The sequence below is a fragment of the Mercenaria mercenaria genome, chromosome 7 (assembly GCF_021730395.1).
Source record: "Mercenaria mercenaria strain notata chromosome 7, MADL_Memer_1, whole genome shotgun sequence".
In the NCBI taxonomy this organism is placed as follows: Eukaryota; Metazoa; Mollusca; class Bivalvia; order Venerida; family Veneridae; genus Mercenaria; species Mercenaria mercenaria.
This window is the reverse complement of record NC_069367.1, coordinates 22,234,048-22,378,226: the sequence shown is the minus strand read 5'-3', so window position 1 is coordinate 22,378,226 and position 144,179 is coordinate 22,234,048. Positions and strand designations below refer to the sequence as shown.

Genomic DNA, 144,179 nt, shown 5'->3' with positions numbered 1-144,179 from the left:
TCGTCTTAATCAAAGAATTATTTTCCCTTGGGAGCAAAACAAATACTTTATTCTAAAACTAAATATACCGACGGGATAATTTTATTGATGCTCATTTGCTATCTATCACTGGTGTAAGAACAACTGATTCTCAAGGCGACTGATATTTCCTTTATAATTGTTTATTGAAATATAATGTCCCAGGTACAATCAAGGGAAAGGTGTGTTTTCTTTTATTCAAAATAGTCATTTGAAATGAGTTTTAACTAGAATGAAAATGTTTCTCAAGAATGACAGCCGTCTTTTGGAAGTAAGTCTGTAAGACGTAAACGAGATTAATTGTAAAAAACAACTCCCGGATATGAAAATATTGAGACAAACACATCATAAGATCCATAGAACTATTTATATTAAAATCCGAAATTGTCACACAAAGTTCTCCTGAAATGCATTTATATGTTTATTTCTTCAGATTCGTTCCCAGATAGACATTGGCGACGAACAAAGACCATATTGATTACGTTCAATGTAACGTGTTATTTTGCACCACATTTATGTCGAAAGCCAGGCACATATTTCAAAGTATAAACTTTCGCAATCCAAACAGTTCGGTCAAAGTTCACACATTTTCAAGTAAGATATATTATAATGTATTTTTTTCTTCGCGTCATTCTCAAATAGGTATTGGCGACGCAATAATTTGTTTGTTTGTTTTGGGTTTAACACCGTTTTTCAACAGTATTTCAGTTATGTAACGGCGGGCAGTTAACCTAACCAGTGTTCCTACCAGTACAAACCTGTTCTCCGCAAGTAACTGCCAACTTCCCCACATGAATCAGAGGTGGAGGACTAATGATTTCAGACACAATGTCGTTTATCAAATAGTCACGGAGAACACGCCCCGCTCGAGGATCGAACTCGCGACCCCGCGATCCGTAGACCGACGCTCTACCTACTGAGATAAGCGGGCGGGGGACGCAATAAGGTTCATGTTGATATAATCAATGTAACTGGCTATTTTACACCACATTACGCTGACAGCCAGATACATATTTCATAATTAAAACTTTTGCGATGCCAAACAGTATGGCAGGTTATATCTAAGATATTTACGAGAAAAACGAAAGAAATTTCTACGTTAAAGTAGGTAATTATGTGTCTAAAATGTGGTGTGGGATGAATTTTGATTTAGTACTATCCGTCTGTGTATCAGTCTGTCAGTCCGTCTGTATGTCACAAAGTTTGTCCCACATTTTCTTTTATTATTGTCAATGAGAGGATTTCTATTAAGTATTACAGGAGGGATAAATGCAAATTAAGTCTGTAAGAAAATACATTGTTTGCAACCAAACAAATTAATAGCAGACTCGATTTGAAGGAGTCTGATCATGAGAGATAATATTAAGTGCACGTACCCCTTACGCCTCCTTGCATCTGCTTAAACGGAATTCTATTACATAGATACTGAATGGACAACATAATCCCAAAGGACCAGAAAATATACCAACACTGAATCGAAGTACGGGTAAACTTTTTACGATCGCCACAGGGCACTTATAAATTGCTGATGCGATCAAAAATCTGTAAGAAATCCCTATTGGATTTTTTTCGGCATGTTCCGGTTCAGTGATTTTCATCGGAGTTGTTGTCCTTGATTTGTAGTAGTTTACCGTGTCCGTACAGCAGCTCCACTACGACTAGAAGGAATTACATCAAATTTTATAAAAGTGATTATTGTCAGGCTAGGTGATCATAGCATGGGACAATTCAAGTTCAGTGATTTTCAGGAGTGTTCTTCCCCTTTATATGTAAGATTTTATTTAGTTTTGACTACTTCTCTTACTCCATCGGGCAGTTTTCACATCTTACAGAAGTTAACAGTGCCAAGCCTAGTTATGCATATCATCGGCATATTCCGGTTCAGTGATTTTCAGCGGAGGAATACCCATCAATTTGTCATTATTTTACAGTGTTTTTACTATTTGCGTTATATCTGTAGGCTGAATTTTCCAAACCCAACGAGTGTAGCTGTGCATATCGACGTTCCGGTTAATTGATTTTCAGCGGGGTAATGACCCTTGATTTATCAAATTCTATGATGTCTTTGCAACTTTGCCCATACCACCAGTTGGAATTCCACAACACACTGAAGAGATCAGTGCCAATATCTTGGGACTGTTATGGTTCAGTGATTTTCACTCGAGTTATAAATTTTGTCATTTTACAATGTAGTGACAGAAATATGTTTTTCTTGAAAAACAGTGTCTAATTATATATCGTGTATATAAAAAGTTCGAGCAACCCAGAGTCTCACAAACCCGGTAAAGTCTTGGTAAACTAGTTAATTCGTCATGTCATTGACATGATTTTAACACTTCCCCTCATTGGAACATATATGATTTTCTATTTTCTGTCATAAAAGTTACGTTCTTTCTTAGATGTACGCTTTGTTCGAAATCACATTTACCTAAATTTTCTTGGCTGTAATCGATTTTAAGTTATTCATCACAAACGAATATGTACATGTTTGTTTATATATATACACATTTTGGTTTGCTTTCGCACTGCTTATTGAAAGCAGTTATACTTGTGATACTTACCATAACGTCGCTACACATTGTATCGGTTTCCAAAGACTTTCGTTGATAACAAACATATGAAAGTCTCATACAGAAAAGTATGTGTTATCAATTCATCAGTTATCGAACTGAACAATTTTGAGGGATCAAACTGGCAGATAGCCTTTTAAGACAATGCGAAAAACATGTTTCAGACACGAAGAATACTGTTTCCTAATTTGAAGGTTGTGTATTTTTACAGAAATGTCAAGTGCCATTCCACAAAACTTGCATAAATGAGCCTCAACATATGAAAATAGGGAAGACTGGTTTCAGCTAAATGGATTAAACTTTTCTGATATTAAACACTGTACGGAAAAATTGAATGTGAAGAGATGAAGAGCTCGCAACTTGATATTAGTTATCTCTCGTTCGTATTAAAGATTGCCAAACTGTTGATAAAAATGTGAGAACCTTGCGTGATGAAACAATTCTATCTTCTTCACAAAAGGAAATAATTTATATCGATGTTTTTTTATTGAGGTATGTGTGATACTTAACTTAATGAGGTATGTGTGATACTTAATGTGTGATACATAACCAGTATCCATGGCACATTTACCAGAGTCAGGTCAGATGGAATGTAAACAAAATAATTCTCATTTTCAAACTCAAAATAAAAGAATGGTTCTAGCTTAAAGCTCTGGATGTATAGCAGTGGGCCAATTTATGAAATCTTCATTTACACAGTCTAAAATTTTATCTTTCAAAGGAAATTTTAAAAAGACATTAAAACAAAATTATAGCCATACTCATATGGAATTGTGTTATAGATATAACAAATAAAAGCTATGCAACAATTGCTTTATTTTAATCGTTTACTTGAATTGTAATAATGTTCCCACTAATACTTACAGGCATGCAATTTAAGTAAGTAAACGCCGAAATAACTTACTACAGTTAACATTAAGATGACCATAGGCCAACTGCACTCTGTATGTGTATGAACATATCCATTAATTTTATTATAAGTTTATCAAACAAAGACGGTGCTACTAAACACATTGACTAACTTAATCAATGTTCTAATCAAGTAATTTAAAGTTTAAATCCTAGCTTTTATAAAAGGCAATTCATATCGATAATCAAAGAATGAATATAAAACAGTGCTTCATTTATACCATCCTAGCTAGAAGAATATGTGTGTATATGTCTGTGCATATATATTACAGATACTTCTCGGTTGCAGAAAAAGTTGCTAAACACTCAAATAGTTAGCAAAAAAATCCCAAGTAGCGGGAAAAACTGAATAATTTGATTAAAATGATCAACGGTGTAATGATGTATTCTTCTGTATATGTGCATGTGTTTGTTTGTTATTTCCTTACGTTTATTCATTCATGTTTCTGTATTTATAACTATGAAAACGATTTATTCAACGTTCTTACTAATAAGATGAAAGTGTTCTTTTTTCTAAATGAATATAATAAGTTTAACTTGGATTCAGTGTTGTTATATTTTCTGGTCCTTTGGTGTCATGGCGTCCATTCAAGATATGTGTAATAGAGTTCCACTTATGCCGGTGCTAGGTTGCACATTTCATTACCTCTGATGAACAGACTCAGTCAAACAGAGTCTGCAATAATTATTCTTCTTGGTTGCATTCTTTGCTTCCAAAGGATCGTTATACAGATTTTATTAACTATCACAACAGCAATTTTTGCCGTGTGGCGGGTGTAAAATGTCTCCCCGTACTTGGATTCAGTGTTGTTATATTTTCTAGTCCTTTGGACTCATGGAGTCCATTCAATATATGTGTAATAGAGTTCAGCTTAACCCGGTGCTAGGGGGCGTGAGAGGTGTTGCACATTTCATTACATCTCATAACAGACTCAATCAAACCGAGTCTGCTATTCTTCTTCTTGGTTGCATTATTTGCTGCCACAGGATCTTTTACAGATTTTATTAAGTTTTTTGCAATATAAAACCCCGTTAAAATACTAATTTATATAAATTATAGAACGAGCTCTGTACGGTCGTATTACTAGTACATATTGTATGTTACATTAACAGGTGTGTTTTTCAGGTACAATCGATTTAAGTCTACAAGGTAGAAAAGGGCTTCTGGTGACAATCTTGTCTCTTAAGTGTTACGAATTACAACCGTTTATGTGCTAGATTATTTCTAAACCACTTCAGATGATTTTAATCCCCAACAACAGAATTTTTGCTGTAGATCTAAAAGGTATGGCCGAAACGACAGCAGGTACCCCGTTGTTCGGGAAGAATGGTTCTGTTTACATCAGCTGTTTCAGTCACGTGACTATGGCTTTCTTGTATTACGAAAAACATGCTATTTTCGTCATGTTTTCATTGTGAACAGTAAAATTTTCAAAGCAAAGGGTAGTCTCGCCAGACGTGAAAAACTTTGAAGTATACACATTTCACCTTGACCTTCAAACACTTACCATATTTTCCGAGTTTCGACATACCTTTTTCATTTCTTTATGAACCCTTTCATTATAACAGGTTCCAAATCAAGTTTTTTAAGCGCAGATGGTTCCTAAATTAATACATAACATATTTTCCAATTACACTGCGCCGACCATCTTTTCTAAAGATATTTCTTGTTTCTTGTAAGACTCATGTCCTTGTTTTTTTTTTTGTAAATAATGCTAAAGTGATATTGCTAAATCTAATTATAATTGGTATTTCATTTAAATGTATAGAATCACAGACAGGTGTGACCAATTAAAACAAGAATAAATATCCAACAGGGAAAGCAACTTTCCAAAACCACAGCCTCCCAAAATGTCAACCTAGCCCGCGGATGCGAACACGACAAACACACACACTCGCACAAAGCAAACACACTAAGACGAAACGAACAAATAAAGGGACACAGTGGGGCGTCGCCTTGGAAACCGGTTTTAGTGCACCTACCTCACTGTTACTCCAACTATGTTCCAAAGTCACAGGACAGTGTAGGGTAAATAAAAGTTATCCCCGCCAGGTGAATTCCTAACATACGCAATGGCAACAGAAGGAATGTTATATAAAACACAAAAATACTCTTATATATTTATATAAAAAGCAATCCTCAGGAACCTATTACGCATGTACCCAGTACATTTGCAGCAAACAGAGCAACAAGAGAAACACCCTTATAGGCCCAATGAAACAGGCCAGAAGACAGAAATCAAAATAGCTCAGTCCAGGTTGGATTTAAGAACTACTTATCATAGAGTCCTCCACCTGTTCCGTCAGACAAAATCAAAGAGGAAAGCGTAGCGTCCAAATGTTAAAGGGCTGAACACCAAACATGCGGTCATAACCTTTTTTAATAAACGTTTAATAACTTTACTAAATACACTAAAGCTATTTCTAGAACACTCTAAGTTTCGGAAAAATAAATAACTACCGTCTATATTATCCAATTACTTAATACGATAGCATACGTGTCTATACTATGCATTATTATTATTGAAGTGCTTAATAAAATATTCCATACTCATGACCATGATATTTTATATATATGGATTGTTAGGAAGTACACCACTACTAATAAATGCAGAGAACATTTTTTCATAATTGCATACAATATATTCTTTCTTAAATACAATGTAGAGACTTGCCCTTAGCCCTCTTTACAAATGGAAAACTAAGCTTTCTATTTTAAATGCTCTGCATAATAACACAGTCATGCATCTAACAGTCTTGAAATTGAATTCTTTGATTTTCTCATATTTCTAGATATGTTTTCCATACTTTGACGAATATATATAGGTAGCAGAGATTGTTCTCAAAAAATTCGTCTGTTTGTTGACAATGACAAATTTCACCACAAAAAAAAATGTCACACTTTCCCCAGGGCTTTAACTGATTTGATCTTTACATAGTTTTCTTTTCAGACCGCCGACCGTTGTAGTTATTATGCATGCTTCTTTCGTGCCTATGGGTACAAATGCGTGTTTTGCATGAGGAACTTGGTCAATAGTCATCTAAGCCTACAATAAAGTGTTAGCGGAGTTATCTCCAATATTTTCCAAATATTTTACACGGGATCATTTTTTTTCAGTTCAAATAACTCTTTTTCAGAAAATATATTTTTCAGACTGTGTACTTTAATGCTGTTAACTACAAATGTATCTAAAATAGGTAGTACCTACATTAAGTTTGTATCTTTAGTTCCACTGCATATACAATGTACGATTACATTCGCTTTTAATAATAATCACACAAACACGCATAAATAGTAAAAATGTAAAATATCAAATTTAACTCAGTAAGTGTTATTTACCGGGTACATATAAATTTCATGATTTAAACTTCAGTGGTATAATATTTTCTGGTCCTTTGGTATCATGGAGTTCATTAATTTCATTTGTATACTATATAGAATTCCGCTTGTGCCGGTGCATTGGCCGTGAGGGACGTTATATATGTACATTTCATTACTTCCATGAACAAGCACAAATCAAACCGAGTCTGCCATTATTTTTTGATTGTTTGTGTTCTATGCATTCATAGAATATTCTTGTCGATTTTAAGATTTCATTTATTATAACAACAGTCTTTAAATTCCAAATAAAAAAGATCCAAGTACTTTGACCTGGCATTGTCATATATTTTTATCCTTTGGGATCATGAAATTCATTTAACAAAGTTTTAAAACAGAATTCTAGTAAGTGCTATGGCACGTGAGGGGTGTGATCTTTCACATTTCCTTGCCTCTACCGTGCCAAAAAAGTGCACTAGCTTTATATAAAAAATACATAAAGAAGATTTTCTGAACAACGAGCAAAATCGGATGTATTGATGAATAAAATCTGCCTATCTGTAAATGAAAAAGCAACACCTCTCACTCCAGTAAATACCAGCTTTAATTTTAGCATAAAGGATCTTGAAATGACCTTTTTACTCTCACTGTAAATATTTCAAGAACGCTTAAATATTCCTGCAACGACTTGGAGTAAAAGATATATGAGAATTTTTTGTAACGTCTGCAGGTACTAGATAGAATCCTTAGAAAAACAGCATATACAACTCTTAGTCCACCATTAATTGCCAGACCATTTTCAGTACTGGATTTATGCAGAATATCAGCCTATATGCTATAAAAAGACGACAATAACCTTTTCAATATGTTACTTGAGAATGCAATAAAGATAAGAAAAGGAGAAAATAGACTAGACAATAGGTATATTAGTAGTATTTAATGATTGTGGGGGTATTATTTAATCTAATTCTTTTCTAAACAAAGACCGAAAAAGATTAGACTGTCGCGATTTTTTTTAATGTAAGGTCACTGTCCACATTGTTTACGTCAGAATCTATGACTATCACGATGTACTAACCAAGGGGATAACCTTCTAAATAGCCAAATAAATAGGGGACCCCACCTTTTGGCGCCAATTTTGCTGAATGATCTTGTGGCTGTTTTTAGTTTAGTTTTCGTTTTTTTTGTGGAATCATTTCAAATTCTAGCCATAGCTTTATGAGATGGAAATTGTAGTTTTCCATTATAATTTTGTTTCACTGCAAATATCCGTAACCAAAGAATCAGTTATATTTTGACGTTTTTCTTGTTTGGGACATTTGCCAATTTTTAATTCAGGAAGAGAAATATTACAACCATTTAGTTACATAAAGAAAGATTTATTAGGATGACGCCATTTGTACACAAAATTATTAACAAAAACAAGATTTAAAACAAATATGTAAAAGTACTATATATAACTTTTTTCAAAATATTTTTGTAACCTAATGGCTATGTGTTTGTATATAGGTACATAATTTCAGTTGTTTGGTAATTACGTTACATTCAGCTCGCTATGTGATTAACTGTACCAGCATTAGAGATATGCTCTCTAATCAATGTCGCTTCCATTTTATAAGACCTGAAGATATAGAGGATATTTGTTCGTTTCAATGTAATGTCGAAAAATGTTTAACTGAGTGAACACCATATGCAATATATGCTTTTGGTCACTCTGTAAGATATGGTATATTTGATCTTTTGTAGACAAACTTACATCACCGCATGCAATATTTTTACGAGTGGCGTAGCCTCGAGTAAAAATGTATAGTATGGTGTCCACGACTGAAATATATTTCGATCTTGCATGTAAAACAAACAAATTTTCGTTATGTCTTATGATTTCCAATAGTTTTAACCTAATTATACCCATTGTACAAGCGAAACGTCACGTGCATTGCGACATGACGTGAGTATCGTGACGTCGCGATATCTAAAAATGGTCAAACAGTCTATGAAATTTTCAGATTTCTTTCACATTTTAATACCTCGGAACGTATATCTTCATGTTCGCATAGGTATTTTTAAAAAGAAGTTTCTACTATGTATAATTCATATTCTTTCGCATTCAACTGTAGTTCCGTACCAGTGAAAAATAAAAGTAATATATAGATAACTATATCAGGAAGAGTAAGGAAGTTTTTAACCGTTTGCAGTATCATTTAATATTGGCTGAACGAAAACACCTATAATCTGATTGGCTTGTACAAAAAGATAAGGTCATATACTTCTTTTTTTTTTTGTTAAACCCTTTATCTTCTCCAGGTAATTTTCAAAATGGGCTGCTATGCCATTGGGTAAATCGCACTTTTAATAACTAGAGACGACTGTTATTATTTTAATTGATGCGTAGGTTTGATGAAAACATAGCAATCTTTTGTCATTCAGATGTAGTTTTAAAATTAAAAAACAAGTACAACTTGTATTAGAATAAGAGAAGGGAATACCACGGTCTCTACTAGGCTATTATTACAACATTATTTGCTCTTTTACAACACAAGAAGGTGCTGAAAAGGTGGTCGTCTCTAGAGCATGTCTGGCTGTAGTATTTTAAAGACACTTCTGCGACAAGATATCAAAACCTTTTATGGATATTTGATTTAAGGATTTCTAAGGCTCCTGGTAATGGCCGTGTGATAAAATTATTAATGTTCTATTAAAAGAGCGTAAAAATCCGACAATTTCTAGAACTCTATAACCGCTTAGTTTTCTTCTTTTTACGATATTAATGATTATATAACATGCTTTGTTATCATCCCTAATGGAAATGATGTTCACTATCTTTTACTTTGAATATTTTAAGATAACAAGGGTCGTCCAATGTAACACATATTAAAATCCTCATTTTCAGCATGACTATCCGACTTGGGTTACTTTGTCTATTCCTTGTATGACATTGACATATGAAACGCCAACATATGCTTGAATACTTTTTACTACAAAAAGATCACCTTTAATGTTCAACACATATACAATCGATGCTCAAACCCATTGTGTTCAAATTAATACAACAGGCCGCTAAAGTTAACAGTGTGATTTACGTAATAGATGTGTATGTGTTTAACTTTCAAGTGATGCTTTTGTAGACAAAGAAATCGGCATATTTTTGCGTTTTCATATCTCGTCAGTGTATTGAATGGTAACCTCCAACTTACACTCTATAAATATTACAAACGTTCATTTGTACATGGCATTTCGTCTTGTACCATTTATCCTGTGCAAACGGTCAAGACTGTTCACAGTTTACTTACAATACCAGGAAACTTACACGATTAATTCATAGTCGTATAAATCGACTTTCGAGCATGTCATTGTCTTAGATTCAGTGAAAATATGTTTTTCAGGTGATCCTTTCCAACAATCAAATAGTGTCAAACCACAACAATAACGTACATGAGTTAAGTAGGGGATGTTAAACTTCCTATTGTGATTATTGAACGTTCTAAAATCTTTTATCAAAGACGACCGGTATTGATATTTCAAATTTCTCCTTCATAAACAAATTATCATACCAGTGTTCTGTGTCGATTACGGATTCTATGAAAACTATATGTACTGCTTAGAGTTAGTGACCTAAATTCGACGTCTGTAGACGCATTATTACCTAATGAACTACATATGCATGACTACTAGTATTCGTGTCATCTTATTTTCAAGGACGAACTGGCAATATAGATCTGTGCGCACGGCTTCCAATAATTGAAACTTTCTAACATGTAAAAGGGACTGTCTGTCACAAATAACCTAAACATCAGGTACCACCGGTCAGCTGTCTGCAGTACAATATTTTTATTAACTAGCTAAAAGCGTTAAGGATTGTCATAACTTACTAATGCAATCTATGTTTCAGTCATTCTGTGAGATATGAAATATTTGCCCTTTTGTAGACAAACATACCTGACCTATATTCTACAGCAAGGACCTTTGGAAATTTGACACCGAAGACAATAACTATTGTCTGTAGAATTTCCATTAGCGTTAAATGACCTTAAGACCACAGACACATTTCATTTGTTTTGGTACATTTCATGAAAAATTGGATATATGTCGTCAAAAGACTATTGTTCTTTGTTTTCAGACAATTTGACAGCGAAAAGTACAACTAAATTTCGCTATATGTCTAGATTTATAGGATTTCGTTAAGCTTCCAAGAGGCAGCCGCTCATCTGAAATTTATCTACCATATCCATGTGAATGCTGATAATGGCTGCGCTATCCTGTGCTTTGTCCAAGTCTCCAACTTACCTCTGTACAAACTTTCTTAAATTTAGAAAACATAATTGTTCACTTCGTTATCATACATGCAATACTATAATAATTTTGATATCCTTGTGGTCTCTTCATAGTTGTCAAATATTCCCTTGGAGCGTCAGGGAAAAATAATTTTTTTTAAACGATATCTCCTCCTAAACGCTGTTCCGATTTTGAAATAATTTTCATACAAATGACCTTTTGTAACTCTCACAAGATTTTCAAATTATTACTTTCTCAAAACATGCCGCTGGAAGTGGTCTTGTTTCTATATGTATATATTGGGAAAATTTAAAAATCTTCTGAACGTATGAAACAGCTTGTTCGGTTTGAATATTTCATCAATGTGCCATGTATACTTTTACAAGATTGTTCATTTTTTGATTCGTTAGACGCCGTAGGCTGTCACTTTTCCTAATGTATAATATGGAAATTTAAAAATCTCTGTATAAACTGCTGACCCAATTTTGAAATTATTTCAAACAAATGGTCCTTGTGTGACCCTGTACCAAGATTGTTCAATTATTTTTACGATTAAAACATGGCCGCAACGGTCAGTCCACTTTTACTTAATATAGTTTAATGTATGTATTGAAACTTTTAAAATCTTTTGCATATGAACTGCGGCCAATTTTAAAATCATTCAACAATGGTCCATGTGTGACTTAAAACAATTATTCAAAATTGATTCGTTTGCAGGCATGGTCACTGTTCCCTAAATGTATATAATAGATTAAATCTCCGTACAACGTTTATCCGATTTAATAATTCACACAATGGTCTTGTTGATCTTTTATCAATACTGTTCAAATATCCGATTCGTCAAAAAACATGGTTGCCAGTGGGTGTGGTGTTTGTTTTCTCTTAACTGATTTTAAAAAAGTATATATTCTTACATTTTTACTATAAGATTCTAAAAGTGAACATACACCGTGTTTGATATAGTGATCTCTAAGTCCACAAAGATAAATTTTTATTGTGGAATATTGTATATGTAAGCGGTTAAACAAATACGCAATGAATTTGATAATAATACAAAAATGTATCCTCTGAAATGGGTGGTACTTCCGTATTTGCGGCACAGTAACAATCTTTACACATAAATGTTCTATATTGCCTAACGCCAGATTCGTACGCTTTCGCTGTGTTCGGGCTTAAAACGTGTTCCCACATGTCACTGACTATTTTTTGTAGTCCCGCAATATTTCCCTCTCTGTCGGACATCGCTCCGGTGCTGCTTTGCAGAAGCGACTTATCTGAAAATAAGAAAGAGCGTCTGCAATAATGTTACATTTGCTAGGGATATATTTGGCTCTAAATGTGAAGTTATGTTTAGCTGCTAGCCATGTCATGTTTCGCATTAGTTGCATAATATAAAGGCATTTAGAACGACCTTTATTTAAAATACTAACAGTAGCTTCATTGTCACAATAGAAGACTAGCTGCTTGCATTTCCATTTTCTACCCCACACAATTGTGGCGGCTACTATCGGGTACAGCTCTCTGAATGCCATAGATAAATTTTCTTCTACTGTGCTAGGCCATTTCTCACAGAACCACTCATTTTGAAAAAAAATGCAGAAAACCCTAACACTGAACTAGCGTCTGTAGATAATTGCATATCTTCAGAGGAAGAGAACTTATTTTCATAAAACACTGATACGCCATTCCATTTTTTTAAGAATATTAACCACATTGTGAGGTCTTCCTTGCAATCTTTGCTTAAATGAACATAATGATGTAACTCCTTCACTGTTGTAGAAATATTGATTAAATAAGACACACAGCTTCATCCCGGTACTATAACTTTAGAAGCAAAATTGAAATGACCTAGCAATTGCAACACTTCGCGTTTAGTACATGATTTCTTCTTGAGCAAACTCTGAATAAACTCCATGATTCTCTCGACTTTGTCGCGTGGTAGCCGAGCCTCTAATCTGTCTGACTCTAAAACGACCCCGAGGTATTCTAACACTGTTGTGGGCCCATTGATTCCGATAACGGAATCTTTAATTTGTTAAATATCAAAGTTAATAACGCCATCGTCCGATATCCGTTTGATTTGGGACTTTGAACAGTGAGGAAATTGTCCAAAAGGTGAAAGATAATGGAAATTCCATAATTATTTTGTGCAATCCAACACATTGCTTTAGAAAGATTGTCGAATATTTTTGGTGATGATCTAAATCCGAAAACCAGACGAGTGTACACGTAATATTTTTCTTTCCATTTAATCATGAAATATGGCATCTGACTTGAACAAACTGGTATTAATTTAAAAGCGTTGGCTATGTCAGTTTTACACATTAAAGCTCCTCGGCCTAGTTCTTTGATAGAATTGATAGCATCGTCAACCTTCACATAACTTAAGCTACACATTCCTTTGTCAATACAACTGTTAATACTGTGGTGAGTGGCGTTGTCGTGTGGGGCCGATAGATCCACAATAAGTCTCCTTTTTCCAGAATATTTCCCTTCCTCAACGCCTATTGGTGAAACACGAAATTTATCAAACGGTGGTTCGTCAAAAGGTCCTTCTAAAAAAATTGTTTTGTAGTTCCGATTCGATTAATTTATCTACCACTTCCGGTTGTTTTAATGCAGACTGTAAGTTTTTACAAATTTTATTTTCTTGAGGAAAGGTGTCAATTAATGTATTAAATCCGAATGTCAATCCGTTACAAAGATGATTAGTGAATTCTTTATCAGGGTAATGTTCAAGTTCTTTCCATAATACATTAATGTCAATTGGAGTAGATGGTTGAAATAGTCACTGCTTTTTGTTTGGAATGCGATCTGTTTTCTTCGCTCTATGACAAGTAGCTTTACCGTGAGAATTGCCGAAACATTCCGAACATATATGCGTTCGGTTACACATACGCCTAGAGCATCCTTTTGCGTTGAAATTATTACATACTTCTGCACCTTGGTGGTATATTAACTTCCGGCCATATTTGTCTGCTTCCTTCGACTGGTATGGTTTGTTATGGCTGAAGACTGTCTTGTACTTGTGCATCTCCGACGTTAAGGTATTGAGGCAGAAGTCTGTTTCATGCAACGTAGAGGTACACACAGAACACTGACGTGCCTTTACTCCTCCAAGGACAGTTGAAACAAGTCGTTGTCTCTTCTTGACCAATCTACCGCAATTCCCAACTTAACAGCTTCTGCTGCCTTACTTGAATAGGCAAGGTGGTAGTCGTAAAAACGCTCACCGTAGTATGAGTTTATTTTGCTTATATCGGTCTCATAAGCCTCAAGTTCTTCCCGTCGATGTGGCAATATTTGAACCATGACTATTGACTAGCGTTTCCTTAGGCGACTATCTGCTTTCTTAGACTGACTGTTAGGTTCGAATTCAGGATGAAGTAGAACTGCCAGATTCACACCCCTACCGTCAATAATTTGCTTCTTTAAAGTATCACTCACGACGTCAATGTTTGTGAGCATACTTGCTGGAATGCCGTTTTTATTTTTTGCGGATTGATGTCTTACAGAATCTAATTCAGACATATACATACCTTTGTCTGTCTGCTCTGTGTGCTTGTAAACTTCACTTAATGTTGGAACCTCTGAGTCTCTCTTTTCAGGCTGTTGTTCCTGCCTTTCGTCACTATCCTTGTTTTTATTCATTAATTTTATTGTTTCATTGAATGCTGACATAATTGCATTCAATGTTTGAAAACATTGCGCCATTTGTGCACTGCTATTGGCATCGTTCAACTCCACGTTTCTGACCGGCGATCTACTTCTTTGTCTGTCGGAGCGAGTGGAACTTTCGCCGACGTTTTCTTTTTAAACAGTGATTTTAACAGTGATTTGGTCATGCTCACTGGAACTTTAATCGCTTGTTTTTCAAGTGCAACCCTAAGTTCCGATATGGTCCAATTATCCACATTGTCTTTGTCGTATGTTCGTTTTTCTTGGCGGGATTTTCTCGAAGACGCCATTTTTAATTGTTAATCAATAACTTTTCGATCGGGTTTAATATTGATCCAGGATCTTCGCTAATTGTTCTTATTTCCAGTTAGGCTCTTTTACGTATTAAATGTAATCCAATGTAACCAAATGTAACGTATTTAAATATCCCGAATTATTCCATATATAGGTAAGATATTAAATATAAATTTGTAACTTTTTTGTAAAATAAATCGTGTCTTACATCGATCTTTACGCGGAACTGAATCTGCATAAATTATCGCCGTGCCGCTTCCGATAAAAACGTCCCGTTTAGTCACATTACCTTGCTGCTGCGGCTGTTCTTTGTCTACCGCGTAATTACATGCATTTTCATAAGGCCGGGTGCAGAAATCGATGACGTATTACGCACATGTTTACCATTCAATACACATTTATCATCAAAACGAATCACGTGATAAGAATTAACTTTGTCGGCCAATCGATTATTCGATGTGATGACATATAGTGCAAACTACCGATGATGCGATACGCTACTTTCAATACACAAAGTTTGAATCCCGAACACACGCTGATTACTCGTAGCTGACGTAATGCGATAACACCGATGATCTGCTGATCAAGAATACACAATATTCTGTGTATTAGATGTGAAATACGTGCCAATTGTTTAGAGACGTTCTATATTTTTTATAAACCGCGTTTATAACTATAAACTTTAATCATTTACCCAAAGTGCAAAGAATTGAATATATTTCCTGTGAGACATTTAAGGATAACTTGTATGTTAAGATACTATATTTCTACGACTTCTGTTATTCTAAATCCAGACATCTGTCATGTCACTCCAGCAGCATACGGTTTTCATTTTATCATTATCAGGAAAACATGAAATCATATAAGTGATGTATTCATTTCCACAGTACAAAGGAAGTCATAGATTGAATACCTGTCAAATATTCAGAGTGGAATTAAACATATACAGTTCAGTTATCACGTAGCATTTTTCGTATGTCAAGCTGAGGATAAGGGCAAGAAACATCTATAGTTATGATATAGAGCACTAAACATCAAATGATTAAGCTAATCTGTACCAATATTAAATTGTGTTTATAGTAATGATGTCAAATAAGCCTAGTGCTTTTGTCAGAGATTTTTTGTCGATGCTGAACAGGCAACGCAGAAAAATGTAACTAAAAAGATAAGAGTCGTCATGAGAAGCGTAATTTCGATCACAACATGTTTTTACATTTCAATAACGGCAGTCATTTTATTCTTAAAGTACGACTTCAGATACCTGAGAGATTGGGTATGTCAATACAACTTTGCAGACTAATGTGTTTTCTTACAAAATGAATATCATTTTGATATAATATCAAATCTGAATGTTTTAAAAATTGCAAGAGCATACTGCCAGTGCAATTTAGAAAAGGATAAATGTTATCAAAACAACTCGTGGGGAAAAATAGGACTACCTCACTAAGGATTTCTTTTTTTGTATCTGCCTGTGGTATTAATTTAATTGCAGCTGTCTTTGTGTATAGCAAAATAGTTGTTATATAAACTCAAGTTTGTGGACAAAATTGCCATTGCAGTATAGCAGTATATAAGCTATTTCATCGAAGGTAACGTTTTGTTATTCTGTGAAATTGTCTAAGGACGTCTGGAGATTATAAGAATAAGAACAAAGTAATTTTATTGACCACTTGCTTATATAATCATATCCTTCTATATTTACATTACGTTTTGAGATATGTGAACATACAAAGTGTTACTATTTATTATGGCAAAGTTACATTTGCGTTTTATATTGTGGCATTGTTACACTTGCCTAGCAATTAGTACGGTACTGTAGGTTTACATTTGTCTGAAATCGTAGCTTCACTTACATCATATATCGCTGGGCATATATCTGTAATATCAGCACATTCATATAGAATAACTTTTGTCCTGTTAACTTTTGTACCAACATAGGTATTATGGTTGAAAATAAAATATGACAAATGTGAACATTATTAAAGCCTTTAGCAAAGATATATGTTGGTAATTAAAGTTATTATCATGTCAAACTGTCGTGCAAGTTACCAAACATTTGCTGAAGATTCATCCACCTTGAGAACACACGTCTCAAATTTTAGGTGGAAACTCGAACGTTTCTAATATGAGCAGTAATCTTACATATACTAGTACCCTGCAAAACATTAGTATTTGATCTACGTTGTTAAAAATATACCCGTTAATTAAGTTGGGAAAACGCTTTGACAGAAGGACTTATCACTTGATAATTTCATTCAGATTCAGTTATCACAACAGCATATGATTTGGCACTAACTGTCAGATATTGTTAACTTATTTAAACAACTTTTGTGTTAGTCATGTTGTGAAAATTTGAGTATAAACTCTAATCGAAATGTTTAGTATATCTCCATTTATTTCTTTAGCATCATCTTATTGATTATTGGTATCATGATACAAACACAGCATCCACCAAGAGAGGTCACGGTTGTAAGTGGCTAGTAAGACATTCTGATAATTTCTCTAGAGATACCTGTTAACCATTCGCTTCTGTAGTAGATAGAATTATTATGTAAAACTACTTGTCTTCAATACATTACAACTGGTTTGTCTTGATATAACCAAATGCTAATTGCTTTAATTTTTTTTTTTCAATCTTATTCATAGTGATGTAGAAGTAATAATTTTTATTCATATTTTTATAATTATTTTGCTAAGTAATATTTACGTGTCGTGTGGATTCAGTATTGTTAAAGTTTATGGTTCATGATCATGGAGGTTATTCAATATATATCTAACAGAATTTCGCTTAAGCTAGTGCTACCGGGCGTGAGAGGTGTTGCACTTTACATTACCTCTTGTGTACAGACTCAGTCAAACCTAGTCTGTTATTAGTTTGCTTGGTTGAATTCCGGAGGATTTTCATTTAGATTTTTTTTGTCTGACTGAAATGTATTCAATACAAAATAATGTAAGGAAGCAGTGCTGAAAATATTATATTGCAAATGGTTTTGACACTCTATTTCAATAAAGGAATACAACTCTTCGATCAATAAAACTACGTTTTCATCGTTAAAAAGGTCTAGATATATGTCGACTTTATGACTTATTTCAAATGACAAATTGTGTCAAATCAGGATAATGACTTCAAACTTGGCATATAGGTGCGATGTTATGGGACAATGTGAGCAATGTAATAACTCATATTACTCCTCCACACACATTTCCGCAACCCCCTTAAAACATCCGACTCCCCACCGACATACACACCGAAAAGCAAGTTTATATAATTTTACTTCCTCCTCCTCTGATCTTGACTTTCGGGCGTATATTGGCCCACTTTGAGGAGTCCTTCTTTACGAAAACAATTGCTTCGGTTAGGGGATTGCCATGTCAAATATGACTCTTTTAATAGGTAAGTTTAAAATCTATACAGTTTCCTCAATATTTCATATCTCAGTTGCATTGGAGTTTGCAATAATCTCTAGGGTTTACTGGTGTCATGAGGATACTCGTTAAACTTTATAGTACGCCCAGAAACATTTAGAAGTTTTATCAAATCAGATTTGTTCAGCATATTATACAAACTTAGTACATCAATTGATTACAACGATAAATTGTCCATTATTTTCACTTTTTACTGACACAACACATCCTGCACTCGCTTAAAGAAAAAGAACGGTATATTGTATTAAAACAGTTAATCTAAAAATCCGTAAAAAACGTGAACATTAATATTTCTGTAGAGGCCACTGTGACCTTTGCCTAACAACTCATACAACAAGGTTCATGTGCTCACAACAGGCATTCGGAATTTACTTAAATTGTTGGAGTGCACTTACGGAATCTTCTGTTAAGGCAGTGCAGTCATCTTCTCGTATATACAACATGTTAGTATTATTTAAAAAGAAAACAATATTGCTATTCTTTAGTTTTGCTCTTGATTTGTTGTTAATCTGCTAATATGACCATCTCTGTTTCTTGATATTAATAAGTTTTAAAACATGCTCCCCTGACAGCTAACGAATTCAATCCAGATAACTGGTTCATAGGCATATTCAGTGACTGCAAACATTGAAAGAAGCACTTCTACGAAGCAAAGAGCATTTAAATATGTTTATGTTGTTTCAATAATAACAGTAGCACTTGTTTGGCAGTGTTATAAACAATACTGGGTATGAGAAAGGGCCATAATGGATGTTCGGAAGTAATTATCTATGCTCATGGATGTCAGACAAATACACGTACATCATTTCGGAACACTTTTAATATTTAACAGAATCTGAGAATGCCTTCTATTTATTCTGCAATATCATATATCATATATTGTAATACCCATTAATCATTTTGTCTGATTTGTTGGTTCAAAACATATGTACTAGATTACAACGTAGGAAAAAATATGTGTAATGAGAAAAAATGAATTTCTTTATCTTTCCTCTTTGATGCAATATGTGCTTGAGTTACAAAATCTCATTTAATTGTACATGAGTGTTGAAGCTTCATCATGCGTTATATGTATCAAAGAGACCCCGAAACACAGTATAAACTAGACCGACCTCTCAGTAACCCAATAAATAAATAAAATGTTACATGCAACTTGAGTAAAAGCAAATTCATTATTAATTCTACACATATGTCAGACACAGCAGATTTAAAATTCAGTTTAATAAAACCCCATCTTAGGATAATTCAGTAGCCCGCCATTGTAACCATGAAAAAGAATTTGTCTAATAAATTACATATTGATCGATGAAATAAGAAATCGCTGTAATTCATGCCAGTTGAATATATCTGTGCTTCCTCTTCAAAAGTGTAAGAAATAATTCATTTTTTGACACTTTAAACATTTTAAACATCCAGAGGCAGCTCAATGTCTATCTAGCATTTTGTACAAAGCCATTCTTGAGAAATGAGCAATGTATCAATGTCTGGTGGTGCGTTAGATTTAGAAAGACCCTTATCGTATTAAGCAAAATGTAATCATTTTATACAATAAATAATGTCCAGCTTAGTTCAATGACAAAAATCATACGTAGCGACCTAGTTGAAGGGAACATAAAATCTGTATATTAACCTACGTACATTTTATTAACAAATGGCCTGGCCTACTTATAAAAATTACGTAACTTATTTTCCAAGAAAATGTTCTCACATAATCCGTCACTTTGTTCTTCTCTTATTTTTTTTTCCTTTAACACATATACATATGTACATATAGGTACAAAGTACGACTATACATATTTAAGTAAATGCCTTTCTCAAGATGCTGTAGTCAATAATGGGATCTTTCTGTTTCTGTTAATTAACTGAGACAAGCTCGTTTATACTGTATAATAGAATATGCTCGAATAACGTAGAATCACCGCACCGAAAATAGTTTCTACATGTAAGTACTCTAGGACTGGAACTAACATATGTTACAGTAAGATACCTGTGATTAGAAACCACTAAGCCACGTTTGTGACAGCTTCAAGTGTTACGAAGAAAACGTTATCATACGACACACAATTATGTTTTGAATTACAACACAAAAAGTGTTACTCATAAAAGTATATATTCAAGATTTATTAAAGACACAGACATTTATAATATTTAATTTATTAAACTATACATTTTATTTGCAGTAAGATAGATTAATTTGCCTTTGCAAATATCTATTAGAGATCCATTTATAGGTTACATCCCTATTCTAAATTACAATAGAACAGAAACAAAATGAAACAGCTTTATTTTTATTAAGAAGATGACAAAAATTCAATCAGAATAGATTTTGTGAAATTGGGATCAATCTAGAAATGAGACAAGAGGTTACATCAGATATATTTAAAATTACTTAGAAATTGAAAGGGCACAAGAATATGGACACCTTTCAGTAAAAGAGTTAAACAAACTCTCGGTATATAGATTTATTATGTCGTTATTAAACTTTGAAATTCGATCTTCTTGGCGATACTTATTTCAAATTTCCGTTTTTATTTTCCCCGATTTAAGGACTAACATGCATCTCGTTTTACCACAGCTAAAGGCAAGATGTTTTAGTCAGATAAAAACATTAAAAGTCTGTTCCAAGACATATAGTTTATTTAAAGGCGAAACATGACAGCTCTAATAATTTATCTATTCTTTTGAAGTAAATTTAAAGCGTTTGATGCCCAAAATGACCTGTTCTTTGTTTATTATTTTGGTTTTCATAAATAAGACCAGACTTCCCTCAATAACATATAGAGAATAATAGGTTAGTGCCGTAGATGAGAAAGTTTATCTGGCGAGGTGGAGGAGGTTATCGGGTGAGCCGAAGGCGAACCTGATAACGTCCAGAGCCGAGCCAGATAAACTTTCTCCATCTTAGGCACTAACCTATTATTCTATTTATCTTGTCATTACTTCATTTTCCGATATTTGGCAATTTATTTTACAAAAATAAGTGTGCGACAGCCGCTTTAATGACGTCATATTCGTAATGACGTCACTTATATAATGACGTGATTACCGGCAAAATCGCAATAACTTCTTCGTTTTTGAATAAAAACTCATTTTTTGACCACTCATTTTCTTAGTTCGGACATTTCCAACACAATGATGATGGTTTCGTTGCAAAATTTCTTATGACAACAATATCGATCATAAGGTCACATGATCAACTGACCGTATATCACTGGTCACATGATCAACTGACGGTATATCAAGAAAGATATACGGCACCCTGATATCGGGTCGAAAATACTGCAAGTGACAGGATAAATAATTGTCTCATGTTCATAATCAAAGACGTAGAATGAGAAAACCGAAATTAGATTATATTTCCTTAACGCTCGAACCCACATTGGTGAGGGGCAAATGATTTTGAATTCTTTGACCTTAACCATTCGGTCACGGATATAAGGCGCTCGGGATATAACAGACCGTTAGGAAATGTTTGTACTTTTTGAAAGGTTAGTTTGAGTTTTCAAACTGATATGTGTATGTTAAGACGAATACAATTCCAGTCATTTTCTTTTCTACATATCTGACGAAAGTTTGTTTTTAGTGCTTGGGATGCGCGTGCGTACAACGACCATCTAACGGAGAAGACTTTTGTAGTAAATGCATCAAATGCGTTTTCTTTCGTCATAAGTAATTGCTAAGTTTCTGTCTGTGAACTTTCATATGTTCATATGATGTTTTCCTCGCAGGAACTTTTTTTCTATAACAAATCAGCAGTTGCGATTATTCGATCAAAAACAGACGGAACTCAGACAGATTTCTACATTCAATATAATAAATTTATCTCAACGATTTATGCGAAAATAATATGTCTGTGCCACCAATAAATCATAAACCAAAACCTCCCGAGGAAAGCAATACAACAATGGAGAGATTTTATTCTTCATATCATACAGGCTAACGGGATAATATTTCAATAAATTCTTATTTGACACTTTGCCACGGAGACAAAAAAGAAAATAAATTTTTATCAGTAGAGTAGCAAACATGATTTATAGCGTTGTAGTGTATGATTCTGAAAATTAAATTATTAAAACTGTTAAAGTGTGTTCTCCTTAAGTGTGTTACTACTTTAAAGCGACTAAAATCTTAAATCAAGAATAAGATAAAATGCACGTATAGATTATTTTTGCTTATACCCGTTGCGGAATATATTCCCTACAGACTGCCTGAATATTTCGTTTTAACAATAAAAAAGTCATCCGACTTAAACACTTTGTTCTAAACTGAAGTTGTATGTCTGTGTCTGTGTGTTATATTGCACCTAAAAAGACACAAAAAATGCAATGCATCATTTTCCTGACAGAAACACAGAAAATACCTTTACTTATTAATTCAAACTATATGACAAAAGTTTTGTGTATTGTATCTATAACTTTCTAGCAATATGCAAACAAAACCTGATTTGTGTTATCTTTTTAAGGCGAAATTGCAGGAGTGTGGTGTTGCGCAATGCGCATTTCGTTGCGCCCGTCAGATCATTAAAATCATAAGGTATATATAACATTTAATCTTTTAAATGACTGAAGTATCGACATGACTTTCAATTCAAATCACTAGATTTACATTTTGACTCTTAACTTAGCTACTAGTAGCGGTATTGACTCTGGTGTTCACTTGGTGGCAGATAGTTCGATCTTGCACTGAAACAAACATATACCCGTACAGATACAAAGAAGACTTCTCACACAACTCCTGTAAAAAAAGTGCTAGAAAGAGAAAATATAATACCATGCCAATTAACAAATTGTTGATAATTTCAAGAAGACTCCTTTGTGCTTTACTAGTACTAATGAGCACGGACATACAACTTACAGCAAATTGAACTGTTTACTGCGCCGTAAATAATGGCAAGTTTGAAAATCTACATGACTGTTGGGACTGAACATCTTTTAAACACCTTTTTCATGAATGCTACGTAAACTGCGAACATTAGAAAAAGTGGAATAATTTCTATTGCCGGTGTAATGAAGTATTTCGACCCCCATAGAATAATGACCCCCCGGTCATTATTCTATAGAAAAAGTGACCCCTCGGTCATAGTATTATGACCTCCAGATCATAGTACTATGACTCCCCCACGTGAAGTAAACTGAACCTCACAAAGAATATTGACTCCCATAAAAAAACGACCCCCGGTCATTTGGTCAAATTTAGTGATAACTCATGTATCTAAGGCCTAATTGCTGCATTTTATGCCCCCCACTCGGGGGAGGGGGGCATATAGATTTGCCCTTGTGCGTCCGTCCGTCCGTCCTTCCGTTTGACCATTAGCCCCAGATACCATCACTTGACACATAAATCAGAGCATTCCGCAACGGGAAAAGGGATTCTATTTCTAGACGCTTTATCTTGGTGTATACATTTTTTTTCAGGAAAATAACAATTCACAATACGTTCACAAAACACACCAGTGTCAATAATCCCTGCTAACTTCGGTATGAAGTAATTCTACAGAAGAAAACTGCACAAGAAACTGCTAGCATAGAACTGAGTATTAATAGAAGTTGCAATACTTAGCAGTGGCAGTAAAGTACGGTAGCGGCAACAATAGAAAGTAGTAGTAGTAGTAGTAGTAGTAGTAGTAGTAGTGGCAGTGGTAGTGGCAGTTGCAGTAACAGCAGCAGCAGCAGCAGAGGAATAAGTGACAGCAACAACAGCAGCAGGAGAAGAAGAGGTAGATGTACAAGACGTTTTAGTGGAAGCAGGTATAGTAGTATCAGTAGTAGCAGTTGTAGTAGTAGTAGTAGAAGTTGTAGTAGTAGTAGTAGAAGAAGAAGAAGAAGAAGTACATGTAGTAATAGCAATAGACGTAGCGGCACCAGTAGTAGTAGTACAATCAAAATGTTAACTATTGGCAATGGAGGGTATTAGAGTTGTAGATCTAGTAAAATTGTCCGTTAGGTTTGGTGGGGATCACTTTTTAATAGACATTATCGCCGAAAGTCTTTTTAGGAGCCGGTGTTTTACACGGAAAGAGTAACTTTTTTAAATAGAATAATGTCCGGGAATCGATATTGTATGTGAGTTCGAATGTAGTAATTTCGGCAGTGAGTATTTTACTTGGAAGGAGTCACTTTTTCTATAGAATACTACGTAATAACCGGGGTCGTTATTCTATGAGATTCGAAGCGAGCCATCTTTAGGAAGTCAGTATTTTACTTGGAGGGGTCAGTTTTTCTATAGAGTTTTCAAAGGGAGTCAATGTTTTACAGGAAAGGAGTCACATTTTCTATAGAATAATGACCGGGGGATCGTTATTCAATGGGGGTCGAAATACTTCATTACACCGGCAGTATATCCGCAAAGGCAGTTACATACAGGAATGAGTTTATATTTGACTTAACGTTTATTTTAAATGCGTGTTTTCGTAGTACAGTAAATCCGTAATAATCAATTTCATTTCTACACCTGAAACGTAATAAAACATATTAGCGTCTGATGGCCCTTTCACGCGTCCGTAGAATCAAGATTTATTACAAGAAATTCATTTTGAAATTATTTCTGAAATGTCTAGGTCTGTAGTTCTCAAATACGGAAATATCTTACATCCGCGGCATATACTGACGCTTTCGGACAACATCAAAATGGACCTTTTGAACGATTTTACGAAGTTCCAAAAATCTCCAAATACCCTTGTTCGTTACGGACCCCTGTGGGATTTGTGTTTATTCCGATGTCAAATATTTTTTTCGTAGATGAAAAGCTGACATGTCGTGCTAAAGCCAACTTGAAGGAATTTTCAAATCGTTAGAAAGTGCTGAAAATTAACTCCCCATTAGCATAAAAAAGAAGAAGTCAAGACGCGGTGAACCCTGCGCGTGTCCCCTGACTATCGACCAATGCAAATGCGACTTTCGTTTTCAAATTTAGCCTGCCTACTTTCATTTTCTTTACGTCCGGAAATAGCTGACAGTCGAGTGACGTCATTTTCTGTGTTGTCTAAAACATACCAGTCCTATGTACTGGCGAGATTGCCCGGTGTCCTAAAAATATATTAAAATATTTGACCCACCATATTGTTTTCTGTCTATTAAATAATTACGTGAACAATCCTTGCTATTTGACTATTAAAGTTTTTATAATACCCAAATGAATTTTTGACAGCAGCATACGCAATATATGAGAAACTATAACATGAAATTGGTCTGTAAGACCTTTTTTAGGGGGACTGTTCTCATATAAATAAGTATTTATAGAATGAAGGCCATATCCTTAACTGTTACAGACATTTATATATTTTCAGTCTACAAAGAATATGTTCCATTTTAACTTTATTCATAGCTCTAGAACAATGTGAGTTCACATGGATACAGTTTGTTGTTATTGTTGACCGAAAAATACATTAGAAACAAAACAGTCATATTTTTACTCATAGTGAACTGCTATTACTGAAAATCTGTAATAGTTGTCATGATCCCTCTTTTCTGTTTTATAATGAAATTGACTTTATTACAGGCTGGACTCTGGGTACTGGATGCAAACGCTTTACTGTTAGATGTACTCGTTGAGGGAGTTTTTTTCTGCAGGTTTGTGTAATTTAGTAGATTTCTTTTGCGATTGTTACTTTAGTTACATATTGTATTTCTACATTTCCAATTCATCAGACTCTTCGTTATTTAAGATACAGTGAAATCATTAATATTCGTAGGGACTAATTTTCGTGGATTTCGTGGTTGAATCCACGAAATTTAATCCTAACGAACAAGTAAAATTCCCATTCATTTTATGATCAAAAGTTGAAATCCACGAATTCATATCGCGAAATTGCCGTTTTGACCAAAACCACGTAATTTCATGCCCACGAAATTAAATGATTAAATGACAGAGTATGTAATGGCCCAGCTGTCAATTCTTTCAGAAAATAAATATATGTCATTTTAATTCATTATACCTGAGTATATCCATTAGTTAAATCTATATCACTACAACAAAATCATTTAATTAGTTTTAACATAGCACATTCTTCAAACCATCCTACGTATGGCATAATTGCGGAGTGTCGGTATTTCTAATATCATTTCAAACTATAAACAAAAAAAAACTTACGTAATGTTTTGTAAACTTTAGCGTTTTTACTGCTAAAATACAATTATAAAATGAAATAAAGTTCATGTTAATATAGTTTTGTAAAGAAGATGAAACAAGAAGATGTTATCCTCAGCTGGTAAGCATTTAATTTATGAATAAAAATTGCCTAGATGTGAAACCTGGTCTAAATCATACAGAAAATAAAGAAAATATAATTAAGTAGTATATGCAACTTCTCGTAGGTACACTTTTAAAGATATGTACTTCTATACCCCTATACCCCCTGATAATATAAAAGTGGCAAAAACTTTACCCTCATAAAATCCGTCGATATGTTTGAACAGTAAAAAGCAGGTATTTTCAATTCAGCAGTGAGTTTCCGAACTCCGTACATTTAATTTCGCTTTTTTGCCATGGTAATGTACTTTCTGTGTTCAACATTGATGCTCTGTACCCCTTAGCTACTTGCATTAGTTCGAATGATAACATCGTTTACGAAGTTACATAAATTATGGATATAAAATTTTCTTTCACAACCTTTCTGTACATTTTGACTCATTAGACAACCTACAAAATGTATATTAACTGTACAATGTGTCCTCGAGATATTGTAATGCTATTATATTGAGGACAAGAGGATTTACGTGTAAACACTAAACCATTCAACACTTTTATCAATACTTCAGTTGGTAAAATTCTTGAAAGCTGATCGCCATGTTATCATCAGTAAGAATTTATCTTCATTTCGCAGGTGCTAATTATGCTGGAAGCTGATAAATCTTAATATTGTGACTTTTAATCCGGCCGCAGGCCGGTATTGATTTCATCTTTACTTCCTGTTTATATCTAGGGTGTAAGGTCATTTAACAGCTGATTGAAATTGTACATTTTGATTGGTGGATGAAAACTTCCACAGGTTTCTAAATGGAATAGATAATATTTTCTTAAGGGGTGTGCAGGTGCTCTGAGCTGTGTTGTTAGACAGAATAATCCGTTGCAAATTTCCTGTGGAAAAAGCTTGTAAAACGTCAAAAACCTGAATTCCCTGACTCTGCCACTCACTCTGCCACCCTGATACGTTGATCTCCCGTAAATGATTTCCAGTCACTCGTCCCCTAGTCACCTTTTAGTCTTATTTTTATTAAGATGGAAAATATGTGTTCTGTAAAATATGTTCAACATAAAAACATGAAAATTTTACTTTAGAAACTACATTTTTTGTTGCTTTATAAACACCCGATCGTATGTAAAAGTGTAGAGTGCATGCACGTTTCGTAGCTTTAAGTGTGCATTGACTAGTGCGGCCGTGTATTTTTTTTAAAGATACTTCTTGTATTAAACAATTTCTAACTATAAGAGCAATGCCAATATACTTTCTAATATAGTATCTCAAAAAAAATACAAAAAAGTAATAAACATAAGAAAGCAAACTTATTTTCTATATACAAGATAAATTGTAGGAAAGAGTAGACTAATAAAAACCTCATATCCTTCAAGGAAACTAATATCACAGAGAATCTTTATTGATTAAGAAAGAAATGCTTCTTATCATAGAGAATGTTACGCAAATCAGAGTTTCCCTTTTGGATTGCTTTAAGGCTAGTACAATTCTTAAAGCATAAAAGCTAATGTAGAATAACAAAAGATAACAAATGATTTTATACTTAGCTTGTGTCCGCTGATATTTTTATTTTGAAAAAGGAATACAAGGAAAATAAAGTCCTCCATAAATATTGTTGTTATGTTTAAAACGCACGTTATCAATTAGTTGTCAATAGTTCAATTATTTCCAAAACAGTTTTACATGGGAATAGTGACAGGTCCATTCAAAAGAAGTGGACCTCGGCCGGCCAACATTAAATAATACAGAATGAAATTCAAAAGAAAGCAGACCTCCAAATCCCTTAACGTTCATGAAATAACTAATGTAACTTTATAAAGCCAATAAAGATCTAAGTGTGAGAAAATTATGTTAAGTAATTTCCGTAGTTTTTCCACCACATTTTCCGTAGTTTTTCCACCACATTTTCCGTGAGATAAGCAGCGCATAAAAACAGAAATCCCACTGTAATGAATTAAACCTGTCTTATATTTGTACAATCCTTGAAACAAATTTTGGATCGTTGCCAAATCTTGTTCACATTAAGTCTGACATTTTTCAAGGTAATCATTGAATTTTTGAATTTATATTTTGCCTTCATTTAGTGTAATCCATTTCGGCCTCAAACAATTTCACTTCGACTAATCTGTCCCTGGTTTACGGACGAACTTCTTGAAGACCAAACATAAAACACAAGCATGAGAGCAGGTGGTGTAAACCTCAACTCATTTAATCATCAAACGTACGAATATCAATATGCAAGGTAAAAGGCTTCTAAAGCCTCTGTTTATGTTAGTAAAAAGAAGACATGGTGACAAAAAAAGCTTGTCACAGGTCATCAAATTTATTTTATGCGAGACAATTCTATATCCCTTCTCCCTTCGATTAATCTTCTACACACAAGTGCAGCGACTTTTCCAAGCACTAGAGTTTATATTAACGCAGATGGAAAGAAAACTTCATATAGCAAATTTGAGACTTTATATTATTTTCGATAACTGCAGTATACTACTTTTAAACGCGTTGTGTAAAATGAAATAATAATAATGATGATGAGGAGGAGGATAGTTATAACTATCATTGCTATTATTATTTCGAAAATGAATTAATTATTAATAATAATAATGATGATGATTACATGTATCTTAGTTTTGCATTGTTTAAACAAGACTGATAATCACTTATTCATGGAGTCCAATAGTGTCGGCCCATGTCAAAAATTTGAAATTTAGACAATTTAAAACAACAAGTATAAGTAATTTCATCTATAATATTTGAATTGCATTATTAAAAGAATTAGCCTCATATTGTTGATATGGTGACCAGCGGAGGTTGCTGCCATTAAATGTAATTGATTGGAGAAAATAAGATTCATACTAGCCAGAATGTTAAATTTCCGAAAGGTTTATTTCTGCAGGCATTACAGTCAATGTGTTGCATGGTAGTGTAAGGATGTGATCATTGCCTGTCATGAACAGATTTAACCAAACTAAATCTGTTTCTAGTTGGTTTCTTGATACAGATCATTGCTTCTTCAGATATGATCAAAGGTCTTTAAAACGCGCAGATGTAAAAATATGCATTACAATTAAACCACTTAAACAATATTTAGAAAATTTAATTCAACTTCCATTCACAATTAAAACATTTTCAACATAAGGGAATATTGGAAGATGTGATTTTACAAAGAGACACGCCGAAGAATTTAATATGGAAATACTGCGAAACACTGGTTCATGTCATGAAAATCTGTTTGTCATTTAAATCAATATTTAGCTGCATTTTCTGTGCTTTTAAGACAATCCTAATTTAGCAAAACTCGGAAAGAAGAATTTTAGTCAATCAAGAGATGTTTGAATTTTCGGAACGGAAAAGAGTATTTAAGTTTAAAATGTTTGTATAAGATTTTTTCTGTTTCTTTCAGCACAGATATGTCTCTTCCTTTGAAATAAACTTTTCGAAACCTGACCCTAAATGTCTAATTTGACTTGTTTTATAAAACTATTTAAGATTTGTGTTAACCTTGCTAAGTGCCAATTCGTTTTACTCAATCCTGGATATACTCGTACATACCGTTTACGTTAGCGGAAGGAAACCCTTTGGTATACGCCGGCCACCGGAGCTGAAAAAATATTTCTAATTTGTTATAATTCTATATTGTGGCCTGTTTCAAGTAATTTATCAAAATATTTCTTATGGTATGTTTCTATCTTATCTGGTATAAACCCCACATTTTCAAATGATTATCTGTATTCATATCGTGAAAATATATGATCTGAAACTTAGCCTATCTCGTAAGACCGTCGCATATCGGCGTAAGCCAGACAGACCCGGACAGTGCCGCGTAGCCAAACGAACGCCCAGCCGGTTCCCAGCGGCGAAACGTCGTATGCCGCAAAAGTGAAACGATTTGGCCCCAAAATACCTTAAAGTAGACACCAATCTTTGCTTCGAGGAATCGTGGCTAATTTGAAATTAAATATCATGATCTCTTTCGTACGGATTAACGGGTATAACCCTCTGTCACGGCACATATATGGGCATATGTAATTTGAAGACAAACATTACCGGTGTTTAAATTGTTAACGGTCAGTAAAACTGAGAACTTCCTTTCATTCATCAAGTAATTTAATTCGAATTGATCTGCGGAAACCTTGGAATGGGATGCAATAGGATTGAGTTTGTGATTGGCGTCCAAATAATGTAAATGTTAATGTTTTATTTCAGTGATGGTTGTAATTTTATGCTTAAATTACTTTTTTTATTTGAGATCTCATTTCTCACAAGGTCATACACAGTATAATGCAAGGGTACCAATTTTGAAGATTACTGCATAAATCAAACCGAAACATTATTTTCTTATTTTCACCTCTCATAGACACATTAGAAATACATTATCATTCTTCTTTTTAAGTTTGAAAACAGTATACGCCAAGCTTTTTAATTAACGTTAATGAAGCCTTTATGAACTTTATACTTGTGAAAAACACTGTGTTCACCTTTCATAAACACAGGTAAAAATATTAACATTTTTCATATTGAAAACAATAAAAACCAAACTGTTTATTTAACACATCTCTTTACTTGTGACAAACAGATATTACAGGTAATTAGCTCCAGCTTGAATAATCAGAAGTGACTCCACATCGGCGCCGCCATACTTGTATAACTAATTCTTCACCTCCGGAAAAGCAGTAGTCTGTACTGTAGTAGCAACAAAGTACATTCGACTACGCAACTATTCAGAAATACTTACCTGACTATAATACATAATAGAATTTCATACTAGACCATTATGTGTATTTCTGTGTCATGTGCATGATAAATGCGCTTATCTATTATATGTTTCAATCTTTTTGAGTTTTTATATGGACAAAAAGTGTATTGTATACTTCCAGTTTGCCTTAAACGCTCGTTACCTGATATATAGTGAAAAGGGCACTTCAAGTGAGACCGAAATTTAAAAAAGAAATAACCGAACCACTTTCGGATTAAAATGACTAGATACTTGAATGCAAATTATAAACTTTTAATTGTCTGTTTAAGTTTATCTCTCATCAACAGGTTTACTCAAAACGAGTCTGCGTTTATTTTGCTTGGTTGCACTCGTTTATTTACTCTTTAAATACTCTGAAGCGGCCGAAAAATAATCCAGCCATACTTGGATTCAATGTTGTTACATTTTCTAGTCCTTTGAGATAATGGAGTCGATTCTATTGTTGTTTAATAAAATTCTGCTTACGACGGTGTAATGGCAATGTGAGCTATATAATAAATAACAAGAGCTGTCGGAGGACAGCAACGCTCGACTATTCAACAGCCTTGTCGATTGAATGAATACGAAAGTCGAAAAAGGGGCATAATTTAGTAAAAAAGCAAAATAGGGTTATGGAACCTGCATAGTTCTTATCAGTTCATGACAGTGGACAAGTGTGTGAAGTTTCAATCCATTCCCATTAGTGGGTACTGAGATACCAGCTTACATATAAGAATTTAACCCAAAACTCCTAAGTTGAAAAAGGGGCATAATTTTGTAAAATGCGAAGTTGAGTTATTGACCCTTTGCACTGCATGTCATATCATGACAGTGAACAAGTGTGTGAAGTTTCAATCCTTTCCCATTAGTGGATACTGAGATACCAGCTTACATATTAACATATTACTTAATTTCTATGTTGAGAAAGGGGCATAATTTTGTAAAAATGCAAAATAAAGTTATGGGACCTGCTTTGTGCATGTCGGATCATGACAGTGAACAAGTGTGTGAAGTTTCAATCCATTCCAATCAGTGAGTACTGCGATACCAGCTTACAAACAAAACGTTAACCAAAACATTCTAAGTCGAGAAAGGGGCATAATTTTGTAAAAAGCAAAATAGAGTTATGGAACCTGTGCAACACAATAAGTGTTAATAAGTGTGTGAAGTTTCAATCCATTCCCACAATCGGTTACTGAGATACCAGCTTACATACAAAACCTTAACCAAAAATTTCTAAGTCAAAAAGGGGCATAATTTTGTAAACAAAGCAAAACAGAGTTATGGAACCTGTGCAATGTAAGTCAGTTTATCACAGTGAATAAGTGTGTGAAGTTTCAATCCATTCTCACAAGTGGTTGCTGAGATACAAGCTTACATACAAAAACTTAACCAAATCGGGACGCGGACGCCGGCGCCGACGCATGGGCGAGTCCAATAGCTCTACTATTCTATGAATAGGCGAGCTAAAATTGCAAATTTCAGTTTGTACAGATTCTTTTTTTTTCTTTTTCGTACCATTTTATACCATTTCATAGCCGTAATACAATGCATGCATGTATAGAATGACTATCGCAATACAATGGATTGAAGCAACCAACTTGAAGATGTATTTTTGTCTCAAGTAATTTGGTACTATATGTGTTATTTTCTGAACTTTGTGCGGACCCTTGTTTCTTTTGATATATTTCTGAACTTTTTGATCAAAAATATTTCTACACAATTTGAGTTGATAAAACTCAGATACTCCAAAACTTGTTGATATGCTAAAAAATGTCATACATGTATATCAGGAAGTGTGCTTAATGCGTTTAGTGACTTTAACTGTAGAATTTTATCATATGAAAAACCAATTTTGCAATTTTAGTAACAATTTTGAATAAACAAACTTTTATATAAAGTCGATTTTAATAAATCTTGTAACACCTTTGAATTCATCTTTTCGCTCATATGATAAAATGCTAAAGTCAATGTACACTTTTTGAGATATATTGTCCATGATTTAAAGAAAGAAAAATGATGACATTTTAAGAATACTTTTACGTGCCAACTGCCTCAATATCAGTTTTGATCTAGAAGATATCAAAATTGCAAGTATTATCAATTAAAATGTGGATTGCATGGTTCACATTTCCGTATACTGGATCCAGTATGTTTCCAGTGTCATTTGCACTTCAAAACTCAAGACTACATTTCATTAACACAGCCCGCAGAACTATTGACTATGAAATAACGTCGCAGTCTTGACTAGAACCAAATCTGTACGTTGTAACATCATCTTTAGTTCAGTTTTGTTAGTATTATTTTATTACCACTATTTTCAAGGCATCCTAATCCGAATTGCAAGAGTTTGCAAGCCTGTGCAAGCCTGTAACAATGGTGCACGTCGTTATGATATCATATTTTGTTATATTTTGAATAAGTTTTATTGTATTACCAAATGACTTCTATCTGAAAAGAAGACATTCAAATGGATAACTTATTTTCTCAAATAACTCAAACAGCGAACAGCATATAGATACAGTATGCAACCAGAAGGTTTTAAACAGCAAGGGATTAGACCGGAAGAAAACTTTATATAGTTCCTCTCCCTAAATTTAGTGTTGAACTATAAACATGTGAAAAGTACAATCTTTATATCAGGAGTCATACAAATAATATATAAGCTACTTACGGACGAAATCTCCAAGTTATTACGAATAAATTATGACTGTAGAATGAACTCATTAAATGTATATAGGGTATTATTTAAATAATAGCCGACCTCAATTTTCACATTCACCAAGACACGTAAAGATAAACAAATTGGTCTTTGTCAATTCAAGTTTCGGCGATACGCGATCTTTCCATTCACGAGATTTTTGACCGCAAGAATATCTACTTATGCAGAGTTATACTTACAAGAATAACGAGTGACAGGATAATCACATTTTATCCTGAGTTAACGCTTGCTAATGTTGGCATTAGTTCTGACCCAATAGGATTATAAAGTTCATTCATTGTTCTGTCATACTCGTTTATCCACTGAGTAATGTTTCAATCCACAGTCTGAAAGGACAGGTTATTTATTTCATTTTTAGACTTCAAACAAATAAGAGATGAAAGAACCAGACCAAATTAATCATATAATTAAATAAAAACGTTTGGCCTACGGATATGTCTATATATTACAAATTGTTTTTACCAATTTTTTGTTAGAAGTTCGACCTACATTTTGGTTAGACATGTTATGTTCTGGTAGATCTGTTCTAGTTCTCAGACAATATTGACTTGCACTGAAGCAACAAGTTTGGAGTAGTGTAGGAATTTTCTAGGTTAACAGTGCTATCAGGCGGCAAAGCCGCTGACGTGGTGAAACCATACATATCTCTTTCTTAATTTAGAAAGCTATTTTACACAAAGTATTGGTTTGTTGACCCTTACCAATTCATGTTCTCTATTTCAAAGTTAGTGTGACCTTAAGGGAAAATAATATCTATATGATATATTAATCGTTATTATTGAAATGCATTACGCATTTCAGATTTTTTTTCTCAGTGCAACAGTTTAACACTATTGAATGCAAAGACTATATTCAATAACTTCGACTGTAGATATTTTATGGGAAAAGATGAAAACAGTTATTGAGTACATACATAATGGTCTTTAGGCACACATTTCCACTTTAATTATTACTTAAACGGGAAAACAAAGCAAGTTATGTTATCAACTATTTTATGAAGTCGCTGAAGGGGCGGGGGTCAAGACAGCTGAAAACCGTAAAAATAAGGACATTTCTTCGACTGCGGGTGTAGTTGACAAAATCAAATCTGTTTTTCTAGTTCGTTTTCCGTTTTAATACACATGATTAAAGACAACAAAATATGTTTTACATCTTACCCTAACCCTGACTGAGAACACAGCACATATGTTATATACCAAAGTGTCTTTATATATGTATCTTATCCTTACTGTAGGTGCATCGTGCGTATTTAAAAAAATTATTTCCCGATGCGGTCGTCATTTTCTTTGTGTTCCTGTTTAAAACCTGTTGCGACAAGACTTATATAGGATCAATAGGGACATACATGGCCGAGTAGTTAAGGTCGCTGACTTTGAATCACTTGTCCCTAAGTGAAGTTACTAAATGCAAGTAAGTCATCAAGATATCAAGTGGAACGTCGGCGGTTCTACCCCAGTGCCTGCATTTGTGCCTGATATATTTCAAAGAAGGTCAAATTGTGTCCTCCTCCTCTAGCTGGAAAATTGCCAGACGATCAAATATTGTATCGGCGCGACTTAAACCAAATAACAACAGAAACTATTTATACATATTATGTCAATGTGGTAAATAAAGTTTTGCTTACGGGAAACTGACACATGCTAACTGCTAATCACTTGCAGAGCCAAACAAAAACATAAAAGGTAAGACATTAATTTTATAATTTTGAAGTCGTCTAAAATGCTCAACTGGTGCCATGCTGCCGATCCACATATTGTGTTTTTATTACATTTTTAGAGATAATAAAATACATTCCAATACACTTAAATCAGAACATGCCAACTCTTGTAAATAAATACAAGCCTTACATCAATATGTCATTGTAACATTATTTGACGTCAGATCGTTTACATTGAATGAATTTATGCGCGATATGAACAGATTGATTTCATATACGCTTGTGCTATACTAAGAACTCTTTAAGTATACTATTTCTTATTGGTGCTTCATTAAAAATGTTGATATTTCTACGCACTGAACGCTGTCTCTTTTATTTGACATTTAAACTTAAAAAATAATGATAATGTTTATTAAATGATTGTCCATGTTATAAGCATTTGTAAACAAACGATGCAGACAGTTTTCACCTCTTGGCTTAAAACAAATTATCTACTGAGGACACTTTCAAGTCTAGAATTCAATGCACAAATTGATAATTAGTGTTTGATTTTCAAAGGGTACCATAAGTTTATTGATAAGGTAACAATAACTTACAAATTATATCACATTTTATTCTGAAAAACGTTTTGTAAATATCAAGTTTCAATAAGTTAAAATAACGTCACATCAAAATCAAAAACAAAAAAGAAAATTCTCATGAAACGAACATTATTCACAAAGAACTGAACACATATATCTATAATTCAGAGGTACAAATAAAAATAACTCCCTTAAAGGGTAACAGTAAAAATATTCTAGTTAGTTACCGTATTCATGACAAATTTAGGAACTTGCAACAAATCACTGGAATATCACAATATTATGATGTTAACATGAAAATCAATATCACTCAACTCAACTATAGTATGTGAAAACAGTCTAAACCAGGGTTTATTACAACATGTTGGTTACAACTTGGCTAAAGCTAAATTGATGTTGCCTCGTTATGTATTTGTATAATTAATAAAGTACAAACCTCGTATGTATTAATTTACTTTTGGAAGTTCGTAGATTTTTTACCGAAATTCAAGATTTCCATTTCGGTTACAAAGTTCATCTCAGAAACATTCATAATTTCTTTAAAGTAATTTTTCAGATGTAACAGTGGATATTCACTGACGTTTAATTATTACAAGAAATTGTATTTTGTAGATGCAATGATTTAAAAAGTGTAACAAAGTTTGAAGAAAAAAAAAAACACAAGGTAATCAACATTTTTTTTCGTATTCCGTCCATAACTGAAAACCTCCTGGAATACTCAAAAATTTTCTAAATCTCCGATCAATATCATATAAGGACAACTTGAAGCTCTTTGTGACATAATCTCTGAACTACTGATTTTAGCTATTTTCAATGTTAGACTCTGAACTATTGATTTTAGTTATTTTCAATGTGTTGGTTTAAGAACCGTTTACTTTTATATGTTTTATACGCCTTTTATACGACGTGTTATGTGATTGCACAGGTCCTCTTGTACGTCTGCCTGTCCGTTACCAATTTCGTTTACTCTCAATTTAAGAAATGTTTTGAACTATGATGCTCTAACTTGATAACTTGATTTGAACACTGCTCATGGGTAGTGAATGGCTCTATTAATTCTGTGGTTAGTGGGTCAAAGGTCAAGGGCAAAGTGACTGTTAGTACAAAAAACCGACTCCGCTCAATATCTTTAGAACCCCTTGACCTGTAAGTCTCGAGCTTAGCATATGTATGTCTCTAAACATATGATTTTTATACATATATAGCATTTTAGTTATTGCCAATTATGGATGGTATACCTTGAATGTAAACATTTTCATCATACAAAATCAAGCATTATAGTTATTATATTTCGTCTGACCTGTGGCTGTGAATATGTTACCAAGCATCTGCAAAACAATGTTGGCAAAATCTATATACTCAATTAGAACCTGGTCAAGTATATTGTTTACATTGTACGTCAAATACAACCGAATTTCCCTTTTAGTCCGTCTTTTTTGAACAACTGTCATATGACATTAGTATTTCGCCAAAGGACAAGTTTAAGTAAGCATTGCCAAAATGTAATGCTCGTTCCCCATACCAGGTCTATGCTAGAGCCTACTAACCCTGATCATTTTCGAACACAACAAAACAAGAACAGGGACTGGATATTCACTATTTGACTGAATTTTTATACGAGGCTTTCTTGAAAACTTGAACGTCTTCGTTTAGATCCATTGTTCGTTTCATTTGGTTTTCTGGATTTATTCTGGTACACACCCGAGGACGATTTTATCCGTGGTGATGTAGAACTAGACTTCCTAGTCCTTGTTTCAATTGTCTTCCGCTTTGGTGAATTCAGGTTTATATCGTGTATATCAAACGAACCATTTTTATTTTTTACATTTGTAATAACATATTCACTGTCCTCATTCAGTGTATTTTTGACAATGTCTTTGGTGCGCAGTTTTCTAAATGTCACATGCCTGTCATCTGTATTGCAAGGTTTAACGCTTATCTTTGACTCACGGACATGATCGTCTATGTCATTTTCATTTAGTGAATCTAAATCAGATTTTAACTGTCGTGTTGTTTCTTTACTGTTACACAAATCTTTATTATTGTCGATTGCACTGTTTTGTATATGATCTGTGCATACATATTGATCCTGAATACATTCCGTTTGTGTGTTCACCACTTCTAAATCTGCCTTAGTCATTCCTTGCTGATGCTTATCAATTGGTGAATATTCTCGTGTGTCAATATCTTCACTAGTAAATTCACTCTGACATTTTACATCAGTCACATTTAAATTATCATTAAGGTTACTTCTGCTATCTTGAGACTCTTGTTTTGGAGACACATGGATTATTGAGTTTCTTACCCGTTGCTCTGACAGTTTAGAATTGCTAACACTGTCTTCAAGAACATGGGTTTTAGATCGGAAAAACGGTGAGGCTGTTGATGAAATACGCTTCGATGGTAATTTGCTCACATCAGCTTTTCCTTTCTTAGCACCGCCAATAAATTTCTCAAGTGACAGCCTAGAAACAAATACAAATATTTGATCATCACAATGTTATGATTTCATTCGGTAAATCGAAGATTATGGCCTTAAAGCAAAAATGAAATAACGGACAAAATATCTGTGTTTATGAGACTCGTATTTAATTGTTGCCAGCCTAATAACCTTGAGAATGCATGTCTTCAAATAAGGCAATCGCACTTTTGGAACCCGTGCAAAGCAAAAAACCTCTGTCCGTGAGTATAACATTTTTCCGTTCTTTTCAAGAACAGACCCATTTGTACCAAATCTGCAATTATTTTGCTTTGTTGCGTTCTATTCTTCCAGAGTATATTAACTGGAAACATGTGGATAAATTGTCAGTTATGTGCAGAAAGCAGGATTGTCTGTACGAACATAGCTTCGGAATAATAACCACCGCATTTAGCTGTAACACTGTTTCATATGACATGAACTCAAAATAAAACAATATCACAGACACATATGTGAGTTATAATACACTTATATTCTGATGATATATTCAACTTAAATCTTAATGATTATATAAGATCCTGCCACATGAACATTCTAATTGTTACCTACCCATGATTGTCTCCACTTGAAAGAAGCAGAAAAAATAAATAAAACAACTATGAAAGTCTGCCTACATAAATAAGTGAATATGTGGTTTGCAGAAATATACCAGTATAATAATTACCTTTTAAGTTATTTGTTCCATGCTTTTTATGCGATTATGCCAAACATTGCATCATAATGCAAAGTTAATAAGTTACATGTACATGAAAACATTAACTTGTTCTATAGATTTAACTTATAGACAGAGGAACAAAATATCTGTAATTGAAGACAGCTGTGAATTTAGAAAATATGCCTGACGTCAATATATACATGCAGGAAGAAAGAGATTCTAGAAAGAACAAAATGAACGATATATATATAACAGCTGCAAATAACGTTCTTAATATTATGGCTGCAATATATACATGTATTATTGTAAACTCTTTTATAAGTTGCAAATGTATTTGATCGTGACATTTTTGAAGAAATGAAAAAAGGTGAAATCCTCTATTTTCAACAACTATGTGAATGATTACTTCTATTTATTGAGTTAATATTTAAACGCTTTAATTCAAATATACTATATACAGTGTATGTAACATTATGTTGTGTTACACCGTCCTTTATATGACTGATAAACTAATAAAAAGTCGAACACACACCCTTAACCGTATATGTACATATTACTATATAGAGGATATTACATGAGTGCCTCTTCATATTGAATTTATTAAACGAGTTGAATAAAATAATAAAATGCGAGGCTCTGCCGAGCATTTTATCAATTTTATTCAACGAGTTTAATATATTCAATCTGGAAAGTCACAAATGTAATATTCTTTTTATCACATGTTATCCTTTCCTGTCGAAACAACAACAAATCTACTTTCTTTTACTATATAAACAAGCCAATTTGACCAACGTCTCCTATACTGTAAATGACGTCGACGTCAAAGCTTTATTACACTAGTGTATTATCATTTTTATTTAATGGCTTTATTACACTCCCGCGACGTCAAACATGTGATAAAATACATTCTTTCTATATAAAAATTCCAATGCAAAACCTTACTACATGTAAAACCTAACATTATCTTCATTGATTTGGAGTTCATTCATTTGATAACCCTTTTCATATTTAATTAACCAACACTGCACTGCCGACCTCCTGCCAGACACTACACTGCCGACCTCCTGCCAGATATACACACACTAGGCAATGATAAAGTATAAACAGACAAATCGACTGTTTGGGAAAATGTACAGGGACTGCAATACGATGTTCATACATACGTCGTTAATGGTGGCGGATCCGGTAGTTCTTTCGTGAACCCATCTTTCCCTGTCAGCCAGTAGGTTTTAGCCATACCCTTTCCCTACAAACAGTTGTAAAGAAACAATTTCATTTCTGACCTTTCAGTCATGTTCCATGTCCTTATGCTACAGATTCTGTACACAATTATTATTCTGATAAGTACCGGTTTTAACATTTGGACTATTCCATATTACCTGTCTGTACAAACACAATCTGACTTTTTAAAAACATTGTATATTTGATTTTATTTACACATCATTACTGCGGCTGCGAAAGAAGTTTTGATTTAGTTATTATCTAAATTTTATAAAAAAATACCGTTGTGAAAATACATGTCTGGTAAAACATTTGGACGAATGGCGAAGTAATTATCCCTGTGCAACTTTACTCATTTGAAACACACAAAGACTGCGTGATTGAAATAAAAATCCTGGAATCATATCAGTTAACAAAGGCATCTAATTATCCCGGATTTGATAAATTAGTTCCAACTTTGCCCTAAGCTTATTGTTGAAGAATATTCATCAGTACTAAATCACATTATCAGATTTGCCATGTTGATTTGTGTTTTTATCAGATTTGCAGTAAATTAGCTGGGGTAACAAGTGTGACCTAACATTGAGAACTTATTTTATCTTTTTTATCTTTGGCAAAAAGAAATTAGGTTTGTTAATTTGCACTAGAACAATATCAGAGTTGTCGATATTACACCTCTTGTAAGCTTTCACCTACCACATTAAAACGTGGAAACGAGTATATCACTTAATGATGTAACCTAAACAAGACTGTCATTTCCAATAGGCAGCGACACACTCCGTAAATTATAGTTCGGTTTATATCGGAACTCAAATAGTTGACAAATTTAGTAGCCTATACGTCTTTTGAGGCAATTCTATCAATAAATATCTCTTTAAATGGAAGAAACTTCTTAATCGGAACGCGCACTGTTTCTGCAGTTAAATATCTTATTCTGAATTGTCCGTGTAATAATTAATAAAAAAAAAACCTTAACAGGTCACTTATTGTTGCAACAACAAGTCTACAATTAGAGCTTTGTTCGTACAGCTGGTTGTATATCGTAAGGACACCATATAGCCGCAGTCGCATACAAGTGGTTTAATTACAAATTCAGTACCGCACAGGTTGATCATCGTGTCATATCATATTGATGATGGACGTATGGCAAAAGTAATGGTAACACAAGTACATAACAATATCTTGTCAATCATGTGTTCATGGTATCGAAGGAATCATTTGCGACCGTTTAGTAGCGACATTTAATTTTCCTTCAAACTAATAAGTGGTAAATAACCTTTACTAACCCTTTTTATTTCTATCATAAGTATGTTGATGTAAATAATTGTGCAATTGCATATATTATCCAGAATATGATTTAATGCAATAAATATAGCACACAATAACACTCGATATGCTATTTAAGTCGACTCAGGAAAAGGAAAAAATAGAAAAATGAAGGAAATATTTTGGGGTCCACTGTTTGTGGGTTTATCTGCATGCCTTAAAGTAGGTAAATATGAAATATATGCTATATTTGTTGTTTATACTTACCTTGAGTTCAACCTCGCCCCTGTATTCTGTTTGATAGCCACCAAGAGAGTCAAGGATAATTTTCACAGTGTCACTGATATGTATTCGATACGCTTAAAAGTAAAGATAAGCAAGATCCACTAAAACATGCAAGTAAACGTGACATCTTCAGTAGTGTAGGCATGCGACACGCCTCAACAAAATTACAAACATAAAAACAAATATACATCAAGTCATCTAGTGTCAGGACTTTGACAATGCATTTAGGAAAAACAAGACTATAGATTTAACCTCATTAATTATGTAAGTCATTGTCCACATATGGAGAGTGTCTTGTATTGTTTCTATGAGATGATATAGTGGTTGTATATTACTTAGAATCAGTGTAATTTAGTTAATTAAGTTAAACCTTCAAAAGTAAACAGTGGTAGTGTGAAAAGAATGTAATTTACCAAATTAAATACAAATACTCCATTTTCGATTATTTTCAATCAGAAGGAAAATTGAAATACCAATGTTACTAGATTGTATAAAACTTTATCGTATAGTGTACATTTAGAAATTAGAAGGCAGGCTGTAATAGCTTAATTTGTATTTATTTATAGGTAAACAGGTTCTGTTTCCGCTTCAAATAACAAACTATACTATATTTTCTATTTACCTGCACCAGTTGATTCCATTCTAGATGCAGTATTAACGGTATCCCCGAATAAACAGTACCTCGGCATTGTTAACCCAACAACGCCTGCAACCGCTGGACCTGCAATTTGTCGGAGATTTGATATATGTCTGTATTTTCCCGATACCCTGGTATTTATCTGTCATTTAATCTTGCATGAAAGTAGCGGGTTATTTAGTATAAAGGCAAGGGGTTTCGTAACGATATTTTATGCAGCTCAAGAGCTTGACCTCATTATTGTTTAAATTGTCACCCATAATATGGGACTCTGAAGGATTCATTAAAATCAAGTCATTACATTCTATCGAATTTGATTCAAGTTATATCTGAATATGAGGTAAACAATCAAATTAAAGTTATTTCAGCAGAATACGAAAAACCAGAGGAAGTGTCTTGAAAATGAGTTTTATACCTGAATGAAGTCCAATTCTGACCCTGAGTGGCACTTCATGCATATGTTTGATGGTAAAATTGCCGCACTGAGAGAGCAGATCTAAAGCCATCGTGGAGATTTCTCCCGCATGGCGATTGCCGTTTCTGATCGGCAATCCGCTACATACCATGTAAGCGTCTCCTATTGTCTCAACCTACAATAGAAAAAGAAGTCTAGCATCTCTTCGAGTTACTTATGCGACTTACACATTTTGCTTTCACTAAAAACGTGTCAGCTTGTATAAGAAATTGCTCTAATTGCTTTCTTGCCGGGTACAATTGAAACGTGGCGGATTTATATGTACTTTGTAAGTTACTGCCAAATGTGTAAAGTTAATTTGGAATGGATATATAAATCCGCAACTGTATATTGCAAGTCATGAGCAAAAATTTAAAACACTGACTATGAAACCGTGAATAATCGCATGTCGTATCGGCTACTCCACAAGAGTATTTGTTCCCAAAAGGTATATAGAGAGACATCTTACGTTGAGGCTCCTTTTGCCATTTGATAGAACAGGAATCATTCGGAGACGTGTTAAGTTCATAACCATTTTTGCAATTCAGCTGAATCAAGCATTAAAATCTCGACCATATCGACATTATTGATAAATCCCGTTTTCCGGTATTTCCGTACATAGGGTCAGGGGGGTCGGCGAGATTAACCGATATAAAGACCGTGTACAATATGAATGATTATTTTTGCCAGAAGATAAGAATTTATGAAAGATCTTACTTTCTCACAATGGAAATACTATTCTACGACTTCGGCAACATTTTTTTTTTGCAAAAATAATCTGCTTATCTTGAAAAACGCAAAAAAATTCACACCTTCAGTATCGAGCCACGGAAGCGGCAGTGTAGAATAAAAGATAAAATTCCAAAAATAAAGTATACTTTGAGGATATTTTTGCTTTATCTTAATTACAACAATGTTTAATGATAATATGCAATACTTTTTTTTATTCATTTTCTTTGTTTAAAACTTTAAAAAAGGATAATCTAAACACTACCGCCATGTAGCGTAATGGCCGATACCCTCTCACCGTGAAAACGGGAACGGGCGTTTATTAGTGGTTTATACCGGAAAACGGGATTTTATCCATAATGTCGATATCGAGAATATATATAAATCTTATATCTTATACTAAAACTAGTAAATTGATTGCGCTGGTCTCCCAATGAATGTTTTAAAAATATAAAGTATAAAAACTTTCGTTACTATATCTTCAATTGTATATAAATATAAATAGTTGCAAGTTAACATTATCAAAGTAATGGTGCTAATAAAAGAATTTCACTGAATAAACTTTCCACATAATTAAGTTTCTGTTTTGAAAAAAGATATATTGCCGGATGTTTTTCCTTATTGTTTTGTCAGTGTAAAATAAACTCATGGTTGTGATATTGGAAATTCTTAGAGATACCTCTAAGTAATGGAGCTACAAATTGTTTGATAGCTTATATACTGTGTTAACACTTATTAGTCTAGAAGAATATATCGCTTTTAAATAAAAAAAAAATGTAACTACTTACTTTATACACATCATAAGCGTCTATAGTTGCATCAAACATGGTATAAAGGTCATTCAGTAGATCAACCACTTGCATAGGAGTACTATTTGCAGAAATTGTGGTAAACCCGACAATATCCGAGAAGTATATTGTTACTTCCGAAAACTGTTCGGCCTGCACAGTTCGTCCACATTTTAGACTGTCTGCAACTACCCTGCGGAGATGAATAATGAATTATATCGAATACCATTATTTCGTACTGAAAATGATATGGACACCAAAGCAAATGTATTCTTCAAAAGGTAATGCTAAATTGTCAATACGGATAGATGTATTCTTTTTTCAAAAAATAAAAGAATTACATATAACTATATCACACATATAAACAGATTTGTACATGATAACCAGTGCCAGAGATTACTTTAAAACAACTCGTTTCCAAATAACCGCATTATCTAATTAACAAAATGAATTCATATGTAAAAATCTGACCTTAGAACAAAGAAAATAGTTCGTCTGAAACAGACGTAACTGATAAGAATTTTCTGCACGTCTTCTAATTACGGTGGCACAGAGGTGACATATGTATTTTTATACTAGTACGTGCGCACGTAATAACTAATACGTGCGCACGTATGAGTATAAAAACATCACTGCACATAAAGTAGAAAAAACATCTGCACACGTATAACTTATTGCGTGCGCACGTAATAGCTAATTAAAAAACATCACCGCACGTATTGGTATAAAAAAACATCAGCGTACATATTAGTAGAAAAAACATCTGCGCACGTATAACTTATTACGTGCGCACGTATGAGTTTAAAAACACATACACACACGTACAACTTATTACGTACGCACTTTTCTCCAAAAACATACAATCCTTTATATGTAATATGAACACTTGTTTCTTAAAGCTTCGCTGAATCGGACTAAAAGTCTCTTCTGAGTTAATGTACGGATCAGCTTATGCTTTTATCGTTACAGAAGCAAAGTTCAAGATCATTATTAAGCAAACGTGAGAGATCAAACGCAGGTCTAACACCAAGAATGCAATTTTGCCATCGCGTTATCATTTTATGTCAGAAAGAAACATAAAGTAGTCCATCACAAGATTGATTACACTGATTGGGTCATTGTTGGAATAAAAATCATATTCTATACATAGCAGACCGATGTATCTCCAGTAAGGCACTTAAATGATGCTTTTGCTGACTATCAGGCAGATTAAAGCGGACATTTTATCCGCTGGGAATTCAAGACATGCTACAAAAGAGCACACGAGCGTTTTTTATTAAACATAGGCAATATGAGTAACATAAAAATAAAAGTATATGATTCATTGTAGCTGAAATTCAAATGAACAACTTAATTCGTCCCAAAATATGAATAATACACTTCCAGTCTTGAACCTTTTAAGCCTTTTAAATAGAGTTCCTTTTTTAACACTGGTATTACAGTTTAATATATTAAAGTACGAATGGCAGCTTTGAAGACCAAAACCTCCAAACCTATGTATGAGTTTCCTTTTTGCCTAGTAGCCATGTTTCTTTTAAATAATATCTTAGGACTAACAACATTTTACAAAAAAACATGGCAATTCTCTGTTAACGCTGACACTGCATCAAATTAAAGAAAACAATCTTTTGATTGAAATTATTATCCGAACAAATTGGAACTGTGCCACATTACAGGCACTCGCTAAAAGCAAGAGCAATATACCATGAATTCATCAATTTCGTTGGAGGTTAATTTTCGTGAATTATTTGGTTAATAAAATCTATAAGAAGATCTCTTGAAAGCGCAGTATGCAACCAAGCAAAGACATAGCAGACTCGGTTTGATTGAGTCTGCTCATGAGAGGTAATGGAAAGTGCAGCATCCCTCACGCCCACTAGCACCGGCTAAAGCGGAACTCTATTACAAAGATATTGAATAGACTCCATGCTCACAAAGGACCAGAAAAGTCTATTCATGAAATTTTATTCCAACAAGCAAAATACCCATTCTCTTTATTTTAAAAATTTGAAATCCAATAATTTATATCCCCACGCAAAATGCTCTTTTGAACAAAACCACTAAATACTGTGCCCTTTACATTAAATGATTTTACAGTGAGAAAGAAGTCGTGAACATATTTGATAAATCAAGATCACACAGTTCTATGAAAGGGTATTACAGATAATCGGATAGGATAAATCGTAGTGATACTGTCAGCCTCTTGATTTCTTTTAAATCTATTATCTCAATTGTCATTTTCTCACCGTGGCAGCATTCGATACAGAAGTAGCTCAGTTTTTTTCTTTTCTTCTTCAAGTTGTAATGTTCGGTCTTTTACAAGATCTTCAAGGTCTGTTGAGTATTTCTCTAACATACGGAACATTGTGTCTACTATGTTCATTTTTCTAAAAATTAAATACAATATTCAGTGAATGTAATTATCAATGATAACTTGTAAACTCTATGATCTGTTCATGATTTCGCACTGACGTAATTAAAATGACTGATGTGAATTTAATATACATGCAAGTCAGGTAGGCAGTTTGAAGCAAATAACAGGTAGAGGAACATTTTTGTCGCACTTTTTGTATAAACATGACGTTCATCGCAATATCACTAAACATAAAATTTGCTAACATTTCATCATTTATTCTTTTATTGTATGCTATCAGTTTATCAGTTTACATTATCTATTTTATAGATTTGACTTACGTAAATTTATGTATTAACTTGATAATGAAATGATCAACCTACTTCCCACCGGTGAATGTTTTGAACTGTTGGTATATTTCCTCCATTCCAGGTCGCATTTCCGGGTTTTCCGTCCAGCAAACCTTCATCAGTTGTATGTACTGCGGTGGCGCTGTGCCGTGACTCACTGACGGACGTAGTAGTGGCGGTGGATGTTTCAGTTTATGTAGAATTTCTTTGAAAAAAAAGAAATTATTTGTATGTTTCACAAAGGCTTGGCTTGTTTCAAGAGATCTTTATAGAACAATAAAGGTGTGAACGAATTGTTATGACTGCAGTTGATGTTTACGTTCTACACAAAGAATAGCTAAAGACTTACTACATATTTTTATGCCAGTTTTTAAAAAAACGGACGAAGTTCAAGGAACTGATTTTAAACTTTGCATATAGGTATATGTATGTGGGATGAGGTGTAGAGCGCAAGCATCGGATAGGCAGGTAAACAGTCAAGGTCAAAAAGAGAGCTCAAAGTTCAAATCTGACGTCATATTTCGAATCTGTAGCAAAACGTATAATCTATTCAAGGTAAAGTAGTACTTTCCAACTTAACATATGAGCCGTACCATGAGATAACCAACATAGTGCGTTTGTGACCAGCATGGATCCAGACCAGCCTGCGCATCCGCGCAGTCTGGTCAGGATCCATGCTGTTCGCTTTCAAAGCCTATTGTGATTAGAGAATTCGTTAGCGAACAGCATGGATCCTGACCAGACTGCGCGGATGCGCAGGCTGGTCTGGATCCATGCTGGTCGCAAATGCACTATGTTGGTTTTCTCATGGCCCGGCTCATATAGATAGGTGGCAATGAGACGATGTGCAGAGTGCATTAACCAGTTTGCAGGGGCAAGGCTATATATCACAACGTCATAGGTCTGCTCTTCAAAGAAATATTGCCAGAAAAGACATGGATTCACTTTCACTTTTTATTTACACTTTCTCTATTTCAAGACAACTGACCTAATTCTGGAAGTGAGTCTCTTTCTTAGGGAAGCAAATGATGAGCCGTTAAGATATTTTGTACGGGCAAACGCCTGGCAACATATCTCTGATGTACTAGTTTTATCTAAATTTGTAAGGCTTTTAGCTGAAGGAATCTTCTCAAAATCTGCATAATTATTTGATTTCTGTCAACAAATTCCTTTATCTTGGATAATGTCCGAGATATTCGGATACGTGTCTGCCATCGTAAGTGATTTTACTCATTATTATTCGATGCATGGGACCCAAGATAGCCTACATTTTAGGCGAAATAATCTTCTTAATGTTATTTTGCATGAAATAATGTTTTCATTGTAAATTTACGTGTTAGCACATACATAGCTGTTTTTTTTCTGATGTAAAATAAAAGGGAAGAGAACACAGCTTATGTTGCCGTCATAAAAGGCACTAGAGGCACTTTCAAATACATGAGAAAGACTATATGCATATGTGACATGGTTGTTAAGTAATAACATGCTTGACTTGCAATCTAGGGTTCAACTGTCGGTTCAGGCACTGAAACTTTCTCAGATGCTCTTTAGTGTCTCCCACCCAATTAAGGAGCCAGTACTGTTATTCTCAGGAAGAAGGCATCACTTCTGTCGGTGTTTCACACTGCGCACTGTGCACTGGGCACCAAAGAATAGGAGACGCCTGTTGTATATAACATTTGTTTTCATCTTTCTCACTATACTCTAGGGTCTTTGTCTCGCCCTGTCTTCTGGTAAGACTGCTATGTGTCTGTACTGTTAGATAATGAATTTCGCGCCCTTGAGAGGTCACGTCTGTCTGTCTGTCTGTCTGTTAGTCTATCTGTTTTATGTATGTTAAACATTTTGAATGTATTTATCATGACAGGGGGCTACATAACTTTGGTATGGAGATAAAATCATGAATCACAGGTCATTTTTATCTAATACATATAGAATGTGTGTGTGTGAAATTTATTTGTGCTCACACTGTTTCATTCATATCAATCGTATAAATATGTTAATGCTTTATCCTTCTGATCGATGTACTAGGCAAATATATTAGTGGGATAAAATTCTATGTCTATGTAAAATTAATGCCATCTTAGAATATTTATCAACGTAGAATAATGAAATGCAATAGCTGATGAGAAAATCAGTGAATAAGTAAATTGGATTATTTAGAGCCAAATTAGGTTTTGTAAGTGCATCTCAGGATTGAAATGTGTAGTTTAAATTATAATAAGTATTGTATATAAAGTCTGAACAGATGAACTGCTTAGTATACGTGAGTGGGAACCATAAAAAACTTGAAAATAGGCGTCCTAGAAATGTATTGACAATAATCCCTGCAAAATACTCCCAAGAAATAGAGACATTGTTATTACATGTACACATTTTTCAGAAGTTATCTATATGACAGAAAATGTTCCTTGTGGAGAAGTTTAACAGCGAGTAAATGAGCCGCATCATGAGAAAACCAACATAGTGCGTTTGCGACCAGCATGGATGCAGACCAGACTGCGCGTCCGCGCAGTCTGGTCAGGATCCATGCTGTTCGCTAACGGTTTCTCTAATTGCAATAGGCTTTGAAAGTGAACAGCATGGATCCTGACTAGACTGCGCGGATGCGCAGGCTGGTCTGGATCCATGCTGGTCGCAAACGCAATATGTTGGTTTTCTCATGGTGCGGCTCAAATCTAGAATTCTGGAGGCTGCATGGGAGGTTTTAGAATTAATTAGGGCTGTTTTTCATTTAAAGAAAAGTTGTAATGTTTTCTTTTCTAAATAAATGCTATTTTTGGGAAATTTATAAAACATTCCGAAGAAATAAGGTTATTGTTTAAATCTCTGAACACCCGTTTAAATTATTTTTTCATACGTGAAATCACATATAGGCGAATGACTTCTAAGTAATGTTTAACAAACTGTAATTAAAGATATAACTAATACTAACGAATTAAAACATAAAATATCAAAATGTCTGTTTGTACCAAATAAAATGTTAATTTTACTGAAATTTCACCGAGTTTGGTAAACGACGATAAGTACAGAAAAATAATAGTAGACCCTTATACAATATTCGGGCTTCCGAGATATAGTCCTGTAAATGTTCAAAAACCGTTCATGAAATGCATCAACAACAAAAAACTTTCATTCTTACCAGAGGGTGTCAAGCCGGAAGTACTGTAAGGGCCAGAGCGCAAGACCACGCACTGCATGATAATTGAAATGCTGTAAACGTCTCCTTTTTCTGAACCCTTCAAACCAGGAACTGGATCTCTTAGATGTTCTGGTGCCATACACAAGAGATCTGAAAGACAAGGACATATAGAAAAAGTGATCTAAAATGTATCAAAACAAGAAGGGCGAAGATATATTGAAACGCCTGATTCCAAGAACGAAGCTTTATAAAACGGAACCCTACAGGAATGTATATCTGGATGTGAAGCCAGTTGATGATCCGTTTGTGTCTGAAGATTTTAAAAGCAGAATGTGATGCAATATAGAGAATGTAACAGTGTAGTATTTCTATATTTATTTATTTCTTTGAAATTTGTTTTTGTCTCAAAATAATCACTGAAGATACAGTTTTATAGTTGGACTTAACTTTAGTATGTTTAAATTCGGCATGAAGTTGTTCGAATGTTGATACCGTCGGTGCTGGATAGTGTTCTTCGCAAAGAACAATTTCATTCACAAAAAAACAAATAGTCATAGTAAGAAACTCTCACATTCTATAATGAAAACTGAAACATGAAAAATAACTGATATATAATTGGAAGTTAACTATCTGAAATTCCATAATTGTTATCAGATTATAATATCAAAACAGATTAATCAGTACCTGAATCTTGGAATTTAGGCGGAAACTTAATAGCACCATATAGATTAGGAAGCCCGAAATCCGAAACCTTGAGAACCCAACGACTGTCTATCAAACAATTGCGACATTTAAGGTTGCCGTGCCATCGTAATGAACTGTTGTGAATATATCTAACTCCCTGAAACCATATGTTGATAAGAGGTATCTTTAATTATAACATTTATTTTAAGTGAACTATTGCAATAATACAGTGAAATGTATCTGGTAACTGTTCAACGTAAAATATCTGGAAGAAAACTGAAAATGGGTTTATGTGGTAAACTGTCTTACACATAAAAAAAGAACTGTTCATAAATTATTATTTGATAAATAAAGAGGTTACACACACTGCCATGTTAGACGACCAGTCCTAAAATGACATTCCTTTAAATGTACATCACAATATCATTTGCTTCAAAAGCTAAATTGTTAGTTATCAAGTAAACAATACGCACAGTTAAACTTTTTCAATTTTACGTCAATTTGCCTACATATAGTTGGTACTTTTCTTCAAATTTTACCGACTTTTAAAGAATATGGTATATATATAAATATGCTACACAGAACAATCAATTTGTATGTTTTACTATTTATTGCCAACAAATGAGAGTACAGTACGTAGAGGTAAATGAAATAAAGAAATTGCACTGGTCCTATAAGTATGTGTAATAAAACACGAATATGTGATATAAATTACATATAAAAGTAATACGAATTACAATAAACGAAATTCAATAAAAGATTCATATATGTTTCACCTTGCAATAAATATTCTGAATTAAATAATCTTGTAATTCTATCAGTTCTCTTATAGATGAAAGGACACTTGAATTCCATTCAGATATCTAAAGTATATTTATTAAAATTTTGTGCGAGTTCAAACGTATTATTTGACCTAGGATATCAATATGCATGATAATAAATTGAAATCTGTGTGATCTTTGATCTCAGATCTCAAACGAGGCAGCATGTTCTTAGATCTTGTGCAAATAAACGTATGAAAGGCGTATCATCAATAGCTGACATGGACAATATTTTATATATTATTTCAAAATGTACTTCCTTAGAGGAAACCATTAAAAAAACAGTTATATATTATACATTTACTTTTCTGAAATACATTTTTACATGGCATTAAAAAGCACTAGTTTACACCTACCCGTATAAGATCTGTAAGCAAAGACACTTTGAAGTCCCAGTCGAGTTTAATGTCGCTATTGTTTAAAACATCCTGTAATAAAATGAGTGCCTGTCAGTGCTTTGCATCAAGTCAACTTCAAAGCCATGACAATTGATTACGCATATAAATTTGATAAAATACTGGAGAGATAAAGCGGTTTAATTAAGTATACCGTAATTATATCTACATAACAAGATGATGCTTTCTAGAATAACACGAACGTGTCATAAAATTAGTTCAAACATAAAATATGTGAGAGGTATTCTTTCCCAAGTTAATTTTGACGCAATGATGGTTTGTTGATATTTCTTTTCACTGCTGTGTGAAGTTTTTAATACTTGCGTTTGGTGTGAACAACATAGTTATTCAGTCCAACTAACACACATTTAAAGCATTGCAAACTGCAATTTTAGTTAGATGAACAGCATAAATATGTGTGCATGCATTGTCTTTGTTTACAAAATGCCCCCATAATACACTTTATCGTAACGGTTGCTGTTTATATTCAGACATTTTTTTTTACCTCAAGGCTGCCCCTGCTACAAAAATCTGTTATTATTGCTGGAACATTTTGGTCATCATAGAATCCAACAAATAAATTGACGTTCTCATGCCGTACATCTTTAAGCTGAAAGCATAACAACTTGAGATTTGAAAAAAAAACTCACTGTCGAACTGAAACATGAAAGTTTAACTTTCAGACTGACAAATATAAACGTTATTTGGAATACGGAAAAAAGAAGATAGTCACTGGAAATCAAAAAGACAGGTATTCCTTCACCCCGAGTCTGATTGAAGCATTAGAGAGCTAAAGTAATGATTTGATACAAATGTATGTTGAGACAGGTAAGTATTAAATTTGCATATTTAAAACGATAATCAGTTTTATTAAACATATTTTGGTTTGAATAAAATTCGGTTAGTCATAATATTTATCCCTCGGGCCATGAAGTCATAGTGTAGTTGGTAGAATGTACATGTTCTGGTAATCAGTATATCTGCATTCTTATAAAGACTGCAACATTGTTGCAAAAAAAAAAAGATACTTCAAAAGCTATTTCTTGTAATAAATTCACTAAAAGTCAATTAAGTCCCTCCTATTGATGAAAACGCAAACAATCATTTAATTAAATCTTGATAGAATACCTGAAACTTTGTTAGAATAAAAAAACTTTAACAAACGTAAGATTAATTACCACGTGATTAACAGTTGACATGTCATCAAAGTTAATGATGTTTTATAATCACTTGCTCACTGACGCCGAATGATTTACACCAAAGCAATAATCAGATATTTCTTTGTAAATTTTCAAACTGATAAGATTCAAGGACATTTCAATTAGTTTGTTTTCGTACACTATTGATGAAAGGTTTACCTGACCTCAGAACATATAAAGTTCAGTAATTTTCTCATAGATTAAGAAAACTTTCTGGTTTGTTTTTGTTCAAAATTAGACACCGTTTAGGTCATACGGCGAGTTTTCACATTAAGATGGCGGAGTAGAACCTCATTTGCATCTTCTGGCATTTTTCAGGGCGTGCACCTGAGTACAATCACTGAATGTCAGGCACAAGGGAGCACAAGGGTATAGCACACTGGGTATAACCATCCATCTTGAGCCTTGATGACATCTTCAATAGGTTAAGATAAAAAAAAAGACGGATTTTATTTTTTTTTTAAAAAATACTTACTGTTTTGATTACATGTAACACCTTGCTTTTCATTTCAAAAGTCTTCATTTTGAGCTCTTTTACATGAACCAAGTCACCCTGCAAAACAGGAGTTTAACTTAAAGCTAACATCACCCTACACGAAATAAATGATTCTTTCACCTTGAGACCTCCTCATGAACCAAGTCACGCAGCAAAATTTTGAGCTGCTTTAGCACAAAAATAAACTGATTTTCACTACTTTCTGAACGACACGGTTCCGCTGCAAAGTTTAATCTCCCTTTTAAAGATTAAGGCAAGTTGCCCAGAAATAAGACTTCTTTTTAATACGTTGAGTTATCTTATTTGAACCATGTCGATAATTTTATCTTAGTCACCCTGCTTTAATGTTTTATTTTCATCTTGGGGTACTACACACGATCCAGTCCATGTTTTGACCGTATCTAAATATATTCTTAGTAACCAGTAAATGTGTGGAGAGTTTTTGAAGATGCATTTATATGGTCTTGTTAGACCATTGACATCTCAACGTGAGCACGTTACATTGTACAACTTATCCAGCAAAAATTACAGACTTTTCTTTGAAACAGAGATTTTTTGTTGTATCACAGAAGCCAGGAAAAGACGACAATGTGATTTATTTTTTTTAATCCTTTATTCAGTTTTTTTTTCAAACAAGTTAACAGTAAAGTAAAACATACACTGTCATAAATGTGATGTATACAATGTAAGTACAAAATACATGTTTATGATAAGATGCAAAGTTCTTTTAATACATTCTAAGGTATGTGAGATGTTAGCTTAGTAATAAATTTGTCACATTCGAAATATTTTGACAAAACTAAAAATTCATACTTGAACAATTTGCAGATACTGAATTGCTTAGTTCCATTTTCACTTAAAAAGTATGCTTTGTAAATACAAAACCCCAACATTGCAAGAATCGTATTAAGATTAAAGTAACCTGGGTAAGCAAGTTTGTTTCCCAAGATAATTGTTTGCAAGGACTTTAAATTTCTTTCGATACCACACTCTCTAATATAAGTTCACATAATATCAAATTCCAAACGTCTTGAACCACAGTACAATCTAAAAATACATGTTTGTAATTTTCTACGACATCGCATATATTGATGTGATTCAACCATTTTCCAACTAAAATGTATTTCTTTACAAGGAAAAATTCTATGGAAAAGTTTATATTTAAATTGTTTTACTTTATTGTCATGTAAACTATTCAAAAACCTATAAAAGGGTAGCCTTTTAATTTGAAATATATTTGAAAACTCTCAGTTTTGTACAAGTGTACATACATATATATCTAACAGAAGATCCTTCTAAAGCATAAACCGCAAACATGAGCAATTATACGAGTTGTTTCAGTTGACTCTATTCATGAGAAGTAATGAAAAATTCAATAACCCTCTTATCCATTACTACGAGCAATGAATTATCTCGATAATCCAAAAGAACAGAAATATTTACAACAAGACAGAAACAACACCAGCAGAAAAAACTAGAGATGTCACAGGAGTGACGAATTATACCCAAACAATACAGCCTTGTCACAGAAGTAAGCCAATGTCAAAGTCGAACTTCAAAATCAATAGGGGCCATCTGCTGGTCATGATCAACCTCCCTATTAAGTTTCGTGATCCTAGGCCAAGCGTTCTCAAGTTATCGTCCGGAAATGATTTAACTGTTCTGGGTCACTGTGACCTTGACCTTTGCCAACTGTCCTCAAAATCAAAAGGGGTCATCTGCTTGTCATGACCAACCTCCCTATCAACTTTCATGATCCTAGGCCCAGGCGTTCTCAAGTTATCATCCGGAAACCGTTTATCTGTTATCCTGGGTCATTGTGACCTTGACCTTTGACCTTCTAAGCTCAAAGTCGAATTTGACCTGTATTTTATGATGTTACACCTGTGTACCAAAATTTATGATCTTAGACCTAAGCGTTCTCAAGTTATCATCCAGAAACCGTTTAACTGTTCCGGGTCATTGTGACCTTGATCTTTGATCTACTGACCTCAAAGTCGAACTTGACCTGTATCTTATGGTGTTACACCTGTGTACCAAAAGTTATGATCCTAAGCCAAAGCGTTCTCAAGCTATCATCCGGAAGCCGTTTTACTGTTCCGGGTCATTGTGACCTTGACCTTTGACCTACTAACTTAAAAGTCAAATTTGACCTGTATTTTATAATGCTTCACCTGTGTACCAAATTATTTTTAAATCTGTCAAGCCCAAATGAGTTATTGTCCGGAAACCATGAAAACGAACGGACCGACCGACAGGCCGACCGACAAGCTCACTCCTATATATCCCCTCAAACTTCGTTTGTGGAGGTATAACAAGCATTGTTTGTCTATTTTTATATAATCACTGAGCTAAATTAAGAACAAGTCACATTAGTAATAACATTTCATAAAACTTTAAAGATACAAAAGAAAAAAATATATTTCCCTTGGGAAATGCTTGCAACTTGGGTGCGATATTACTGGCAGTGTTATATTCGTTTCGATATTTTGTTGACTATGCAATATTATGAATTGATCTTATGTAAGAGCCTGTCATTTGACGAAATTAACGTTACGTCTTTTTGACTCTAAGCAACTTCAGCTTTACTTGTTTATCTTGAAAAAGGAAGAGTGCCGACACGTTGATAAATAAACAGTAACATTATTATTAATATTACGTTGATCTTTGTAGTATCAAATATACCAAAGGCAACTCATTGACGATTTGCATTTGATATCAATAGTGATAATATCTCCTGAAATTTCCATTGCATAATACGGAATATTAATGAAATTACAGGCCTCAGAAATAACAAATCCCAAAACCAAAAGATAAACTCTTACTGCAAAAAAAATTACATTGAAGTTATACATTGCGAAAAGCGCAGTTGATGAAATTAGACGTTATTCAATCAAACCATTTTAAGGATGTATGCTAGAATTTGGTGCGAAAATTTTCCCAATAACAGAATTTCTTCAAACTTTGGATATTGAAAGACAATCATCTAAGAAACAAAAAAAATGCAAAATAAATCATAGGTCACCAGTATCAAAAAAGAGTTATCTGCCCTTGAAAACGGCATTTCCCCCAAAAATGACGTTTTCAAGGGCAGATAACTCTTTTTCCATACCGGTGACCTATGATTTTTATTGCATATTTTTGTTTCTTAGATGATTGTCCTTCAATATCCAAAGTTTAAAGAAATTCTGTTATTGGGAAAATTTTCGCCCATCTCATATACAGGGAATTCTAGCATACGCCTTTAAATTGAATGTTCGGAATGCTCATGGCAAATATTTCAAGATCTTAAATTAATGTAAAACAGACACATTGCAAACTTTCACAGCTTAAAGGATACTAAATGATCTTAATTTAATCTTTTAATAATAACAGTTACTGTGCAAGCAGTACATATTCTGCTTTCAGGGAATTCGTCAATTCTGTTGTTTTCTGTAATTGTCTCAGGATGTCTGGAATCTATAATAACCAGTTCATAATTATTTCACTGACTGGTTACTTACGTCATCATATGATGCATTGTTTACAAAATGTTTGGCATAGTCACAAACATTTTATCTGTTATTGCAAAGTTACACAATATTTAATTGTGTGGTATTGTAAGCTTCACATTATGACTTTACATAGTTTCAATTGCTCTTATTGTATAGGTTATCTACATTTATGTAATTGTTCGTTATACTTACATTATATCTCGCTGTATCTGTAATATCAGCATATTCATGTAGACTAACCATTGACCTGTTTGTTGCAGTTCTACCACTCGAGTCCTTTATTAAATCTGGTCGGTCTATCAAGTTACTGTTACCGTTCATCAACTGTCAAACAAAAATACGAAATGTTAAATCTGCTAAATGATAAAACCAAATGGTACTACAGTGAAACCTAGAATGATTAGATTATAATAATAATAATAGTACAGACTGAATGCATGATTTATCTAAAACTAAAAGCTTTATGTTAGAAAGCATGTTCAATTTCAAACGTTGATATCTAGGTCACGCCTGTTTTGAACCTTTGAATATGTGTTGTAACAAATTGTTTGTATGATTTGAAGAATATATTCTAACCGCTACTTCGTTTCTACTTTTAATATTCCTTATGTATGGGTAAATCTTAGTTGATATATACATCATTATATTGATCAACAATATCAAGATAAAGACAAAGATTTCGCCAAGAGAGTTCACAATTTCAAGAGGGTAATAAGACATTCTGATAATTCCTCTGGAGATACATATTTACAAGTTGCTTCGGTAGTAAATAGAATAAGTATGTAAAACTACCATTTGTTTGCAAAACATTACAATTGATGCACCTTGATATAATTTGATCCAATGTAAATTGCTTTGAATTTCATCTTACACTTAATTCTAATGATCTAGTATATATATATTCCAGTTGCTCTGGAAAATGAATAATGTTTTAGATTATAAGGATCGTACATTCCTGTCTGTGTTTTCCCTGCAAAAAGGAAAGCGCGGAAAGGGGTCACCAAGCGGTTGCGAGATTTCGCAGACATGTAATTATCATTTTCCTTGCATATCACGTTAAAAAGAATATCTGGGTATCTTCTGGCATTGTGTAAACAGTTTCTTATATCATAATACGTCGTTACTTTAGTGAACGCTATTTAAGACAAGGCTGTACGATAGGGAATGACAGACATGCCAATCCTGCGTAATGGGCAATTGTAAAGTTTTCCCGATAAGTACACACGAGTTATTCATACTGCTTCTCGGAGAAAAAAAAATCTGCTGAAATTCAAACAATGTGGTATGATCTTAGGATGAAAACAAAATCCAAATAAAAATAATATGCTAAAAATGAAAATTGTTATCTGCTACTGAAAGAATCATACGCATATTGTATGACATAGTATCGAAGTATACGCATATTGCATGACAAAGTATCAAAGTATGCGCATATTGGATAACAAGGTATCAAAGTGTACGCATATTGTATGACAAAGCATCGAAGTATACGCACATTGCATGACAAAGTATAATATGACATTCATATAAAGAGAAGAGTAATAAATTGAATCACGGATATGATTTACTTCAGGACATATTATAGATGTATATCATTTACTATGATGCCCAAATAACTTGACACTTTTTTCAAAACAGACTTATAGGTGAAGCTGTAAAATATGAAGTATCATATTTAGGACGGCATCATACTTGCTTACGAAAAGTCGGTAGTCGGTCTCCTACCTACTTAAAACTAGCTAAAAAGGCTAAAAGATCTATAGAGTCAATGCTTTCAGCAACAAAGCACTTATATAGAATGTTTCTGACAGTAACAGAACAGATACATTGTTTGAATTATGAGAATAACACTTGTATGTAGTGTTATAAATATTACTAGATATTAAAAAGGGTAATTTGGGTCGTCGAGAAATAGCAATCTATGGATAGGACGTTAGAGAACTGCATGTAAATCATTTAAGAAAACGGCCCATGCTAAATGATTTATTTCACAAAGTGTTTTCTATTTGCACTGTAGCATAACAAAAACATTTATCATACAGTGAGAGTTATTCATGATCAATACCTTTTAGGATTAATTGGCCTAGGAAGGATGACATTGACCGGGTCTTTACCCGAGGTTGATATCACTTCTCCCAGTTCAGTAACTCAATATCCCGACAGAACTTTGAATACAACGACCGTTTCCTAAATAAATCCAACACGTCGGAGATTCCTTGTAGAAAGGACAGAAACATTTTTGGTATATCTTTGGTTTTTAATTATGTAAGACGTCGCGACGTTATTTTGAAGGTTGATATTTGTTTTCGGCTTCATCCTCGAATTAGATTACCTGTTTTTACTATTCATGTATTTATAATAGCAATGCCACATATCGTGTTATTAACATGATTCAAACAATGCACGAAAGATAACAACTGCATATAGAATATGTGTAAGAGTAAACTGTCATATTCACCCAGGTTGAAAATAGGAGAGTGGTTCGCAGTAAGCGTTTAGCCTATTCTCTTATACCAGGAAAACGGTCTGTGGAGCTATTGCATGTATGAGCTGTTTCTTATGATCTTGATACTTTTCAAAGTAGACTAGGTTTGTGAACAGATGAATGAAAATGTTATTGCATGAAAGACGCAGACAATTTGAAACAATATTTGTTTGCAAAAGGCAAATTGATTGTGTTTATACTACTTCTTCAAAATTGAAAGGAATAAAACATTTACGTTTGCAATCTTGATACTTGATACTGAATACATTTCTTAATCAAAGCCTTGAAATGTCTGATGGTTGCGGGTTTTTGGTAGATTTATTTTCTGTTTAAATGCCAGTCTATGAATATACATGCATGAGAAACAAATACTAATTTAGTGTGCCTCATATCTAAGATGAACTCTGCATGACCAAGCTTGTGATGTAACCATTGGCTGGAATACGTAATCATTGATAGATCTTATATAATCTAAATGGTCAGTGTGAGTGGATACAGGTTGAATAAGAAATAATTCATCCGCAATATTCATGAATGGGACTATTTTATGTAGCACATGAACATCCTTTGGATGTGATTTGGAATAAAATAAGATGCTATGATTGTCAGAAATACACTTTAACTTTGGTAGCGGGATAAACCCACAACCAAAAACACAATACTCGTCGATGCGCTATGGTATCGATCGGACATTTTTCATGTAAGGAAATTCTGGAGAAATGAGCAATGTGTCAAAATCTGACGTTATTTTTTGGTGAATCGTTTATCATTTCAACTGAGAGGAAATTATTTTATACAAGAGACACACTTCCCATTAAACCAATAGAATACGTCAGCTCCTCGCTGATTAAGGGTTTACACCAAATATATTCCATGTAGTGATAAATAGAATCTGTTATAAACAGCCACCAGGATATCTTTGCAAAACCAGGATTTTGGCAAACTTCGCTATCATTTCTAAGTGACTTAGAAACTTCTGTTTTAGCTTGGATGGTAGCTGAGGGACCAATGAGCAATAAATGATATAGTTTTGCTTTAGTTTTTATTTGCCTATTTACAAAAAATATGATTTAAAAAAATTGTCCAATTGGATTTTCCAATTTCCAATCGGACATATGGCGTCCGATTGGAATTTTTGAAAATCCTATCGGATTGTTTTCCCATTTTTTGGCGTGCTGGATTTTTTTCCGGGCGGGAAACATTTTTTTTTGTTCAAAGTGTGTATAAACAATTGGTTATTGTATATATTGTTTATGCATTGTTTTCCCATTTTTTGGGTGCTGGAAAAACATTTTTTTTTTGTTCAAAGTGTGTATAAACAATTGGTTATTGTATATATTGTTTATGAAAACGTAATTTGTATCAAATAGCGGTCTCCTGAGAACTTTTCAAAAATTCAATGGGATTTTTTTCCAACATTTTTTAATGGAAAAATATCCGCCCGGACGAATTTCCGATTGGAAAAAAATCCTGTTGGGTTTCCTTTCCAATCTAAAAAATTGGAAAAAGGTACAATTGGAGGGTTTTTTTATTGAAAACGTCTTTTTTATTGTTTTTTCTTTTTTTTTTCGTATAACACAATCGGGGTGTTAGGGGAATATTATCTTTATATACGAGGATTGTCCCGGAAAATCGCGAACTTTTTTTATTATTTCAAATATATACGACGCATGAAATAATTCTTTTAACTATTGGTATTTCAGTGTATACTCGACAGTACAATAGAGTTTAAAATTGAATATCTCTTAAAACCGACGTTTGGACGAATTCTTTCCGCTATATTTTGTCTTCATTTCTTCCATGCAAATGAGTATTCTGGCACAACTGTTTAAAACTTATTCCTCTCACGGATTCTTTCCGATATTCTAAGAAGTACGAATGTTATACAATGTAGTATGTGCGTTATATTTTGTCAAGATATGTTCAACCCTAAATGGAATATATAGTGGGGAGTTCTAAGGTACAAACAGTTTTAATTTATAAAACGAATATGTCAGCCAGCCTCATAAAAACTAGACAGTTCATTTTTTGTTAAAAAGCGTAACAGACTGTTTGTTGTCAAATACCAGTAGCAGTGCTTCATCTTGTCCTTGAAACGATATCATGAACTTGCTATCGTGAGCTTCATGAGAAATTTCGCCATGGAAATATTATTCGAGTTTTAGTTATAACACCAATAAATGAACTTTTTCCTAACATAACAATGTTTCAAGTAACAATCATCAAAGCAGATGTTCCCGGGAGCAAACAGCCTTTACACAATTAGAGATGCTACAATGACACTTAAGCCCTCTACAGACGGTAGGTTTTTGTTGTACAACACTAATTATCTCAAAGATGTACAATTTTGAAACTGTACATTTTTCACATACAGACAGTATTCCATTCCCATATAAATCACAGAGATTTCCCTAGTAAATATAGTGCATCAGGTACTAAAAAGAATGTAACCATTAATAATAAAAAATAGTATTCATCTTTTTATGTCCCCTGAATTTGATTACGCATGACACAAATGAGCCACGCCATGAGAAAACCAACATAGTGGCTTTGCGACCAGCAGCATGGATGCAGACCAGCCTGCATGTGCATCCGCGCAGTCTGGTCAGGATCAATGATGTTTGCTTTCAAAGTCTATTGCCAGTAGAGAAACCGTTAGCCAACAGCATGGACCAGACTGCGCGGATGCTGGTCGGAAACGCATTATGTTGGTTTTCTCATGGCGCGGCTCAAATCATTTAACTTTTCAGTGTCATCCTTTTTCCATTATGCATTAGAAGCCATTTTATATTCAGATTTGTGTTTATTTGTTGGGCAATTGTTTCTGGAATTTCATTCACTTGCATCTTATCAACTAATTATTTACCAATTTGTTGCTTGTCAACGTGGGTGGTACGTAAGGCAAAACTTATGAAATAGAACATGTCCTAATCTGTAAGTCAAGACTTAAGATTTACGAAATCAAGGAATAGCATCATACACACGATAATATTTGGCTGTACATCTTGAATTTAATTGGTGTTGTACAACAAAAACCTACCGTCTGTAGAGGGCTTTAGCAGTATAATTAGGTCATCGATGAAAAATATTATATATCCTTTCCGCAACCTTAACGTACTAAAACGTATTAGCGTCTGATGCGCCCTTTCACGCTTCCGTAGAAACAACATTTATTACACGAAACTTATTTTGAAAATATTTCTGAAATGTCTAGGTCTGCAGCTCTCAAATACGGTTATAACTTACATCTGAGGCATATACTGACACTCTCAGACAACATCAAAAATGACATTTTGAGCGATTTGATGAAGTTCCAAAATTATCAATGTACCCTTGGTCCGTTACGGACCCCTGTGGGATTTCTGTTTATCCAGAGCTCAAATATTTTTTCATAGATTAAAAGCTGACATGCTGTACTAAAGCCCAGGTAATTTCAATTCGTAATAAAGTGCTGAACATTGGCTCCCCCCACCCCCCAAAAAAAAGAAGTCCACGCGCATACATTTAGACGGGGTGACCCCTGCGCATGACCCCTGACTATCTACGAATCAAAATTCGGCTTTCGTTTTCAAGTTTAGCATTTCTACTTTCATTTTATTTACTTCCGGAAATAGCTGAAGGTCGAGTGACGTCATTTTCTGTGTTGTCAAAAACATACATATGCCTGGCGAGATTGCATAAATATGTGCTGGCCGTCCTAAGGTTATCATGCAATTAGAACAACAGTTTTTTATCCAAGAAAAAGTAGTTCTTAAACACAAATGATATTTCACAATGATTTCAGGTAATTGTTTTGATAAAAATGAATTATATCAGCTTGTATTCCATGACCGTTTGCAGTCATTGATTACATTTGATTTGGTAACACAAACGCACCGTGACAATACGCTTAAACAGCTGTGATCCGCGATAAATGTAAGCATTCCCTTCATTTTATATACAAATCAAGCTTATTTCAGTTACATTTTAAGAGATTGCATGATCGGTGACTGGGTTGAACTTGTAATAGCCTTAGCAAATATATATTTCTATTGTCAAAACTATCAAACTAGCAACTTTGCAATTATTAAAATCTGAATGGTTTGTACTTAAAAATTAATGTTGGCACTCATAACTACACTGACGAGATAAAGAAACGCCTCATTCAAACTCGGTATACAATTTTTCGTTAACCGTGATTCAAAATTAGAAAAGAACAATTCCATTCGCAAATTAGATGCTTTACAAGAATTTATGGTCAATAAGAAATCATTTCATTGTCGCATTAAGCTTAAATCTTGAATTTTAATAGCCCGGTCGGAGAAATTGCATTAGAAAAATCAGTAGCGCGTGTGGCCACCTCTGCTAGCAACCACAGCAGCAAGGCGACGCCTCATAGAGCCGCACCAGTTGCGTAACAGATACCGTGGGATTCTGGCCCACTCCTGGTGCAGCGCTGCTACCAGTTCCCGGACGTTTGCTGGCTGGGGTTGACGTTGGCGTAACCGCCGTCCGAGATAATCCCACGCGTGTTCAATCGGATTGCAGTCCGGTGAACACGCCGGCCAAGGTAAAACATTAATGTTTCTAGCCTGTAGAAAGTCCCTGGTGACGCGTGCAACGTGAGGTCGCGCGTTGTCATGCTGATAGACTAATCCTTGACGTTGACGGAATAAAGGGACAACTACATGACGTAATATCTGGTCGATGTAACGCCCGGCTGTGAGATTACCTTGGCAAACGACGAGTTGGGACTTAAACCTATGGTTGATTGCTGCCCACACCATTACTCCACCTCCACCGTAACGATTGTGCTCCAAAACGCAATTGTTTGCGTAGCGTTCATGGCGTCGTCTATAGACACGGATACGTCCGTCGGCGTTCCACAAGTTGAAACGCGACTCGTCACTGAACACTACGTTCTGCCAACGCTGGCCGCGATGGTTGCGTGCCCAAAAAAGACGTTGGTGACGGTGGCGTAACGTTAGAATTAGACCGCGGTAGGGCCTACGACAGGTAATTCCGCGTTCTCTGAGTCGATTTCTCACTGTATGTCGACTAATTGGACGTCCACGGTTACCTACAACTATACGTGACGTAGATTGCGCCGTCACAAATCTGTCACGTAAATGACGTTGACGTATATAATTATCCTGTCGTATTGACGTTACACGCGGTCTAACTGAACGTGGTCTATCGATAGACGTTCCCGTGTCTCTAACACGTCGAATAAGACGCACAATTGTCGAACGAGAGACGTTAAAACGTCTAGCAACTTGTTCCTGCGTTCGCCCATATTCAAGCATAGCCAAAACCTGAGCCCTCTCTTCAGAATTCAGCCTCGGCATTACGAAAACTAATGTTTTTTTCAGAGAATAGCTGAAAATATGGTTGTGTGCCGTATTACACATGTACATGTGCAAAAATCGTTCAATCATACCACATGGTTTACATGCACGGACTGCACGAGGAAATCATGACCAGGTACATGAAGTGAACAAATGGCTGAATGAAATCGCGCGAGTTTTTGTTCACTGTGTTTGTCGGTCAGAGTACATGTAGATTTACTACATTTCACAACAATTAAAAGTGTTAGGAAAAAAATAACGCCAAATTTCATTGAGGCGTTTCTTTATCTCGTCAGTATATATGATATTAGATTACATCCAAATCGTTAACCTTTTACAGATATTTAGGGTATTATCAAAACCATTGTCTGAATGCTATTTAAATTTAAACATCGCTTGGATAAAGGAGATCCAACGGCCCGTAAAGCTTCCCTCAGCCCTTAAAGCTTCCCAATATGGAAATTCTTTACTTACTCTTTCAATATATAGAAGAGAAATATTATTAATTTCATTTCGAAATTTAGTTTCAATCAGAATTGCCTTTATCCGTGAAATTGGGAGCAGTCTAGCTATGAATAAGAATGACGTTTCAAAGATGATTTAAATTACTGAATAAATTAAAATGCAAAGATCCTGACTTCCTGTCGAGTTTTCATTCTTCCAGTGAAGGACATAAAGCTTTGTATCGTTACAAAATCCGCAGATGTCTACGGTATAGCGGAACAAATTTCAAAATGACAAACGTTCTTGTTTGTATTTACCTTGCTGATTTTATAAGTGACATGTAAGCATTTTTGTCGTATTTTGTCATAGCTACAGGTAATTATGTACAAGCTAATAAAATCATTTGTATCACGACAAAGACCAAGAAAATGTTCAGTCATGTAATGTATCTGATGTTCAAAAGTACAATTAGAACTTTGCCTTGCCGAAAGCCATCTCTGTATAATTACAATATGACATTATCTATTGCTGTTGATTCTAAATCTACTTACATTGAAATTGACAAACATTAAAGATAATGTACCATGCAGCGGTTTAAATAGATGATTGTAATTATTAATCAAGGTTAGCTGGAAGGACCATAACTGATGGCAAACGGTATAGTATCTATTTCTGCTACCGTGCTTATTTAGTGTGTTTAATTAAAGAGAAACTGCCCATAACCATTTAAAAAAATACTATTCCACATTATTAATAAGTATAAATAATTCCGTGTAGGATTTTTACCCTGATTTTAATTAATAAGCCCAGCGATCATTTTTCTTTTCTCATAGCTCATAATTAAAGACGTAAAATAAAAAGATGTTTGTAGAAACAGACGTGTTAATAGTATTCCATTTAAAGGCACTGACCTCAAGATTTTGGCTGAAAATGATCTTTCTATAAAATTGATCATATTATGAATTTTAGAATATGAGTTTTTGATTCTTAATTATTTTAAATTGCCAAAACAAGAAAACAATGTCCGCGTCGGGAATCGAATCCGGGCCGCCGCGGCAATAAAATCTTTTCCACTGTCTTTACCAATATCGCCATGGACGACTACGTGTTTAATACGTTGAATATATATATTTATAGTTCGAGTAAGCGTTACAAACACTTTTCGATTTTCTTGTACAAATTAGTAAAAACAACTAATTCTCAGGTATTGTCTGTCAGTAATTCAGTTTCAAAGATTTCTTAGGAAATATAGCATTAATTTCCTGACACATTTTTTCTTTTTTGTGTTGTCATACGATCTGGAGGCCAGTGCCGCCTTTAATCAGGAAATTAAAAACAAGTATTTTAGCAATAACAGAGAAATATGAAGCAAAAGAACTGTTATTGACTCATGTTCAACCTGATACTTGCTGCATCAGACTGTAAGTTTGAACTTCTATATCAGACTACGCATGCATAAATATGATATACCATTTGCTTTGATCTGGTTGGATTTCATGTCATAATGTATGTGGTTTGTGCTATGTTCATACTGCGCCCTGAAAAACAACAGCCTAATGTGCCACAGGGCTTTATTTCCAGCACAAGCGCGTAGAACACCGACCTTGTCTTCATACGAATGTCATATACAGGTGTTCAAAGACATGGGAGGAATATAATGTTTAATAATTATCAAACGTTGCTAAATGTTACCTCTGATACCCGTTATGTCATACGAATCCAATAAACTTACCTTAGAACCTTTTTGGACATCACGTTTCGACAGAAAAACAAGATCGTCTTTCGTTAAAAGAACTTTATGCTGACCTTTAGACATATCTCTGTGTATTATCTTCCGCCTGAAATAATTAACAAAGCACTTATAATGCTCCAATTTCCCGAGGACAAACGCAGAAAGTACAATTCATTCGGGTTTTGCATTATTGTATTTGCTAATGAATCAACCCAGTTTTTCAAAAGCTTTGTTAAACTTTCCACTTTCCTTGCTTATAATACGCACAAGTGTGGCCTCTGCAAATTTTTGGGGGCAAGTGAATATATTGCAGTTGGTCGGACTTTGGCTATTTATATCTTATGATTTGGCTATTATTTACTAACTGATCCGCTACAATAGCAGTATTAACCATTCCGTCCCAAACTACTGCATCAAATATTTCGTGTAAAATTCATTCTTTTCCATCTTGTTTTATAATACTGGCATCGGAAACAGTGTATAAGTTGAGAAAATTTCCTTACGGCATGATTTCTATTACCTACTGAAATTGTGATTTGATTTGTGACTGTCAAGGCACTACAGTTTCATCCATGTTCAGATCATAGCTTTATATGTCCGGTGAAATGACTTTCAGGCTTCAAAAACGTAGAAAGGCAAATTACGCTTACAATGAATAGTTGTCTGTATTGCACTACAGAAAGAAAATGTAACCAACAGATGTCTTTGTTGCCTTAAATGTTAAAATAGAACTCTCAGTATATCACGGCAAAAAAAAAACAGTGTCTAGTATCTTACTTTTATATCCGACACACAAAAATTCGTTCACGGTATAATAACTCTTCCAGTTCCTTATGTACAAATGGTCATTCAGAATTACTATACATAATGTATAGCGTTTCGTCAGCAGTATATTCGAATATAAAAATAGAAGAACTGAGATAACTGTCCTATTTCTGAACGAAACACGTACGTGACTGTAAGCCCTCATTTTATTAGTTAAATGTAGACTTTTTGCTATTCTGCGATTGTGATTCCAATTGAGTTATTGGTGAAAAGTTATTTACGAAGGTTTATGATACGAGCTAAAACTCGTTTATTTGGAATTACAGGATTTATGCTTTTCTTGGTGTACATGTCTGTAAAAAGCATGTCTTATATAGCACACATTAAACATTGGCGTTCGTTTGAAAAAATGGACCAACATGAGTTTATATATATATTTTAATAATTTAATACGTTTTAAATTATCAATTACCGTAAGAGCTTTCAGTCATTTTATATGTTATTATTTTGGGATCTAAATATATAATTCAACTGTGTTGATATATACTTTACTGTAAATAGCAGCAAAAACTATAAAATGATAGCTTTTAAATGCGTCAATATAGTCAGAAGGTTGGTCGTACATTTACCTCGTATAAATAACATTTTAATATTTGCAATAATAATAAGTACAATTCGTCATATTTGTTTTTTCATTGTTAATGTCGTATTGCTCACTAAATACTTTTATCTCGTCGGGGTTCTTATCACAGCCTGCGACTCATGATTACAGATCATAAATACTTTATCTATCTTTAAAACTTACCATACAGCTATTATAATAGCAGTTGCAACTCCAGCAACAAACAGTACAGCTATCGCTATGGCAAGAATGTAGAGTGCATCCATTCCTTCTGATTCCTGCCTGCAGGAATCTAAATAGAAGCTTTCGTCCGGACCCAAGACTTGATCATTCGGCCATCGAACCTGAAAATATTTGTTGAGAATAGTTAAATACACAAACAAAAAATATAATAATGAATGTTAAAACACTTAATGCACGATCTTATGATAATAAAGATTAATTGTGTAACATTTGTTTCTCGTGAAGATATTACGGCAACATTTATTTCATTGAAATCAAAACTTTTAATGGAAATCATGTTGTATCTTATAGCATTCATGAAAATCATGTTGTAGTCTTTTAAGGCATTGTTATATTTTTATCTGTAGAGTGACACACTTTCGTGGATTTTTTTCTCTCATGGACATACCTTTTGCGTTTTAACAAGTAACTTCGACGCCCTTGGAAAGTACTGCATGTGATGCTCACGCGTAGACAGCTCTATCGATTTTACATTAAAACTTGTATGTACCAATACAGATCACATGCATAAGTGGGAAAAAAACAAGACTATAAAATAGCAGATGCTTCGTCAATCTCAAGGCTACTATTTTGCTGGTAATGACCTGGTAATGCTTCGTTTATTATATTGAAGATAAGATTGAATATCGTTAGAAGTTATGAGACGACGTTGTTTTCACAGTTACAAAAATGAAAACAATGATTTGATCTCTCGTTGCCTCTTTTCGTTCGTTTTGTTTAAGGTTTTGCGCCGTTTTTAACAGTAATTCAGTCAGTTAACGCTGGGCAGTTTACCTAACCAGTACCAGTGCTAACCTGTTCTCGGTGAGCAACCGCAATTTCTCAGGAAATGGAGGAAGAATGATTTCAGACAAAATGTCATATATCAAATCGTCACAGATAAATTATGCCGCGCCCGAGGATCGAATTCAAGATCCAGCGATCCGTAGATCTGCTCTCTCCCGATCGAGCTAAGCAGGCAGGCTTTCGTTGGTTTGTTTTATTGATAAATATATAATCAATTCTACAAGTACATCCTTTGGAAGTACAGAACATATTCATGTTCATGCTAAATAATAACTAATTCGGTTTGATTGATTGGCTTTATGAGAGATTGCGGAACATCCCCTAGCATAGTTTTAGCGGAGTCTTTAATACAGGTACATTCCATGGACATCATTATCCCAAAAAACAACACCTTGTTCAAGTACAGGAGCACATTGAACAAAAAATCATATTCTTGAAAACCGATCCGCAACACACTGACTATATCTTCAAAATGTCACATGATCTTAATGACGGAAGTTGATCCATGATGTCAAATATTGTATAACTTTCATATTAAGTAATTAAAAAAATCTTTAAGCGCCTGGTCAATAGATCTCTTGGTTATTATACCATAATTTTTCAAAACAGTATCCAAGTTTTGGCGTCAAGTCTACACAATAAAACAGTACGTCTAACATCTGTACAAAGTTTGTTTACGATGTTGAATTCAACAGAGCAGCAGTACTAGCTAGGAAGAATGGACGTTAAACAGAGGTTGAACATACTAACAATATATTTGTGTATCTAATTTTCCATTTCTGTTTTTTTGCTGAATATACTCTACATAAATGTTACTGAAAAGATATAAGGTCAATATACTTTTTACAGCTATCCATAACAAATTACACGAAAGAATATTATCTAATAAATACTCCGACGTTTGGAATTTACTTTCCGAATCGCTGTTATTTGATTCACCGATTCTCAAAACAAAATACATTACAGATTTAAGCAAATTTCAGTATAATTACACCATGCACATTATTCAAAAACAAAACAAAAAATTACTTAACGGATTTGTTTCTTATAACCCTTGCTCGAAAAAAGCTAATAAACGAGAATAGGCAACACTTTCTCTCTTTTAACTAAAAGTCATAATGAGCCGTGCCATGAGAAAACCAACACAGTGGGTATGCGACCAGCATGGATCCAGACCAGCCTGCGCATCCGCGCAGTCTGGTCAGGCTCCATGCTGTTCGCTTTTAAAGCCTATTGGAATTGGAGAAACTGTTAGCGAACAGCATGGAGCCTGACCAGACTGCGCGGATGCGCAGGCTGGTCTGGATCCATGCTGGTCGCAAACCCACTATGTTGGTTTTCCCATGGCACGGCTCATATGTATGAAAAGTCCCATCAAAAAGCTCATTAACTTCCAGAAAACTAATATCACAGAATATCTTTGTTTATTGATTAAGTCAGAAATGCTTCTGGCCGTAGGAAATGTAAAGATAACCGAAGTTAAGGTTTCTTTATGAAACTCTTTAAGATAAGTACATTTTCTTCGATCAATGTTCCTCGGAAAGTTGTATAGTCTGACCTTTTACCAAGATATATCTAAAGTAAACAATGTATGAATCATAAAAAAATGTTGTACTGATAATTTCCTAAAGAACGGCATAATTTTAGTTAACAGTTCATGAAGTTCTAGAATCTTAGCACAAGGTAATTGGTGTGCTAATTTAAAAGCGTAGCTGCGAGTTTTGCCGAAACTTGGAAACTGGATTTTCAAATCAGGATAAGACACGTTTAGATGACCATGAATAAATAAACTTTCTAAAAAGTAAAAATCTCAGAGCCTTAACATGTCCTTAAAATTCTCAGCTCCAGCTGTGCGGTTAAATCGGAAGAAATAGAAACTGGCGGCAAAAAATTAAACGCATTGAAAGTTTTTGAATATTGTCGACCTCTACTTATCCACTTTTTTATTGTTACTTGTGTCATGCCATTTGTAACTTCGGTAATGATTGGCTTACCTGGGTTATTTCAAATATTTTAGGGCATCAATAAGCTCCGCCTATTTCAAAAAGAAAACCATTTTATTTCTGATTACATAATTATGTTTCAGCTGTTTAAATGAACGTCGCGGAAAATTTAAACATAAAGAAGGCATTCTAAGAAATGATCAGAATTTCGATAAGAATTGGTTCATTTGCATTGATATCCTTGTTTAGAATGTGTTACCATAAATAAGTTTGTTATTTACTTGACGTTTCTTGTATTATAGATCCAAGTCCACGATCGGATTTAGGCGTAGTGTATTTCTTATGAGTATTTACGTTTACAACAAAGAAGGTTAAGTTTTCAAACATGGTAATTCAAAAACTAAGGAAAACTTACATATACTATGTTTAGCTGTCAAAAACATCCGTCATGTGAAAAGAAGAAAATACGGGAAGATCTGTACAAAAAAAAATACTCATTTTCTTCGCTGATTTTTTCCATGTACCTAATTGAGGTTTGAAACAATTTGCGAAAATGTAATTTTCGTGTTTTTTTGGTTTGTTTTTATTATTATTATTATTATTTTGCAAATAAGCATACGCTATCAAAAAAGTCAAACTAAACACAGTTCGCTTCGCTAAGATTGAAAAATATTTGCGAATATTTCTGATGTCATTTAATGAGGCTTCTTGGCAGTTTTGACCATCATTATCAGTGAAATAGAATGCTTGCCACAGTCTCGGTGATTTTTCAAAGAAACAATTATTTATAGTAATTTCTTTCATTTGAGTTATGTTTTTTTCCAAAACATAAGACACATTATTTTCTGTTAGGTGTCGTATATAGTATTCCTAGCACATAATCATCTATATTTGATTTTCTGTTAAATAGAATTAACGTATAACTTTACATATTTACAACCAACATTTTTGGTCCTTTTTGGTGGGGTGGTGGGTAACGTCGCACCAACACAATTATAGGTCATATGGCAACCTTCCAGCTTCACGGTGAAGAAAGACTCGAGGTGCCCTTCCGTGTATTATTTCATCATGGGTGGGCACTGGGTAGAACCTTCAACCTACTGTAAGCCAGCTGTATGGCTTAAATAGCTGGATGGCTTTCTCAAATTGCCCCGAGAGAGGCTTGATGCCACCAATATTTTTGATCAAGTAATAATTTCATATAATGTTCAAATTTACCATGAACGCCTTTCGGCTTGGTGAAATTTGTTGAACAATAGAATTAAGCATTGAAAAGAAAGATATTTGTTTCATTAAACTGAATGAACTCAATTTTAAAAGATTTTCTAAGCGATTGCTTTTCTCAATGTCGCATGCTTTGTGATGATTGAGAAACAAACAGCGTAAGAACGCCGTGGCCTTTAACCTTTTATGAAATACTCGTTAAAGCCTATTCGATGGCAAATATTCTAATTATCAGGGGAGTTACATCTTACAGCAGAGATTGATATTACACTAGAACAGACAATAATCCCTGGTATGTTCAAAAGCGTATATTGTATGCAATTTCTGCCTTCATTATATCTAATGATATTGTTTCCAATCAGTTTGTTTTTTCTGTCTAAATAATGGTCAAAGTAACACAGGTACAGGTATCGACCGTTCAACCAAGAGATCGTGGGTTCGAGACCTATTTACGTCGCGACCCCACCTTCTAAAATGACACCGGGACGGTACTTTCCTGGAAGCGGGCTCGAATATGATTCAGATAAGCTCATTGATTTTGTCGTAACCGAGCCAAAATACAAAAGTAAACTGATTGTTTTGCAGTATGTAATGAATAAGAATACTGGTACAAAATTACCAACTGGAATTTGTGTGTGTCTAGTCTCAGAGTACATGTATTTGCTTAATTCATCCAGCAATTAATATCTAGCAAATGCTGTTCATTTTATAAATTTAATACTATCATAGCTTGTTTTCGTTTTTTTTCAGAATACTGACATCAAGATGTGTAACCAAAGGTTTGAGAAATCTAGTCAAAGCATCAACAAACCTCTCTTAGTCCAATAATTTCCCAGCTGCTGTCTTGAAGTTGTTTAATTTCCTGTGCTTGGTTGGATTCCCATTTTTCGATGTCTAGGTCACTCAACACAAAATCGAATAACACATTATTAGAAATGTCAGTTCTAATTTTCCCAGAATACAACTGAAACGTTCTATTGGCTAACAGATGAAATAATTGTCCTAAATCACTGACATTTTTGTCAGAAATGAGTGTATCTATAGCCATTACGGCGTCATATATGAAATTTATTACTGATATGTCATCATTTGAAACACTTCGCGTTTGTCTTGTAATTCGTTGCAATGATATAGTTGGATCCTTCGTGCTCCGTTTTGTTACTTTTCTATCGAGAATATCAAAACTAGGATACAAGTGAAATATTGAATGAAGAATTCCACTTGTTGTGTTTGCAAAAACTGTGTCATTAAAATATTCGATGTTTGGTTTAAGATAGGGATTTGTCTCTAATATAAACAATGAATGTTTTTCTGCAAAGTTTTCTTGTCTGCCAGCAAGTGCTATGATTCTATCCCGCATTTGAGTCCGGGCAAGTAGAACAACACCTGAAATGACAAAAAAACAGCGTTATATAACTGAAATAATAACTCCATATCATTGTAAATTGTTATTACAGTATGCGATGTTTTTCTTACAGTTAGAATAATGACATTGTACTCTATTTCAAAATATCCGCATTATTTCTGGACAACAGCAGTACAGATTATATATTAGTAAGATAACATTGATGACTTCTAATACAATGTATATCAGAAATACAAATAAATGAGAACGTTGCATGTTGAAGCAAATTATATTCTTGTTCAGGGCAAAAGCATTAACTTCGAAAGTGATAACTTGACTTGTGAACTAAACATCAAAAGGGAAATCCATCCACGACTGATATATGGAGCGGAGTGTTCTACTGGTACAGAACTAAACGTTTCATTAAGCTTAAGTAATAGATTCAACACTATGACAATTGTACATTTTGTATATATAATTCATTTGACTGTCAGAAGCAAATGTGCTCATTGTGTTTGGGATACAAATGGTGTACTCAGATTGAGCTAAAGCACCATAAGCCTGTTTGGTCCTCTAACTCAAATATTTTGTTAAAGCACTTAACACAGTATTCGTAATCGGGAATACTTTATTTCAATTTACAATGCTGGTGATTTGATGATTACACTTCATTTCACCGTGTTTTTGCCGGTGCTAAACTCATCTTACACCACGGGTGTAAGATGACTCATGTGCTGTAATTTATGAATGAATATGTAAATTCATACGCTACTATAAATAGTGCTTAAAAGAAAAGCATGCGTTTTGGTTCTTCTGGCAAATGAAGAATGCGGTATACGAAAAAGAATCTGTCCCTACTCGAAGGTGCAAATGGAAATAGACACAAAAAAGACTTCTTGAAGGTTTTCAATCACAATTGTGTATTTCGTAACTCGTAAAAATGTCAAATGTTGTAACTACAGTTTGAAAATAATCTGTTTAAATTCATATGATCATTTCTCAGCCAATATAATTTGATGATTTTAAAAAGCTGTAGGACTAGTAACTAATGCAACATAAGATTTTACTATTGTATCAAATTACATTTACACACAAACACACAGTATAACAGCTGTCAACAAAAACGAAACCTTCATTGAGTTTACACCTGTAACAAAAGCAATCAATAAAACTTCATTCCAAACCATTGAAAAAAAGAATACTCTCTGTACAAAGTTTGAGACTTGTAATAGAATACCTAATAACCAAATATCAGCATAGCAGTTTGAAACTGAAATATGGATAAAAGGAAAACAACGATATCAAATAAAGAGCACGTGAGACCGCGTGAGTATCATATTGAAATAAAGCTAGTTCCGATATACATGTACTATCAGGATTGTTGCTCTCTTTCAGAGCTCAACAGATACTCATTATATTTTACAATATCATACTAGATCCGGAAATCACTGTCACAGCAGATAATTGATTGCACATTTCCTGTTGCGTATTCATGAGAGAATAGCCGGCAATTTATTTGTTTTGAGATTCACGTGCAAGCCTCAACTGGAGAGACAGACAAACAGACAGACAGACAGAGAGAGGGGAAAGAGAGAGAGAGAGAGAGAGAGAGAGAGGGAGGGGGGGGGCTTAATTTTGTGCACTTTTAAACAAATGTCATATGGATAAATACAGCCTTGAAATACGATAAACTGTATTTGGCTTTTACTGAACTTAGAGTATCTGTCCATTATCAATCCATTACGTAATAACTCTCTTTATTTGTTTGTTGTACTTTGAATTCATTTTTTAGTTCTTTTATATGTTGGAGGTAGATACTAGTTACAACATATTTCCGACAGTCTTAACGTTGCTGTGCCTAAAATTTCGAGTCTGACTTAGCCGACATAATACAGAGAGGACTTGATATCAACTGCTGTGTGTATGATTCATTAAGCTTGCCTTTTATAAAATTTTACATGAGCATTTTATGCTTCAGAATTACATTTCGACACAACTTTTATTTACACAGTGTTGTAACTTTTGAACAGTGTTGGAATAATGCACCATTAAACGGTTGAAACACCACTGTGGCGTGTTGCCACTGACCGGTCACAAACGGTGCCCCATTCCGTTCCTTATTTGTTTGAATGTCACGGCTGTCTTTTGCTGTCTGTTCTTTCCACTTGTCGCAATAGTGGGAATACATATTGCGGATCGTGGAGCCGTGAGATCAATTCCCAGGCAGTTTCCGAGTGAATTCACCCTGTTGAAATTATACTGTGTGGTGCATAGCCGTGATGGAATGGTTAGATAAATCAAACACGCATCTGCTATGTTTCGACTTTTTGTTTTGTCTTTTTAAATAAAATCTATAAGAAGATCTTGTGGAAGCATAGAATATCAGCAGAGTCAACTATTTATGACATAATGCGACGTCTCAGTTTTTGTGGTGGAGAAAGATCCGCATTCTTTCAGGCACAAACTGGCACCTGGCAGAAATCCATCGACCTTCCATAAACCCTCTGGAAAGCTTCCTTATGTGGAAGAAAGTAGATACCGAGCAGGTTTTCCATCTTACGGTGGCAAGAGGTGAGTTGTCTGAAGCCAGCAACCAACCACAGAAAGAGGTACCGTACCCTATTTAGATTCTTCTACGTCTAATATACAAAATAGCCGACACAATATCGATGCACTATGAAATGATACTTTGTTATTTGCTTAGTCATTTCTTGAGGTGTGGTCGCTGTTACTATTTACAGTTATTCTTATGTCATCAGTAGAAAAAATGTCATCTAGTCTCTTTTTTATATATTTTCACTAAAGATTTGAAGGAATATTTCTTTTATCAAAAATGATTATTGATAACACTTATTAGACTAACTACATGTATTTTGGACAATATTTGAAAGTGATTTCCTTTTGAAAACTGCTTCATGACAAACCTTTTTCAAACGATTCACCTAGACCAAGGATTCAATATATACCCATTTGTACCTTCAAAATCATCCCGACAACTCAAAAATGTGAAGGAAAAATGTCATATTCATATTGTAGAGTAAATGAATATATACCAATACAGTGCAGCCTAAACAGGGGCATACATAAGATTTTAACCGGCTGCCTGAAGGATTTACATTCACAGGGATGTATATTCAACTACCAGAAACAGGTCAGCGTTCTGTTACCGTTAAGTAAATTGCAAAAGAGTAAATATCATCACGGTGAAGATGCGTACCCTGGATATTGCCATTTAATGATAAGGTATTTTTCCGAAAACGTGTTTATTTTTCGTCAACAAGGTAAGTAAAACACCTATTTCCTATTGTATTATACTTCTATAGAAGAAAAGAGCATTGTTTTTAATAACTAGATACTGTGTATGTGCTTTCACAAGCGTAAAATTAGTCAATCTTATGAGGAAATGCTAAAATTTGTGATAAAATGGCATCTTTATCATCTGATAAATACAGGTCGGGGACACATTTCTTCCGGTATCGTCACTTATTGTCTTGTGATAAAAATTCTGAATCGTATGATTTATCTAGTTACATACAAAGAAAATATGTGCAAAATTTCAGCTTTGTAAATGTTTAAATGACGGAGAAATCGATGATAAATGAGCGTCGATGGTGTACTGTGTATTGAAAATATATGTACTGAGTATTGACTTGTATCAAATTTTACTGTACTGTGTATTGTTTACATTATCGCTGAGTTTTATAGAATTAATCTTACAAAATGTACATTATCATTTTCTTTCCAAAGTACAAAACAGTAATTTCTTTAGCCCTGAAGATACGTGATGTTTTACATTGATTTTTATAGCGTTTACTCTGTTGTAATTCATGTAATAAGCTCTAAACGTAACTCTCTGTCACCATAGTGCAACAGCGGGTAATATGTTTTGCTACGTTTAGCAGTTGTAAATATATATATATTTTCTATTCTTCCATTGAGCATTGATTTTAAGTTGATTTTACACGAATTATCTCAAAAACAGTTAAAGGTATTTTTTGTATAATTTTGCATTGGGATGTCACTAATACTTACTGTCAATATCTAGCAGAAAGTCCAGCCCTACTAATAAATACTATATTGTGATTTTTTTTCCTTGCAGATTCAACTTATTTATGTGTGTTTATGGCTGGCTTGACGAACGAATTTAAGGCCATTGTATGTCATTTTGTTGAACACCACCAAAATGACGAGAATATTATAGTACGCTAACGTCCAAAACGGCAAAAAAGTAAATTACAAGATTGCACCAGACATATGCAGAGAAAAAAGCAGAAAACACTGTTGATTCAGAAAATATCAACATACTTGTTTCAAAAAGGAACCCGTTCACAAAAGAGACCAATTTGCAACAGAAAGAAACCTTTGATTTGTACAAATGGTGAGTAGCCTGTTCATTTACGGCAGTGGAAATGTATGCTACCTACCTCGCCATCTAGCAGAACTCACCATTTACACATGCTACCAGTACAAAAATATAATCTAGAGACACATACACGGCGGTGTACATGGAACTTTCAATGTTACACAGAGTGCAATTCCATAGCCAGGGTTTTCAGGGAGTATTATTATACAGTCTATGAAGAATGTGACAAAATAGATGGATGAATAAATAGCCTTTAATCAGTTTAGTTGCCAAGAAACGGGTTTTTTTTTCGATTTTATAGTTTCCTATATTTCTTGACGTCGCAAAATGTTTTCATCGACAACTTGGTTAATACGAGGTTTAGTGAAGACTACAAATTTGTTTGAAGAGCAGGCTTATAACTCTTCCACTGATTTTACAGTTATACAACTTCTTGCATAACAGAGACCGCGTTTCTGACGCTAAATTAAGAGGAAAGAGAAAAGCAAGACAGACGAATACTTATTTACATTAAAAGAAGCAGCTAGTTACTGCATAAATGTGATGAGTATACATTACTTCCACATAAGATTGGGCATTGATACTGAAATAGGTTCCGTTGTGACAGATTTTTTTACCACCAAGTAATATTGTAAAAGTAATGTTTTACTTTGATAAAGTAAAAAATTCATGTACATTGAAATATTTATTAAACAAACTTGAAACGTAAACACAAATTCATAAAATAGCAAAGATAATAATAAGATGGTAGAAGAACTCTATAAGAGTTGTTTTTCGTTCTAATCCTTTCCACCAACTATACTTGTAATGTTAGTAAATAAATATAGTTATGTATATTGTTGGGAATAAATATATGTTTAAACCAAAGATCATAAACATTTGACATTCAACAGTTTGTATACATGAAAAAAATCGAAATGCTCTTCAAGTGAGTTTCCGATCTTTTTTATAGTTCGAAGTTGACCTTGACAATAAATATACAATTTTGGTCAACAGGGAAGTTGGTCACATAAAAGTGATAACGAATTGTTTGCATAGAAATGACATATATCTTGCAAATGAAGTGTGCAAAATACTTTCAAGAATAACACATGGCACTGATTCCTCCTACATTTAACACAAATTGCTCAGTGCATATGACTCTCATTTTGTTTCGCATGAAGCAAGTGGTGAGCTAATTACCTTTCTGAACAATGCATTTAAACCAATATAAATAGCTTTGATTATATTATTTAAGAAAATTTCAAGTGAAACTAGTTCGAAAGTTTTGCGTTAAATGTGTCTAGGGTTATTGAGGAGGAACAACTTTAAAAGTTCAATGCCCCTACCATATTGACCTTTGAACTATTGACACCATAATCGATAAAGGTCGTCTATTGACCAAAGTTTATGTCTCTTTGTAGTATGAAAGCGAAAGGATAACATATTTTCATGTTTGCTCTTCCTATAAAGTGAGACCTTTTCCACACTTGTCATCATATCCTGTGTTCCATTATTATAAAACTTAAATTCACGGCTGAACTTGTGGCTGGGTCTTTACTCGGCAGTGACTAGTCTTTAGACAGTTTCTCGGAGTGATATTGGCATATCGCTGTAATTGTAAGTTGTAATAAGAGTGTTCAAACTGGTGCTTGTTATTTTCGCTGTGAAGTCTAACTTCATCTGTAAACAGAAAAAGACATTCCATCATTTAGGCCAATGGAATTACATGCCTCGCCTATCTTATGACCATAAATGCTGAAAACATGCACATTTTCAATATCAATACTCAGTACACCAAACTGCAATACACAGTACAAATATTACTTTGAAAACTCAATACACAGTACACCATCGACGCTCATTTATCACCGATTTCTCCGTAATTTGAACATTTACAAAGCTGAAATTTTGCACATTTTTTCTTTGTATGTGACTTAATAGAACGTACGATTCAGATTTTCCCCACAATGCAAATAGGTTATGGTATCGGGACAAATGTTTTTACGGCATGCATTTATCAAATGATAAACTTATCATTTTATCAAAAATTTTAGCATCTCTACTTAAGATTGATCCATTTTACGCTTGTGAAAGCATATACATAGTATCTAGTTATGAAAAGTAATGATCTTTTCTTCTGTAGTAGTATAATACAATAGTAAATCGGGATTTTACTTACCTTGTTGACGAAAAATAATCACGTTTTCGGAAAATACCTTATCACTTGGTGGCAATATCCGGTGTACGCATCCTCACCGTGATCATAAATACAGATAATTTGTCACATCATAATTTTAAAATGTACTTTATGTGGAAACTTGTTTGTTCTACGAGAAAATAAATGGTTTGTTGCATTTGAAGAAAAGCACTACAAACACACACGAGAGTTAATTATCGAATACTAATATAAAGCAGAGAAATCTGGGTTTTTTTAACTTAGCCGGTTGACATTTGCTGGTAAATGTTATGAGAGGCACTTCAAAGAGTTTGATGTCAGAAATGTTTCTATATGATCCATGGCATAAGAACAGTTAGATATTTAATCAATGTTTCAAGTACATTAATCTTGATGTTCTGTCACTCCTTTTCAGGTAAAACACGAGAAACCAATTAATTAATTTCTGAAAGGTTTCTTATAAAGATGATTACATACAGAAAAACCACGATAAACCAACTTTAAGAAACAATACAGACCAAAACAAAAACGCTTAACATTTGTGTGTTTCTTACATTTATATTTCCGGTATAAAGAAAGATGCTTTTACTTTGAAGGGACAATGATTTTGAACGAAAAACAAAAATAAATAAAAGATACAAAACGAAATGATAGCAGCAGCGGCGTGTTTTAATATGTTAACTCTATTAATTTTCGAATTGTTGAATATTTAAATCAATTTCTTTCGTAATTTCCAATGTTCTTAAAATAAACATTTTTTGTAGTTTTATGTTTTAGAGGCTCTTTTAAGAAGTATGTAATATCAATATCATGTATTATGAAGGGACTGATCGTGATACGTCAAAGCTATTAGTATGTTGCAAGGATCAAAGAGATTTCTTTGATATCTTGGAAACTCTTTGAAGTTTCTTCAGTTAATATGAGATTGTTCTAAGTGTATTTCTAAGTTTCTAAAATTTGTTATGGCGTATCAGTTTATAAAAAAAATAATTTCTATATATATGAGCTAAGATTATATGTTACTGAAGATATATAATTTACGCAACTGATCCATTTAAGTTTTTTTTTCCTTAGAAACGCAAACTTCTTAACAGATTTTGTATTTAACCTTACTTAAAATACTTCGTACAATTCAGAAATTTGTATCATATTCAAATAAACGGAATGTCATGCCGTCTCAGATAAAGATAACCAGAAGTTATGTGGCCGTATAACGTGAGCTGCTACATGTACCACAATGGTGGATAAGTCACGCTATTACGAAACATTTAATTTCAACTGAATACCATGTAAAACAGTTCAGGTTGATGGCAATGTAAGTGATTCGATCGGTAACTACGTCATGTGCGTCTTCTTTCCATGAAAATGTCAGTGTGTTGTTTATACATGTATCTGGTTGACATGAAATATAAAACAATGTACTGCAAAATTTTCCGATGTTTATTAAAATTGGTAATTTCTTTAAAGCTGTATTTCTTATATTATTATTATTATTATTATTATTATTATTATTATACCACATTTATATAGCACTCTTTTCATGCACTTGTACACGTTCAAAAGTGCTTTACAGAATAAATTGCAAAAATACAAACAAATACGTATACAAAGATAATGCATTCCACACTAACAAAAATCATGAATGAAAACAAGTATAATTTAAAAATGTGAAACAGGTTGCAATTGGCTAAACTGTTGTAGCTAGTACTCATTTTCCGAATAATAAGTAGTAATTCCATTATAACAATACGCCATGCTTTGATTCAAGAAGTGTTGAAAAAAGAGAAAACGATATGACAACTGTCTGAACGGATCATCATAGTCACCGGATATTAATAATATGTATGGCAAACAATGAAATTTCAGTTACAGTACGGAAAATTTAACACCAGACAGTAGAATATTCTTATTACAGATTTCGGACAGACTTTTACAACTCCAAATGTATTACGCCTGACTTAAACGTTCTGAAAGTGTCAGTGTCATCTAGCAAGTGTTTAGTGTCTTTCACCTAAAATAACTAATACTAACAGTTAAGCTGGCAAAAACCTTTCTTTTCGAAGATCTAATATTTTTTCAGGTCCCTGTTATTTCTTTGAACTAATGGGATTGCTGTTTTAAGAGAAATCTGAAACAAAACAACCTAGTTTCTTGAATATACGTTAAGGGTTCTTCTTGTTTACTTAATATATTAGACGTGATTGCAATGCCAATGCAACTACCAAAATAATTATGCAAATATGTCCTGAAATGTGTTTTTACAAGGTTTTACTGATATAAAGCAAAAGGTTTGACTTATTCTAAATCATCCTTTCTCAACACTTAAGACATTCTTTTATTTTGCGAAAAATATTTTTAGAAATCTTCTTTAGGTCGTGAATACATGTATTAACACAATATGGTGATAGTGACATCGTTCTTTCTCGTTATATAATTCTTAGCACGCTGAAATGTTTCTATATTTCTATCATTTATTTGGCGAGAGATCAAATGTGAAAAAGAAAACCCTGAAATCTCGAAAATAAGCCGCGGCTTATTTTAAATTTTCTTAAGGATTTGGTGGCTTATTATCGAGACCGGCTTATTTTTGAGTCCGGCGAACTTTTGAGTACATATATTCAGTAACGGTTTAAAAAGTGCCGAAATACTGAAGATATGGGTGTCTTCTAGTTTGCTGTTTGGTATAATTCAAAACATCGAGTTCAAGTTAAAAACATGTGCCTGTCTGACATATCAGTTTGGTTACAATATTATTATAAAATTTCTAATGAAATTTCAGATTACATAGGGAAATTAACATCCATAGATATTTTGTACGTCGGCCAACTTAAACCAAATATACGACGACTTAAACTTACATAGGTGTGTCAATAGCAATGATTGTGTTTTATAAATAACTATCTAACAGTAATGCTGGCAAAACCTTTTTTTGAAGATTTATATTTTTTTTCTTTTTTGCTTTTAAATTTAGGTTTGCTGTTTTAAAGAATCTGAACAACAACTAGTTTTGGATTTATTCAAAGGGTTTTGTTTATTAATTATTAACGTGTTGCAATGAAATTGCAGTACCAATTTATGCAACTATTGCCATCTGCAAATTTTTTGGTTTTACTATAACAAAGGTTTGATTCTATATCCTCCAACACAAACATCTGATTTTGCTTTATTTATGAAATCTTCTTTAGCGGCTGTATTAAATATGGTGTAGGCTTATTTTCGTAACCCTTATTTCTAAACCGGCTTATTTATCGGGAGAGATCATGGGATATTTCTTGACTGCATTCAAGTCTTGCATGAAAATTTAAGTCTTTTATAAAGAAAAGCTTCAGTGAAGTCACTCATTTACTTTGTTCATATTTCTATCAAAATTTACTGTATTCTTCATTTCATGCCCAGTTAGAGAAAAAAGCTTTCTCCAATGAACACCTTGACAATAAGACATTATAAGACAATTTTATAGATTTTATCACGTGGTCTAAATCAAAATATCTGTATTTAATAAACAGTTGAAACTTAATAATCTCGAACTCGCTCATCTTGACAGGTCGGCCGTCTCGTCATATTTTATGTCCGTTGAAGTAAAATTCGTCATCCTGCTACTTCGGTTGTGTCAAAATGAATTTTAAATCCCGTTAATTCACTTCAATTCCTATATCGTATTTCAATTGCTTAGTACCCTCAGAATATTTGTAAAATCATATTTTGTTTTATACTCATATCCATGAGGCTACGACAAAAAATAAGTAAAACACATGCACTAAGTCTAACTTACAGTATATTTTTCAGTCGAAGTTCGGTCTCGAACTTTTACGCCCGGTTCCTTAGAATTCAACATAACAAATTTCTACTAGAACTAGTGCATGATTTCCCAGATTGATATTGGAGACTCTAAGCAATTCATGTTTAATTTTTATATTTAGTTAACCTATAAATCAATTTAATATTTTATACGTAATTATAAGATTTATTTATACTGATAACTGTGTGAGCATTATTTCGGGAGACTTTACAATCTTACGTTCAAAAGCTGTCTTAACTACTCCTTGCTACTTGGGCGCTAGATATTCTATGATAACGTTAAATCGTGACAAGCGGTTTTATAAATACTCACGCTCTGTCATGGCTATCGTTCAAATATAAAGTCTGAAAGATGTGTTAAGTACTTTCTGTCACAGTGTCTTCTTGTCCAGCCCGGAATAATCAAACATTTGACAGGTCTCCCGTAGTACTTAAAGATAAAACATATCTCAGGAATCTTGGTGACTTTACCAATTACTTGGTCTTCGTCTTATTTGTCCGTTAAAAACTTCGGAAAACAGCCTACATATGGAGGTGTTAAATGCAGCATAGTTAAGCCAGAACATTAAAGCAAGTTCAGTTCTGCAAAACATACTTTATATAAAATGAAAAAGACAATAATCATGATTTCGAAAACGCTAAATGTGTAATCAGTTTATTCATAATGACCAGCTGTTTTAACTAAGACAAATATGCGTTCCTTCCTTAGCACAATTTTATGTCATTACATCGTTTCTTCCAAGTAAAAGTCCGTATTCTTTCTCAAACAATGACTACAATTGTAGCGCCTTCAGTGGAGCGTATCTTCGCCTTCATAACAAATTTTAGAAAAGAAGGGACATGACATTTTACCAAATGAGACGAAACTGTGTTTAAATATAAAAAGCTGGTCATAATTGTGAAATAGCCTGCAAATTTCAGCTTATGAGATGTTTATATATTTTACGGATCTCCGAGCTGAAACACACCCTAAACTGAAACCTAACCAGAAATCGTGAAAGACATTTGTCATGCTATAATTTCATCAATTAAAATGACACATAAATATACGAAATGTTGATCTTGTTAATCAAAGATCTTCGTGTGCTACGAACGTCTCGTTACGTCAACACTCTCGTAGGTGCTGCGGTCCGACACTAGTCAGGTAAACAAATGTGGTTAAGAAAAAATATAATGGAAACGACTATGAAAAAATAAAAATAGCGTCAATGAAGTTATGGTAGCCGGAACTAGAGTAAATGTGACCTAAGTCTGAACTTGACATCGATCACGGCAACAGGAAATTGTCTGGAAAGAAGATATGTATGCTTACCAATATGATTAGCATGCAGATAGCCAGAACAAATTTTGTTTACAAGTGTTAGTTTCATACGTAAACAACTACGTCACTAAACGACATTTCTCCAGCGTTTAAATCTTGAATTATTCAAATTATGCATAAGCAGTCTCGTGCCATCAGAATTCTGAATAGAATTAATAAGACATTCGCACGAAGTTTACGTTCAACATTTTTTTCATGATAATGCGAGTATTTGTTGACATTTTGGCAATACAAAAAGCTTAATACACATTACAGAAAATATGTCGCATTCGTGCATTTAATTATTGTTGAGCATTGCGAACGCAAATAATGAGTCAAAAAAAGATACGGCATTACTAGGCTGATTTCGGCATTTTCAGGAAGTTTATTGCCTTTAATTGTTTTTCATTTGATATTGTAAAATAATCGAGAATATCAATTAAGACCATAATTCTGACTACTCTCTTATGCATAGGTAGTGCACATTTGTGTGTGTATAAAACAATGATATTGTGTCGTTACTTGATTTATCTCATATTCTAATATCGCTACGATAATTTAAGTTCCAGTGATTTTTACAGTTCTAGTTAAGACATAATTTCTAGCAAAACCGTGTTTTAACGCTATTTATACACGATGGGCGGTTATACATAACATATAATAATTTCACGAGGGCGCAGCTATAAATTATTTCGATTCTTGTATATCTTTTATAAATATTATGTAATATTTCATTGGCGATTGTTTGGCGCCGTGAAGTCAATATAACATCGTTGTGATGATTTAAATGTTGTCATTATAATTCTACTACCATCAGTTACAATTAAACAGAGAAGGCTGAAAATGTGACGTTTTTGTGCAATAAAATAACTGTGTGTACGTCAGAGTAAATACGTCATAGCGGTAAAAAAATAATAGAAAATAAGTAAACTTTGATAATGTTAGAATCGAGTTAATATATACCAGACGATGATTTAATATTTGAGTTAAACCATTAATTGTGTATGTGATGCGTATCATTGTGTAAACTTATCCGAATTCATAACAAAGGTTTTATTCTACGGAAAAAGAACAACCCGTATTATTTAGATTTATTATATACATTCTTTTATCTATTTCAAATCATCTAGATTTTACATAACCTAATATTTGACCATTTTATCTCGTTACGAATATCTAACATACGTTTCTGGGAAAACGTTTGAGCTCGTAGATGAGTGTACTAATCATTTTATATAGTTTCTATAAGTTTTTTTTTCACTTATTTTAATAAGTACTATTTTAAATGTTCATCGAAATGCTGCTTAACCTGAAGGGCAATCACATCTATTGCTCCCCAGTTCTAGTTTTGGTCAGTCACATTCATGCCAGAATTAAGGGTGAGGTTCAATGCTATCACAAATACTGTTACATTTATTTATCATAAACGTTTTAAACGCTAAACAGTCAATTCAATAGTCTCGCTGCCTATTTACGAAATTGAATAGTACTATTATACACTGTTGTCCCAATTTGTATGTCTATCGTACTTTGACAGACATTTTGCAAAACACTTGTAGACAATTTGTTTTTTTCATGATTTTCGGAAGAAAAAAACAGATTACACCGGATAAAGTTAAGACAACGATAAATAGCAGATGAGATGAGCAGTAATCAAAGGCGGAATAAGGTTTCAAGGACATTCGAATTAGGTTGTTAGAATGCATCGTCTAAACGTAATGTACTGCGAGTTTTCATTTGCAGTTCTAATTGCCCTACTAGCTTTTACATTATAGGCTTCTTGACCGGCAAGTTATTCAATAAGTGTCTTATTACATGACATCAGCGATGAACTTTCACAGTTGTTGACTAATTAGCCTAGAAAACGCATGTTAAATATAGATCAGTAACGAGTCGGCGTGACGTTACCCCCACCCCCACCCCCACGCCACACAAACACACACACCTAAAAAATATCAGTAGCGTAGAGCAAACTATGGTTTAGCGATTTATATTATGCAAAATAGTATATATGTATCAGAAAACGTTTAACATCTCTTTCATAGAATAAAATAAGGCTTATTTAAATCCCCATACTGTTTAATGGTGGGTTCAAATAACTATTTATAAATACGTGACAATCCATTTTGAATTTCATTTTTTTTTTTAAAAAACAAAACAAAAACAAACAAATAATACACAGCGCAATTGTTAATTTTGTTTGCTTTATAGTTGAGCTTTAGTATTTTGAATCCACTGTTTCATGCCTGTTAATTCAGTAATTATTCACTCAGACCATATTCAGGATTTCCATCAAAATGATGCAATTACTGAACATTTGTCATTCAGAAACAGTCAGAATGTCAGAATGGTAAAATACCGTTGTAAATTAAACTTTCGGCAATTACTGTTATGGTATTTCAGTTTGCAATAGCAATTTAGAGTGGAAAAGTTCTGGACACGATAAGGTAGATATACTCAAGTCCCGATGATAAATATAGAATTAGAACGACAACTGTTCTATCGATAATGATAATGTCTGGCCAGTTATTGTCATATACTTCTGGACAGAATTAATATAAACTTAGTGTTGAGTAAATACATTTGATTTTCTAAATTTTTTTTAAACAATGCACTGTGTACAATAATTTATTAATAATAATAAGTGGTGCAGAAATAATATTAAGGTAATCGTGTTGGTCAAAACTGAAATACCAATCGTTTGCATTTGAATTCAAAATTGTATTACGTGGAGGTATGCTGTAGAACAATAGTCTAAATCTCTGCCAGAAATTTTCTAGTCTCAATGAGTGAGAGTTGGACTTGTTATGATATTCCAAAGTCGATCAATGTATGATTTCTCGCGACTTGACTGACATAAACTGAATGCACCTCTTCCTTAAGGAAACTCAACTGTCAAATATACTGTCTTTACAATTAGCTTGTCATTATTGTCCTTGATACACTCATTCCTTTTTGTAGTGCCACACTTCTCACACAGTTCAGCTTATCGTATAGAATCTTCTATATTTCTCTTTATGAAAGTGGTGAGTAAGTCTCAATCATCGAGAATAAAACTGTCTTTTGCATATACTATATGCTATCATTCGTGATAATTTGCCTCTTTGTAAAGAATCAATCCAGCTGCCGTAGGGAAGGTCGGCGATTCTAGACAAGTACCCGCTCTATTTGGGACACCGTTGTCTTTATCCACAGTCACAAGCTGGAAAATTGCCATAAGACCTGTAATTGTGCCGATGTAAACTTTAACCAAACAAAAACAAAGCAAACGAAAAAATATTTCATGCGATAACTGTCACTTATGCACATTTGCGTGAATGTCTGTGTAATATTTTATCACTAAGTAATTTGTGAGATGTGATGCCATTGTTTTCATACGGATAAAAGAACAGAAACAATCGCTAGAGCCGTCAAAGTAAAAATGTGACGTTCAGGTTTTCAGTTCATAACAACAATTTACAAGCTGAAATTGAAATACAAATTACAGTTTGCTTGACATAATATTACTCGTTTAAGGAGAAGTACAACCGTCACGATCGATTCTCTAGACATTTATCATGTTTAACCTGAAAACATAAAAAATGTTATCTGTTTCAAGTATTTCTGTCGAAGAATATCTGCTAGTCCAGGTCGGAAACAAATTAAAACTGTGACAGGTTATACTGAACACTTTAGATAACAATTTCTTAAGCATGACATTATTTGTGACGGAATCAATAAAGCAAGCGGCATTTTGCTGTATTATGTGGTCACGATTTAATACAAATGCAACAGTCTTAAGGTTTGTGACATACACGGTTGTTATAACTTAGTTCCTACTTCTTGATCAGTCAGTAGTGCAGAACAGTGTCATTTTTTATGATAACATTTAAAGTAGTAAACAATCTTTCTATGAAACAGACTTTCTGTGAAAACATATTATCGTTAACATTACTTTCTGTGAAAACAGACTTTCTTTGAAACAAGCAGCTTGTTATTTTTTGTGAAAAAAAAAAAAACTATTTCTGTGAAAAAAATAAATCTTTGTGAAACCTATTTTCCGTATGTTACAGATATTCTATGAAACAGGCTTTCTGTGAAAACAGACTGCTTATGAAACAGTCTTTCCGCGAAAACAGATTAACTGTGAAACGCATTTCTGTGAAAATTAATTTTCTGTGAAACAGACTTTCTATGGAAACAGACTTCTGTGAAACACGCATTCTGTGAAACAGAATTTCTGTAAAATTAGACTTTTTGTAAAAATAGACAAAGTTATAAAAAAGCATTGCAGCACAGATATGTATTACTAGCAGTCTCGATATGCGTTTTTGTATTCTTCTCAAACATGTTTTCATTTTGCAGATTAAATCTAAAAGCAGTCTTTCTCTTTGAATCAAGAAGAAAGTGCAAAATGCGGGTATTCCATTTTCTAAGTTGGATGTAGTTTTAGCATTTTCTTTTTTGTGTGTGCAAGGTATTATTACTTCAAAAAAATGTCATTAAAAAGATATAATCCTATTTTTAACATTGTTATAATAAAATGAGTCGTGCCATGGGAAAACCAACATAGTCGCTTTGCGACCAGCATGGATCCAGACCAGCCTGCGGATCCAAGCAGTCTGGTCAGGATCCATGCTGTTCACTTTTAAAGCCTATTGGAATTAGAGAAACTGTTAGCCAACAGCATGGATCCTGACCAGACTGCGCGGATGCGCAGGCTGGTCTGGATCCATGCTGGTCGCAAAGCCACTATGTTGGTTTTCTCATGGCACGGCTAAAATTATATTTATGATTTTTTTTTTTTTTTTGATTTTTTTTAAAGATTCTATTTCTTGTAAGACGGTTGTCCATTAAGTAGATCATCAAAGATAAAAAACATTCCAACGCCAATAAACATGCACTGGGAGTAATTGATCAACAGAGAACCCTCAGGGAATAACAGTATCAGTATCTTGCTCATTTTCTAATGTAATATTGTAGAGAAATACTGCTGGAATGCGTTCTTCCAATGTTTATAATTGTCACTGCTGTTAATACGTATTTTCTGTTTGTTTTCTTTATTGATTTTACTGGAACTATTTGATATTCATGATGACTTCCTTATCATTTGTAGTTCCTCAAAAACTGTGCATGCCGAAAGAAATACATTTCAAATATGTTGAAAATATCAGACTCTGCTTGCGATGTCAAAATCGTAAAACTGTATTTTCTGGAAAGACATACTGCAGTACTTTAATTTGCTGTAATGGTTCTTTCATTAAAATATATACAGAATATCGTTTGCTGTTCTCTTCAGTCCTTAATATATAAATTAATTGTCCATATGACAATATATAATTAATTTAGTTTATTCTGATTAAGGTTATTATTTTTAGCACGAATTTGGTAAATAGTATTACGTTACAATGATTGTGGTTAGGAATACCGCGTGTTAAAGGTCGTTGCCCATGATGTGGTTTCGAAAAACCTAGCTTGGGTGTAGAATTTTTTATGTGAGGAAGTCAACTAGTCCACTAGTTTGCTCATGAAATGTTGGTGGTTCATATCTGAAATACCATCCGTTGGAGCTTTTAGTCTTCCCCTACCGTTCAAAGCTGTAAAGTCCCCACATGACCTTACCTTAACTGTGTCAGTGAGGGCTGCTAACACAAGAAAAACAGAAACAAACTACGGTTATCATTTTCATTTCTCGTGAAAATTCTACTTTCCAAACTAAAACTAACAGGTAACAAATAACAAACAATTCTGTCGCAGTCCTATAATGAAACCGTGTCTTATGATTTATTGGAATTTACGCGTTTAAAATAACTGAAACAAAACGACCTAGCTTCTGAAATATTCATCCAATGGAGTTATTCTGAATTCAGTAAAACAATGAATTAAAATTTATATCTTTTTGAAATGGACGTGTCTTTTGACTGCAAAATTCGATTATGGTATGTGCATAAACTCCAGTATTCCGTTTACCAAAGGCATGTTTTTGTACGTTCACGATTTTTCATGAGAGAAAGCATCATTACCGTATGGAGAACATAATGTTAGATCTTGACATAAATTACAAGGTTGATGGAGGTTAAAGAACTGTGTTGACATAAAAATACAAAAATATTAATGGCACAGAAAATTGATATCATTATCTATTATTCTAAGGTAAATGTTTTCTCAATTTCGAAAAATATCAGGCATGCTGGTAAGAGATATAATCTTCTTCAATGGACACAGTGGCATTATTTTCAAAACTGGCAAATGGCTACTATTCAAGTTATGAACGCTTTTTTTTATAAAACTTCAGAAATATTTAATTTCAATGTCATCTTGATAACTTAAACTGATGATACTCAAACATTTCAAAAATGTATTTTCTGTTCAGACATTAACGGCAGCAGAAGTTTCATAAAGCATCTGAGTTTTCGTTTTGATATCAACAGGAAAAGATAAAGTCTCGCTACATCTCTGTAACTAGATTTTATTGTTATGTTTGATTCTAATTTCATTGTAAAGGTTGACTTTTTACCCATATATAGTCAGATATTAAACCAGACTTAATTTTATTCCAAAGATATGACAGGAAGAAGATAATAAGCTATTTTGTTTTTGTCGTTATATTCCTGAAGTATAACGAAATTCTCTTGTTTGTAAAGTGTGGATGTTGTGAAATATCTAAAATGTACTATTAGTTACATGAAAGAGATTTAAAAAACAAAAAAAAAAAAAACAATGATAAAAAGTTTTTAAATGTATAACAATCTCGAAGAATTATTCTCAATTTCTACCAATTTCAGCATAGCGACGTCATGATTTTCTGTATGACGTTTCTCAATATGACGCTACGAGCATCCTCGCAGTCTGGTCAAGCAGGATCCATACTGTTTGCTTTCAAACCCTATTACAATTAGAGAAATTGTTAACGAACAGCATGGATCCTGACCAGACTGTTATGTTAGTTTTCTCATGGTGCGGCTTATTTGATAACAACCGCTTAAAAGATATGAAATGAAAAAAAACAAATTTTGTCTGTTGCTCACCAGATTTCTTAAAAAATATTACATCTGATGGTACAACTAAGACTCTGTATCTATTACATTCATGATATATTTTCTGCTATGCAGAAAAATGTGAAAAATCGAAATTGCATCTGCATTAGAGGCTTATTAAGACATGACGAGTTTCCCACATATAAAGCAATATTAAAATGAATTTATCTTTTCTGTTTGGTTCGTTGAATCAATTTGCTCGACATTATTTCTCAACGTGATTTAGAAAATCTTTTTTTATTAATGATTACTATGTTGGACGGGCTTTACTTTCTAAATTACTCATGGGCTGCTAAGATGCCTGAGATACTAGTTTAATCACGGTGTTGGTGACGTAATCAATAACGTCGTGTTTCATTTTTTTCGTCGAATACGGCTTAAAAAGATTAAGCATCATAAGGTTCATCTCCGGTTACATGTTTTATGTAGTGCAATTCCGTTGAAAGATTGACAGAAAACTAATTTTTAATGGTAGTTTAAAAAAGGTAATAAACCATCTTAAGTCAAGTTGGAGTACTAGTATTTTCTATTTATCTGTATAACAGAGTCCCGCTACTCACTGTCCAAGGGTCGAACACAGGTGGCAGTAACGTACCTAGGATACAGTATGGGTCCATGAGCCATATGCACTTAAATTTACTACAATTATAATGTTTTCTTAGGAAAAAATTAAAAAAGGCCATTTTGAAAAAAAAATTGCTCCAATGACAATGAGCCATGAGAAAGGTGATCAAGAACAGTTTTACATGTGCATTGCTTCCAGGTCCGTACTTTTTGTCAAAACAATATTTCGTTATCAATGGTTGGCCTCCTTTTCGGCAAAAGATTAATCTTTCAGAAAAACCTTACTTCAAAACCCAGTTCCAAACCGTTTACGCACCACGAGCGAGCAACGGCATACGAAACGATGGTGATTTCTCCACCCGAATAATTCCCACACATTTTTCGCATCGAAGTCTCCCCACTAAAACACATCAAACACACAGTTCGAGTTTGAAATAACGTTATAACCGTTCATAACATACTAAACACAAACTAACAAGACCGAAAACTAGGTTCAATCCTACTTTGTTACTTACAAATTCGCTATTTAACATTTTTCGCTTTCGGAAATTACTTTCGCCTGCCATGATTACCGTTGACAAGACGGTGGTTGTAAAGAACGTTTTCATTGGCGGAGACAGTTTACGTATTTCAAACGTAGCGATAAAATCCAAAGAGTACCCGAATATAAACAAGCAGCGACGGCTCACGAGGATTATTTACCAAATTCCAATAAATAACAACTGGTAAGTAATTAAGTAGAATTGAACCTTATTTTTAGCCTTGTTAGTTTACATTTAGCCTATTCTGACTGCTTGTAGTGCTATTTTTAACTGACATGGTGTACTTGATTTGTTTTAGGGGGGAGACATCGGTGCGAAAAATGTGTGGGATTTATTCGGGTGGAGAAATCACTGTCGTTTCATGCGCTGTTGCTCGCTCGTGATGCGTAAACGGTTTGGAACTGGGTTTTGAAGTAAGGTTTTTCTGAAAGATTAATCTTTTGCCGAAAAGGCGGCCAATCATTGATAAGGAAATATTGTTTTGAAAAAAAAAATACGGACCTGGAAGCAATGCACATGTAAAACTGTTCTTGATCACCTTTCGCATGGCTCATTGTCACAGGAGCAAACTTTTTTTCAAAATGGCTTTTTGTCATTTTTTACCGAAGAAAACACTATAATTGTAGTAAATTTAAGTGTATATGGCTCATGGACCCATACTGTATCCTAGGTACGTTACTGCTACCTGTGGGGTCGAACGGTTATTGCACATGGTATTACTTCCAATGAACCAGCTGAAACGAGCTGAGTCTGCTAGTATTTTGCAGTGTTGCCTTCTATACTTCCAAAAGATATCTCTATGAAGTTTATCAACGTCAGGTTGATGCTTATGCTACGGGAAACGCTTAACAATTAAAACTTTTCAGTTGAAAATCGATATATCGAAGTCGCTTATCTCAAAATTCCGGTTATCTCAAACACATTTGTAAGTCCCGTGCCCAAAACACGTGCACAAAATACCATTTTAATTGAAATTAATATGAACGCTTGAGCCCTTGGAATTCGGGATATTTTTGGCATTAATAAAGGCAATCTGTCTTACCTAATATTGAGACATGTGATAAAGCTTTGAACCAATGTTATGTGCAAAACTAGCTTTTGCTTTCCGTTTGCTTAACGACGAAAAAAAATATTAGCACAATTCTGGCATCTTCTGTCTTAATAATGTTCATTTTGACATACATGTCGGAGTTACGAAAATTGTATTGAATGAAACATGTTACGTGTTTTTACTGCAAATGCCTAGAATTAATCAAATTTAACCAGGTCACTTTAAATTAGCAAAAACGGGAACATTTAGCGGAAATAATTCAATACACAAAATAGATCCCAAGAGTAAATTACCCTTGAAAACTGATGACAATTTAATAGTCATTATTCCAGGAAGTGCCATAAGCACTCGAAGTGAAAACAACTCAAACAACATTACAATTTCGTTATGTTCTTTTAGAGTTTATACACAATCTGGTTCCCAGTTAAATGCTTTCAGGCATGAACATACTGAATAGCTAGTCTGTTTTATTCTTTATTCTATATGAATTTGAGAAACTTCCAATGGTTACAATACACATCAAGTCCTATTCTAATTGTCTATAACTTACATTTTCTCAAGAATATTGAATTTGTTAGCATAGAAATCGAAAGAAAACAGGAGGTCGTATTTGACGCAGGAAACATCAGCTCACAAATATGACCATAAATTGAAGTGGTGGGTTATGACGTAAGTCACCAACACAAATTATATATTATGCAATTAAAATATTACTTAAATGTTATGCATAGATATGTCATGTAATTTGTGCACAATGAATGCAACAAAGGGAACATACTCTACCTCGCAAAAACAGCGACAACTATTTGAATTCGCCACTTTTGTATTTGATGTGTGTATACCTTTAATGTGTAATTACTATCTAATCACAGTTAGTATTGAACGGAGCATGTTATTTCTATTCGTTTGTCTCAGCTTAAACCCTTGTTATGTCTTACTTAGCGGGACAACATATATTTAACAAGCTTAACAGTTTCGATTCCGAATAACCATTTCGGAGGGTTTATAGTCGCACCGACACAATTTAAGTCTTAACGCAACTTTCCAACTTTCAAATGATGGAGGAAGATCCCAGGCGGCCTCCGGGTATCATTCCAGGCATGGTCAGACACCTTAGTAATTCTTAATTCTGCCCGTAGGAAAGCTTTTGCCCTATATACAGATAGGCAAGTGTGGCATTTACCTTTAAGCCAAAATATAAAGCGACAATGTAAAAATAAACTAGCGTCAATGAAGTTATGGTAGCCGGAACTTAAATAAATGTGAACTAAGTCTGAACTTGTCATTGATCAGGGCAACAGGAAATTGTCTGGAAAGAAAATATGTATGCTTACCAATATGATAAGCATGCAGATAACCAGAACAAATTTTGTTTACAAGTTTTAGTTTCGTACGTAAAATACTACGTCACTAAACGACATTTCTGCTTTGTTTAAATCTTGAATTATTCAAATTATGCATTAGCGGTCTCGTGCCATCAGAATTCTGAATAGAATTATTAAGACATTCGCACGAAGTTTACATTCAACATTTGATATTGTGAAACAATGAGAATATAAATTAAGATCATATATCTGACTACTCTCTTATGCATAGGTAGAGCGTGCGTGTCACTGGCACCAGACCAGAAAGAAAATGCCTCTATACATGTTATACCCTACCCCTAGGTATTCTATTAGAACTATGGTCATGAACGGGAAAGTGCACTTATCCATTTCAATCGTACATTTCTCACCTTGAACGCGCAGTTCGGTGAATGGGTACCTAGTATCTTGAACAAGTGATAATTTATCTTCCATCGTGCACCAGTCACATTATCTCAATATTCCATATTGCAGAGATGCTCCACATATTTTATGCTTTCGCCAACGCTACAGAAAAAAAACTTGCGTGAACTCCTCTAATGAACATCCGGTCTAGAGGTCACGGCAGTGTGCACATGTTAGGCGAAATGTAAACAAACAAAAACAAAATGCAAAATATTCAAAGTTTTACGATAAAACTCGAAATGATGAATGAAATTTATCTTGGATATGATTTTGAATTTGAAATCATACATTGGTATACATTTGTTCCGTTTATTTAATTCATTTTGAACATTTATGCTGCATATACACATTTTATCGAACACGTGTTGTAAAATGACGATTGACATACATTTTTACATCGGCCAATCAGAATGATTTTGTAATCTAGACCGGCTTCACCAGGGAAGTTCAAGCAAGTCTTTTGTGTTTAAAAAGCTATAAAGTACGCGTTGTTTTTCTAAGATAAGAAGTACTGAGAAAATGTGACCTGTACACAATGGTACATAAATTACCACTTGTTTGATATCCATAGTACACATTTACCGAACTGCGTGTTTTAGGTATGAAATGCGCGATTAAAATGGGTTAGTATATTTTTCCCTTCATGACCATGGTTCTAATAGAATACCTAGGGGTAGGGTATAACATGTACAAGGGCATTTTCTTTCTGTCCTGGTGCCAGTGGTGCGTGCGTAAAAAACGATGACATTGTGTCGATACTTGATTTAGCTCATATTTCTATTTCGGAATTCTAATTTCGCTACGAAAATTTAAGTTCTAGTGACTTTTACAGTTCTAATTAAGAAATAATTTATAGCAAAACTCTGTGTTTTAACACTATTTGTACTCGATGGGTAGTTATACATAACATATAATAATTTCACGAGGGTGTAGCTATTAATTATTTCGATTCTTATATATTTTTATTGTATAATTTAGATAAAATATTATATAACATTTCATTACCGCATGTATGGCGACGTGAAGTCAATAATAGCATCATTGTGATGATCTAAGCATTATTGTCATTTTAGAATTATAGTTCTACTACCATCAGTTACAATTAAAGAGAGAAGGCTGAAAATGTGACGTTTTTGTGCAATAAAATGACTGTGTGTATGTCAGAGTAAATTCGTCAAAGCGGTAAAAAGAAAAATGATAGAAAATAAGTAAACTTTGATAATGTTAGAATCGAGTTAATATATGCCAGACGATGATTTAATATTTGAGTTAAATCATTAATTATGTACATGTATGTGATGCGTATTATTGTGTATTTGTATCCGAATTCAAAACAAAGGTTTTATCCTACGGAAAAAACAACACCGTATTATTTTGATTTATTATATAAACATTCTTTTATCTATTTTAACTCACCTAGGTCTTCCATAACCTACTATTTGACTCGTAACTAATATCTAACATACGTTTCTGGGAAAACGTTTGAGCTCGTAGATGAGTGTACTAATCATTATATATATTTTCTATAAAAGTATTTTTTACTTTTTTAATCAGTACTTTTTTTAAATGTTCATCGAAATGCTGCTTAACCTGAAGGGCAATCATATTTATTGCTCCCCAGTTCTAGTTTTGGTCAGTCGCATTCGTGCAGGTTCATTGCTATCACAAACACTGTTACATTTATTTATCTAAACGCTTTAAACGCTTAATAGTCAATTTAATAGTCTCGCTGCATATTTACGAAATTGAATAATACTATTATACACTGTTGTCCCAGTTTGTATGTCTATCGTACTTTGACCGACATTTTGTAAAACATTTGTAGATAATTAGTTTTTTCGTGATTTTCGGAAGAAAAAACAGATTACACCGGATAAAGTTAAGACAACAATAAAATAGCAGAGTAAATGAGCAGTAATCAAAGCCGGAATAAGGTTTCGAGGACATTCTAATTAGGTTGTTAGAATGCACCGTCTAAACGTAATGTACTGTGAATTTTCATTTGCAGTTTTGATTGCCCTACTAGCTCTTACAATATAGACTTCTTGACCGGCATATTATTCAACAAGTGTCATACTGCATAAAATCAGAGGTGAACTTTCACAGTTGTTGACTTATTAGCCTGAAAATAGCGTGACGTTAACCCTCCTGCCCCCCCCACCACCACCACCCTTAAATGTCAGCAACGCAGAGGAAACTATGGTTCGGCGATTTATATTTAGGAGTTATGTAATAATGCTCATTCTAACATAAAACTGCTGTTATTGTCACTTTTCTGGGGGTGTTTTTGTACCAACCAATCCCTCGGATTTCTGCAGATGTTATAACACGAAAAAAACATGCGTTATCCCTCCAATGGTATACACGTATCAGAAAACACCTCTTCAAAAAAATAAAATAAGGCTTATTTAAGTTCCAATACGTTTCAAATGAATAAATTCAATAAATAAGATAAATAATAAATAAATGAATTAAATGAATAAATAAAAATTGATATACGCGAAAATCAATTTTGAATTTCATTCATTTTTCAAAAACAAATAATACACAGCGCCATTGTTAATATTTTTTACTTAGACCATATTCAGGATTTGCCAATTTAATGATACAATTACTAAAAAATTAATGCTGTCATTCATGAAACAGTCGATTCTGTAAGATTAATCATGGCCACGGTAGTGATATTTTATCAAGTTCTCGTGTGTTTCTGAGACAATTCTGCTAACAACACCTATTTATTGCATTGATGAAAGAATATCAGAATGGTTGTAAATAAAATTTTCGGCAATTACTGTTATGGCATTTCAGTTTGCAGTAGTACATTATTTAGAGATGAACAGTTCTGGAAAAGATAAGGTAAATATACTTAAGAAATTAACACTTTCCTAACGATAAATATAGAATTAGACCGACAACTGTTCTATCGATAATGAAAATGTCTGGCCAGTTATTGTGCTACCGGTATACTACTGGACAGTATAACTATAAATTGAATGTTGGGTAAATACTAATATTTTAGTAGACTTGATCTTTGAAAAATGCTCTTTGTATAATAATTTAAGTGGTGCAGAAATAAGGTAATTGTGTCAATCAGCTACTGAAATACCCAGGATTTGTATTTGAATTCAAGAGGCATGCTGTAGAACAAAAGTTTGACTCTCTGCCAGAAATTTTCTGGTCTCGATGAGTGAGCAGTGGACTTGTCATGAGATTCCAAAGTCGATCAATATATGATTAGATACTTGATGACATTACTAAATGCATATCATTTTAGGAACTCATGTCAATATGTGGTAATTAGTTGCCACTATTGTCTTTGATACACTCATACATTTTGTGGTGCCACACTTCTCACACAGTTCAGCTTATGGTGTAGAATATTATATCTTTCTCTTTATGTAAGTGGTGAGTTAGTCTCAATCATTGAATAAAACTCTGTTTGCATATACATGTGCTTCATGCTATCATTCTTGATAATTTATCTCTTTGTAAAAAATCAATCCTGCTGCCGTAAGGAAGGTCGGAGATTCTATAAAAGTGCCCGCTCTATTCGTGGAAAAATGCTCGGAAAACCATTGTCTAAATCCACAGTCGCATGCTGGATCGTAACTTTGCCATAAGACCTATAATTGTGCCGATGTAAACTTAAACCAAACAAATGAAAATGACATAAACAGTTCCTGCAATGATTAATACAAATGCACGTTTCTGTGAACGTCTGTTTAATATTTTATCACAAAAGAATTTGTGAGATGTGATGCCATTGTTTTCATACGGATAAAGCTGTTATTGTGTTATAAAGTAAAACTGGGACGATCATTTTTTTCAGTTCATAACAGAAATGTACAAGCTGAAATTAGATTAACAATTACAGTTTGCTTGATGTAATATTATCCGTTTAAGATAAAGTACAACCGTCATGATCGATTCCCTAGACATTTATCATGTTTAACCTGAAAACATAAAAAAAAAAATGTTATCTGTTTCAAGTATTTCTGTCGAAGAATATCTGCTAGTTCAGGTCGGAAACAATTAAAATGGTGACAGGTTATACTGAACACTTTAGATAACAATTTCTTTAGCATGACATTATTTATGACGGAATCAATAAAGCAAACGGCATTTTGCTGTATTATGTGGTCACGATTTAATTCAAATGCATCAATGTTAAGGTTTGTCTCATGTACGTTAGTTATAACTTAGTTACTACTTCTTGATCTGAAAACATATTATCCGTTAAAATTACTTTCTGTGAAAACATCCTTTCTTTGAAACAACATTCTGTTAATTTCTATGAAAAAAAACTATTGTTTTGAAATAAAACGAGCCTTTATGAAATCTATTTTCCTTGTGAAACAGATATTCTATGAAAAAGGTTTTCTGTGAAAACAGACTGTGAAACAGTCTTTCCGCGAAAACAGATTATCTGTGAAACGCATTTCTGTGTAAAAGACTTCCTTGTGAAAATTAATTTTCTGTGAAAACAGACTTTGTTGAAACGCGCATTCTGTGAAATAGAATTTCTGTAAAATTAGACATGCATTGCAGCACAGATATGTATTACTACCAGTTTCAATACGAGTTTTTTTGTGTTCTTCTTCTCAAATAAGTTTTCATTTTACAGTTTAAATATAAAAACAGCCTTTCCTTTTGAATCAAGAAAAAAATGCAAAATGCGGCTGTCCCCTTTACAAAGCCGCATGCAGTTTCACCTTTTGCTGTGCAAGGTATTAATGCTTCCATGAAATGTCATTAAAAAGATATAATCTTATTTTTAACATTGTTATTATATATTTATGTTTTTAAGGTCCTCTTTCTTGTAAGACGGTTGTCCATTAATTAGATCATCAAAGATATAAAACATTCAAACGCCAGTAAACATGCACTGGGAGTAATAGATCAACAGACAACCCTCTGGGAATAGCAGTATCATTATCTTGCTCATTTTCTAATGTAATATTGTAGAGAAATACTGCTTAAATGCGTTCTTACAATGTTTGTATTTGTCATTGCAGTTAAAACGTATTTTCTGTTTGTGTTCTTGATTTATTTTTCTGGAACTATGTGATATTCATGATGACTTCCTTAGCATTTTTAGTTCCTCAAAAATGTGCATGCCTAAAGAAATACATTTCAAATATGTTGAAAGTATCGGACTCTGATTGTAAAACTGTACATTTTGGAAATACATTCTTTATTTTGCTGTAATGTTTCTTTCATTAAAATGTATACAGAATATCGGCTGCTGTTCTCTCTACTGGGTTCTAAATACATAAAATGATGTTTCTTTCGTAATAATAATATTATGTCACAGGCTTGGAATAACACGTCTTTGTGTCCGAGCGTCAAAATTCTTTGCTCTAGATGTTGGTTTGGGGTGTAGAAGTCTTTATGTGAGGAAGCCATCTAGTTGGCATGGTTCATACCTGAAATAACAGCCGTAGGGGCTTTAAGTACCCCCCTACCGTTAATAGCTGTAAAATTGCCACATGACCTTAACTGTGTCTGTGTGGCTCCTAACCCAAGAAAAACATAAACAAGTTTTGGTTATTATTTTCATTTCTCTTTAAAATTCTTCTAAACTAAAGCTAACAGGTAACGAATATCAAACAATTCTGTCGCAGTCTTATTGAAAATGTGTCTTATGATTTATTGGAATTGGTGGGTTAAACAAATAAGAAACAAAACGACCTAGCTACTGAAATATTCATTCAATGTGTGGTATTCTGAATTCAGTACAACAATGGATTAAAATTTATATCTTTTTGTAATGGACGTGTCTTTTGAGTGCAAATTCGATTCGATTATGGTAAGCGCAGAAACTCTAGTAATCCATTGAACAAAGGTATTTTTGTACGTTCACGATTTTCACGAGAGAAAGCATCATTACCATATGGAGGACATACTGTTTAAGTCTTGACATTATTTACCAAATTGATGAAGGTTAAAGAACTGTGTCTACACCAAAATACAAGCATATATTTGGCACCGAAAATTGTTATCATTTATTTATTGTTTTCTCATTCTCGAAACATCTCAGGCATGCCAGCTACAGATATAGCCTTCTTCGATGGTCACACTGGCATTATAATTATATACATGTCTTGCCATTTTCATAACTGCAAATGCCTACTATATAGGTCTCTAAGAATAAAAAATAAGGTCTATTTCAATTATGGACGTTTTCTTGTAAACCTTCAGAAATATTTCATTTTAATGTCATCTTGATATGTTTGTTTGGGCGCTGAAACATTAACGGACAGTAGAAGTTTCATAAAGCATTTGAGCCGCGCCATGAGAAAATCAACATAGCGGGTTTGCGACCAGCATGGATCCAGACCAGCCGGCGCATCCGAGCAGTCTGGTCAGGCTCCATGCTGTTCGCCAACAGTTTCTCTAATTGCAATAGGTTTTGAAAGCGAACAGCATGGATCCTGACTAGACTGCGCGGATGCGCAGGCTGGTCTGGATCCATGCTGGTCGCAAACCCACTATGTTGGTTTTCCCATGGCACGGTTCATTGCAGTTTTCGTTTTTATATCAATGGAAAAAAATAAAACTTTCTACATCTAACTTGCTTAAAAAGATTTCATTGTAATGTTTGATTCTAATCTCATTAATTATACTGACGTTTTACGGATATGTAATCAGATATTAAACCAAACTCAAGTTTATTCCAAAGATATGACAGAAAGAAGTTAATAAGCTACTTTGTTTTTGTCGTTATATTCTGGAGGTATAACCCAATTCATTCGTTTGTAAATTGTGGAAGTTGTCGAATTTCTAGAATGTACTATAAGTTATTTGAGAGAGTTTTTTTTTTTAAAAAAAAGATAATAATGTTAAAAGTTTTTTTTTAAGTGTACAACAATCTTGAAGAATCATTTTAAATTTCTACCATTTTCAGCGTTGAGACGTCACGATTTCTCAATATGCGTGACGCTACGAGGGCAAGCAAGTATAATTTGATAACAACTACGTAAAAGATATGAAATAAAAAAAAAATCTGTTTTAGATGTCAGAACGAAATATCTTTCACTCGTGCTCACCAGCAGGCTTCTTAAACATATCACATCTGATGTTCACAAACAGAATCTATATCTAGTATATTCATGATATATTTTCTGCTGTGCAGTAAAATGTGAAAAGTCGAAATAGTCTCTGCTTTAGAGCCTCATTAAGACATGACGTGTTTCCCACATATAAAGCAATATTAAAATGAATTTATCTTTTCTGTTTGGTTCGTTGCTGTTAAATCAATCAGGTCGACATTATTTCTCAACGTGATTTAGAAAATCTTTTTTATTAATGCATTCTCACAGTAGAATAGTCTGATTTGTAAAAGCTTTTATTTCTCTCCTATAAGCAATCAATTCTTTTTCATAAGTAATTGTGTTAATATTACTCTGTTGGACGAACTTTACTTTTCACAACTTTCTAAATTACTCATGGGCTGCTAAGATGCTAGAAATACTATTTTATAAATCGTGTAAAGGGGTTTTATCAATAGTAATTTCTTATCACGTCACACATCACGGTTTTGGTGACGTAATCAATAACGTGGTGCTTCACTTTGTTCGTCGATTACGGCTTTCACATGATTCATCTCCGGTTACATGTTTTATGTAGGCCTAGTGCAATTCCGTCGAAAGATTGCCAGAAAACTCATTTTTACTGGTAGATAAAAAAGTAATATACCATCTTAAGTCAAGTTATTTTCCATTTATCTGTATAACAGAGTTTCGTTACTGTCTATCCTAGGGTCGAAACGGTTGTTGCACATGTTATTACCTCTGATGAACCAGCTGAAACAAGCTCAGAGTGCTACTATTTTGCAATTTTGCCTTCTATATTTCCAAAAGAGCTCTCTATGAAGTTTCCTTCTTATTGTTTCATCAACTTCAGACAGAATGAAGCTTTTGATGATTATGCTTCGGAGAGCGCTAAACAATTAAAACATTTCAGTTGAAAATCGATATATCGAAGTCGTTTATCTCAAAATTCTGGTTATCTCACAAACATTTCCAAGCCCCGTCCCCAGTACACGTGCACAAAAGATAATTTTATTTCAAATTTCAGTTATCTCAAAGTGAAACGCTCGAGCCCTTTGATTTAGGGATATTTTTGGCATCAATAAATTAATAAACTGTCTTAACTGATATTAGATGTGATGAAGTATTGAAACAAAGCTATGTGCCAAACTAGCTTTCGCTTTCCGTTTGCTAAACGACGAAAAAATAAACATTAACACAATTCTGACATCTTCTGTAGAATAACATTCACGTCTTAATGATGTACATTTTCACATACATGTCGGCGTTGTGAAAATCGTATTAAATGAAACATGTTACGCATTTTTACTGCAAATGCCTAGAATTAATCAAATTTAACCAGGGCATTTCAGCAAATACGGGAAAATTTAGCGAAAATTATTCAATACACAAAATAGATCCCAAGAGTAAATTACCCTTGAAAACTGATGACAATTTAATAGTCATTATTCCAGGAAGTGCCACAAGCACTCGAAGTGAAAAAAACTCAAGCAACATTACAATTCCGTTATGTTCTTTTAGAGTTGATACACAATTTGGTTTCCAGTTAAATGCTTTCATGCATGAAAATAATGAATAGCTAGTCTGTTTTATTCCTTATAAATTTGAGAAACTTCCAATGGTTGCAAGCCACATCAAGTCATATTTCAAATGTCTATAACTTACATTTTCTTCAAGAATATTGAATTTGTAATACAAGCATAGAAATCAAAAGAAAAGATGAGGTCATATTTTACGCAGGAAACTTATTTTCAGTCAAACAAGCATACTGTAAATCAGCTAACAAATAAGACCACAAATTGAAGTGGTGGTGTATGACGAAAGTCACCACGACAAATTCTGTAATGCAGTTAAAATGTTACTTAAATGTCATACATAGATATGTCATGTAAGATGTGCACAATATATGCAATAAAGGGAAAATACTCATTCGCGCAAAAACAGCGACAGTTATATGAATTCGCCATTTTTTTCCTCGACATTTCCGTATTTCGTGTCTGTTATAATTGAACGGAGCATTCCATTTTTTATTATTTGTCTCAGCTTAACCCTTGTTATGGCTTTAATTAGCGGGACAAGATAATTGAGCCGCGCCATGAGAAAACCAACATAGTGGCTTTGCGACCAGCATGGATCCAACCAGCCTGCGCATCCAACCAGCCTGCGCATTCTCTAATTGCAATAGGCTTTGAAAGCGAACAGCATGGATCCTGACCAGACTGTGCGGATGCGAAGACTGGTCTGGTTCCATGCTGGTCGCAAAGCCACTCTGTTGGTTTTCTCATGGCACGGCTCATACATGTATATTTAACAAACTTCACAGTATCGATTACGGGGGTTTAGAGTCGATCCTACACAATTTAAGTCATAAGGCGACTTTTCCAACTTTCAGATGATGGAGGAAGATCCCAGGTAGCCTCCGGACAATATTCAAGGCATGGTCAGACCCCTTAATATATTAGTTAGATTTGTATAATACTATAGTGTACACTTTTGTCCGGGCTATAGTATGCCAATAAAGACGAAATGTGAACAGGCAAATGGTATCCTATCAATGTGACTAATTATTTACAGAAGTAAAACTTTTAAAAATGTACAAAAAAAACCCCCAAAAACAGAAAAAGCTGAACATATGCAAGTAATTCTTATAAGTATAACTAATTACTTACAGAAGTAAATGGAACCTAATTGCACTAAGATTGAACTTGTCAGTGGTCACGCAACAGGATGTTATTCAGAAAGAGGATATATGTCGATAGCCAGGACAAATTTTGTTTACAAACTTTTACTCAGTACATTAAGTAGGCTAGGCTTACACAGAGAAGACACGTCACTTAACGACCTGATCCATTTGTTTTTCGTTTTTCTACACTTAATCCTATTATGCGTCGATGGTCACTTAAAGTACTAACCAGTACATTAAGAGTAATGAACCTGCATAATTATAAACGATGACGATATGATGCTAAACAAACATCTTTAATAAAATGTAGTCGGTATACTAGCTGGAATGGCTCCAAACTGGAGTCACGAATAAGGATTCCAGCGATGAAGATTATTTCTAATTAATCGGGAATATTAGTACGATATTGTGTACAAACTTATTATAAGCAGATTTTAATCGTGTTGCCACCTTTGCGCTATATACAGTTGAAATGCGATATCTCGAACTCGCTTGTTACTCAGACGATTTTTTTTTGTAATCATATGTTTATCACATATTTTACGTCATAATTTTTGTATAATTATTACACTAGTTTATTAATAATATTTGATATTGCCTCGCATTTATAATTGCATTCAACTCGAATAACAACTTCATTTTGAAAGTTCAGATTTTAATATTTAAAATACTAATTAAAATATAAAAGATATTCATATTTAAAAAAAAACCTATGGGAAAGCATGAGTTCCTTATCAGTAGTACTTGTAGAAAATCAAATGAGTTGAATTGATTGCCACAAACCCGATAACATTTTAGCATTACTTCTTATACACCGAAACCTAACAAACAGTAACCTAAACTTGCTGCTTTGAAAATTGAAAAATATAATTATACTGTTATCCTTGTTAGAATATATCTTTCTCACTGTTATAGACTCTTTTCTCTTCTTTTATTTCGTGATTGTGAGAAGGAAAAATAATATATATCGGATAAAGTTAAGTCCAAAAGACATAATCAGATTAATGTAATTAAAGTTGGAATAAGGTTTTATGGATATTCTGATTAGATTGTTACAATGCCTTACTGTAACGTTGCAATTTACAAGGATGCAAAAATGTTATTTACTGTCAGTTCTTATTAGGAGCTCTCTGTTCTGCCTGAAAGCTGACATAATGCATTTTGATATATCAGAAAACTTTCAAATGCATCTTCAATAACCTACACAGGTTCCTGTATTTGTCAACGGGGTGTTTAAACACTAAGTGTTGAAATTCGCAATTTCTCAAGGTACTAAAACAATTTCTAGAATACATAATTATCATACAAAATCATAAGACTCTGTGGATATTGACGTTTTGAGATATCAAACACAATTGCAAATTCAGCATATGTATTCTATATCACTTACTTTATTGATCTGATCCTGTCATCAAATTCCAGCAGAAATATTTTTCTATTTCAACTAAGCATACTTATCGTAAATTATTGCACTGACATTGTAGTATAAAAGTTACTACATGTACGTGTTAAAGGTATCATTATTGCATATAATACCTTTTTGGATTATTCAATAAAGTTGTTGATATTCGTTACCGCTTTAGTAGAGCATACATATTTTGTATGTACGATGGCAGCCGTTGGTATCACAGTTACCTAATTTTTCCTTAATATAATAGGGAAAAAAAACAAACACACGAAAAACTATAATAGTAACGTTAGCGAGTAAAATATCGCCAATGCGATTAACAGCGTTACATACATTACAAACAACGTTACATGTACATACATAAGCGACAAAATGCATTTAACAATACAGCAAAAGGTATATTTGTAATATCAGGCTATCGGATCAGTAAGATACGATAAGTTCCTATAAAATATTTTAAAAACTGAGAAATAAGAAATTTACGATAACATTGTTATTATTTCAAACATAATAGTCGTTAATCATGGTCAATCACTTAGGCATTCATAGCGTCTAGATATAATGTTTTAAGTTTGTGTATCCAGGTCTAATGTTTCCTGCTAATTGTGCTATTGTTAGCTGAAACTATAATAAGAATTTCCCCCACTAAATGAGACATTTACTGGAAAATATATATCATCCTTTAAACACTTGATTCCGCAGGGAATCGTAGTGTGATATTGTCTTATACAAATCATCAAGTTCTCCTTTGTTTGAACTTTAGCAAAGAGTTTGTTAAAAATATGTTATTGTTGAGAAATAGTTAATTTCTTTTGAAAACAACAGTAAATGTGACCTGTAACTATAGTCTCTTCCATCATTCTGACAGGAAAGCTTATTGGAACGTGATGTGTTTGCAGTAAACATCATATTTATTGAGACGATAATAAACAAAAAGCACATATTACAGAGGCCACTTTCAAGCCTTATACATCATTTAAGGCTATAAGCATAGAAGCATATGGCAGGACAAAAATTAAGATATCCACAAGAAAACATCTTGTCTCAAAGCCTGGGGTGCGGCCTTGACTAAAAGTCTTGACTAATATATACTGAATTAATATATTTGTGTGACTTTATAATGATTACTTGATGTGACAGTAATGACAGTAAGCTTGTGTTATAATTACACTTTAAGATGCTTTTATGTAAGAATGTTTCTCATTGCAGAGTTGGTGCAGCCGTTCTGCGCATGCGCGGAATTATTATCAAAAGGAACGCACGGCAAAAATACTCATTTTTTTGCATGTCCGCACGCATTTAGTGTATAATGTGCATAATATACTGACTAAAGGTTAGGGTTAGAATAACCATGGTTACAAAATATATAAATTTAAGGTGTTTTTGTTCAAATTTAGTTAATCCGGTATATACCGGAGTCTGTAATATATCACGGGCGCACCAACTCTGTATTTAGTCACAGCCTTTATGTAAACAGTGAGGAAGAAGAATCAAACACCGAGTAAACTTTTTTCTTACACATCATGTCATAATGCCTGACATTTTTTTCTGAAATTTAAACAAGCGTGAATGTGTCTTGCAGAGTCCTATGACACTCTTCTTTGCTTGATATATTAAATATCACTCACTCCATTTACTGCAAACCGTGTTGGTAAATTAATATATACATGTAGGTGTTAATATGTTTGTGATTCTGAACATATAATAGACATTTGATTTCTTATGCCTTTTATTACATAAATTTGTCATTATTCTGTTATTTAAACATCCTTTCCCGCTGAAGAAATGCGCGTGCCCACTTTACAATGTCTGATTTAATTTCAGCTTTCTTTGTGAAAGGCACTAGTGTTTCTAAAAATCTAAATCAATAGCACATCATGATTCTAGAATTACTGTTTAAGGCAGTTCTACATGCCCGACTACTTATTTCTGCTGTTAACTATAAAGATAATCAGTTTTAAAGAAAACAATTTCCAGTGCCAAGGAACATGCACTGGGGGTAATTTAAAACATTTTTTGTCAAAATGATGTACAGGTCCTGGCCTTTGTGCCGAATGGATAATTTCAATTCTGTACAATGACACCGCATGCAGACAAATAAGCCCGAAGAGAATAATGCTGCTATTTTTAATATTACATTTCTTCAGATGAAATATTTAAGATTTAATATAAACTTAATATAATTATCATATTATATAAATATTTCTGTATCTTGACAGAGTATTTAACCTTGGTATAAACCTGTCCGTGGCTACAGTCTAATTAAAGTACATGTATACGACAGTTGGAAACCTCTTTCATATCGGAAATAAGACTGGCGGAAATGTATTGCTGTTGTTGTCACTAGTCTTAGATATTAACAACGACCTAATTCGGACATTATTCAATCAGTGAGAAGTGGATTTTTATCATATTAATTATAATTATTTTTACGTCGCTATTATGGTCATCATTTTCATTATTTATACCAATACTAACAGTAACTTTGGTTGGTACAACAATAATGATTTCAAGTTTATCAACAACCATCTTAAATGGATGTAAGATTTCTGTCTGTTTTGTTCAACTCTTTTTTCATTGACTGTGGCCTCAAGTACGTATCAGTTTGAATTGGATAGATGTATTACTAGCTCAAGTGATGTTTCCTTATAAAAAGCAAACTTAAGGCGGAAAGTTGATACAATGTGTAAAATGGTGCCACTATCTAATAAACCAATCAGACTGACTGCAACGATTTTCTTCAAAAATATATAGACCTACATAATTCTTTTGTGTGTATTTGAATGCAAAAGATATATATGTTGTTTATCTTGTATGACAGGAAGATAAAAACAGGAATTAGTTATGAACCTTCATCTAAAACTTTATTTTTATCAATATATATTTTCAGTTATTACAATAAACCGTATAATACACATCACCGGAACCAAATATCGCATATGGGCGTCCTTAGATTTCTTTTTGTGTAAGAGAGTTTTCAAGGGAAACAATTCGTCATATATATAAGTAAAGCGATCTCTAGAATTTTCTTTGTTCACGACAGCTCCATTGCAAGGTAGACATCAAAAATTATTCACATTTCTTAAATTGTACGTTTAATATTCATTTAATTTATAAAACAAAACAAATGTTTATTGATGTTTCTTTATCAATTATTAACATTTTAAAAATACTTAATTGATACGAAATAATTACTAGTGACAATTTCTGCTTTATTTTAATTCGAAGCACATGGCGACCGCATTTTCAAACAGCGCCATGTTGATTTTAAAATTTAATTTTTTTTTAACAATCGTTTTTACTAAAATTAGAAAATAGGGATCTTTAAACATCAAGACATTGGATGTATGTTAAAACAAAAACAGCATGCTTTTTAATATGCAGTAAGTTCCTGCCTGGGAAGAATTAGTTTCTCTTAATTCTATCATAGATCTCATAGGCAGACAATTTAGTCATGGTATTATTGCACCCGTGGGACACTCACTGGAAGTAACTACATATTGATAGCACCACTGAGGCCATGCCAAATTGATTAATTGTTCTTCATCCAAAATTCATTTCCGAGGGAAAATATATTTCACGCATTCGCATATACAGAAAAAAAAGATCCAACAGTTTTATTCTAAGATGGTGAGGCTAATCAATAACAAATAACGACTACACGGGTTTTAAAACGACACCAAACCTGTGCAAAGGATATACCCGCTACTGGTTTAAAGCGATTCACTTATACACTTCCTCTGTTTAGTTAGATGCTATCATTAATTCATTCAGTATAAGCAGAGTGTATTTGACACAGAAGGTTGTTACGATACAAAATATGTGACGTAATAGAGTAGTCAATTATGTTGACTGCAAAAGCAAAACATCTCTTTATATAACTATAAGTTCATTTCGACATACGATTGTGAAGACAAATTTAATTTTATAAGCAGATATCATACACCAAATTTGTAAATTAATATATTATTTTTCAGAATATGTACATTTATATATTTTCACACCTGTAAATAAACAACTTTCTAGACTTTTTTATGGGCACAGGTATTATTAGGGAATTTGTTATTAGATACAATAACAATATAAAAATATCCCGCTCACTTCATACATCCAGACTAGTCTATTACAAAATTTACCAGGTTTTCTTCTATTCCCAAAAGGAATAAACACACCGCGTGCTCTAAATAAATACAGACACACATCTCAGCGGTCGTCTGCTTTTAATGGGAATTAGTTCACGAAAGAGTTTTCTTTAATTGATGTTACATATGATGAGAGTCTTCAACATTTCAACCGAGGTTTACTAATATGAGCCCGTCAAACTTGGAATCACTAGTTCTTGGAAAGTAGGTTTTCCTATTACTTCTATATCGATGTTCAGTAGTTGTAACATTTTTTTAAAGATCATCCTTTACAAAGATGTAGGTACTATGTTAACAATGCAAATAACTATTTATTTCTTGCAAAGTTATATTTCTTAAAATGTTTTAAACATTTCTGTACACATACTCATTATGGATCTGCATGTTCGATATTTTTCTCATTTCTATATCCTAGTACCAGGCAAAAGTCTATTAATTATGTTAATATGTGAGGAGTCTTAGCTTTAAATACTAATGACCGTCATTTATCCTGTTTTGATATTGCATTACTTTATATACAAGTGTCATTTTAAAGATATCCTTTCAATGTTAGTATGATAGATTACTCGTTCTATTTCAAGACACGCTTAAGCCTCTTCCAGGAAATTAATTCTTGCATTTGATGTGTGTTCTAAAATAAGAAAATGTGACATAGCTTTTGTCACAGGAAATTATAAATCAATCTCCGAAGACAACAGAGACACAAGTTGCTAATTACGTCAGTCCCTTATCGCTAGGCTGTACAAAAATTAATTAAATTAAGAAAAATAGAAAGTTTGTTATACAGTAACAAAAACAACAATGTGTTGCTTTGAAGTATTTTTGTCCTACTTAGTTTAGCAAAACAATAATGAAACGCTGGTAGAAACAAATAAAATCTATCGATGAAGCTTGAATAATGCGTCAAAATAAAGTTTACATAATGTACGTTATTGTTTTCAAAATTATAATCACCTAAAAGGATAATGCCAAATAAATTTTACATGGTTAGGTAATAAAGGTTAAGTCCTTACCTTTCTGCTGATCCGTGACCTTTGAAAGCAAATTTTCAATCTCTGTATCTCCGAAGTCATTCCTGACGTATTCTATTGTCGGTCTGAAACCGTCATGTGCTAATTCTATAAACATCTCATTCCCAAATGTTACATATTCAGATCTCTCTTCCGTTATAAGTAACACTTTCCTCCATTTAAAATGGGTCAAAACTATGCCGAGCACAGTGGCCACTCTTTGATAATTTGCACCTAACGACCACAGTATTTCACCATCTTTATGTCTATCAATACCACTTGGCGAAATGTAAGGCCTATTGAAAAATTCAGCAAATTTCATATACTTTTTATCATTCTCCAGATTCATTGTTCCAATAAACATATCTACAGTGTCATTCTTAATAATGGTTTCAATATTACCATTCTCTTCCATACAAATTTGTCTGAAAATATATTTGTTTGCTAATTGTAGTTCTGAATTGACCAATTTATTCAGATCGTTGTCAGTGTTAGGGCAGAGACCATCAAACAATACTATGCTAACGTTTCCGTCTTTAATCATTTCACAAGTTGTCAATAATAAGAGAAACGCAAACGTTCTCAACATTATTTATTTTTAATCATTTCACAAGTTGTCAATAACAAGAGAAACTCTAATGTTCTCTGCATCATTTATCTTTAATAATTACATAATTCGTCAATAACAAGAGAAACGCGAGCGTTCTCCATATTAGCTGTTTTCAATTATTTCACAAGTGGCCAAAAACAAAAGAAATCCAAATCTTCCATAAGTTGTCAGTACCAAGAGAAATTTAAACGTTCTCCACAGTATTTATTTTTTCGGTGTCTCTGAAATACCATGGTTATCGTCATATCCAACTGCCACACATTTTGCTTGCAGTTTCTTTGTCGGTGGAATATTATCATTGTTATTACATTGAAATATTTCTATTCAGTTATCCAAAAGTTAATTTCTCTGGTTCACATTTTCTGTTTCCTACAGGCATTTTTGTCTTGTCATCTGACTTTTGACTTCGAAAATGTCGTTTGTCTTTTCGTTATCTCTTAACTTCAGGATCGATTTCTAATCAGAAGTTTTTCAATTTTTGCAAGCATCTTGTATATGCTTCCTGAAATATAAAAAACATCTACATTGAAATGCTTAATTTAAACTTTTTTAAAATATATCACAGAATTTGAAATTAGTTTGAAACAATGCAGTTCTGCCAAAAGATAATTTAATCATGGATCGACAGCATAAATTTGGCGAAGTTTTGTCTGACAAGATCACGAATGAACATTCATTAATGTCTGGAGTGCAGAATTCTACAGAATTCTTGTGTTTTATGTTATTTATGATCTTTTCCATTGAACAGTTGACCTCCTTCATTGCATTTTTATAGTAAAAGTGTGTCTGGTGTTCGTTAACTGTATAAGGCAATAAAGTGTTCAGGCCTGTCTAATATACTTTGCCTGGTATGGTTAATTTCAATGCTGACTTGTTTAATAACAGTACTCATGGGCTGGTTAGTCAAAGGCATTAACGTTTAGTTTCAATGAAGAACCTAGTATACTGATAAGTTCTAGTTTATGATATCCTCTAGCATGCAGTTTAAATTAAAGCAGCCTACAATTTGAAAATAATATAATCGAAATAATATAACATGTGCTACTGCAAACGAACTGGCTAATTTGAAATCTATATTCAATTATCCATTGTATATTATGAATGATATTAGGTAAAATACACAATGCTTGCTGCCCTGTTACAATTTACTCACTGACACTCCATTTGCTTACTAGTATAGTATCATGCATGCTGGCACCTTACCATGCTTGTTGACATATACCATGCTGTGACATGATACCATGCGTGTGGAAGTTACAACTTCTTTGTGCTTACCTGATGTCTATATCATAATTTATTGGCAATGACATTTCGTGTACCGTACTGGAATATTTCAACATGCTAGGGTTATATGTTATCTGTAATGCATCAGAACAAATTCACGAAGTGATCAACCAGTAAGGAAATGTAATCAGCATAGGCAAAATGGGTAGCATAATGTCATTTCTAAAGTATATGTCACATTTTGATAAATAGGGGCGCTATGTTCAAGTGGCTTGTTTTTTCCGTAACTTTGAATAAATTATTTGCGGAAAGATTATCGAGGATATTCGAATATGTATAGAGATCTAACAATAGTTACTTCCCCTTTTTACAAATCGCCATTTGTCTTAACTTTATTTATTTTTAATGTTGCGTTTATTAACAAGTGACGTGTTATATAAATGGAAGACTTACAGTTTGAAATTCCTGAGATTTCACAAATTAAACTGGCTGTTAAGGACAGAATTTTGCAGATTGCTAATAATTAATAACTGATAGCAAATGGTTTAGCCAAGAGCTAATTAAAATCCGTTATAGGCCGGATATTCCCGTTACCTTTCGTGAAAACTACGAACTTGCGCCCCCTGGTATCAAAATGTGACGTGCAATGTTGCACTTTGCATTATGCTTACTTTCAACTTGCTTAGTGGTTGATTGCATCTTTCACATTGTGTGGTCACATCGTGTATTTTCTTCTGTGAGCATTGTAACTGTGCAATGTTGCTTATATACAGTCCCGGCATGTTGAAATATTCCAATACGGTACACGGCACTGTCATTTTGCCAAATGAAATTATGATATAGACATTAGGGTCTAAGCAGCAAAGAAGTTGTAACTTCCAGCACGCATGGTATCATTGTCAGCAAGCATGGTATCATTGTCAACAAGCGTGGTATCATTGTCAACAAGCATGTTAAAGGTGCCAACATGCATGATTACTATACCAGTAAGCACAATGGGAGTGTCAGTGAGTAAATTGTAACAGTCAGCAAGCATTGTGTAATATTTACCTAAATATCATTCCATATAATATTGCGGACATTTATTCTACTTTCAAAAAAGTAATAAAGCATGTAATATCATTTATGTGCAAAATAAATAATCAAAAGCTACATTTTGTTTTGATTATTGCGAATGTAAATAAGGACATGAATTGGCTTTGTTTAGGTCAAACATCCACAATGTGATATAATTAACATAGTTTATATGAATATGTAAATGTTTTTTTTTCTGTCAACCAATAATGTAAGTTTTTTTGTTGTTTTCTCTACTAGTTTGTGTATATTCTGCGTAAAAGGATATAAACACAAAGACAAAAAGTCCGATAGAAATAACTTTTTCCCAAGAACGCAGCATTCCAAACATCTGTGTATGCAGTGATGTGTAAACAAATTACTTTGACACACGAATACATATATTAGACATAATGAACAAACAAAACAAATACGTTAAGAAAAGGTAGGATTGTCAGTGGCAAAACACCAGTTTAAACCAATTAATTGCTATTGAAGTTATATTTAAGAAATGTGTAATTTTCACAATCCAGTATAAATTTCACTGTGTTTCATGTTAAAAACATTGAAACTTGGCATCTAATCTATAAGAACATCGAGACTAGTTGACACTTTTACTTTCTGTCCAGGGATGTAACACTAAAATCAACTTATTTGACATGGTATTTGCAGCATGAGTCAGAAACCATTATAGGGAAGTTCGTACGAAAAAGAGGAAATAGATAATGTTTTGTTTTTCTACTACACACACTCGTTATTTTCCATTGGGTATTTCTGCTTAGATCTGAAGGAATCTCTCTGTCCTTATCATACCATACGTTGATTGACTGGTTGTCAAGATATCTGCCTTTTATTACAAACCTATAGTCTGTAACGAGAACATGAATATTCCCTAGATATGGAATAATAATATCGCTGAAGTACGGTTTTCATTTCCGCATACCACAATAACTTGATCAAATGGCACGTGTATGCTTTGTTTAGAGTTATCTCCACAGGGATTTGTCTAAAGAAAATATCAGCCATCTCGGACAAAAAAAACTTCATAGATATAACAATTATTGCTAAACCTGGTTTGACACTTCGGTTAGTTACACATTTAAAACTGCTCAGCAAGACGATAAGTCTTTTTAATAGTATAAACAATAACTTTTAGTCATGTAATATATTGAGGAATCTCTACAAAATAGCTTGCAAGGGAACCCTTTAAAATTAGCAGTGAACTTCTTGCAAGTATTTACTTAACTGAACTGTGTTTTGAAATATAACAATTACAGTCTGCAGCACTGTACTATTTTAAACGACATAGAAATCAGTAGACTTTACAGATAATTCTGTTTTAGAATTAGTAAATTATTGTTTTACGAGTTTTCCTACACTTATTCAAGCCAACCCAAGACCTCTGTACCAAAACCAGCACCTGATCTTCTTATCCCTTTAAATTATTGAGTGAAATAATACGTATATATAGAATATGTCGATGTCGTGATAACTACCCCACGTGACATAACATAGACAGAGTGTCGCCGTCATTAAATTTATATTTTTGAAATATGGTGTTAATCCCATGATACAATTCGAAGTTGGTCAATTGACGTTCCCATTTCTACGACACTAGAAAACATACGGATAACAAAATAATGATATGCTATATTCTGTTATGTACTAATATTGCTGTTATTAATTTCTATAAATGCAGGTTTCCTCCAACATCAACAGTGTTGGTTGTTTTATCAAATTACTGCAAGGGTAAAAATAGTAAAAGAACATTAATGTGCTTGATTGCACTCTATAATCCCAAAGGTCTATGATTAGTATCCTGTAACATGTGTAACATCCGGAATGTCGAATTAATAAAACTCGTTAGGCACTATCTTGTTTAATCGAGAGTAAAAAAAAGAAAACGGTTCAGCTATTTTGTCACGTATGGTATTTATTTAGGTCACCCAATAACAGGACATATAGCTTTAGGAAGAATATAGAAACATGTAATGATACAATATTTTTACAGAGTTCCGTTCGCTAGACTCTATGTACAACTGAAACCCGAAATTATAGAGAAAACCTACAAGACAATAACGCATAACATGTGCTTCAAGAGTTATTTTCTTTGATTAAATTCGTCAAAAATGTATGAGGATGCTTCTCACGAACTGTTTTTTCTGAAATAATAAATTTAACTGTTTCACGGCTTAAAGGCAGCACAAATCCTACATTGATATGTAAGAGGCAAGATCAAACCGAAGATCCTTAATGTTTTAATCTTTTATGTTTAAAGCAGCATGCCTCTAGATTTGGCTAAAAAATAATCTTTCTTTCAAATTGAAGTTTGGTCATATTATGAACATTAGAATATGAATTTTTGTTTCCAAAATATTTAAAAAATTCAAAATCAAGAAAAAAAGATGACACCGCGTCAGGAATCGAACCCCGGACCACCGCGGCAATAAAGACATTTTCCCGTCGTCGTAACCAATAGCGCTATAGCTGAAGTAGTGAATAATGACTTCAAAATATAGATATTTATAATCGAGACAGTTTACCTGGAGTAAAAACGTGACAAACGCTTTTCGATTTTCATCTTAAAAAGTAGTAAAAAACAGCAAATTCGCATGTGTTTCCTTAACATAAAGTTTTTCAGTAATTAAGTTTGAAAGCCTTCTTAAGAAATATAGCATTTATTTCAAGATATCTAAAAAAAATATTTTTTGCTGTCGAACGATCTGGGGGCATGCTGCTTTAAATACTTTGAACAGTCATTAACCATATTTTATCAAATATCTGCGACTCATTCAGACCCTGTTTAGGCCACTTAAATGATATGTTTATCAAATGTTTGCGACTCATTCAGACCCTGTTTAGGCAACTTAAATGATATGTTTATCAAATATCTGCGACTCATTCAGACCCTGTTTAGGCCACTTAAATGATATGTTTATCAAATATCTGCGACTCATTCAGACCCTGTTTAGGCCACTTAAATGATATGTTTATCAAATATCTGCGATCATTTGAGATAGCAACGCTGCAACAACAGAATAATTTGACGTTAATCTTAGTTGTTATCTTTGAATTGTATCAGCAACACCAGTGAAAGTAAACATCTTGTGTCTGCCGGCCAAAATTTGATATTTTGTTATTAATATAATTATTATACTTTTAGCACCGTCTTTGCTAAAACATTGAAGCTAATGTTTTTGCATAGAGAACTCCATTTCCACAACATGTTTCTGTCCAAATGCTAGTTACAATATATTGCTAAGTTTGTCAAAATATTGCTTAATGTGTCTACAAATGGAAGTCTATAATAGCAGTACGGAATACTTGGTGTTCTTATCAGAATATAATTCATTTGTCACACTTTCTGGATGATGCACAAATGTACAAGAATAGACTGTCAGATATATGAATGTTCTCAAAGTTTTTATTGCGACTTGTCAGAAAAAAAAACAGACTTAATTGTGTGACAACGACTTAAAACACATTCAAATAAATAATTCAAATAATTCGTGAAATGTTTAATATTCATAAATGAATTCAGTGAATTGGTATTCTCCGCCGTTCACCCTCGAAGAAGAATTTAATGTCTACAATAAGCATTTAAATGCAATTGAATTTAAGTCTCTTTGAAAACCCCTCATTCATCGATGACCATTTGTCTATATTTAGTAATACTTATCTTCACCCAAGCTACCCAAAATGAAACAAAACATCTGTAAAGATATAGCCTATAAAGTTAACATTATAGTACGAAGGGCCATAACTCATGTGGTCCTCAAACAATTTCACAGAAGCTTGCAGGGGAACATTTCCAAATTACACTTAATATTATTTTCATGTTTTATTGCAATCCTTCAAACCTTGTCTGAGATAAGACTCTTGACGACAGAAAATGGAATGAAAACACTATTCATGTAATATATTATGCAAGTACAAATTGCTATGAATCTCGTTTACCTCAAGCAATCTTGCAGAGTGGCATTTCTCTACAGCAGTTAACATTTCTACCATGTTGTCTTAAAATACTCTAAACCATGTCATAGATATGGCTTCAGACGGACGAAAGGAAAGACGGACGAATGGACGAACAACGCTATAATTGTATCCCTCCTTCTTCGGCGGGGAATGATTAAGGTGACTACGAACATTGCAATTTTCTGAAAACGCTTGACATGCTCATATTCTTAGAATTACGTGTTATCACAGCATATCATATAATGCAGACTGTATACCAATTAAACACTATGCACTTTCAACTATTAATGTATACTTCTTGATACATGTATTTGTTTACACTAGTACTGTCACTGGTGCTTCGTGTTAAAGAAATATTAGTAATGGACAATTTTTCTGCTTATTTTATGAATTGTATTAAATCAATACTGAAACAATGGCAATTATAGACACGTGGAATGCCGTGCGTGTTGTCTTTCTCTTACATAAACGTGACCGTACCAAAAAATTAGGAACAAGTTGTACCAGAGTTAAAATCATATTTTACTAACACGTGTACCAGCGACTCCGTACCGTTATTAAACACCCAAGCGTCTGTTACAATATGTAGCTGCTTTTAGACAAACATGTTGACGCATGGCACTGTTGAACAACATATTTTCTTCAAATATTTAGTTCATTTTTTAAATCTATTAACAGACTATAAACAACAGTGCATCAGAGAGATGTTATTATTTGATGGTTATAAGTTCACGACATGTATGTATCTTTTGATAGGTTGCTTATAAGAGTTACTACAAATTCTGAGAGAACGCAAGGGTTATTTTGGTTACCTTAGTTTATAAAATATACTTAAAAGGGTATAAAAATGATATTAAACAAATACTAATATTTTATTCACAATATTTTACAACCGTTACAGATCTTTATTGATTAACTGTAATTATTTTTCATAAAACTGTAAAATAAAGTACATTACTTAGAATAGAATTGGAATTGATACTGATACGCAAGCGCCTGAGGTTTTCCTAAAAAATAACACATGTTGATTTAAACATGGCTAACAATCTGAAATTTACAGTATTTGAGCACATCCATATAATTGTAGCTGTTGTTATCAGGAATAAATTACACATCTATGATTATACACCATTCATAAATACAGAACAAAAATTATGTAACCTATAGCGGCTAGAAAATGTCTTTCTATTTGAATGTAAATTTCATGAACATATTAATCACAATATGCTCTTTGCCTTATTATTGTAGAGCCTCCGCTGTACATGACATAATATATTTTCATCATAAAACATAAACAATACATATGGAAGCCCTGTAGTGCCATTTTCACTTATGTCTACGGATTTGTGACACTTGAGTTATGAGTTACTTGTTATTTGCGACTTGTGACTTACGACTCCAAAGTCAAGAGTTTGCAATGTTAATTCTTTTTAAAGAAAACGACAAAACGCATTTCATATTTTTATGCAACTAATATGGTAGAACACCTTTGGTAGCCAGTATGTCATTAAAGCAGACAACATATATCAGAACTCATTTCATAATGACTCGACTAGAAATGTCATTACAAGTTTAATAGCCACAAAGTCAAAACTAGTATTTTATCATTTTGTTTATATTCTGCACATTCTTCTTTTATAATATCAAAATAGCATTCATAATAACTTGCAATAATAGCTTATTGATATATCTTTTTACATTTTTAGTATTAACTGTAGTGAATAAAGCTAGTCTATATCCTATGTCCACTGATTATTGTAACATCATTCCTCTAAGAAGATCTCTAGAATAGACTGGGCTTTTGTTTCTATGAAGTGTATTATGACGAAACAAATGATAGAAAATGTACTATGATCAGTCTAGTGGCTAGTCTACATTATTGGTATCTGTCGGAAATTATTTCGATAACGTAAAATATACTGCACCGGGTACCGTAAAAGAAATTTAAAAAAAACATGCTGATATGGGGTGTATTTAAAGATATTATTTCAAATATTAAAAGGTGGAGACTACACACTAACTGTACAATACTCAGCGTTTACTAAAATAAAATGTGACATAAATATGATAAAGAAACATAAGTTATAATAAGAATTCTGTATTAGGAATGTTACCTAGAAATCACCATTACAGACAAAAGTCAAATCAAAAATAATATGTTTCCTTACAATACTCAAAATTAATCAAACAAAAGTATTCACTAAAATACCATGCGAGAGATCAATAAAGTCGTTCTTTCCTGTCAATTGTGTAAATCTAAATCCGTTGGACTTTTTCTCATATAAATATTTCGTAAGTACATTTGTAGTATTCTTATTATTCTACCCAACTTTATATATAATTCAGTAGTTTTAAGTGTTCTATTTTATTCTGTGCTCGTAAATTGCTTCTTGAAATATTAATTTTTTACTGAATTATTAAAACATAACAGTGAAATATATCACTAATTTTACAATGATCCTATTTTTGAAACAATTTTGTTAAAATAATTCAAAAGATATCAGATAAAAGAGAATTCGTTTATTTCAAAGGTAAGATAAAAAAAATTTCACCCGTGGCCGCCAGAACTTACTTTGCAATCGGTGTTCACAAGCTGCATATTTCCACAGTCAAGCAGTTCTTTTTCAAAGTTTTAATTATTGACTTTCTGCACATTGCACTGAAATACACATCAAACAGATCAAGCTTTTTACCACGTTGTAAAATGGATATTAGCGTGAGTTTACAACCTGTTCATAACGCCATTATATAAGTATTACTAATACATAATAGTTGTGTTTAAATAATATACAGTAAAATAGCACTTTGAGTATTGTTGAAAAAAACGTTCAACGATCATATTTAGATCTTTGGGATTTTAAATCTATTACGCTTTATTATCTTAATGTCCTTTGAAAAGAAATTTAACTTACAACGTTGTAACAATAAGATATGATTAAAACAAGATTTACGTCACACGATATCAGTTATTGAATGACATTTGATGAAAGGCGCAAATAAAAACGAAAATAATGTTTGGACTAAAATTAATATAGCAAATAGAGAAAAACTGAGGAGAAAATAAATATGTCTCTTTAACTATTCCCCTTTATTTCTTTTGCGTGATATGTTCACAGTGCTATCACGTGGTCTCTAAGATTCGTTTGACACGCTTTCCTGTTATTGTAGTTCGTTATAGTCCATTCATCACCTCTGACTTTTATTTGAGTAACCTGATTACCGGACAGAGATTTCCGAAAAGAATATATTTTGGGTTACACTGCCAAAATGATCGATACCAACGTGCTTGAGTGAGGTTATCCCCGTTCGAATGTTAAGAGTAAAATTCTTTTGCTTTAAACCTTAAACTTTCAACATGTCTTCTCAAATGAAATGTAGTGAACATAAAGATGTAATTCCGGCTCCAGAACATGTAGAATGGCCATGTTTGTTCACATTAGTTTTTGTTTTTTTGTTTTGTTTTGGGTTTAACGCCGTTTTTCAACAGTATTTCAGTCATGTAACGGCGGGCAGTTAACCTAACCAGTGTTCACGGATTCTGTACCAGTACAAACCTGTTCTCCGCAAGTAACTGCCAACTTCCTCACATGAATCAGAGGTGGAGGACTAATGATTTCGGACACAATGTCTTTTATCAAATAGTCACGGAGAACATATGCCCCGCCCGAGGATCGAACTCGCGACCCCGCGATCCGTAGACCGACGCTCTACCTACTGAGCTAAGCGGGCGGGCTGTTCACATTAGTAACGGCGTCAAAAGAGTATTCTGCGTGTAAAGCTTTTTTTAACAACTACTATTGTTTGAGGATGTTAAGCTTTCAAAGAGTTATACTCTCAAAACTTAGCAACATTTTGTCTATTTACAACAAAGTAAATGAAAGGGAATTCAAAATTGTGAGCTACGAACCGTGGTTTGAGTAATTTATATCTGGGTTTGAAACACATAGTATAGTATGCATTAAAGCTTTCAAAAATGCTAATGAATCGCACATTCATCTTATATTTTTTAAGTCATCAATAGTAAATAGTGAGGTATATTTTTAATTTGAAATGATACAATCTCTTGCTATAAGACAAATTGCAATTTCTTTTTTCTGCTTATAGAATGACTGACAAATTCAATTAAGGTTAAAATAAATAATTGCAAGAAAATGTTATTACCTAATTCAGACGAGTTCTCTATTAGTGAAAAGTCCGGTTAAAGCTTACCGCAAGGATCTCATTTACAACTTTAATAACAATAATATTGATGTAAATATATAAAACATCCCATCATTGGAAGTTATCATGTAAATAAAACTACTGGTAGAATTCAAGGTACTAGCTCATACCCATTTTGTATCTCAAAATTTATATAAATCGTTTTGTTAACAATAACAATTTATGTAAAATGATAACTCAGAAAAATATTAATATAATTTCCTCGAAATATTAATATAATTTCCTCGAATTGATTTCAAGATTCCCAAGCTTTCTGAAATCTATTTTTGAAATTGCTTTAATATAAACTTTTTTACCACAGATTTCCTAGCCAATTAACCGGTCATACCTTATTGCAGTTTCCGTCAGTTGTTAAAATACTAAATATTAACTTTTCGTCTACTGCAAATAAAATGTGAAACTTTAATACTGTACTTCAGAGAAGTTGTTTTCGCTTTTTAAATTTTTATTCCACATTCGGATTATCTTTTGAGTATGTAAAGATCAGTATACCCCGTTAGTCACAAGTGTCGTTTACAGTGTGAAATGGAAGGATTGTACCTCAACTTTTCATATTACATTAACAATATCAGCCAAAAATATAATTACGCCATTCAATGTTCTAAAATTGTTGCGTATTTTGACTAAATTGTTTTATTACACATTTTTGTTTGGCCTAATTTAGCATTCGTAAAACTTAAATGTTATATACTTCACCAGCTGCTGAATTGTTTTTCTCAATTATTTGAAAGTATCAAAATCAGAATACTTATCTGTACACACGTAATTACTATAACAAAGAGGACATTTTCGACATGAATACTATTAAATAATCAATTAAAGTGAAAATTATACAATAAAGCTGAAGCATGTATACATACCACTAAATTGAGATAGTGCATTTTAATATCCTAGTCCGACGGAAAGAAATAACAATAAAATAGGTTAGACATTCCACAACAGAATTACGTAGAAATGCTCTATTTTGTCACACATATATTACAAATGCAGTAATTAAATATTTTATCTATCAAAAAGCAAAGGTTTTCAAAACACAAACATTTGTTCAAATGAAGAATCCAAATTCAGTTTACGACTTCAATGAAAAGTCCAGCTGACATCACAGAGTTTGTCCAGCACATCGATATCTGCTTATACAGACCGTTTTCTCAGTCTTCAATACTTCTGATGCAAGCAGCATTATTGGAAAAACAAGACCACAGCATATTATATCTAAGCTGCAATAAGGTCTTTTGTTATACAATATAATACCATCACGCCTTCCCGGATTTAAAATGAACTCGAGGTACCCTGGTATATAATGAATATTTATGTTTTTCTCCGCATTTAGTAACAAATTTCTTAAAGCTACATAATATAAAGCTTTTCACATTGTAAAAGTACAGACATTGTTTTTTATAACGTTTAGCCTAGTTTAAGTACAAGCGTAAAAGGGTTACATAGTTTTTGTGCAGTACATGAGTTATAAAGCACGACAAAGATTCGTATCATACAGTTTCTTTGATTTTACCATAGTTGACACTAAAGAATTAAAAGAATCTAATAATATATTACATTATTTTTTAAAGTATTACTTTATCCTTTATAAAACGAAAAGTTAATTAAACCGAAAATACACATATGTTATTTCCATAAGGCTAAATACTAGTACATTTGTAAATATGTGCAAACAACCTTATTGATAAAACCTTTACAATATTAAGTTTAGGTACCAGAATGGTCCTGTAACTAAACGGGGGTGGTTTGTGAGGTCAATCATTAATTGGCACATTGGCGCATTTTACAACAGTTACTTTAAATTGACAATGTATATCATATATGATTCTTAAAAACAATTCTATGAAATATTTTAATGCATGTTTTTGAATAAAGTTTACATTTTTCTAACTTATAATCATTAAGTTAACTGACTAGTAATCAACAATTTTCATTAACCGCAATATAGTCTTTAATCTTAACTGAAGACATTTTATCAAATCATGACCGACAGCGTAACCCTCTTAACACATTATACAGTACGAGTTGACACTGAATAAATAAAGATTCTCAGAAGAGATATTGAATTCAGAATCACACTAAATAGGCAATATTCTTCTATAGACGTCGTTTATTACGTCCATTCTATGTCCCGATCAATTTATATTATATCGGACTCCTTTGTCGGCTGTCTGTTTTTACGCTTCTATGACGGAACAAAAATGATAACTACTATTTAATATAGAATATTCGTCAAGAATATAAGTATAATCATGAGAATAGTAGATTCCATTCTCGTTTATTGATATTTGTTTTTACTTCTCAATTTCTGAGAAAATATCAAAAATATATGTTCTAGTTACAATCAAAATTCTTTAATTTTAACTAAATCCGGTAACTATAGCAAATTTTCTCTTACAAATGTAACACAGTAACAGAAGGTCCACTGGGCGATGGAAAGCATGTGGTTGGTGCTATGTGACCTAAACGCAATATAAGATTATGATACAACCTTTAATAATTAGTCCAAAGATATTCAAAAATGAAAACGATTTATTTGTATATTAAAAGAAATATCTGCTTAGGACTGGTGTCACTAGATTATTGTCACATCAACCCTGCTTTCCAAAACTAAAACTACAAAATTTTAAATGGCGTCGTTGCTGTAAACTTTGGTAGGCTTTTTCGATCCATTTTGGTCCTAATTTAAATCTTTCAGAAACCATTTGTCTCATACAAAGATACAACTTCAACGTTTATTATGTCAGGCCCTAATAATCGATCTTGACTGTAAATCCAAGTTGTTTCAATTACCTATATTGTGTATATTTTAATCAGTATAAATCTTTTGCATCATTTTTCTGTAAAAAAATATATATAAAAAATATTAAACACAGAGCAATGAATTTACTGAAAATACATTGCTATGGTGTGAATTTTTGTTGGAATTTTAATATATCGCGGGCTTAGCGCAAAACGGTTGTAACTCCTTCTTTATTTCATATCAGTTACAACCGTTTTGCGCTAAGCCCGCGATATCTAATCTCAAAACTATGCGGCTGGCATAATCATGGAATATTAATCCTATTTAATCCTGGACGTTCTGTGTATGAAAAGAATTGGAACCACTGCCTTACCCTTGCATGATCGTAACAGGCGACTAATAGGGTCTTAACACTTGGTTTTGCAGTAACTCTGTGATTCCATACCTCATGTTTTTATTTCGATGTAAATGAGATGTGGAACCAAAATTTATAGTCCTGTTTGGCGCAATATAACCTATACTGTGTTGATGCGCCGTAAAACCCAAATAAATAAATAAATATATTTAATCCTTTCATAATCATTTATCTTACTAACCACTGAAAGGTCAATCGCACAAAAATCATAGCATTTGTATGTATAAAATTTATTTTTCGTTTCTCGCACTCCGTTGTCAGATTGGTATTTTCAGTGTATAAGGTTCTAACGGCACCTCGTTTGTTCATATTGAGTGAAATATAATTCTAATTATAATTTGTAATTCCTATCTGTAAGAAAAGGGCCCTACAACTAAGAAATAACAAGCAGTTTAAGTTAACCCTGCACATGTACAATAGCACTGCTATTTTTTAAACTTTAATGAGAGGGGAATTACGTAAGAGTAGGTTAAAACCGATATGCAGGAATTTTAAAGGAAGAAAGTGGGCTGAATAATCATATAATTATATCAGCTAAGCATCTTGAAAGAGACTTCCATAAAACTCTACGCTAACATATTGTTTCCACACCATTAAATTTCTGTTCTATTAGTATTTTAGCTAATATTTTGATGCCATATCATCCTATCATGACAGGAACTTGATATGTTTAGCTCTTACAATTGACAAAAGATGTCTTTTAAGTAAAACGAAACCTCTTCATCACGGTAAATACCTAAACACTATTTTGTAATATAAATATATATATTTGCCCTGTAGCAGAAGTAAGATATTTCATTACTACCAACACGAATAACAATTCTTTAACCGAAACTGATTTCGGTGTCACGTTTGCATTCAAAGTTGTTACTTGCTGTATAACTAGGACTTTTCAATACTAAAAAAAATGAAAAAAAAAAACAAGTTCCAACTAGGACTTTTTTTAAAAAAATAATGGGGAAAAAAATAAATGGTGGTTCAATAGGAAAAGTTACTTTCAAATAACGTATTAACATAATGTATAAACGTATACGGCGGGCTAAGCACATATACTCATTGACACGAATAAAATAATTGACACAAACCTATGAGGAAGGAAAACACCAAGGCTGAGTGTTTGAACTAGTTACTGGCGCCAATGACTGACATTTCCGAGATAAAAATACCTTATATTGAAGGAAATATGATTTTTTTTTGTTCATTTGGAGTACTTGGAAAAGAGCTGGAAAGTTGTAGCTAATGGCTATTTTGGGCTAAACTGAATGCATTCTGTATTACTCTAAAAGTCACTCTTCACTGTCGCCGGCAATGATCATACTGGTAGGGCACACAGTTCAGTTAAATATTATTGGGTTTGTTCTTGATAGGGATCTCCCTAGGAATTCCATCTTTGGTAAAATTGTGAAAAAAGTAAATTCTATAACAAAATTCTTGCACAGGCAAAGTATAAAAAATGCTTGCAACACAATGCAACTCACTTATCAAAAACCATTTTTATTATGCTCCAACCTATATTGCGGCCTCTTTCTCTGGTTCTCTCTCAAAGGACCAGAATTAATAAAACAAGTGTGATAGCTTTTTACGAGCACCAAAGAGCAAGTCAGACTGCTGTTACAGCCAAAGTAGTTGCCATTAAAACAAGATAAAATATAATTTTCTCTGCGAATTAACGAAAAAGGACATCAGACCATACTTTTTATCAATCGAAAATAAAATAGAAAGGACGAATAATTTTTTCAGCACTGTTAACATAGTCCCGCGGCGTCAATAAAATATCTGATCAATTACTTAATTGGAAGGTTGTAGTATTTACATAGTCTCGGTACCTTAAGGCAGTTAGAGCATTTTTGTCCTAAAGTAGACTTATGCTTCATATTATTATGTAGCATACGAAAACAATACCCGGGTGCTAAACAAAAACCATCAGTGCATAATTTCGATAAACGTTCTTAATTTTGGTGATAACTTGATACTGAAATAATTGTACCTGTATTCTGAGTTTTGATTAGACTTAACCTTGACTTGGGCAAAAATAACTTGAAATGTCAATGTATTCTTTTTGTATTATCAACTCTCCAGAGCGTCCGCTTCTAATGCGGTAGGTCATGGGTTCGCCCCCTATTCGCCTCAACCAAACATGTAACGTGTGTAAACTTGTGCATAACATATCTTTCGCGTTCCTCTACATTATGTCTAACATATAAGCAACACGTTGGCATACGCTGAAAATTTTGTGCATTGTACAAAATCATCGTATCTAAGGGTGCTCGTAACTTGTTTAAAACTTACCGCTAAATTATTGGGCGTGCACCAGCGTTTGCCAAAGTTCACATACGTCGGCAAACGCTGATGATATACGTCATTGTGTGACAGCCATGAAGTTAATACTCACATTTTTATTCGACATGAGGTCATTACAAATTGTGATGGTAAGGTTTAATCTCTGGACAATGAATCAACGTCAATTAAGATAAAAACGTGATACATGTTTTATAATAGTTTACAAATTGGAATCAATAAACTGGTGATAGCAATAAAGATAATGAATTGCAACATGTTTATTTTCGTGATACTTTACAAATCCCAGTAAATCAGTAATGAGACGACGAAATTTAAAAAGAATAGCATCAGTCAATTATATTAATGCACTAAACATTGAGAATACTAATGTGATTGTTCTACTTTAAAGGGTAGTGCTTTTATTTATATTGAGGCTGCCATTTTTTTTTTTTGTTATAAACATAAAATATATATTAATTTCTTTTAAAATCTGATTTTCAATTATGTTTTGTCATACGTTTGTCAATGTTATATTCTACTAAATAGCACATTACAAATTATTATGGAATTCATTTATCTTGATTACCTCCCTTAATGACCATGACTTTTAAAGTTAATGAGCAATATTGAAAGTAGTTCTTTTCCAACTAATGGCAGGTAATTAAACATAATATCGATTTTGAGACTGATTGTCTGTTTTGAACATAAAATTAAAAGCTTTATGGAACATCAAAGCACAGTTCAATATTCTCGTGGGCGGTTGATAACAATGTTGAATCACGACAGAGACTGCAGTGTATACTTCAATTTTCACCACCAACAGTTGTGTATGATCTGTCTCAAAATGAGATTGAAATAATCGTGTAAATGCCAATAGCAACCTGTTTTTGCCTGATGCGACTCAAATGTAAAGTAAGTTTTCATGAACAATTTCATGAACAATTTAAAACCAAAATGAACATTTATGTAAATTATCATGGAATTAAATGCCTCCTTGATCAGCAATTTTAACCAAGGATCACAACCAGGGGTTATCTCCTTTCTTCGGATTAATTTTGTTACCTTATCTGTGCAGTGACCCATTTAACCATACAAAGAAGTCATAAAAGTTGAAAACAGGTGTCAAAAATGTGACATTGTTTCCTCATGTAGTTTATGGTTGCTGTAAAACATTTTGACATGGAGGGGTTACCCTTTACCCCAAGCCTTGGCAAAATTTTGATAATTGGTACTAGTATATTTTATTCCCTTTAGTGACCTATACCATTCTTTAGTCATAAGCTTCATGGTTTTGTTCATTTTATTTAGACATTTAAAACAACAATCTAAAGTTTATTGGTTTATTTACTTTCTAAATTATGTCCTGAAATTAAGGCACTGCTGTTAATTGATGTCAGGTACATGATGAGTCTTTTGAACCTATGGAAGATAACCATTTGATTTGTATCTAGAAACATTTTGTTGTTGAGTTTAAGAACCATTTCACGTATCTAGGCATTGGATTTCGACAGTATCACTAAGAAAACATTTCTAGTTACTTTCAATGTTATGTTTGAGACGCATTTTGTATTCATAGCTGAAATCTGCGTCTGATTAAAGACAAACAGAAAAGAACACTTGACATTCCTTTGAGTATACAACCGTTAAATGTCTGTCTGCAATAAAGCAAGCAATATATTTCACCTGACAAGAGTCCCATTATGAAAAAATGCGTGAGGTCGAAATTTTTCAAATCAGTCTAGCAAAAAATCGAGCACACGACCCTATCTTTTTTATTTGCTGAATTTTCTCAATATATTCGGAAGTTTTGAAAGATCAGAGTTTAATCAAATTCTACATTGTAGAAAAAATTTCGATCCTAACGTGCAGAACTACCTTAATTATAAATGTTTGGTATGGAAAGCTGAATATGAAACCTCAAAAGTTATGTTTGCAAAAGATACGGTCCGGTCATTTATAAATGTTTTAAATGAGTGTGTTTGTAACAAACGTGTTGCACGAGATTTCAAACTCATCCGTGTTATAACCAAGTTATGAAAAGCGTAACAATAAACATATTATGAAACAGTTGTTGCGATATGTTGTAAGAGCATTGTAATATGGCATGCAATTAAAAGAATATGTTCAAGTTCATCAGCTGTATAAGTTATTCAACAATTCATTATTTATGACAAGAAAGCTATTATCAAAAAATAAAGAGAATGAAATAAAGTATGAAATAAATAAATTCTTGCACCTGGAGACACTGTGTAGAATGCGAGATAGTCTTCAGTTCCTTGTGCATGTATGATTAATCAGTTTAAGTATTGATCGCATTTCTGAAACTTTTAAATATGTGACTTAAAGCGACTTTCATCACATTTGAATTGAAACTAAATAAAACACATAGTTTATATTATACACGTTAATATAACACCTGACTGAGTGTTTTCAGTTTAGCAAAATATTGGATTAATTAAAAATGTTTGCAATAATTATGAAAACTAGGTCTTTTTGAAATACTGAACCATTATCAAGTTTGTCTTTTTTCTAAATTTCGATCCGGCGGCAGAAATAAAAAAGAACATAGTCGCAACAAACGATTTCTTTTTTTTCAAACTACTACAAATATTCTTTGTACCTAAAAAAGACATATAACTAAAAACAAAATCCTAGTCATGTTCATAACATACATGAAGTGGTTGTGCCCCCATCTACATATATTTTGCACCAGTTTGATTAATGAAATCTTGTTTTGAATCTATGATCATCCACACTACATTGTTTTTCATTGAACAAGTGCGGCGTATAATAATAAAGCAATTAAACATTGGAGATAAGTGGAAGATATTTTATTTTCAAATTATTTTAAACTTTTAAGTGAAAACATATGGATATATGATTGAAGTTTCTGAATTATAAATGGTTTTGAATTTTCAGCTGTCCAGTTTTAGTTGAAGTAATTTTAAGTGACAACGAACAGAATTTTTTATATTTTCGCCAATTTATCATTCCGAAGGAGACGCATTTCTGAATTATTGTTCGTTTTTATAACGCTTCAGTCAATGTTATAAGAGGAAAAGCTGGTTTTGGACATACTAGAAGTTAGAATTTTCCTGCTGGATTATCGTTCTAAAATTTGAATGGGTCCGGGGCGGTGGTCAGAAGTCTTTTTTCAGGCCGTTATTCGGTATAACTGAAAGTCTATGTAATACTTTTCTAATGAACATGTCTAGATAAGAAGGACTTCAAGCAGTACTTTTCGATAGAATGTCTATCTATTTTGATAATGAGTAAAATAAATAGTACGGAAAATACAGAAGACAGTTTTAAGAGAAATATTGATATATCCAGAAGGGACTTTTATCCATATTATTCACTCAGATTCTAACAGATATAAATCAAAAGGGTTTCAGAGCTTTTGCATATTTCCATTAAAATAATTGAAATCTTTATTATTATTTTCTGTTGATTTTGTCTACCAATCATTTCTATGTAATAATAACTTTCGGTAAAATTTGTACTTAATTTGCTTAATATATTAATTTGTCAAATATATATAATATTATGTTAAATTTTACAGATGTGTAACTTAATACATGTATATTTCATACCTCAGCCAGTATTTTTAATTACCATTCATTTAACAAACACGCTGAAAAATACATGAGTTTCTTAAAGTAAAAGAAAATACTGCGTTTGAACATTTACAGCATAAAAAGATTGTTGTCACAAATTCAATTACAAACACTATCCAAAATACATAATAGTCATGTGACGACATTGAAAAGTGCACATCACGAATGGTTTCTGTTAAATGACATACAATGTATAACGTATTTTCAACATGCTCGGTAATCATAATTGGGCATACATAATAAACTCTGACGGTAATCACTCTTTTCACCTTAACTTTATTATCTGAGAACATTTATATGTATATTTCTTATGTTTATCACTTTAACAAAAACAGATATTTTACTGTTTCTTTTTATTCGATGTGTATGTCTACATCACTTCTTAGGTGAGGCAGCCTGCAACAATTGTAAACGTATATAAATATATGACAAATAACAAAAGCTTAAATAATCCTAAGGTTAATCTTAAACAGTTTGTTCTTTCGTCCAGAGGTAGGAAAGACTAATTTCCATTTAATAAACTTACTCACTAATGTCAATGCAGATAACGCACATATATATATTTTTAATATCAAAGAGTAAACTTGAACAATTATTGACGTTTACGGGGGATATCTAGTTTTCAAGCAGCTCTTGTTTTAATTTAGTTATCTTTCAAAATCAAATTGCCACTCACTCTGAAGTAAAATACTTTGGAGACATTCTGTCTCTTGCTTTTTATGCTTCATAAAATGAGATAAATAAAGAAATAAAAAAAAATGTTTTTTTCAAAAGTAAGAAAGATTGTTCCGGTTAAGAAAATAGCAATTTTTCAAAGAGATGTAAAAGAGTATTGGAATATGTCTATATTTTTCACTATTATTCACTGAAAGACTACCTATGATCATGTGAAATGTTTAATGAAAGTTTTGCCTTTTTCATATATTTTGTAGAAAATCATTTTGTGATAGGTCACTTGCAGACACTAGTGCAAAATATAATTAGGTTAAACAAATTTGTATGTATTGTTCTTTCAAGATAGATTATCTGAGAATACCGTTATCAGATCTGCATCGTAATAATGAAATAGTTTTTAAAATGTTGATTGGTTGGCCATTTCATTTTTGTTTATAACCGTTCTCATTTATCTTAAAATAGCACTGTAATCCATACGATGAAATTTTGAAGTTATTGATGTATTATTTGCTATACATTGGAAGATTTATTTATGTTGGAGCTTACAGTGTACATCAGTAATAGTATTGTTTTTGCGATATCTAAACTATGCTATGTTTAAATAGTTTGAAACTCTTTCGGCTATGGCATGTCAAACGTTGCTAAATTATATATGTATGTTATTATTATTGTATGTTTGTTATTGTTATTCAATGTCGTGTCATTCATATTCTAAAATTTGCTATTGTTATTGTATATGTCGTTATTCTTATGGTATGTTCGATATTCTTATGGCAAAAGTCCTTATTGTTATTCTGTTTCGTTATTGTTATTGTATCTTTGATATTGTTATTCAATGTCGTGTCATTCATATTCTACGTCTTACCATTGTTATTGTATATGTCGTTATTCTTATTGTATGTTCGATATTCTTATGGTAAAAGTCATTATTGTTATTCTATATTTCGTTATTCTTATTGTATCTGATATTGATATTCAATGTCGTGTCATTCATATTCTAAGTGTTACCATTGTTATTCTATATGTCGTTATTCTTATTGTATGTTCGATATTCTTATTGTAAAAATACGTTATTGTTGTTGTATATTCATTACTGTTTTTGTAAGCTTGATATTCTTTTTGTATGTGCGATTTCCCGCGATATAAATAGCACAGCGACGCTATACAAATACAATCACATAACATAGAATAAGAATGACAGGATTGAACAACAAGGATGACTAGTACACACATATGTTGCGATATATATATAGGTGTCATTCGCTACCATTTACATTATGATATTTGAGTTTGTTCTTGCAGAAACAAAAAGTAATAATTTAAAAGATCTTACAAAAATGTCAAGCAATTGTTTGAAGCATAAAAGACATACTGATTATTCATTTTTTCTCCGATAAGAAAGTCAGAGGTTGAAAGAATTTCTAGCAGCAATATGTTAACATACCAGCATTTCATACGGCTTAAAAACAAACCATGTCTTACATGAATTGTTTCTGCTTTTCTGATTTACTTTTCCAGTTTCTCTGCCACCCTCAAGTTTTCCATTTTGAAATGTTAATGTTGGATTTCAGAAAAAGATCAAAGTAACCTACAGAAACTGTTAACTTCAGTTATGACGCCAAAAGGTGAAGAGGAAGGTTATATAGATGAAAACCGTTTGGTATACACATATAGATTAAACAGAGCAATTCAACAATACCATCGTTACAAGTTACAATGTAAAAGGCGGTTTCCCGATGTTTATATAAAAACATGGTGTACTATTTATTTCCTTTGTTGCCTCTGTAACAGGACGTCTTTGTATGTAAATGAAATAAAACCTTGTCTGCCATTTTTATTGAGTACGAGGATTGTTAAATAATTACGTAGACTGGCTCTACAACTATATCCCAAAACTGTCCATTTTAGTATAAATGGTACTGTTATAACCGATAACGTGTCCGCTAGAAAACAGAATGCCTGAACACAGCACATGTAAGAGGTAATTCAATAACCACTGCAACGCGCTAGAAGCCAAATCGGCGATAAATGTGACATAAATCTAAGCTAACCAAAATGTTTTGTTTTTTTAAATTACCTGAACAAAATGGGCAAATAGATTTCAAAAACTGTATTGGCGTGTTTTACTGAATCACCAACAATGTTGTTTTTTGTTGTTGTTTGTTTGTTTTTTTTTATTTTTTTGCATATAGCAGTTCGAGGTCTTAAGCCCGTTGCCTTGTATTTCTAGTACATTAATCAATACATAAATTGATCGTGTTTCCAAGAAATTGAATTTCGTTAGTTCAAAACACTTTGAAGTAAGTCGAAAAAATGACATTCATTTGCATTATTTCAGGCGTTCTGCCTATTATACATAGAAAACTGTTATTTCTTGTTTTTTTTTTCAGAACCATGTAAATACTAACAATTATACAATTTATATCGATTGCAAATACAGGGCCCTCCATGACCGATTGGTTAAGGTCATCGACTTGATATATTGATATAGACTTACCGCCTGTGAGCAAATGAAATGACCGTTATCTTCGCCAGTGAAGACGATACAAGATAGAATACCTCATTACTCAGATATAGCTATTATTGATTCAATCATTATATCTTAATGGCGAAAAGACAGTCTAGTTCCTGTTGACGGCAATGTTTCTTTAATTTTATAAAGTGCAAAATATAATTAGGTTTAACAAATTTGTATGTATTGTTCTTTCAAGATTATCTGAGAATACCGTTATCAGATCTGCATCGTAATAATGAAATAATTTTTAAAATGTTGATTGGTTGGCCATTTCATTTTTGTTTATAACCGTTCTCATTTATCTTAAAAAAGCACTGTTATCCATACGATGAAATTTTGAAGTTATTGATGTATTATTTGCTATACATTGGAAGACTTATTTATGTTGGAGCTTACAGTGTACATCAGTAATAGTATTGTTTTTGCGATATCTATAAATGATATGTTTAAATAGTTTGAAACTCTTTCGGCTATGGCATGTCAAACGTTGCTAAATTATATATGTATGTTATTATTATTGTATGTTTGTTATTGTTATTCAATGTCGTGTCAATCATATTCTAAAATTTGCTATTGTTATTGTATATGTCGTTATTCTTATGGTATGTTCGATATTCTTATGGCAAAAATCCTTATTGTTATTCTATGTTTCGTTATTGTTATTGTATCTTTGATATTGTTATTCAATGTCGTGTCATTCATATTCTACGTCTTACCATTGTTATTGTATATGTCGTTATTTTTATTGTATGTTCGATATTCTTATGGTAAAAGTCATTATTGTTATTCTATATTTCGTTATTCTTATTGTATCTTTGATATTGTTATTCAATGTCGTGTCATTCATATTCTAAGTGTTACCATTGTTATTCTATATGTCGTTATTCTTATTGACGTATGTTCGATATTCTTATTGTAAAAGACGTTATTGTTGTTGTATATTCATTATTGTTTTTGTAAGCTTGATATTCGTATGGTATGTGCGATTTTCCGCGATATAAATAGCACAGCGACGCTATACAAATACAACCACAAACATAGAATAAGAATGACACGTTTTGTAAAAAGAATCGTGATGACCTTTACAATAAGAATATCGAACATACAATAAGAATAATGACATACACAATAACAATGGTAATACTTAGAATATGAATGACACGACATTGAATAACAATATCAAAGATACAATAAGAATAACGAATTATAGAATAACAATAATGACGTTTGCCATAAGAATATCGAACATACAATAAGAATAACGACATATAGAATAACAATGGTAAGACTTAGAATATGAATGACACGACACTGAATAACAATATCAAAGATACAATAAGAATAACGAAATATAGAATAACACTAATGCCATTTTAGAATATGAATGACAAGACATTGAATAACAATAACAAACATATAATAATAATAACATACATATATAATTTAGCAACGTTTGACATGCCATAATCGGCCTCTCTTCATGGTGAATGACTGTTCACAAACACATTCAAACAAAAAACGGAAAACGTACTTACAGCTAATGCTGTGTGAGATAAAACGGACGAACAGCTAATGTTACGTGAGATAAAACGGACGAACAGCTAATGCTGTCTGAGATAAAATGGACGAACAGCTAATGCTGTGTGTGATTAAACGGACATAAGCTGTTACTGTGTGAGGTAAAACGGACTTACAGCTACTGTTGTGTGGGATAAAACGGACGTACAGGTAATGATGTGTTAAGTAAAAAGGACTTACAGCTACTGTTGCGTGAGATAAAACGGACGTACAGCTAATGCTGCGTGCGATAAAATGGACTTTCAGCTAATGCTGTGTGAGACCAAACGGACTTATAGATCGTGATGCGTGCAATAGAAAGATATGGTACTCATACTCTTGTGTCATGTAAATAAATACATTTAGATTACAATTTTACGAAACTTTATTTTGCATATTTCTTAGACTAATGAATCGCTGTCGCTATTTATACAGACATTATCAAATTTCATTATAATTATATTATTTTATCAATTCTATGTTATGTTCTAGTCATAATATATATGCAAGTTGTTGTTCTTTTTACTGTATCTGTCCTTGTTTATTCAACATGTTAGGTGTAAGTTCTCTCAGTGTTCTTGTGAACAAGGATAATTATGTTTCTTCTTGCTCGATTGTAATTTCTAAACCATGGGATAGATCTTGATTAGTGTTTTAGAAAGAGAAGAAAAACAAACATAATTACTATAATTCCAATGGTTTCCTTTTTTTCTTCAGAAATGGCCATATATCTGAATATCCAAGGAAATGTTAATGAAACGCAATTGAGAAAACCTATTCAACCGATTTCAGTTGTAGATTCTTTTGTTTATTGTAAACGCAAGCAAGCCGCCATAAAAACATGTTTACGTCTGACACAGTGGAATAACTCAACTCTCGAATTCGGTTAACTTAAAACTAGTTTTCCAAGAAAGAACATTAATTTGAATACTGCCATTCTTTTCAGCGCGGATGGATAGGACAAACAAAATTGCCTCTGGTGGGAAAATGCGTTTCCGAATATGCAACCTTGGATTGTTGCTTTGCCTTTAAAAATAAATTTATATGAATTCAGTAACTGTTTCAAAACGGCATTTTCTGTGTCTTTGTATTGAGTCATCAGACACGTTTGCCTAAGTATTATCAAGGTAATATAATACATGTATTTAACACATACCGATTTCAGTGTCATTCTGAACTTCTTGCATCTAGACATACAATATCGCAGTCAACTGATGAACTCTCATTAAAGTTTTCAGAGAAGGTAAGATCAGATCGACTATCTGAATAGTAAAGAAATATATTCGTTGTCTACTCAGAAGAGATTGTCAGACACATTACTCTGTTTTCTTACATTGACTACTTATCTGAACTCTTTTCATTCTTAATGAGTTAAAACTATTACCATTGATTGCTTTGACCTATATGCCTTAATAGTCTATTTTTCATATACCATAAACTGACACTAAGACAGTTCTACTTATGACCGAAGTAAAACAGTATTACCAAACAATGGTTTTTAAGTATTAAGTCGTTTGAAAAGATAGACGCCAGTAGTATTTTGTTGACGATTTCAATGAAGTTACACAAGTTGAGAAACGATATCAAATATTAACAAAACCATGTTGGCAGATTGCCCTTTTTCAACTAACACAGGTTTCAAAAGAAAAAAGAAATGTTATGTTTGACAAAATTTAAATCAGATTCAGTCGCATCATTTTTTATGTTAAAGGTAAAACCAATTCTCTTCTTTATTTTCTATTTAATTATTGTATTTCCTCGCTGTATTCTGCTTTCTCTCATAATATCAGTTTCAGTCATGAAACTATGAAAACACTATTTGCTTGTTGTGTATGAAATTAGTCAACGATTTTAAAAAGCAAAGATTCAAATTACAATAATTTAATATGTCAAGTTTTGCACCTATTTGAATAGTTCATGTAATTTTCAATACTACAACTGACTTGCCATTGCTAGTTGAGCTTTTGGTATATTCAAGTATATGGCTATCAAATTGGACAATGTCATTGATAACGTTTCTATCATTACATGTAATGGCATTCACTATAAAGATATACTTTATCCGTCAATCACTTGTTCAGCCTGCTAAGCAGAGAGTAACAGTTGGATTAACTTTGAATATACAGTGGACACCCATTAACGTATGTCTACAAACATTTAAGCAATTTGTCGTCTCAGACAAATACGTAACTTTGGGAATATCTTCTAGAAATTTTTGTGATGGAGTTTGATAAAATGGTAGATATACCGTTACTCAATTTTACACGAAGTTGAGAACAAAATGTTTACATTTACTCAACACGCACAAACTGAACCAACAAGTAGCACATGTCATTCTGCATAACGTTTTGGATGAAAATGTAATAACAGATTTGTAAATATGCAAGTTTCACTGCAAGATTAATTACATTAGGAGGTATCCACCAAATAATCTGAACGGACAACTGTTCAAAGTAACACATAAACGTGTTCAGTCAATGATAACAATTCGTTTTTATTAGAGTCGCGACACTGAATTTAGATTTCCTTTGAGGACTGAGAAATATCACGTTTTCCTTTAATGACGTCATTTTATATTTGAAATATAATCAAATAAAATCACACATGCTCATTTATAATTAAAACCTATGTATCGTTTGAAATCTAATAAAGCTATCGGAAAATCATATCACGAAGTTTTACAATCATGATGATGAGTCCGTTGATAAATCGTGTCTGGCGAGTACGTTGCATTCTCTAGTCTAAAGCAATATGTATTGTGGGTCTATTTTCATAGGATTTTGCATAAATAACAACAACAAAAACTTTGTTTTATATAATGAACATTCTGGTTTACCCAGTCAGTAATTAATATGTATAAGTTCACTAGCTGTAAATGCACTTCAACGTTTCATTATTTATATCTAAGAAGTAAATATCATAATAAGAGGGTAAATAACGTGTGTATTTGATAAAGTGTGTTACAAAAAGAGGCACCAGGCGTAATTATTGGATAAAACTTACTTTTCTTAATGTTTGCACTAAGTGCAGGTTTTCTATAACAATTCTGAAATTCCGCATGTAATAAACAAAAATTATATTTGTATATAGCTGCCTAACAGTCTCTTGATGAAATTGCCAGGCCACGCGATTCAGTATTATAAGAAACCCTAAACTATACAGTACGTGACTGGGTGTCCACAACTTAGAAAGAAAAAGGAATGTTATACATTTGATTCATACCTTTGCAGATAGTTTTGTCGACGTTTTCATTTTTTTAAAGCTCTTTAATTTAAGATAAGAATCATAAAAGGTGTACAAAATGATCGTAGCACCAAATGAAAAATTTTCTACCACTGCTAATACTGGTAGAGCGTCCGCTACGAGTGCGGGAGGTCGCGGGTTCGAACCCGGCCGCGTTATACCATAAAAAAGGGAAACAGGATTCTCTTCTCTCATACCCTCGTGGAAATGGATTCCATCAGGAATGAGATGTCGAGAGTGATTAATATAAGTTGTAGAACTTGTTAATAAACTATGTATAAACTATCCTGTCTGTATTATCAATTATCGAAAAAGAAACGAAACGATCTAAGATGATAACCAAAAAGAGATTTAAAATACAAAATAAAAGAGCATCATTAAACAATTCATAAAAACTAAAACATTTGCGACCCTTTCTATAATCGATATATCGAACACAATTACAATATTCTGCAATATTCAAGTCATGAATCTGTTCTGTCTTTATACTGAATTTTCGAAGTAGACAGTGATCGAAAGATGGTGTACTGAGGAAATAGTCATTAAAGTTCTAAAGGTAATAGTTTCAGTGAAGTGATCTGCTTGATTTTGAAAAGAACGCCTGAGCGGAGGTTGATTTACAGCCTATGATTAAACAAAATGGCCTTTATCCTCTTTCAAACAACGAAGATAGTATATACATTAGCTCATTAAGGCAACAGACCTTATAACTTGTAACACTAACTTAGATAACTACATGTATTGATTGACGTTACTGGAATCTATATTTGTAAATTACAAATTAGGGTAAACGAGTGTTTACGTACTCAAACATGATTAGTTAATTTGCTGAGTACATTAGTTGTCATGTGTTCTCGGATTTATCTATTTCAGAACAGAAAAGAAGTATCTGTCGAAATACTGTTTCGGAAAAACAATCTGTAAAAACAAAGCTTCAACTGTTTAAAATCCTTCCACTATAAAGTTCGTGATATCCAGAGAAGCTGTTGATAATAAAGTCGGTAAACCTTTTATGTGTTGTTGTTGTTTAGCGTACAGTTGTTATTGTTTGTGCCTAAATGTGTCTTTGTTGTCTTGTTTGTAATATAAAATTATTTTTATCTTTCTCAATGTCCTTGTTATTCATAACGTAATACGTAAGAATATAATTATACATTACATTACAGTAATATAATTTTCACATAATGTCAATAAACTTGTATCTTCAACTGAAAGAAGTTTTACAATGAGATATGGTTACACTTCTTGAACGATTGGTTTTAACTATCAAATTCAATAGAATAATATCATAAACATTGTTTGATTAAAATGTAATCATTTTTATAAAATGTGCCTTTCCGAAGAGAGAAACGTATTGAATGCCCATCTTGAAAATAATCTCAAAACAATTATTTAATAAATCAGAAATATTTGGAATTGCAAGAATTTATCTTCAGTTATGTGAATTGTCAAATCTAACCATTTAGAGCAGGTTATTTCTCAATCAAATCTGGAGGGGAGTGCAGGGAGGACCATGCCATTTTATCCGGTTGTTCGTCTGTATATTCATCCGTTAAAAATCTCGTAAAAATCATAGTGTAATTTAAATAGTTACGTGAGAACGTGCACAACGTGCTTAAGAATGATTTTGACCATGTCAGTATATTGAATAAGGAGATCAAATGATGTAGAGGCACCTCTTCTTGAAGTTTTATTTTACAGAAAGGTAACGCTAGATTTCCTTGACACATAGACTACAGCAAACACAGCCAGTGCCACACGTCGCACAATAGGCCCGCCACTTGTGAACCATAACGATGCAGAGTGCATAATTTAAATTCTGATTATATTTATTTATGGTAAAAGTCAACCAAAAGAGCAAATTCAAAACAGGAAGTGCTAAATATCCGCTCAGTATTTCTGTAACTTCTTGATCAAAGTAGTTTTGCATTACATTAAAACCTAAGCAATCACCTGTATTAAGTAACCATTTGTTTATACAACCAGTTACATAACTTTCAAAATGACATTCTGTTCTGATTTCAACTTGTCATAAGTAGCCACCTACCTTAAACAACCAGATTGTTTCGCTCGTTTGACTGACTGGTCTACACAAGTATGAAGGTACTTGTCACATATGTTTGTCATTATAACTCTTCAAGATATTAGGTGTATGGCCAAAGGATTTGCCCATGTCTTTGAAATGTCTGATGTGATTATTATTTCAGACTATCTGACTAACTATGTTGCATGTTATTTGTTCGACCGCAGACTTGGTCACGTTATAAACCTTCTGAGTCTACCACTCCTTAATGAGCAGTCTATAAACAAATTTCAAATGAATCATATCATGAGCTGACCAACTTTATGCATCAGCTTAGTTAGCCAATGTTTTATCTAATAGCACAAAACTTATGTGTCCATTTAAACCTTCTATGTGTTTGAAGAACTATACTTGGCTGACATTTTTTGCTGACGTACCT

The 144,179-nt window shown here is 33.2% G+C and overlaps 1 protein-coding gene across 2 annotated transcripts; it reads right to left on the bottom strand.

Moving 5' to 3' along the window:
* Window positions 1–36,241: 36,241 nt before the first annotated feature.
* On the bottom strand, window positions 36,242–125,817 carry LOC123554762 (retinal guanylyl cyclase 2-like). Of its 2 annotated transcripts, XM_045345074.2 has the most exons (21): window positions 125,536–125,817; window positions 123,027–123,113; window positions 113,596–114,704; window positions 74,203–74,777; window positions 69,379–69,539; window positions 67,809–67,914; window positions 58,013–58,144; window positions 54,306–54,383; window positions 53,137–53,241; window positions 52,593–52,664; window positions 51,416–51,572; window positions 50,732–50,881; window positions 47,623–47,794; window positions 47,133–47,273; window positions 44,887–45,079; window positions 43,331–43,505; window positions 42,901–42,999; window positions 42,261–42,352; window positions 40,670–40,752; window positions 39,401–39,415; window positions 36,242–38,837 (listed from the first exon to the last, which is right to left on the bottom strand). In XM_045345074.2, exons 3-21 carry the CDS (start codon window positions 114,179–114,181, stop codon window positions 37,985–37,987), a joined length of 3,945 nt encoding a protein of 1,314 aa, XP_045201009.2. In that variant the 5' UTR covers window positions 114,182–114,704; window positions 123,027–123,113; window positions 125,536–125,817; the 3' UTR covers window positions 36,242–37,984. The 2 variants fall into 2 exon arrangements, with proteins under 2 accessions (XP_045201009.2, XP_045201010.2); XM_045345075.2 differs by lacking the exon at window positions 39,401–39,415.
* Between the last annotated feature and the right edge of the window lie 18,362 nt (window positions 125,818–144,179).

What these genes read in the sequence shown, in the direction of transcription:
- LOC123554762 (XM_045345074.2), bottom strand. Translation starts at nt 114,181, where the DNA reads ATGTTGAGAACGTTTGCGTTTCTCTTATTATTGACAACTTGTGAAATG. An exon ending in GCTATTATAATAGCTGTATG is followed by an intron (nt 67,915 to 69,378) that starts GTAAGTTTTAAA and finishes TAATTATTTCAG; the next exon opens with GCGGAAGATAATACACAGAG. An exon ending in TGCTTACAGATCTTATACGG is followed by an intron (nt 51,573 to 52,592) that starts GTAGGTGTAAAC and finishes ATATGGTTTCAG; the next exon opens with GGAGTTAGATATATTCACAA.